A 142,533-nucleotide genomic window follows, 5' to 3' on the forward strand; every position below is an offset into this window, starting at 1 on the left:
CATGCAGCTCTCTAAATATGAGATTTCAGAGGCTTATGCTTTGGAGACAGCTGTTTGTCTGCTCCCCTAGTTGGAAGAAGTGAGTGTGGAAAGCACAGATGCCTGGCCTAGGAGAAGATAATGATATATCAGGCAAAGTGAAGATGGAGGGAAAACCCAAAGCTGCTTTGTCTCAGTGTAATACTAATTTGGGACCCTCTGGTCAGTAGATAGGAAGGAGGAAAGTTCGCCCTGTAGATATCAGCTACAAATAAAGGCTTCAGTCACCCACTCTGCTAGATGGTGAATGGCTCAGAGGTCAATGACCCGTCCAGAAGCTCTTCCCTTTAAAGTCTATGATGTGCTCAACTCTGCCTTGTTTGCAGGCCTTTCGGAACCGTACTGTTACTCTTCTGCTGAATCCAGTCTCCAATAGGAGGGAAAAAGAGCATAATTTTAGAGAAATACATTTTTTACTGCAGAATATAGACTGTGAGAAAGCTGGGCAGCCCAGATGCCGATAACGAGCTTATCTTACACAAGCAGAATAAACAGAAGGCACTGGTGATTTCACAATACAATTCATTTTTATTGAAGAGTCCCATGACATGACCCATCACCTAGCATTCAGCAGAGCAAAAGAACACACAGGGGTTGACAGCCAGCAGTAAGAACCTTACTTTCCTGAGTAATCTATACTTACACCAGTGATTTTATTAACTTCAGAAGAATTACTTGAGTGGGTAACAGTTCTTCACATGAGTTAGACTTGCTAGATCAGGCTCTTTTATATCTGTCTGTAAGAAGTTGTTTGCAAGTAGAAAAGTACCCAGAACTATTCAGGGAAATGTTTATAGCAGCAAGTAAATCCTGTCTGCTGCAGCACCAAAACATTACTCATATTTTTATCTGCGTTTTGTAGTTGAAAAAAACCAGTTCAGGCTCATTAATCTATGCAGCATGCCACTTTAATTGTTCCCTTTATCTGATAACCTTAAAGCAGATTTTTTATTATATTATTATGTAGTATTACATTTCTTAGACAAACTATCTTGAGTGCTGGAAAAGTTGTGGGTAATTACAGAAAACAAAACAAAGTAGTAAAAAAAGACGTTCCAGTCCACACTAATAGGGCTAATACTGTACCTTTTGAAGCCCCTGGGGGTTTTGCCATTGAGTTCAGAGAGTGCAAGCATGTAAGAAGCCCACTCCCACAGGATTTCTGAACACTTGCAATTCCTCTAATGCGTTCAGCAATCCTAACCCTTTCCACAGACTGCACGTCAGAGACACACGCCTTTGGTTACCCTGGTGGGCATCTTCCCTTTCTCCTAAGCATCCTCTCCCATCCTCTGTGATCCTCTTGATCTCAAAGAAGCTAGTTTATATATTATCATACCAGACATACCTCACACAGATGTTTACACAATGCTACTCTAAGCAGGTTATCATGTTCTCTTATGAACTGTGCATTGTCTATTTCCTCATTTTATTTACTTTTAGTCAAATCCTATTTTTATAGTACTTTTATTTTAGTCCTGTTCTCAGTGCAGGGGACTGGACTAGATTAGATGACCTAGTGGGGTCTTTTCCAGTCCTACATTTCTATGATGCTATGATCTTTCTTGTTGATTTGCATTGTTTTGGTTCCTTGCACAACTTAAAGAATGACAAAAATGGTCTCCCGGCCCAACTTTGCATTTGACTGCCAAAGGGCAATCTGCCCTTTTCCCCTAATCCAATGACCATACTTTACATGTTAATGGTCTCCGCAAGTGACTTCCACCTGAAAACAATTTGATCTGCCCTTAAAGAGACAAGGTTAATTAATTTCTTATAATTCCTACTTAACTCTTTTTCACCCTGTTATTGGCATACTAAAGGCAATATGTCACATGCACCAAGCAAAATGACATGATAAAAGCACAGACAACTCAATAATCTAGACACGAGTGAAAGATGACATAAGTTTTATAAGGAGACAAAACAGATACAGAATATGTATCGCCAAACGGCCAGATAAGAAACTTATGTTTAAACAGATATAATTAGAATCCATAAAATGTGTTTCTGTGAAATACACAGTCATGCTAACACTAATCTGAACATGAGAAAGCATGTTATAGGGCCAGGCCTGCTCCCACTGAAGTCAAAATACCAACAGAAGCTGGAGCAGCCCTTTAATCTGTCTGGTTACATACGTTCTCAACAAAGTGGATTTAAGCAAATACAAATTCCTAAAATTTAAAATGTTGAATACAAAAATACAGTAGACGACCCTGTTATTGCTGTGTTTTATCCAGCATGTCCTCTGACACCTGTTAATTCCAGGTCACATCCCTGAAAAATAAAATTAATGTAAGACTGTTGAAGCTCGGAGGCATAAAATGTGGCTTATTTCTTTCCCCTTTAACCAGTCTACAAAGTCAGTAGTTTATGTATGCAGATTTTGCTCAAAAGAAATATTTCACTCTCATTTAGTAAAAAGATCAGCTTAAATGCCAGCAGCCTAGTGGCCTTAGTATCAGGTTTGAAATACCAGACCTACGATGTGATCCTGCAATCCTGTATTTACACGAGTAGCCTTACTTACATGGAAAGAACCACTGAAGTGGGTAAACAGAGTTCTGTACAACTTTATAAATGGGAATCTTTCTGAGGAGCCCTTTAAAAAATAAAGTCCTGTTTTGCTTTGTGTGTGAACAGTTCCCCCAATAGTGTTTGCTCAAATTTCCCCTCCCCTCATGCATACACTTTGGCTGCATAAATATAGATATCTTCACATCCCAGAATTTGCTCCAGATATTATTAGATGATTTTGAAAACAGTTTGTTCATTGGTTCATAAGCCAGTTGTCTCCCGCAGTGCATTTAAACTGAGCATCTGTATTGACTTTTCACAAAAGGCAGAGAAGATACAGGAAATATTGTACTAAAATGCTGTAAACATACATAACCATCTAAGAACTCTCAGTGTTGTACTTAGAGAAAGAAGGAATTCATGGGCTGAATAAATGAGCCACACCAGGATGTATCTAGCATTACACACAGGATAGTACCACTGGATATACCCTAAGGTGCCTTATATATAATAAGGTGCCTTCATATAATCATTGTAATCTGGGTAGTGCCCAACAGCTGTAGATGAATTAATAGATTCACACACTGTAGATTAACTTTTGTGGTGCCTGAGGATATAGGAAAAATGCCCAGCAAAGAGGCTACTGGTACACGCAGGACATGTCATACGCTTTGCCCTCTTATTCAGAGGACAATAGGATGCCTGTTCCATGGTACTGGGTTTGACAAAGGCTTGACAGAAGACTGCAGTCTGCATTTTCTGAATAATCAGCATCTACAAACATGATAACTGATCTCAAGCTCTTTTATGTTGCCACTTTTAACACAGTTGGACAAACAGAAATTTAAAATCAAGTTTTGGTTAAAAACCCAACCAAGACTGATAACATGTAGGATTCTGGCTGTCATGTTAGTATTACAGTAAAGTGTACCGTTAAAGCGAAACATTTGCCCAATCTCAACACAGAATACCTTATAGCATACAAAATAGAGAAGGACCATTAAATCAGCATAACCTTATCACCAATTACATATGAACTAATCTAATCAAAGGATGAATATGCAAGAGGACCAGACCTGCACTGAGAAATTAGACCATATAATATAAATAAAAAAGGCTGACGGAAGATAATCTAATTCTTGTAATGAATCCTGGTCCTACTAATGTAATGAGGAAAATCCCACTGTAAACAGGATCTGTTTCATCAGACAGGACCAGTCCATCATCTTTTTATTTTGCAGCCTTGGCAAATTAATCTCAAAATGAATTTTTTCCCCTTGACATTTTGACAGTGCAAAGAGTTTTGCTTTATTCTGGTAATGATCAGAATGACACAGTCTTTTCTGTAAATAATTCATGCCAAGACTCATCATTCTGGAGCCAGCAGGCAGATCTAGAAATGATTTTGGATTTAGAAGTATGCATCTATAATAGTTACATGACTAGATATATATTTATTAGAATGGATTTTTTTTTTGGGGGGGGGGGGAGGGTACTGCTAGTTAAAAAAGTTTCTACACCTACTCAGTTTTTAAATAAAAAAGAATGATTTAATCTTGATATACCTCTCTCTTTTTATAATTGCAGGGTTTCTACAAACGTTGTGTACTGAGAATGGCAAAAAGCGAAAGGACTGCAGGAATGGGATGATACACCTTGACTATTAAAACAACAACAACAAGAAGGAGAGTTCTGTGGCACTTTAAAGACTAACACACTTAAATGTTGTGGGCATCCCTACTGTATCATCCTACCTCTGCATCTGAGAGGTGAGCTGAGTCTCAGGAAAGCTCATGCCTACAAACATTCAATGTGTTAGTCTTTAAAGTGCCAGAGACCTCCCCTTGTTTTTGCAGTGTACAGACTAAGGCGGCTGCCCCTCTGGATCTGTTGACTATCAAGGTATCTTCTTCTACTGCTGCTGAGAAGCTGCTTTAAACCGCTCCGCTAATTCACACAGCCAGCACACAGCAGCACACCCTGCCCGGCTGCCGCCCAGGGGCTGGCGGCTCCAGGTGAGGCTGGAGCCGAGCGGCGGGAGCGGCTGGCCGGAGGGGAACAGACAGACAGACAGACTGGGAAGGGGTCCGGCAGCAGGCAGCCGTCGCTCCAGCTGGGGCCGGCGGCGTGTCAGAGCGGGTCGGTCCGCGCCGCTGCCCGACCCGCCGCAGTCTGTGCGCGCAGCCTGGCCGGGGGTGCGTGTGCAAGGGCGGGGCTGGCTCGCCGCGCTCACACTCGCGCTCACACTCACGCTCACTCCGCCCAGCGCTCCCCGCCCAGCCTGACCTGCTCCCGCCTCGCCTCGCCCGCGGGGGGGACCCGGGCTCCGGACGGCTCCGCCCTGGAGGCAGCCGCACGCCCGGTGGGACCCGCTCGGCCTCAGGCTCCCGGCGGGAGCGGAGCTCCGCGGCGCGGGTGAGGCGGGCAGAGGCGGGCGGGGCGGGCCGCGGCTGGGAGCGGGAGCCGGGGCGGCGGCGGCGGAGCGCCCGGAGCGGGGCCGGGCGGGGGCGCGGGGTCCCCCCGGGCCGGGTCTCGGCAGCGGCCCGGCCCCTGGGCGGAGTTGGGGGAAGTTGGCGGCGGCCGCGGGCCGGGCTGGCCCCGGGGCTCCGGCGGAGGCTGAGCCGGCCGGAGGCAGGGCGCGCTGGGCTGTCCCCAGCCCTCGGCCCGCTGCCTGGCCCGGGCAGCTCGGGCGCGTTGGGAGCAGCGGGCCGGGACTCGCGCCGGGCTCTGGCTGGCTGGGCTCGCTGGGTTGGCCGCACACAGCCCGGTGCCTGGCAGGACGGGGCCGAGTCGCTGGACTTGTCGCTAGAAACAAACCGGCCTGGCTGGCCGCACGCCGAGCCCTGCCCCGCCCTGCCCGCTGGTGTCCGTCCCGTCCCGTCCCGTCCCTCTAGGTGTGTCCCCCTGTCCGTCCGCCCCAGTTTGAACAGGGGGTGGCTGGGACCAGTCGTCTTTCCTCTCTCTCATGCGGGTGTTTTCCGATTGCCTCCGTCCCGCGTGGTGTAAGGAGAAGCCTTCTCGGGCCGGGGGGGATGACAAGGGTCCTGTCGCTCCCTCCCCGTGAAATCCAGGGGCGTGCGTTACTTCGGGGCAGTCTCTTAAAACGCGCCTCCCTCGAGCTCGGCGCTGTCAGCCGGGCTCCTCCGTAAAGGGCAGGAGTCGCCTTCACTGAGAGCCTGGCTGGGATGCTCCTCTCTGGGATACTGGAGCCGTTTTCCTTGAAGGTATTCATAGGGGCTACATCTGAAACGGTGCTGTGCTGAAAATTCCCAGTGACTTCAGCGCAAGTTAAGCGGGTGGGAAAGCGGCAAGATCAGCCCCATCCTCTGGGGGAAGGAGGCAGCTGCTGTGAATTGCAGGGAATATTAGGAAACGCATCAACTAGTTACAATTTTTCTCTAACTTTTTTTATGCAGAGGAATATCCCAAAGGTAGAGCCACCCCTGGGCAAGGGAATTGGAGCAGACTTGTAATCCAGCAGAAGTGTGTTGGACTACGGGGAAATAGTGCGGGGTGGGGAGCTGTTCTAGTTTATTTTTATACATATCTAATTTGGGATCAGAAAGGAAGTGCAACCAGAGAGCCACTGAACAATGAATGTGCTGTTGGTGTTTTGGAAGGGCAGAGCTGTGAGAAGCAGACTTTTTCCAGGAGGTGCTGGGTTACATTTGTCCTCTTCTTAAGAATTTGCAAGCATTTAGCTCTAGCAGTGACTGTCTAACCCGGCATAGTGTCCAATCGTGATAGAATCATAGAGTTGGAAGGGACCTCAGGAGGTCATCTAGTCCAACCCCCTGCTCAGAGCAGGACTAACCTCAGCTATATCATCCCAGCCAGGGTTTTGTCAAGTCGCAGCTTAAAAACCTCTAAGGATGGAGATTCCACCACCTCCCTAGGTAACCCATTCCAGTGCTTCACCACCCTCCTAGTGAAGAAGTTTTTCCTAATATCCAACCTAGACCTCCCCCACTGCAACTTGAGACCATAGCTCCTTGTTCTGTCATCTGCCACCACTGAGAACAGCCTAGCTCCATCCTCCCTGGAACCCCCTTTCAGGTAGTTAAAGGCTGCTATCAAATCCTCCCTCACTCTTCTCTTCTGCAGTCTAAACAAGCCTAGTTCCCTCAGCCTCTCCTCATAAGTCCTGTGCTCCAGCCCCCTGATCATTTTTGTTGCCCTTTGCTGGACTCTCTCCAACTTGTCCACATCCTTTTTGTAGTGGGGGGCCCAAAACTGGACACAGTACTTCAAATGCGGCCTCACCAATGCCAAATAGAGGGGAATAATCACTTCCCTTGATCTGCTGGCAAAACTCCTACTAATGCAGCCCAATATGCCATTAGCCTTCTTGGCAACCAGGGCACACTGCTGTCTCGTATCCAGCTTCTTGTCCATTGTAGCCCCCACGTCCTTTTCTGCAGAACTGCTGCTTAGCTCATCAGTCCCCAGTCTATAGCTGTGCATGGGATTCTTCCGTCCTAAATGCAGGACTCTGCACTTGTCCTTGTTGAACCTCATCAGATTTCTTTTGGCCCAATCCTCCAGTTTGTTTAGGTCCTTCTGTATCCTAGCCCTACCTTCCAGGGTATCTACCACTCCCCCCAGCTTAGTGTCATCTGCAAACTTGCTGAGGGTGCAATCTACCCCATCCTCCAGATCATTAATGAAGATGTTGAACAAAACCGGCCCCAGGACCGACCCCTGGGGCACTGCTTGTGACCGGCTGCCAGCTAGACATGGAGCCATTGATCACTACTCGTTGAGCCCTATGCTCTAGCCAGTTCTCTATTCATTTTATAGTCCATTCATCCAACCCATACTTCTGTAACTTGCTGATAAGAATACTGTGAGAGACCGTATCAAAAGTTTTGCTTAAAGTCAAGGTATATCACGTCCACCGCTTTCCCCATATCCACAGAGCCAGTCACCTCTTCATAGAAGGCAATCAGGTAGGTCAGGCGTGAGTTTTCCTTGGTGAATCCATGTTGACTGTTCCTGATCACCTTCCTCTCTTCCAAGTGCCTTAAAATGGATTCCTTGGGGACCTGCTCCATGATTTTTCCAGGGATCGAGGTGAGGCTGACCAGTCTGTAGTTCCCTGGATCCTCTTTCCTCCCTTTCTTGAAGATGGGCACTGTATTTGCACTGCGATGCTCTTGACGTTTTAACAAATTTAAATGTTGCTCTGGGGCGGAGATGTGCTAGGGGGATTTTACCAAAAGACAGGAGGGGGGCAAGCCTTATTGAGACTTTTGCATATGTGTGCAAAAACCAAAATAAACAAAAAACCCCAACCTTGGTTTAATATTAACCATTCCCTTATGCAGGGAAGTGTGCCTGCTTGCTTTTTGGTACATTCCTCACCTTATATCAGGACATCATTTATTGGATTTTTAAAAAGAGCTATTGATATAGCTCTGAGCAAATGCCTTTGAATTATAACCTCTGAAACGATTATTACACGTTACAAAATCCCCGTGGAATGTGTTTGCACAACCAAAGCCCTGCTTCCTGTTTTTGGTCTCTTCTGCAGATGGGCTATAAAATAGAATAGATATCTCAGATGAAACATTTCCCATGAGAATTCAGATGTATGGTGCAACCAGTAACACTTGTGAACTTTCAAACGAGTCTAGTTAAAGGTAATCTGAAAAGAGAGCCTTCCTACTGACAGAATTACATTAATTAATTTTAAAGAAGACATCTGGAATGTGGATGTGGCTAGGAAACAGCTGCAGAGATCAGCATTTATATATTAACACTGCAGACCTTAATGTACAGAAATTATCAATATTTAAGAAGAGAGGTCTTGTTCAAAGGGGACCTCTTGGGAGCCTGGCAGTCTAGGACAGGGATTCTAAAACTTTTTTTTTGCTGGGGCCTCCTTTGAAAATATTTCAGGCTGTGACGACACCCCTCCCCCCCCCCAAAAATGATGACCTCCCATGTCATGCCACCCTTACCTGCATGTGTGGGGGCTGACAGCTCGTGACCCCCTCAATAACCTCATGGCCCCCTGAGGGGTCACGATCCCCAGTTTGACAACCCCTGGTCTAGGACGATATTTCTTGGATGCTAATGGATAGAAGCATGATGGTTTAAGTGTAACATTCTGCAACTGTTTATTCATCCATGAGTGTTAATGTACAGTTGTGTATATGTGATAGAGCTCTGATTCCCGGTCTACTGGAACGTTTCCAAACATGCTATAATGGACTGAATGACTTCTTTTTATAAACACACATTCTAGAAAGTAACTTGCTAGACGGAGTCCTACAGCACTGCTCTTATCACAGTTTGCTAATCTTACCAAGCATGATTGTTTAAACTATTTGAGGATGTTGCTTGCTTGTAACTGAATTCTTCTGAAGGAATTCTCCTTTTGTGGAAGACGGAGCACTTATTTCTTGTCTAGATGAAAAGATCACAGCAGTGATTACTTAATTCACTGCTGTGTATTTAGCTGTGCATGACTGTACTCAATCAGATTTTGTTCTTTTATAAAAACTAATCTGACAAGGTTCTCCTTTTTATAAAGAGAGAAATAACACTGGACGAATAGAATAAAGGTGCTAGAAATCTACACACTCTTCATTAACTTTGTTGCTTTACTGTAGCTGCTTTCACAATGGGTTGGGGCCTTCGGCATGATGACAGCATCAAATAGCTCACTGGTGGGAAGCTGGGACATCACACACCCATTCAGAGGAACTCCCTTCCCCTAACACTTCCCTTGGTAATTTCTGCAAAGCACGTCAGAAGTGTAACTTGTTCTAGAATTCAGAATGTTTGTGGCGGTGAGGGTCACCCTCTTAAATGGTTTTGCTTGCTGAGTTTACTTCAATAGGACCTCTCTAGGGGCTCTCTTGCTCTGTTGACCTGTGCTCTAAAGGAACAACTGGTTTGCTTTGCAGGCGTTGAGGTACAACAGTTCTAATTGTTAAAGGTGGCTACATTTCTGTTTTCTTCCCTCAACCCTAGTCTCCCTTTCTGTCAATCCCTAAATGAGTAACTGAACGGAGTTATTGTTTGTAGCAGCTGCCAGCAGTCCCAGCAAATGGCAGCACTGTTGCATACAGCTGTATAGATAAGCCTCATTTTAGAAAGCCTGCTTGTGCAAGTAGAGTTGCTTAAGTGTTTGCAGGATCAGCACCTTAATTACTTTTCTCCCTGATATTTGTGTGGCTCTTAACAACAGGGGAGAGAAACTTTTAACAAAAAACAGAAACAAAACCAAACCCTCCACACATGACTGAAGTACAAAACTCTTCATCAAATGTCTGACCATCTTAGTTACTCGGATATTAATATGATCATCTGAGCATGGTTGCAGTGTTCATTCAGTTAATCTGTTCAAATGCCAAATCAACAACTTTCAAAGTTATCAGTCAAGGAAATAGAATCATAGAAGATTAGAGTTGGAAGGGACCTCAGGAGGTCATCTAGTCCAACCCCCTGCTCAAAGCAGGACTAACCTCAGCTAAATCACCCCAGCCAGGGCTTTGTCAAGCTGCAGCTTAAAACCCTCTAAGGATGGAGATTCCACCACCTCCCTAGGTCACCCATTCCAGTGCTTCACCACCCTCCTAAAGAAAAACTTTTTCCTAATGTCCAACCTAGACCTGCAACTTGAGACCGTTGCTCCTTGTTCTGTCATCTGTCACCATTGAGAACAGCCTAGCTCCATCCTCTCTGGAACCTCCCTTCAGGTTGTTAAAGGCTGCTATCAAATCCCCCCCTCATTCTTCTCTTTTATAGACTTAACAAGGCTTGTTTGTGCAGCCTCTCCTCATACGTCTTGTGCTCCAGACTCCAAATCATTTTTGTTGCCCTCCACTGGACTCTTTCCAACTTGTCCACATCCTTTTTTTAGTGGGGGACCCAAAACTGGACACACTACTCCAAATGCGGCCTCACCAGTGCCGAATAGAGGGGAATAATCACTTCCTTCGATCTGCTGGCAATGCTCCTACTAATGCAGCCCAATATGCTATTAGCTTTCTTGGCAAGCACACTGCTGACTCATATCCAGCTTCTTATCTACTGTAACCCCCACGTCCTTTTCTGCAGAACTGCTGCCTAGCCCGTCGGTCCCCCATCTGTAGCTGTGCATGTGATTTTTCCGTCCGAAGTGCAGGACTCTGCACTTGTCTTTGTTGAACCTCATCAGATTTCTTTTGGTCCAATCCTCCTATTTGTCTAGGTCATTCTGTATCCTATCCCTACCTTCCAGGGTATCTATTACTCCCCCTAGCTTAGTGTCATCTGCAAACTTGCTGAGGGTGCAATCTACCCCATCCTCCAGATCATTAATGAAGATGTTGAACAAAATTGGCTCCAGGACCAACCCGTGGGGCACTCTGCTTGTGACCGGTTGCTAGCTAGACATGGAGCCATTGATCACTACTTGTTGAGCCCGATGATCTAGCCAGTCCTCTGTCCATTTTATAGTCCATTCATCCAACCCATATTTCTTTAACTTGCTGATGAGAATACTGTGGGAGACTGTATCAAAAGCTTTGCTAAAGCGAATAGGAAGTTTATTTTTTCAGCAAAGGCAAAAAGAAATACACATCATCCAGATTTTTCATTAGTACAGTAGTGTAGCTTAAACAAATAAGAAAATATCCGCTGTGGTCAAAACTCTTCCTGATTTGGGACGATCACGAGGAGTGCTGGAACAATTTTTATAATATGGGTGCTGAAAGCCATTGGACCAAACTGTAAACCCTGTATATAATGGAAACCACTTCAAGCCCGGGGTTGTAGGAACACCCCTTGTTCTAGCACCTATGATGATCACTGATTTGTTGATGTAAACTAGCTTTTGTGGCTCTTCATCTCCAAGCACAATATTATGGGTTTTTTTTTCCCGTTTTTTTTTTTTTTAAATGCTCTAAAGAGAAACATCTATGTCTCCTGTTTCCCAAGACAACTTTCATGTGAACTGCCAGTGGCAAAGGAAATGACTGTAAGACAGTGTTTGGCCTGCTTCTGCTGGTCAGTCGTGATGGATTGGATTTCATAGAGCCCTGAGAACACTCTGTAAAATAACAGCTGCAGTTTGTACAGAGCAGAATGCTCATTATGGGACTGAAATCTGTATAAACCAGCTATGCAAGCTGCTAAACTGACAGGTATCAGTGAAGGTGAAATACTGCCAAATCCAGAGATTGAAGTATCTCTAGTGTTATGGTCAGAGAATGTCTTGAGCAAGTAAAGAAAATGAACGACGTTCTAATTTCACATGTTCATACATGGTTACCTCTCTGCATCCTCCAAGGTAGGACGACAGTATTAAGTCTAGTTTACTTTGGCTGGAACTTAATTTTATCAGAGACTATTGTCGTGAAGTGTTGGAAAAATGACAAAATAAAGTGTTTAAATTAGGGTCTTGTATCTTGATATAACCCTAAACTTATCTGTAATGTACATTGAGGTGTTCTATGTCTCAGTTACAAAAATCAAAGGCATTCATTAGTGAGTTTTATGCTCATGATCAACCCCAGTTATATGGCTGACCACCGGGACTACGTGAGAGGTTAAACTTTGTTCACTTAATTTCGTAACAAAGAAGCTCTCTTCCCTCTAACAAATGTTGGAAACAGCTGCTGTATGATGTATGTTAGTACTTACAGCAAACTATCCAGTAGTTCATATATACCAAACTGTGTTCTCTGTAACTTTATGATGGCTGTATTTATAAAAGATTCATTTGATACATAGTTTAATTAGCCTATAAAAGCTAAACACAACAGTTCTCTAGAAACTTCCAGGTCTGGATCCATGTGTGAAAGGCATTTTTAGTCCACACCAGAGTGAAATGCTGGAGCTGAAGTAAGTCGTGTGTGTCTCTTTTCTCCCCCCTCCCCCCAAAAATCTGCCAAATAGTCTTAGCACCAATGCAGAGCAAAAGTTGTTCTTGAGTATCTTTTGTTTCCAGTAGACAGTGGTACAACCCACTTGAAACAAAATAGATAGGGAGACAATCTTGCATTAAGGCCACATGTGAGTTTCTAACTTCCCTTTATGCTGTTTCTCTTTATTTAATAAATGACGGGACATCTCTCCCACATGCTCACCCCGAATATTTAGACCGGCATCTGTTGTCAGTATCCTGATGCATCTGCTCTCATTGACATGTGAGGAGTTAGGTTATTGTTTAAGCAATGATGACTATTTGCATTTGTTGTGACTGGCGCACAGGTGAGCTCTGTGTACAAATGCTTTTGTCAATACATGGAAAAAGGGTTTCTGCACGCACACCTGTCAGATTTGGTTAGCTGGGGGCAAACTGCATGGTGTCAGATGACTCTAAATTAACTCTGCAAAAACTTTAATGCAGAGGTGTGTTGCCTGGTGCTGATGTCTTGTGCTCTTCCAGGATGTAGAGTTCAGCCACGCTCAGATCTCTGAAAAACTAGAAATACCAAGTTCAGGTATATGCCATCTCTGCAGTGCCACTGACCTCTGCCCCTGGAGCTGGCATTAGCCATCGGGAATGTTTCAGGAAAGGGGGTGCCATAAGTAGACAAGGACTAAGAATGTGCATTTGTGTTTCTCTGGTTTGATTTCTCGGCAAGCACTGTAGCTGCATCCACAGGCATGTAGCTCTACGGAATGGGGGAGGGATTGGCTGGAGGAGATCTCGCTGTGCAATGCCAGGTGCATATGTACTTTGCTGGCTCAACTGTGCCTTACTTCGGTGCTGAGTGCTGTAGGTTGTCTGAGGTGCACAGGGCTGTCTTGTCATCGGGATGGCCAGCTGTCTGGTCCTGTGTGTAACTGTGGTCTCCAGGGCTTAGTGAGGGGTAAGTGAAGGCAACATCACAGAATGAGCCCTCAGAGCAAGGGCGAAGGGGTGTTAGCGTTTAGCGGGGGTGTGTGTGGGTGGGTGGAACACGCTCAGTTTTGGAGTGTAGCCGGTGGGAGGTAGCGCCTGTTTGCAATGCCTGACCTAAACCTGAGTTTTGCCTTTGAAAAGAGCAAGTGTTGGAGTCCTGCGGTGCAGCTGTCTCTGTCCCCACCGCGTTCTGTAGCGTCGGGAAGGACCGAGCCAACGTGTGGCTTTGGCGCACGGGGGCATTGCCCGAAGAGGGCAGAGTTCAGGCTGTGTTGCAGAGGCGGTGTGTGCGTAGCTTCTTGCTTCCTGGTCTTCAGGGATTTGCGCGTAGCTGAACTTGGCTGCTGCCATTCCAGAACGTCACCACAGAGCAGCCGTAACTTGGTGTTACTGAAGTTTTTGGGCGGTTAACTTCTGTTTGCGTTGAATAATTTCTCAGCACTCACGTGGTCCACAGCCTGGGTCCCCCATTCCTCTCGTTCCGCAGCTCTGGTCGAGCTGGCCCCAGAAGGCACTGGATGCATGTTCGCCCCTATCCCTCCCCCGACCATCTCCTCTTTTCCCATCTCTCTGCCTGCTCTCCTTTCTCCCCCTGGAGGGGCAGGGATCTGCCAGGGCCCCACAGAGTGAGGACCTGGGCAGAGGATGCAGGGACAGATGTCAGTGGGGGATGCCGTTTGAAAGGGGGCACAAATGGAGGAGGGGTTCTGGGTGTGGGGAGGAGTTTGTGGGGCACAGCTCAGGCCCCTGATGTCCTGCATGGCGCCGCTCTGACCCCTTTCTTTCCCCCCCTCCCCCCCGGTTCCCTGTGCTGCTCCAACCCCTCCTCATGCTCTACAAGCAGCAGCATCAGGCGAAAGGGAGCCCAGTGTCTCTTCCTCACTTGGGGGTAGCCCGAGGCAGGTGGGGAGTCCTGCTTCCGTCCTCTCGTCCGGGATTAGCAGTGAGGATGGAGAGACCCTGAGGCCCCATCCTGGGCCGGATGCAACAGCTATGAGCAGGAGTTGTTGGCTGACGGGAAATGGAGCCATCCGTGCCTGCCCCTTCTCCTCCAGGTATGTCACTTCAGAGGACAGTGCCCCCCCGCCATCCCCCAGGATGCTGCTCTGTCAGCACAAAGAAAAACTATGTTCTTGGGGAAAAAAAGCTCTTCAAAGTTCTCAAACCTTGGCACTAATAAGAGTCATCGGATAGTGGTGTGCAGGCCCTCGGCAGCCCAGCCCTCAGGGTCAAAGGCTGGCAAAGGGGCCGGCCCTCCCCCTTCAATCCCTCCTCCCCTGTAAGACCCTTCACCTCCCCCACGACCCCACTTTCCTTGGCTCATGCTCCATCCCATTGTTCAGGAAAAGGTAGAGGTGTATGACTCGAGCCAGCGAGCCTCAGAGCTGCAAGTGGTTCTTTAACGTGTCCCCTGTGGTTCTTTGCAGCACATGCCATTAAAACCCTGCGTGGTTTAATTATTAACCTGTCTAAGCTACTGAACAATCAGAAAGCTTTTACTATGTTAATCAGTTGTAGCTGACAAAATGATACTTGGTCAGTCAGTTTGCTGTGAGAAGAGTAGATGTCAATAAAAGTAGTAAATGGAACAATGAATTCAGAGCACCGTGGCTCTTTTGGGGAATGCCCTAGTACGTTACTAGAGTCTCTCATGTTCCCTGTACTTTGTTAATGCTAATTTCCTTGGAACTATTTCCAAAGTAAAATCGGAGTCTGGGTGCAGGCGTTAGAGCACGTTCAGATGTTTTCTCTTAAAGCCGGGCAGAGCTGCCAAAAGCAGCCCCAGCAGCCGGCAGGCAGAGAACCGCGGACGCGCCCAGCACACATGCTCTGAAATCTGCCATGCGGAGGGCGGGCTTGAGCTCACCGTGCCTGGGTGTTGCTAAGGTTCAGTGGCCCCAGCGTGTCCTCTCCAGCCCCGCGGTGATTGTGACGGCCAACGTACTCACCAGGACAGCATGTAGTATTCATCAATTATTGAAAAACCGCCCCAAATCCATCATGCTGGGATTTCAGACCAGCTACAAACGAGGCGGGCTCTGAGTGAGACGCTCCGTACAGGAAGGAACGGGACTGTGCTGGAGCAGTGCTGCATTGCTTCGGGATTTGGTGCGACTTTGTTAGTGCTACCTCCTTCCATGCCAGTGTATTGGACCTAAACCCTGGACTACACAAAGGGGATTTATTAGGGGTTGTAGCAACAAAATTTCTATCCCCGGGCTGGAAAGTTGCTGTTCCAGCTATGAGGTTTCTGGGGATTTCATGGCCACTGCGCACTCAGAAGTATTTGGCCAGTGGATCTGTGTAGTCCTAGACCTACCACCTTCCCCTCGCCCAACTGTCCCCGCTATGCCCTGGTGTATGGTGCTGGGGGGGGGACGTGCCTGCATGCAGGGTCTCCGTGATGGGATTGCCGGATCCTCTGCGGGGGAGGGAATTCACTGCTTAGTAGTTCTGTTGCCTGACTCTTGCTGTCTCCCCCTTTAAGCTACAGGAGCAATGTACTGCTCTGTACTTCAGCCCGTGTTGCAGTCCTGTTTGGGAAGCAATAACGCGGGAGAAATACAGCAGCTTCCCAATGCGAGTGCCCGCTCGCTGAGGTTCTGCGGATGGTTGGAGCGTGGGGAGGGCAGCATGTGAAATGGCTGTTTTAGTTCAGCGCCGCTGAATGTTGCACATTTGGTCCTGTCCCCTTGCCTCGCCCTAGCCTTTGTGAGGCTTAGGATTCCCTTTCCTGGCTCTGCAGGAGCCTGTGGAAAGAGACTGACTGTTCGCCGTGTGCTGACGGGAGTCCCTCCGACTCATCAGTTGGAGATGTGTGTGTGGGAGACAAAGTGGCTGTTTTTGTGATACTCTTCCAGAGAAAACAAGTTGCTTGTATTTCAGGGCCTCGCCTAAGAAACCCTACAGCAGAGAGGTCAACTTCTGGGGTTTTGAAGTACCTTTTTTTAAAACACTGATCTTTTTACCCTGAAGAATTACAAAGAGTGAACCCCAGACGGGACAGGGTTTACAGGGTTGAAGAAATTCTAGCGGAGAAAGGAAAAGGGAGGAGAAAGCAGCTGATGGTGAAATGGTTGGGGTGACCCAAGAAGTTTAACAGCTGGGTAGAAGCTTCTCAACTCTGCGATGTTTAGACGCAGAAGAAAACGATTACTCCAGAACAGACACCTCATTTCGCTCTGGCAAGGTGATCGTCAAGCTGCACCTGCGTTCCCGGAGAAAGCGAGGCTTCAGAGTCCTTGGCCTTGACATATCTGAGCTCGGGACTTTCCTGACGCTTCATCTGGGCGGCTCTGCTGTTTTGAGCTGGTGTCGTTATTAACGGTCTTGGAGAAGATTTCTGGTTCTTTGGAGGTGTCCTTGGAACTCCAACTACAACAGCGTCAGGAAAGCAGGCCGTGCTGGACTTCATCTCCCTGTCAGTCGCTGGCGGTGGTGAATTTTCCTCTTTCCTTTTTCTTTTGAGCTTGTTTACCCCCAGGTTCAAAGTTCTTTCATCTTTTGAATGTACTTCCACCACAGATGCAAGCGGAGAGATTGATCCATAGCTAGTTTGTTTAGAGAGAGGCTGATTGCTTGGCTGGTTACACCTGAGCTGCTCTTGTTTATCTAACAGATACACAAAGTAGGTGAGGTAATACCTTTTATTGGACCAGCTTCTGCTGGTGAGAGAGAGAAGCTTTCAAGCCACACAGAGCTCGTCTTAGATCTGGGAAAGTTGCACCCTAGGGTCACAGCAGGATGGAACATGGCAGAGTAGGAAGCTACTCAGGCATACAATGCAATTGCCAAAGAATGGCACCTTTCTGAGAGGAGAGCCTAGCTTTCTTTTAAAAAACCACTTTGTTAATCTGTGTGTAGCTTATCAGGCCAATAAATTTCAGTGAATTGAACTGCTGGGGCTTAAGGGATCAGATGAAAAACTGCTTCAAAAATCCAGTGTGAGATTCTACTGCGGACGTCTTAGTCTGGAGTCTGGGATGTGTTTAGATTGTCGGCACGAACTATCTAATGTGACTTAGGATATGACTGAGTACAGAAAAAGCTTTACTATGTGGCCCCAGACTAAATTAGTAGTAGTGGTTTTACTGTATTGTCTCTAGCCCCCGGCTGTATCATTTCTGCTCTGCGCTCTTTAGCTCAGCGGGGCATGTAGACTCCATGCATGACTAACTCGATCTATTTTATTTTCCTAAATATTCAGATTTCTAGGGTAGCGGGGTCACAAAGTGCAGTGAGGTGACACAGCAAACACAAAATGGCACCAGAGAAAGTTCATGTACGTGCAGAGGGTCATAGAAAATAAACCAAAAGGCAGCGCACTGCGCTACTGACAGAACGCACAGATCTCACCCGGGGAATCTAGGAACCAGCCGTGATCTCGTAAAGACTGTGCTCTGGAGATGCTCGATCGTGGGCAAGGAGGGAGGGGAAGGCATAGTGCTCAGTCCCGGGGAGGGCAGCCAGGGGATGAGGTAGGGTGTGGTCAGGAACAATTGCACGGTCGTCTAGACAACTTCAGAAGAGCAACTGGAAAAGTGGGGGGATGAAAAGGTCAAGGAAATTCTGACACCTTCAAGTCAGATTGACTGCCTTTCTGGGAAGCATGCATTAGTCATGCAAGTTATTGGGCTTAATACTGGGGTAACTGGGTGAAATATAACGGCTTGTCATTCTGCAGGTGATCTAATGCTTCTTTCTGGCTTTAAAATCTATAAATACAAATAACCACAACTCAACTGCATGCAAGAGCCTCTGTTGTAATTGAACTTAAACTTGTGCTCTTCGAGGCACAGGCACACAGACAAGTGTGTTTTCTGTGGGCAGGCACCATATTTAAGACATTTTAAAGTACTGTATCCAAAACAGAAGATGAAGTAGTTTTGTAATCCTAGCACGGGGTTTATCTCTTTGAAGGTTAGCACATGGGATAGATCTGACTTTCCCTTCCATTCATTTGGCACAGAGCTTGTATTTGGTTAGTATAAAGAAGTGAGCTCATCTTCCCTAAATAGGACTGACAGTCTCTAAATAAAGGTCACCCGACATCAGTCTTGCAGGAAGAGCCTGGGACTGAGCCACACCCCATCTCAACGTGGATACAAACAGCGTTCTGTGCACCGTGTGTTCTCCTCTCAGTTGATGGTTCTAGACCATTAGGTGCTACGGGAAGCCCTTCATCTGCGAAAGGCCTCAGAGGAATAGTTTATCAATAACTCAGCAGAAACTGCTGAGTTAGTCTGTGTCAGGGAGGCTGGTAACACTCAGGCCTGGTCTACCTGTGAAGCAGCTCACGACAACCGAACTCTGAAAGAGTCGACACTAAAATGCAGCTCCCGGCGACGTAACTCGCCCACTGCACCGACTTGCTAACTCCGCCTCCGTGGGAGGCGCAGCGCTAGGCTGAGGCAGCTAGGTCGACAGTGTCGGTATAGACCCTGCAGGGCTGACATCGGCTGTTGCTGCCTTCCAGAAACAGTCCCACAGTGCCCTACGCCGGCAATTACTTCAGTGCAAGTGCTCCTGGTGGGAATGGCCCCACCGACACAAGGAGCATAGTGTGGGTGTGTAAAACCAATTAAATTACTGCGGTGGCTGTATGTCAGCGTAACTTAGGTCGACTGCGTTTGGTAGGGTGGACTTGCTCTCAGTGTCTGACTGACTATCAGCTGACGTTCCAGCGTTGATTCTCACTGCTTTCCGGAGCAGGCGTGGAGTAACAGGACCTGGGGCATGTGCCCCATCGTGTCCCACAAGCTCTTTAAAAATGCAGGTTGGCGACTGTAGATTTCTGCAGCCCAGGTCTAAGTTGATAACACTCGGGGTTCTCTCTGTGTTCCCCAGCGGAGTGAATCCGGGACAGGGGTGGGTGCTCTCTCTTGCTGACTCTTCCCAGCCTCTCGGACTGAGATTTTGGTTTTTCTTTTTGGAAAAACTTACCTGGGCTTCAGCTATTCATAGGAAGAAGCAGATTGAAGGCACTGCCCTGTGAAACATTAGCAGTGTCAATGTTCTGTCTGCCCATTCCCACAGGATCTTGCGATTCCCCTGTGACATCAATAGCAGTGTCCCAGGTGGGACTGCACGGTGTCTTTGGCCCTTCTCCCTTTTAGGACCGGCATTCTGCTTGGCGTGGGTAAAGTGGCTTTTTTGTTGTGGGGAAGGGGAGGAAGTGGGATGTGTCTGGGAATAAAAAGGGCATTCAAATTGTGAGTCACCGTGAAAAGCCTTCATCGAAAAGGAAGGCCTTGGGACATTTCCTAAAGACAGGGGATGTGAGGATGGACCGGATGTGCTCATAACAGCTTCAGCTGTGGAGAAGGCAGCAACCGTGCTCTATACCGCAGCTGGAGCCGGGCGTCGTGGTTGGCTCCAGATGCAGTGAGTTGCAGTCGCCCACCCTGGAAGGGACACGGGCCTGGGTTGCTGTGGCCAGGCCCCAGCCAGCAGGAAGGGGCAAGCATTTCCTAGCTCGCTGGAGGGGGAAGAAGACATTTCTGGAAACGGATGCAGGCTTAGTGGGGCAGGTTTTGCCACACGTTGACAAATGGGGCCATGTGCCTTCAAGAAAAGGCGGCCAGCTCTGCAAAGCCCTGCCCCCTTCTAACCTGCACGGTTTCGCTCTTGCCTGGGTTCAGCATGATTGGCTGCTCCTCATCCAAGAGCTGATCTCTCGTAGGCGCTGAGCCGTGCTGGCGGCGGCGCTGGCTGCATCGTTTGAGAACGAAGCGTGCAGCCGTGTGTCACGGCCTCCTGCTGGCAGCTGAGCCCTTGGCAACTCACTCTCTCCCCCCCATGATCTCGGGTAGGTGTTGGTGCGGAGCAGGGACAGTATGGGTTCCTGGGCGACCCTGCAGGTGAGGGCCGTTGGAGAGGTACCTCTCACCATTCCCTGAGCTCTGCTGCAGAGGAGGAATTGGAGTCCCGGTCGGGCTGGGCAGTCTGCTGTCAGCTGTTTCCCCCGCTGCTCAGTAGCATGATCATGCCTGTGCCCGTGGCCATGAGGACACCATCTTTTAGAGCCACTAGAGCGGCCTCTGTCTCTGTGCCCCAGTCTGGACCCCGATGATGAGACATCCAGGATGTTGGCTGTCCTGGCTTAATGGATGAGAGTCTGGGGTCTCTCGTCTCTTCTCCTCAGGGTGGGGAATCGCTGGTTTTTGTGGTTTAAAAATGTGCATGGACAAGTGTGATGCTGAGGGACGAGGGAGCTGTTACTCCTGGGGCACCACCGCATCGCCCCGGGAGTGTTCGGAGCTGGGCTATGAATGTCCACGCCAGGGAAGGGATGAGAGATCACTGGAACGGGCGTGGCAGTGCCCTCCCCGTGCTGCAGATCTGAGAGAGACCCAGGAAACCCTGGCTTGCTGCAAATCCCCCTTTTCTGGCAGGTGGGCCCTAGAATGGGAGCGAGGGGCTGGGTTTGAACCCGTTTGAGGCACTCTCTGACCTGTCTGAATCTTAGCTCTTGGTTTTTCCTGCTCGGAGCTGCTGTTTGTGGCAGAGAGAACTGAGTCACACCGGTTCAGAGAGTGCCGGGAACCTCACCTGCTTGCTGTGCGTCCATCCCTCTCTATGCGAGGGAATGGAGAGCGGGACCATGGACCTCATCCGTGTTTAGAACGCAGAAATGAGCATTAGGAGCCAGGAGAGTTGTACATCGTTGGGGGGTTGGATGCTTATGGCCACTTTATCTAAGGCTGGAGGACATTCAGGCTTGGCTATAAGAAGTGATGGATGCGGTCTATAGATCCCCAACTGGGGAGTGGATAAGAAGAGATGGGTCTGTGTGTGTGATGGCCAGAATAACTCGGGATTAAGTAACTGGGCAGACAGACCGTTCTGTGTTTCATGCTTTCTTTGCCTGGAATGGCTTCTGTGCGGAAAGACTCCAAGTCCAAATGCTGATGTGGAGCTGCTAACAATGCCCGTCGAGCTCCTATTGGAAGGGTGGGTTTTCTAAAAACAAAACATAACCCAAAAAAAAAAAAACAACAACTTCCTAAAAACCTCTTACTCTTCCACTAGGATCAGAGCAAGTATAAAAGAATGAAATGTATCTAGATCCTAAATGTGTAGCAAAACCAGCAGGACAATAACCAGGCATGTAATCCTGTAACTAGACTGGTACATCACATGCACAGAAGGGGACATGCTCAAGGCTGGATGTGCAACCTTTTGGGTGTCTAACAGCCTATCTCAATGTTCTCCCACTTCTCTGTGTGGAATAATTGAAAGACTTGGAGAGCGAAGTCCACCTAGATCTTCAAATCACTCCTGTAGCCTGACACCACAGTGCTTTGGGGGAGAGCAAGGTTACGCTCTGCCTCGGGCTAGTGAAAATACCAAGTGATAAGAGACATAACTTGCATAACTTGCATAGTTCATTCAAATGTAACCCTGGCATGTTGCAACTTACACAGTAGCTAACAGTGCTTGTAATTAACAAATTGCAACACCTGTAGCCCTTGGAATGGAGAACAGAAATGTGTGTGTGTGTGTGTGTGTGTGGGGGGGGGGTGTTATTTCACAGTGGCAATGAGAATTGTAATGTCTCCATTCATTTCTTAAAATGGACTAAGCTGGAGACTTGTTTCTGTGCTGGTGTTGGAGATGGCTGTAAGTCTCTTGCTGATTGTATTCTGTCTTTTCCTGAGATACTAAACATCCTGGACCAGTCAGTGTACTTTGCCGTTAGTACGTCAGCATGGTCTGGTATCGGCTCCTCGTTATGCAGAAGGCAGGCTCTTCTGACAGATCTCCCATGCATTGGAAGAAAGGGAACTGTGTGGCCAGTTTAAATTAGGGCCGCGTCAGGGCAGTATCAGTATGGTGTCATCTCTAGGGAGCCTTCCTTCGTGGTCCCCTGGTTGTCCTGAGGCTGTTGCCTTTAGAAGCAGCTGTAACCTATCTAGGGCAGCTACCCTTAGCCTCTGCCACTGTGATGTAGGATAGGTGGGACAGCTCTTTCCCCTGCAAAGAGGCGCGTATCAGCTGAGAGAGCCCCGAAGCATTTAGCATAAGCAGTCTTTAAAAGAAGTTCCCCTCTTTGCCCTGCCCGTTGCACATGGTGACCGGAGCAGCACGGCTGTCCTTACCCAGTCCTGCAGTTCTGCTGCCTAATCTTCACGTGCCGCTGATCTCACTCTGCCGCGAAGAGTGAGGCAAAACGAATTCCCACCCACTTGCTGTGCCTGACGTGCTGGGGAGTGCTGCTGTGAGCATGAAATGCTGTCTCCAGGCAGGTAAAGTTGCTGGATCAGCAACAAAGTTAACACTGCCAAAACTGAAGTGGAAACTTGGATTAAGATTACTCGTCCCTGTATCTGAAATTCAGATTTGATGAATCCACAGTTCAGGCTGGTGGTGTTTGAAGAAAGTTTTTGAAAGAATATAAATACTGGGTCCCCATTTACTTTACCTTCATGATGATCTTCCACCCTCTTCCCTGCTAATCTGCTGTCAAGGTCTGTGCAAAGCAGACTTTATTAAGTGGCATTTTTGTATTGGGTTTTAAGCAGGGCTGTGGCTTTGAGATTCCAGGACGCTGACTGTTCTGGAGACAGGCTTAAATAGCGCTTCTATTTTGGAGTGCACCCTGGAATCTTGACCAGGAGTTTAGTGGGCAGGCTGAGACTCCAGTCGGTCACTGTTTTTCTTGGCTGAAAGCAGTGTTTGTCTTCTGTTGTAAGTAGTGCAGCTGTGTAGAGCTGCCCTGCGGAGTACCCACTACAGCAGAACCTGGTAAGACGTTGCTTTGAACCAGGGTGTAGAACAAGCTGCTCATCTCCAGCTGTTGGTGATGGCTATTGGGTTGAACGGACGGCAACAGAATTGCCGTTCAGTCCTGGTCTTCATGGCTCATGCACAAAGGATGTCACCATAACTATTCAAGAATATTGCTTCACTTCGGCCCTGAAACATGGTTATTTGCGTTGCAGTAGTGCCCACAGTTATCCCCCAGAGCTAGGTCCTGTGAAGACACACAGTAAAAAAAACATCCCCTGCTTCTAAAATCTTACAGCCAGGGTTATGACAGGACTCAGCAGGTAGATGAGATGAACCAAGGGGGCAGGAAAAGGAGGAGACTGGTAAAGTGGCCAAGTAATTGCGGTAAGCTCCAGTTTACCACCTCGGGGAAGGCCAATTCCTGAGCATTGGTTTCCATGGGACTTGCATGCTATGGAGGGGAGAGGGAGATCTGGAGGGACCCGTGGGGCGTCTGTCATGTCATTAAATCTCTTGTGACTGAATCTCTACCCCAAATGTCATCAGCTCGTTCCACTCCCAATCTTTCTGCACTGTTTGGCTAAGGAGGCCCCAGCACCATCCTGCTTCCACCCTCTAATTGCCCCTCCTTGTTGATCCAGTTTAGAGCCCAAAATTTCTCCTGGGCACTTGCCACTGCTCAATGAAATCAAGCACTCTGGGAAGTGCAGTGCACTTGAACATACCATGCCAGAGCTTGCCAAGTTTGCATTGCTGGTGTCCCGTTGGCAAGCTTTTGGAAGTGTCGGCCCCTGTAATCGCAACCCTCCTGGAGAGATGGCATTGAGCTGCCCACGTTGCATCTGCCATTGAAAGTGAGTTCTAGACTGACGTGAGGCGGGCTTATCTCTGCCCTCTCTCCAAAGAGCAAAGGCAGCAGGGTGGGCAGTGTATCTCCACTGTGGTTATGCCAGGCCATGTTCTGGGGAGGATCTGAGGGAGAAAGGGAGCCGAAGGATTGCCAGAGGGTTATGGGAGGAGCGGCCTCACAGGTTAGATAAATATGAGCCCTGACCTTCGTTTGCATATGAACATCTGGAGAATTGGGAGCTCTCCAAAGTCGTCTCCTGTGTCTTCCCACCTGTCAGTGCTTAAGCTTCATGATAAAGGTTCTGTCTTGCTTTAGATGAGCAGTCAAAGGTTTAGCAGAGGGTAGGAGGGGCAATACCTTGCTATGTGTGGTGGTACATTGTTGTTTGGCACATTGCACGTTCTGTGTAGGATGCACACGAGTTAGTGCTGGCTTTCATCAAGGCTGGATGCTTTTGGTACACTGTCAGAACACTACTAGAGGGTAAAAATGCACCGTGAATGTTGAGTTTTATCTGTCTGCAAAGCAGAGCTGTGTCCTGCCAGTCAAACAGCCAGTGTACAGGTTTTGTATGCTTTAGAACCTCTATTTAATTTCTTAGAAAACAAGTTTAGCAAAAGTGAAACACAATCCATGAAGTATGAAACTTACTGAGTAGCAATTCGGCTAAGTGAGGGGTCTGGTTCGATTGCAACCATCTCCTTGCCTTCATTGCAAAAAGTTGTTCTTTTTTTTGTTGGTTTGTTGTTCACATTGAGAGAGCTAATTTACCGTGTAATCCTAGCGGAACAAGTCACAGGTAACTCTTACCTCAGTGTAGCTAGCTGAAGTCAACCCTCGACCCCCCCCCTGGGGTTTGCCACTGATAACTCCATCTAGGTAAACTTACCGGTGCCTCAAAATCCTAGTGGAGACCTCCAGATAGAGAACTGTGTCAAAGCCAGACCTCTTTTTCCATTCGCCTGAGTGTTTTAGGAGGGTGGGTGGCGTAAGCCAATAAATAACATGTTACTCAAGAGCTGGCGAAAGTTGCTAAGCAAATTAAGCCAATAACCTGCATTTTCAGAACGTAGTGTTTAGACCAAGCTTTGACAGGGAGACTTCAGGGAAGGGAGCGCGCTCGAGCGGAAAGCGACAGTGCAGTGGGACTGAACAGCTCCGGGTCAGGGGAAGCCCTGGAGATGCCTACAGAGGTGTGCAGCCTGAGGGAAAGACAAAAATAAGCCCCTGTTCACTTATTTTCCTTTAGATCAGGAAATGACCCATAGAATCCACCCTTGCGCACGGTTACTGCGCGTGGCCTTGTGTCTCGGGGTTAGCTGACACTGGTGCCAGCTGAGCCTGGCCTACACGCTGGCATCCACCGGGGAAGCTGAGTCACTGGTGGAAAGCAGCCTGTGTTTTGCCAATAAAGACGTTCCCAAAATGTTTAGGACGACCCTTCTTACCGGTGTGGGTGTTCTTGTGCGTGTGACAACCACATTGGTGACCAGATTGGCATGTGGTAGCCCAGGACATAGTGACATAGTCCATACAGGTCACAGGAATAGTTGCGGAGGGGAATCTGGTAAGTTTAATGTTCCAGTGAAAAATATCCCTGAGGTATGTGGGCTACTATTGCTGTGCCAGAAAGTGACTAGCTGAACGCTACACAGTAAATGCTCCTCTGGCTTCCTTGATAGCAAACTCGCCTGGCACAAGAGCAGTGAGAAACTCAACGTCTGTTATACTGTGACGGGCGACGTTCCTGCTAAAGCGAACATCTTAGTGGTAACTTATGAACTAACTCTTCAGGATCTGTCCCGCAGGATTAGACCTGATTAAACCGAATATGGAAGGCTTGAAGTCATTTCAGTTCTTCCTGGGCCTGAATGCTTAGGGCAGTTAACCAACAACTTAAGGATATGCATGGTTGTTGGGTGCCGCTTGGGAGACTGGCCGTCTGACAGATAAGGAGCAGCATTGTGTGTGTGAGCTGGGATAGTTTGAGTCACATTAAGCATTTAAAGAGCATTCAGAGTGGGCTACCAAACAGCCTGGAGCGATCTACTCCAGAGGGCCATTGTCATGGTGGATTTTCCAGCATGGGGTTTGAGTTAAGATGGAACAATTTTTAGCAGAAACCAGACAATCTAGTCCTGAGCTTGATAGCAGGAAATGGCTCCGAGGCGTCTGAGGCATAAATGCTCATGATTCTGGTTTCTGACTTGACCAGTCTGGCTTCACTGAACCAATAGGCTAGCTACTAGAGGCACTTAACAGATTGATGTGGTTGACAGCCGGCTGTACAAAACACAGGCATTCTCAATACAAGGAGTCACATGAGTTCAGAGTCTGTTCTTGTTATAGTGAAGGTGTGGAGCCAGCTCGGAGCCTGGTGGTGGGGTTACGTTTGAGTTTGTGTGTGCTCCGTACAATGGGCGCAGATTGACACTGCATCTACCTCTTCATTGGTAGGGGGAGTGCTGCTTGTTCTGGTACATTTCCCATCACATGGAAAACCTGCTCAGTCAGTAACCTCTGCTCTAACTGTGTCAGCATGACGATCTCTGCTCACAAACTGGAGAAAAATGTGAGACCCCGGAGGTCAGGTGATGTCCCGCTGCAGTCATGAGTCATCCTGAGTGCCACAGCCTGCTCCCTGTGTAGTAACCTGGCCTTGTCCATCACAGCAATTTGCTTTTTGCTCAGTCACTTAATAGAATACTTCTGCAGCCACTTACTGATGAAAACGTCAGTTTTGTTGTGCTCCGTTTTTCAAACAAAGGAGTGTTTAATATTAGGCAAAATCCGTAAGTCTGACTTAAAATGAGGTGTAAATTTTAAAGCATTTCAGTGTGTTTATTTCATAAGTGAATTTGTGCAATGAAAGATACACACCTGAGTTGCTGGGAACTGTGCGGACCTGAGTTGCTGCTGTTCAAATGACAGATAATCCCCTTGGTACATGGAAAGCTAAAATGCAAGAACTTTTCTCCACCTTCTTATACTCTCTTCATATCCACTCTGGAATACTGAAAAGCCAGTTAATGGCTGGCTGTATGTTACTGGCTTTAAATGATCACAAATGTACCTACCACTTTTGCTGCATGTCAAAAGAAGACGTTGCTACTCCCACATTTTTTTATTTTTGGACTTTTTAAGGAGCACTTGGGTTAATTTACAAAAGGTGAAGCTCATTCTGTGAGGGCTGAGACTTGGAATATCTGAAGCTGATTCTCATATATCCAGGTTTAAAGCATGAAGTGTTTAAGGACTTGTCTACACTGGAAACTGACTGGGACAGCTCCCTGCGTGGACGCTATTTTGGAATAAAAGTGACTCTGGCTCCGGATTGAGTGTCCACGCAAGGAGCTGTTCTGGAGTAGCTGTTACAGTCCGTTTCCCCAGGTAGTCAAGCCCTCTGCATTCACCTTCTGTAGTCAAGCAGAATAGTGTCCCTGGTAGTCCAATGGCTAGCTTGGAGATGATGATGGTAGAAAGACCTTAGATGAGTGGTACTGAGAGATGTAGCTTAGCCTAAATCGGCCCATGTCTCTTGCTGGCCTTCCTGTTACAAAGAAACCCCTTTTTTTGGAAGACTGGTTCTCCCTCTTTCTTCTCCTCCTGGCTCACTGCTTGTCTCTCTAAATCAGCTCCTTTTGCATGTATTTCCTGTGTGTTCCTCAGTTACCCTTCTCCCTCCCAGTGAAGTGCCTTTTCTGAGCAACCAATTTACTGTAATTGCTATGCTGGCTGATTATAGCACAAAGTGCACCTTGCAGGGGAAGTTTGGTCTTGGCTAAAAATACTCCATGCTTAAGTTCTTACTAGCTTCACCTCCCCTCTCTCTCTCCCTCTCTCCTTTAAGACAAAGCCCTGCTCAGCTTTCCTTAATCTCCTATTGATAGAGCAGAGGGGGGAGATTCCCCCAAATTGCTGATGTAGATCAGGTTTGTGAGCTGCTCAGACGCTGATCTAAACAAGTCCCAGTGGGGCAGCAAACTCTGAGCTCTCTGCTGCTTGGCCTTGCTAAGGGCAACGTAGCTGACAGTTGCCTCTTGCTGTGAAATCTGCAGAAATGTTGTGAGCAGAAACTGGAGGAGAGATTTCCTGCCCTTCCACATAGTCTGAGTTTCAGATATGCTCTTGGGTTTGCTGGACAACATGTTCTCTTTCCTTTTTAATTCCCCCTCCCATGCTTGCCCACCTTACATTTTTGGGACGTAATGAAGTGGGTAATTCAGCTCCAAATATAAAGTATGCTTCCTGTTGTCAGCTTCAGGAAATGAGTGGACATAGGGAACTTCTTTAAGACACTCTGCATATGAAATAGCGAGATACAAGGTGCCCTCTGCATTGTGTTCGGGTTACACCTTCAGCCTCCTGGAAAACCTGTGATCACCTGCACTGAATGAACAGTGGTATAGCTGCTACACCAAACTCGGGTATTCCGGACTGGAGGAGAAATTAAACATGGCCCTTCATATCCTCTGCACTGTGTGTGTAGGAGGGTGGAAGGGCTGGCGGAGGGGAAAGAGGAGTGACGTGAAATTGGCTTTGATATGAACAGCGCACAGAGGAGGGGGCGCTGTCTGTTTTCATGTGTAATTCACGTAGGCTTTGGAAGTTTCCAAAGCTCTGCCAAACAGATCTTTTGGCCCTTTTTCCCCAGACGAGGAAATGGGCGGCACAGGTTTTCCTGTCTGGCGGTCTGGCCTCTGAGCGGCTCTTCTCCTGCTAACTGGTTCTCTGTGGAGTCTGGCCATTGGCTTTCTTCGACGCCTTGACTCTCTTGAGAGCCCTCGTCACACTGACCCTCCTGTAAGTGGTCCAGGAAACGGAATGCGAGAAGCCTTTAATGGAGCCGGGCAGATGGCCTTGTTTTCACTAGTTAAATGCTGATGTACGCCTCCTGCAGCGATGGGCAGATAACTCTGCAGCTCCCCACGGTTACTGGGATAGCCGCTTTCTCTCTCCCTGAGCCTGTGGGTCACTTACCCCCAAGCTCTTGCTTTCACTGGTTTACGAGGCCCTGGGAAGAATCTTGTCTGACCTTCCTGCCGTGTGATCAAGGCTGCCCGTTTGCTGCCCAATGGGTTCGTTCGCCCAGCCGCCCTCTGACGGATGTGGTGTTGAGCTCTGAGGAGGGGTGGGGGGGGAAGCGGGTTCATGGAATCTCAGCCCTCTCCCACTTGTGGCCACACGGCATGCCCATTGCCGCTCCCGCTGCTGCTCACGTGGATAGTTTTTTAGGGGAGTGTTGAACGTGCCTTTTGTTGCCTTTAAAATGAAATGTAGCAGCTGGGAACAAGGAGCGTGATCGCCGTGTCACCAGCAAGTGCTTTGGGGGCTTTCCGCTGCGCATCCTCTGGGCTAAATGTCCCGATTTCTCTACGTCTGACCTCTTACGAGTTGCTGGTTTGTGTGTCGTGGCTCCAGAGGTTCCTAAACAAATCGGTAGCTCTTCTTTCTTCTCCCTTGTCTCTCAAAAACAACAACCAGCCCTCTTTGGGTTTTCTAAGGGCTGGAAGAATTAGTTCCCTGGGTTAGATTTGGTTTGGGGGTTTGTAATTTAAAACGCTCAGGGATCTTGGTACACCGTTGGGATGGATCCGGATGGCTCGTAGAGGATCTGGTCTGGTTAGTCCGTCAGTCCCACTGCTGCTGTACGGTACCTGTGCACCTAGTGGATTGAGTGCGTGCATGGCAGGAATTTCTCAGGTCTAACCTGGTTCTCGATGACTCAGATGTTCTTTGCCCTTGAGCAAATCTCTTAACTCCTGCCTGTGTTTCCCTATGTGTAAAATTTGGTGTGGCACTGCTCCTGTTAGGAGTAGGTACACTGTGTGAAATGAGTAATTTGTCAGAAGTGAATGTAAATGTTCAGAGATTAATTGGAGCGTGTGTGTGTGTGTGTGTGTGTGTGTGTGTGTGTGTGTGTGTGTGTGTTTAACTGGTATGCCATAGTATCACTGCAGTCTATGCTAACTGGCTCCGATAAGCATGATTGTGCTGTCTTACTGACAAACGGATGGGTGTGGCTTCCCACTAATACTCCAGACAGAGAGAGACTTTGACTGACTTGTCTAAAATACACTGTCTGCATGCTGTGAGTGCAAACACCACTGCCTTGCGTAGCAGCTACATCGTTTGGAGAATGGTGTTAATTACAGCTTTGACAAAGTTGACTAGAAATCATATCTTGGTTTCAGAGCCGCTTCAGACCTATTATATACGTTTTCCTTTTAAAGGCTCTTTTTCTCTTGAGATAATGGATTGAGTGGGCTGTAAGATTTCTATTGTGCAAGAACAGGAGAAACCAAATGTGACCAGGCATGCCCTAGGAAGAGAAATGGGAGTATCCCTGAAACTGTCTACTCACTGGCTCCCATGATGCTGTCAGTCCAGGATGTGGCTGAGAGCATGGTGTAGGAGTGACTAGCACTGGCTTTAATGCTCTTTTGGCTTTCAAACGTACCATCGTGTTATTCTTAGCCAGATGCAGACTGCATAGATACCGAAGGGGTAGAAGGAAGAGCTGCATTACTGAGGATCCAACCAAACTTAGAAGCTGTCGGGGTTTTGGTTTTAGCTGTGCCTGCTTCATCCAAGCCTCATGACCTTTCCCGCACAAGAACTGCTGGTGTGCATTCCCTCTCCAATATCCCAGCCACATCAGATCCCGGTAGCCAGAGGAGGAGAGAGTAATTTGAAGAAGCTGGAACTCAAGTGCTCAGTAGCCCCTTGACCGTTACCTGGAGAGTCTAATGCTAGTACTAAGAGGTCAGAGTTTGTCTAGGAGCAGGCAAAAAGTCATGGAATCCATTAAGATTTTAGCCGGACAGAGAGAACGTGCAAAGGGCATCGCAAGATGCCAAGACGTTTTGTAACGTCTGATAAATCTACAGTATATAAGTCCTGCTGTCCTGTGTGAATCGCTCGCAAAGAACAGAGCGAAAACCACAGACCAGTGACCTCCTGAAACAGTTCCTTCTTTCTGCTGGATATTTGTAAACTGAAACTTTTTGATAGTCTGGGGCCCGGTTCCAGCTCTGGGTTAGAGCCACCACATAAGGACTAGAGGGTAGATGTCCTAGATAACACCTTGTATTACTGATAATGCTCCACGAAGGAAAATCCTACATAAGGCGGCAGGCCTAGTGTAGCACGGCGACGTGACTGGAGGTAGGTCTGAGGGGACACCTACATCTCAGCAGTGAGATTGCTGTCAGGTTGGGCAGGAAGCTGGGGGAATAAAGATTTTTTTTTTGTTAAATAAAATGAAATAAAACTTGCCTCTTTAGTAGTTTCGCCTAGACAAGCTCTTTAGTTCTATGTAGCACACTTCATACCTGCATGGAGCGCTCCCAAGAAAGTGCAGGGTCCTGAACCGCTTTCTCCAAGGAAAAGGACAGCCGTCCCGTGTGCTCCCTCAGTCACACCGAGCTGTGCCATCCACTCCTGTAACTGAGGTAGAGCGCATGGCTGTGGTGTGCTTGTGCCCCGTTTGTTCCAGTGAGTGTGAGCTACAGGAGCCGTTAGACTGCTCTAATGTGCGTTGGGGGGTGGGCCTGGTGCACAGCCAGCCAGGATCCAGGGAGCGCGAAAGGTGGTTTTCAAGTCACCTTTTTATTTCTCTCGCTCTCTTCCCAACTTGTGCTGCGTGCTCCTTAGCTGCAGCTGAGACCAGGAGATGACTCATTTTCCTGGCTGAAGTGTTTTTGTTAATAAAATGCAATGAAAATCTGTTGGCCGAGTATTTTCATCTTCAGAATGCCCACTGACTCTTTAACACTCTACATTCTTCCGTCACATAAGAGTTTTCTCCAGGTGGTGTAATCTCCTCTGCTAGCATGAGCGAGAGGGATGGCCCTCTAAAATAAGGGCTTAATAAAAACAATTTCTTAACAGGAATAGCATATAAAACCTGGTGGTGGTTGTATTTCTGTGCGTCAAGTCAGAGATCAAGTCAATGTAATAAAAAACGCTTGCTCTGTAACTTGCCTTTTGTCTGTGGTCTGATGTGAAGTCCGTCTATAGTGTTATTGGACAGACAGACTGGGTTTGTTCTTTAAAAGTAAGTAGTCTTTTTTTTTATTTATCTATCGTATTAAAAAGTACACAGGCCAGTTTTGACGGCTTACACTTTTAAGATTCTGGCGTGGCCGTGTCAGAAGTGGCTGTTGTCAATATTGTGGAGAGAAATGTGCAGCTTTTTGTAAATGTTTTGCCGTGTAATGCTAGCTTCTCAGGAAGAGTATTTTAGGTTGTAGCATTCTGTCAGCATGTTCTCATTTTGCTGGCAGGAAGTGTTCTAACTTGCTGTTTAGAATTGCAGTTGTAAGAGGAATGCTGGATTTCCAGATTAGCTCTCTGGGCGTGGGAGAAGGTGCCATTCGTGCTGGGACTATGCAAGGGAGCAGGATTGCTCTCCTCTCACAACAGGAGGCGGAAAGGTAAGGATGCCTTATTTTGTGAGCCAGAGTTCTTATTTCAGCTAAAATTTATCCATTGGGTATGAATTTGTGCATACTCTTGAGACACCTTTCCCTTATATTTTTTGTAGTCTTGTTTCTATGCCAGTGTGTGGCAACTTCGGATGCTGGATAGCCTGATACGCAAAGCAAAGGCTGAAGCAAACCAAACCTTAAGTGAACATGGTATTTAAAGCAGATTTCATCTGTGCTTCTGATCAAATGTCACTGTCTGTAGGTTAGCTGTGACTGTTTGTCTAGAGTGCGGTGATGTAAATGTAATTCCGTGTTCATTAGTTGTCTTCATTAGACAGTGAAGTGACATGACAAAGCTCTTTTTTAAAAGGTAGCTGACTATGCCTCCTTCCCCCCAGCACTTACGGTAGTTTCATCGTTTAAATGGCTTTCCACAATGCTTAAATGCTACAACCATTCAGGCTTGCATTCCACAGTAACTAGCTGAAGTGCTAAACATTTAGCACTGGTAGCTCTGTGCATCTCCTGTATGAAGGATCTAAGCATGAAGAACAGGTTTTGAAGGAGCATCTAGGAGTAGGACTGGCTCTGAGTACTAACCCTCGCTCCTTTTTAGGAGATTACAGCAAACCAGTACAGTACCTCTCCGATCACTTGTTTAAATACATTTTGCTGGCATGACATGGAACAGTGCTTCAGTGAATGGAAGGCATCTGGTATTGTGGGTTAGAATGTGTTGATGTCTGAGGCTGAAATGCACTAACCTTCAAGCGCTGTGGCTTATTTGAAAGCCATGCCATGCCAGTTATAAATACTTAAACAGAAGCTGTCATTTTGACTAATGTTGCAATTTTCACTAATAGACTTTTTCAGATACCGACTACTAGACGGAGGTGGTTTATTATTTGTGCTGACGAACTGTAAAAGTTAGATATCTACAAAAATTTGTCCAGTAGAATAAGTTATTGTCATCAGTTGATTTACTTAGAGAAAGACTTGAGCTTCCTATTAAGGCTGCCTGTCAGACCGAATCTTGTATGGCTTCTTCACATATTGATCGTTCATACAGAATGCAATACCTTGGCCTATCATTTAGTCTAAAACTGGCTTTAGGTCCTGAGTTTATATCTTGCAAAGGGTCTTGCATTAAAAAGTGGATCTCACTCCTAGCTGAAGCTCAGCAAATTCAGACTATAAGGCACAGTGAGGGTGACTTAACTGTTTGGACAATTTACCTACAGATGTGGTGGATTCTCTGTCAATTGAGGCATTTAAAGTTAGAACAGGTTAGAGGCATCCAGCCAGAAGTTTGGGTTTGATGTAGGAATGACTGGGTGAAATTCTCTGGCTTGTGTTATGTAGGAGGTTAGACTAGATCATAATGGTTCTTTCTGGTGCATATTGCAAGGGTTCATATTTGCCTCTCTTCTCTTTGAGATGCGGCAGCAGAGCTTGGCTGATCCTGTCTTTGGCATTGACTGTGTGTTGACAAGTTTATTCCCCTGGCTCCACGTGCCTTTCCTCCTTTATAATGAATTTACTGTAGGAAGGCTAGTGCAATGCCCTGCTGTCTGTGAGCAAAACTTCGTTTCACAACGGCAGCTACGACCTTTATTTCACAAATGTTTGCAGTATTTTGGGAGGGAAAGCCTGCTATTCTCTGCTTCAGTCTAATCTGAGTGTCATTTTTATTTGCTTTTGTGAAAGATGCTGTCTCCTCCTTAATAGCCTCTCTCCAGCAAAGTAGCAGCATTACCCTCCCCCCCACGAATGTTGAGAGCATTACAAAGAAGTGCTCAGTTTCTTTCGAGAAGAACCACCCTAGGAAACTCTTCACTGCAGGGCAAGAAGTTATTTTACTTTTCACTTTCTTTAGTTCTTTCTATTGGCAGCATGGTGTCTCTTCCCTCAAAATCAAGTTCTTGTTTTCCTCCCATATCTAACCTATTCCATTTTGAGGACCTCTCTCTAGTAAGTAAACTGTCAGCTGAAATTCTTCATCCCCTGAAATTACAGTAAGTTCTTGGTCATGATAATGGTCTCTTGGGTTTCAAAGTTTCACAGTTCAAGAATGTGTTCGTTGTTTGACATTTTTCTGCTAGAATGTATTGTTTGTAATCTGCATAATAGGTACAAATCTCTGATACGGCAGCATTTCACGCCTGGATTCACAGCTTGAAGACTGCTTCTGTTTGACTCTGAAATTAAGACCTTGTTTGAAAAATGCTTGAAGAGCGCTTTTGTAGTTTTGAAAAGCATTACACAAATGGAGACATTAAAGCAGTTGCTGAAACTTCCTTTAGTCTAACTCCTTTACGGGTCAGGAGCGGAACAAGGTTCAGTTATGACTTGAATGAGCTTGTGAGCAGTGTCTACCTGTAAAATGACTAAGGGTTTGTGCATGCGGTGCCGCAGTGCGCTCAACAAGGGTGAAAGCACAGCACGTTAGAGCAAACTGCCCTGTCTAGACGGCTGGTGCAACCAAGACAGTACCTGGTATACGTTAGCGTAGTCCCGTAGGATCTCTGAGTAGGAGGGAGCGTGGCCCGGAGTGTGGATGAATAAAATCTAGCACTCCTGGGTTCAACTGATTGTGTTGGCAGGTGAGCACAGCCCACACGCTGCTCAGTTCCACGCTGGGCCTCGTTCAGAAGATACTCGTTTGTCAGCCCGGCTCTCTTGCTCCAGGTATGGAAACTCATGTCTCTCGCTGTGGAGTGCCCTGGTTCAGATTTGGTGTTGGCACAGGTACTCCTGGCCAGAGTGGCAGTGTTCAGAGCCTGGCTTCTGGGGAGCCAGAGGCAGATTTCCTCTCCGGGGACCAGGCCACATTCAGTTACATTTTCGTGGCAGCATTGGTGGGGTGGGGAATGCAGTGTCCCTTCATCCCATAGCCATAAAGAATGGGTTCCCTGTACGTTGACAGCTGGCAGGGGCCGCCTGGGGAATCTCGGTCAGGGGAAGAGCAGCTGCTAGGAACTCAAAGGGTCAGGAAATGCTTAGGCCGTGATGTGCAGGGGCCAGTGGCAGCTGAGAGGAGGCAGTGGACTCTGACTCACCTTTGTCAGGAGGGAAATGCCTGTCTCCCTTAGCAGTATCACATTGCACCAGGAGGCCCTGCCGCGCTCTGTGTTCTCTGGGCACTTAGTCGGGGCGGCTTCCTGCTCTGAACAGCTTCCATTCCAGCCAGAGGCCGGGAGAAAGGAAGCGCTGTGTTCTCTTGGCAGATGGGGGGGCTGAGGCAGAGGGAGAATGTGACTTGCCCAAGGTCCCGTAATGAGTCTATGCTGAAGCCAGGTTTGGTGAATACCAGTCCAGTGCCTTAACTATCAGAACACCCTGTCGTGCACTCGGCTTGAGAAGGGAGCTTAAAAACCCTGAGAGATCAGGGGTTATAAATTCCAGACAGAATTGATTGTTTGTTTTCCCACAAACGATGTAGTTATGGGAGATGCCTTGTAATGAGCACCTGCCCCTGGCAATTAGTGCCATGTCATGAGTTCAGTTAACAGGAAAGACTCTCACCCTATTTTCACACCTAATGAGAATAAATCCTGTTGTAATCCAGGTGTAAAGGAAACCGATTTAGCAGGTTTTCTCTTTTTCGATGGTCTCTGCATTAATGCTGGAGAAGCTGCTTTGCTAAAATACAGATGTTAACTAAACTAGAACATTTAAGAAATTGTTGGCAAGCAGGTCTTTGAAGACTGAGTTATAGGAGTCTGAAGCAATATTTTAACTGGATTCTGCTACGCCCTACACAGTCTGAATACTTTGTAACTGTTTGTGACTACATTTTTGGAATATGATTACCCCACTGCTTAAAATAGTAGATGTACTTAGAGCTTGCACGTTGTAATCTGTCCATCTTCTCCCAGTTATTAGATGGAAAAGCCTCCCTTCCTTTAAAGATAGCACGATGCCCTGTCTTTGGCCGTATGGCCACGGTACTCTCTGCATTACACTTTGCTTTTACTCCCCAGCGCAGGTGTTCTCTCTAACTCATCTGTGTGGTGTGGTTCTTGCTCCAGCTCCTGCTTGGAGTGGCGGTGGTGGGAGGCTATAGATATTGTCACTGTGCTTCCGTGTCCCACGACTTCCTGCCTCTCCCCATTTTTTTTCCGGATTCGTTTCTGTTCCACAGTCCAGGCTGGTCTCTTGAGTTTTAACTTTTCATGAAGGTGGTATCCTGAGCCTTACTAAAGAAGGCTGTACCTGTTCCGGCATAGTGAACTTTCCCTCCTGTCCCTCTGCCTGCAGTGCTGGAAAATTATCTGCATGGTTTCACCAGATAGGCCTGCTGGTAGAAAATAGCGGTGGTAGCTTTTACGGGGAGCCAAGTCCCCAGGGGGTTGACTGATGATCTGGATCTGGCTGTCCTGAAAAGTGAGTCTAAGAGCTGCAGCCAGAATCTGTTGCCTTTTAGGATTCCCACTTGAGAGTGCTTCATCCTCCCCAGTCGCTCCGGGAAGGGTCAGCGCTACCTACGGTGGTGACACCTGTGGGGCAGGAGGAGGTGAGGTGATGCTGTCTGTAGCCATACTCTTCGTTTTTTAAACAACTGCCACTTACCCCTACGTGCAGCCCCTCTCTCTTTGTGCTGTGTGAATTACCCCAGGAGAGTTTCTGCTACTCCACAGTCTCCTGTCCTGTCCTGCATAGCACGTTGGAGGTAGAGCATGCAGGACTGAGCGACCCTATCTCAATGTCACTTCGCTTTCCATCTCTGCCAACCAGACAAAGAGCTGCGGGGAAGCTGCAATTGCATACAGCAGGCGTGATTGATCTCCCACCGACTTCCCTGCCACTTAAAATAGTACAGGGAGGGGACTAGAGTGCTGCGAAGTCTGTGGCTGCGTTCCCAGTGGTAATCATGCTTTTAACATGGAGGTTTATTAACGACTTAATAGCTCAGGTTGGGATTTCTTGCCAACGTGCTAATGCTAAATGTGGCTGTGCCTAATGGCTTGAGTTTCACAGTCTCCAGCCCCGGAACCAAGCATTGTATAACAAATAGCTGTAGCTGTGCATTAGCAAAGCTTGCCTGTGCCCTAGAAATCTTTGAGTGACATGAACTGTCTGACCAGTTCCTGGAATAAATGGTGGGAAGTCTGTCTCTGGCCTGGGATACCTCCACGACTGCGTGGAGAAGCCAACACTCATTCTTGACCAGCTCCCCACGGTGAGGATTCTGGACTTACTCAGTTAACCCCAGGAGATAAAAAACAGAAAGCTAAGCTTGAATGTGGAGAATTCCCAGGGACGTCTAAAAAAGTCGGTTTGCAGCTGCCGCTCACTAGGGCTTGAGGGGTGCCGTGTGTTCCACCTTTCGGTCACTCTCCCTCCGTGTCTCTCACACACACCCTTGGTTTTGAAGGTGCATCAATGCCTTGACTAACGCTGTAAAAATCTCTCCAGGAAGCTGTCGAGGCAAAGCAAGCTCCTGTAAAAACATCCCAGCAGGAGAGTTATCTCTGTAATCCCCAACTGCGGGGGCGGGCGGGGGAAGAGTCTCAGCCTGGTAGAACTCCTGCAGCGCTCGCTCGCAGAGCGACACGTCTTCAAATCCTGCCGTGCCTGATCAGCGGCCAGCACCCTGGCAGGGCGTGCAGCGGCCGCCTCCAAAACGTATTTTTAACGCCGCTAATGAATTCGGCAGATGCCCTGGATGTCGGAAGCGAGTGCTGTAGTGACAGGAGGAAAATGTCTTCCAGGCTGCACCCAAAATAAGCAGAGCAGCAACAGAGAGTGTCTCTACCTCTCTGGGCGTCTTCAATGGTTCGCCGCTACACCCTGGCAGAGTTAGGAGGAACTGGCATTTGTCAACATACTCTGGGTACTCCGGCCTTATTGGATTTGATTCTCCTCCGGAAGCTCCAGGTCCTTGTGTCCCACTCCACACTCCCGTTTGCCTCTTGGGGTGTGTTTGTGCTGCAGTAAAAGGCCTGCGGCACGGTGTGGGTGCGGCACAGCCGTGGCAGGCCTGGGCCAGCTGACTTGGACTGGGCTGGGGGGCCACGAAACTGCAGTGCAGACACTTGAACTTGGGCAGGGGGGAGGCTCTACGGTGCTATCATGAGTCCTGCAGCCCAAGCTCCGTGAGCCTGAGTCAACTGACCCAGGCTCCGAGAGTGGTGCTGCAGGTTTCTCATTGCAGTGAAGTGCCCTGGGAGTCCCTGCCTGTCTGGCGAGCATCCAGTGTGGATACTAAAGCTCCTCATAAACCATCCAGGTACTTTTTATTCCCGTTGTGAGAGTACTTCTTAGTTCCCGGGGCAGGGGGGAGGGAGACAGGACAAACAATGGGATTTTTTTTAAAGTTTATAAACGATCCCATAAACCAAGTCCTAATTGACATTCAGTCGGAGCTAATCCTCTGAGACACTGCAGAAACGGAGCACGGGATGGAAAAAAAATAAAATAAAAATGAAAGTGGAATTCAATGTTGAGGTTCTTTCCAGCATCTTTAAAGGAAACTTCAAATGATCCAGTGCTGCTGAGTGGCAGAACTTCTCCAAGATCCCTTCTGGCCCTGGAAACTGTAATCAGTGCCTTGCTATCCCCATCCTTTCTGGGCCACGGGGAAGCAGGACTGCCTGCATTGCCCTCAAGATGCTCACAATATCAATGTGCAAAAGGATTATATTTTTATCGGTCAATGCTGAATTCACTGCGTTCCAGAGGGGTAGCCGTGCTAGTCTGTTTTTAGCAAAACAATGAGAGTTCTGTGTCACATTAAAGACTAACACATTTATTTGGGCATATTTAATTACAAATTTATTTGGGCATTATTTTTGGGTTTTTTCCACTTCATGCATCTGATGAAGTGAGTTTCTGCCCATGAAAACTTATGCCCAAATAAATTTTAGTCTTTAAGGTGCCACAGAACTATCACTGTTTTATTGAATTCACTGTAAGTACACACACATGGACGAAAAAATATTTCCATTGATGACAGAAATTTTACAGAGAGGCAAAGTAAGAGCAATGCTGCTAGAGAACTTACTAGAGTTTGAGTTAAGGATATTCACTTACTATATTTTCACGTGATGTTGAGAGATTGTCTTTTAATGCCTTTAAAGCTTTAACTGTTGAATCTTAATGTCTGTCATTAAATAATTTTCTGATCCTCCCCCCATAACTTCCTGCAACAGTGAAAATTGAAATTGATGGTAACAGAAGAAAATGCTGAAATAAACCTTGATGTTGTCCATCAGTTATATATAAAAAAAAAATCGAAATTGAATTCTGCCAAGTCTACTCATGCACTTCCAGCTGTAATTAGTGCTGGTAGAAAACATCAGAAGTGAAGGTAACTATAATCAAATCTCATGCTTCAGAGTTTCAGCCAGTTGCCTGCAGGGGTCAGGAAGGAATGTCTCTCCCTGATGCACAGTTTGGGTACATGTATTCTGGTTTTCTCGCCTTCCTCTGAAGCATCAGAGATTCTCCACAGATGGAGATGGGACACCAGAGGAGGTGGACCAGGACTCTGAGGCGGTACAGAGAATCCTTTCTAGATGCTCCGCTGGTGTCTTGCTCACATGCTCAGGGACATACTGATCAACAGATTTGGGGCTGGGAAGGAATTCCCCCCCTCCTAGTCAGGCAGGCAAAAACCTTCAGGGTCCCTGCCATCCTCTGCAGCATGCAGTGTGGGTCACCTGCTGGGATCATCTGTTACCTACTCAGTTTCCTGCCCTGACAGGGGCCTCAGGCTGTTGGTGCCACTTCCGTATCTCCTGTTCTCTGCTTGTGATGCAGCAGTTCATTCTCCTGAGGACTGATCTGCTTTAGTCTATTTAAACTCATTGGGCTCAAGATAGCGGTAATGGGGTGAAATGTAATGTCTCGTGATTGATATACAGCCGCTCAGATCAGATGGTCCCTTTCAGTCTAAAACTCTGCAAAACTTCATTTGGGAGCAGAGCTGACGTTCATTGGCCTGAAACGTGATATGCACTAGCTTCTGCTTGCAGAACTTTGTTTCTCTGACAATGCTCTAGGGATGCTGAAGCACTTCCAAACAAGGAGGGGTCAGAAGTACAGTGCCTGTAAGCAAAGCTGTACCTGCAGGGGGATGAGTGCTTGTTTCATGCTGCAATGCGAGAACCAGTCCGAGTGGAAATGCAAGCCAGGTCCCCAGAAACTTTTCCCATTTACGCGTGGACAAATGCAAGTGTTCAACCTGCAACTGTCCCAAAGGCTGACTATTCCTGGGTAGCCCATGTTGCTGTTTTTCCTTTCCTCAAAGCTAATAGTCCAGTTTCTCTTTACGTGCCAGCAGCCTAGCACTTGTGAATAATCCTGCAGTGACAAACAAACGTGGCCCTCCCAGAGCAGGGAAGGAAAGTGATAAACAAGGAAGATTTCAGACTCCCACATGGCGATCCCAAGAGGGAGAGGATAGGTCACGTAGTAGGTTTGTAAGCAGTGGCCATGATGCGCTGAACACTTCGATGGATCGCGTGCGTTAGACCTTCTCTCCAATGCAAAGCTCCATACTCCAGTGTCTGTGCAGGGCAGATGTTGCTGCTGATAAAACCCTAAAGAATCACTTGCTCACCCTGCCCTGCCCTGTTCATTCCCTCTGAAGCCCTTGGCACTGGCCACTGTTGGAAGGCAGGACGCCGGGCTGGATGGACCATTGGACTGACCCAGTCTGGCCGTTCCTATGTTCTGGTCTTCGTTCTCTCAGTCTAGACCCAAACAAAAGGAGCCAGAGGAGGCTTTGCAGGCATGTGCTGTAATTGCTGGCAGCCGGGCAACAGACTTCCTCCGCCCTCTTAGATGTCTGCAAACGTGGCATCTAACCTCTGCCCCAAAGCAACGGTCACCTCCCGATAGATGTCCTGGGTCGATTCCCGACTGGGGCCCTTTCCCCGTGGCTGAGTGCCTCCCGCCCAGTGCACCGGGGCTCCTTTAGCAGAGAGGACAAGAGAATCCAAGCTTTCAGCTTGCATCCGGTACGCCGCTCCTTTCCCGGAGGGGGTGTGTGTGGGGGTGTGTGTGTGAACGGCAGTATCAGGGTTGGTCTTTCTGGGCTAGTGTGGCCATCGAAGGGCTAAGCTGAACCTGCGGCAGGAGGTGTGAAAGCCTCATGCATGTGACTTTTCATGGCGGGGGAAGGGGGAGAATCCTTCTCCAACGGCTCTGTGGAAAGGTTTCTTGCTCCACATGGCCGGAAAAGACCATGTGACCTTCAAGACATGAGCAGTCCTGTCTTTGGAGTCTCTGAGGAGATGGGGAAGAAGGCAGGGCAACGCCCCATCATCCTCATCGCATGGAGGGGGACCTTCGGGAAGGGACCTGTGCTCGCTGAAGGCGTTGCAGGTGTGAGCCACAGCAGGAAACTGGATGGCTAAGGGGCTGGGGGCTGAGGGGGAGACTTTCTGCAGTGGATGAACCGCGCAGACGCCTAGCAAATTAATGGCAGTTTTTACTGAAGCCAAGCATGAGTAAACGGGCAGAAGGGGAGAAGACACTGCCATTGCAGAGTGCACCAAGTGTCACTTGTCTCTGGCACTTGTCTCTGGCACTGGGCTACAAAACTGGAACATGCCGTAGTCTGTCACTGTCCAGCTGACTAATCGAGACCGAGGGTATGGAACCTGCTGGCATTCTGTCCATGCAATCGCACATTCGGCCTTGGAAGGTGCATGTTCATTCCTTGCTGCTTGTTTACGCTTTACAACCTGTCTCCATGTTCGTTACTGGAGTAATGCTGGTTTCCTGCTAGTTTTTACCCTGAGGTACTAAGGTGACGGCACACGTTTGGGAGTGCTGGAGTTGCCTGGCTTTTAAACTAGTCTGCAGATGCTAAGAAGGCAGCTTCCACGAGACGTGGTTAGAACTTGCTTCTACCCCACGGAGGAAGGGTTTGGGGCTGGCTGTCAGGACGTATTTTGTTGCCTTGTGCAAGAGAGGCTAACGTTGGTGTTTGTACAGGAACTGCAACATTGCAGAGCTTCTTAACTTCTGATGTGAACTCCTTGCCTTAGCCCCAGGCTCTGCTAACTCCCGTCAGGCCGCGGAGCCATGCACGCCCAGAGCTGAGCTCTTTGTTTTTAAATGAGGCGTGCGCGTTATAAGGCGGCTAGTGGCACAGTGCGATCTAGCACTGCCAGTCGTACTACTGGGGAGCTGCTGGCCGTAGGTTCCTCCCGCTTTGGTGGAGGATTCCTTCTTTCTGGGTTAAGTCGCAACCTTAAAACTTGTGTGTGTTGTACCCCGTGTGCTCAGTGAAAGGTATGGGCTAGTCACTAGTTAATCCATGCCTCCTTCTCTGTGCTCCTGGTCTGTCACAGAGCTGTGCAAAGCTGAACTGAGCTCTCCTAGAATCATAGAAGGTGAGGGATGGAAGGGACCTCAGGAGTTCAGCTGGTCCAGCCCCCTGCCCAAAGCTGCTCTCTGTGGCTTTTGATGACTCAGCATCCTCCAGAAGGACACGGGCCCCATTGTCATGCCCTAGCCCAAGCTGACCCAGCAGACCTCGGGTTTCCCCTGCTTGCTGCATCTGGCGCGGTCTTCTGCGTTGGAACCGTGGTGGCCTTCGTTACCTGTTGCACTTCTCTTCCCTCTTTCCCCCTCCCAACCAGCTCTGCGCACAGATCTCTCTCTTTTCCCACCACCTTCAGGGACAGCTGGGGCCCCGTTCTCCCCCTCGCGCTCTCCCTGACTCCACAAACCTGATCGTTGGCCCTTCAGGGAAAGTGTGGGCAGCAGCCGGCTAGATCTGCTGTCCCCAGTCCCGCAAGGTCAGGCAGACCTGCCTTATTGCCACACCTCACCCTCCCCAGAGAGAGTCTGTCTGCAGGGGCTGGTGTCCTTTAAAAGGCTCCTTCTACCCAGAGCCTGAGGCAAAGGGCTCCTGGCGGTACAGGTGCTGCATGGAGGGATGGCCCCACTGCAGAAAAGGTCCTGACTGGGACGTGGCTGGAAGGAAGACCAGGCTCTCTTTTCTGTTCCCCGGCTGATAAGGGGGAGCGGGCCAGACAGCTCTCCCTCGAACAGCTGGGAGGGGCAGCAGGCAAGCCAGCAAGCGCAGGCGCTGTCTGAGGGGGAAGGAGTGAGTCGGAGTGTAAGGAGGGGCTTCTGAGCAAGTGTAGTCATCCAAGACTTCAGAGGGTCGCCTTGAGTCTGGCTGAGCATGAAGCCGTACAAAGCCGACTTCACCCGGCTCCCGGGCGCCTGCCTGTAGCGAGGTACCTCCGGTAAAGAGCTCTCACGTCTCTGAAATGCAGGGCGCTGAGGGGCGTTCATTGGAGCAGCAAGCGGTTGAGTGTTAAACAGTGCTTCAAGACCAGGCCAGGTGTTGAACAGCTGTTAATACAAAACCCGGGGTACCTTTGACCCCATATCCATTGCAGCTGTGTCTGCGTGGCTAACGCCATAACTCCCTGACTCTCTGTGGTGTGGCTAGAAGTTGTAAGACGTTGGGTTTTGACCCAGCATTCTGATCCGGTGCACATTTGGGAGTTACGTGGTGTAGAGCAGAAACTTGAAATGAATTTAACGCAACTCTGACTGGTAGCAAGTAATGGGGCAGCGGTAGAAGGCACTTGTCTGCCAACTTCTTGCTTGTATTCGCTTGCCTCTGCACATAGTATTGTATTCTCTTGCCTCTGTGCAATAGAAAGACGTCGACTCTCCAGGCCTTCCCTCTTCAGGTCGGGAATACCGCAGGCAGGACGAGTTCTGTTTGTGTGCGCCAGTTCGGCGTGTATTGGGTAACGTTGCTCCTCTGTGCTTGATAGCGTAGATGAGGCATCACTAACTGAGTCTTGTGCTTTCCATTTGCAGATCCTGAAACCACTCTACAGCATTGGTCTCCGTCTGCCCACAATCTGCTCCTACACAGCCCTGGCTGGGACTTGGACTCAATAGCAATATAACTTGGTAGGTAAGACTAGCGTGGTAAACGGGGAAGGAGAAGGCGAACGTGTGGGGGGTGGGGTACCCCAGCAGATAGGGCGCCACGCTGGGACTCAGAGGAGCTTGATTTAGTCCCAGTCTAGCTGGGTTCTATCCCATGTCTGGTGTTGACTTTGTGCCGGTAGGTAGGTCGCCATTGTGCCTCCGTTTCCCCGCCATTAAACCGGGGACGACCCGTGTCTCGCTGGTCACGTGCCTTGAGCTCTGTGGATGACGAGCACCGCACAAAAGCGAGATGCGAACTCTAATTTGTGGGGACGTCCCGTATAAAGCCTCCCTTGCTGCCTCGTTGCCACGCCGACTGCCTTGTCTGTGGTGCTCAGCACACTCTGCCAGATCAGATTCGGTGGGGGCGGTGGCAGTCACCCCACCCCCTCGCTCCGAGGGAGGCCACACCTTGTCGCTGTTGCTGTGGTCTCAGTCCTGAGGCCCGGCTGTGTCCTGCGCCCGTGTTCTTTCCAGACACGCTCAGCTGACGTCCAAAGAGCTGGTGTTTCAAGGGCAGGGGGCAGTCCCATGCTCACAGTAAAACTAGCCACCTTGTGGTTTGCTTTTATTGTCTCTGTTCTTTATTGGGCTCGGTCTGAGGTGTCCAAAACAACAGCGTGTGCCCCTTCTTTGGGCTGGGGTTTGTCTGGTGCCCCCAGGACACATCTTCTCTCATATCCCCTGAGGGCAAATGCCCCAGAACCACGGGTGAGGGGGTGAGGTCCAGGGGCTGGTGGCTGCTTGAAAGGGAGCCCGCTGTGCTAGATAATTCCCCAGCGCCACTGGGATGAACGCTAACGTCCCGGGCGAACTCGTGTTCTGTTCAGATAGTGCAGCCGAGGGTGCCAGGCAAGAGAGCCGAGGTAGGTGCTGATGAGCGAGCAGCAGTCCTTCCGCTGACCTGATGCACAGAGGATATAGCAGTCTCCTCCACCCCCTCCCGTCCCAGCAAACCCTGGTGACTGGTAGCGCACTCAGCGCGCTCTGAATTGTACCCAGACGAGAGCCGTGCAAAGCCACGCCTGTCCGAAGGGCGAGTGCCTGCAGAGCTTTTGGGGGGCTGGTCTGGAAAAGAATTTGCAGGGACGTTGTCAGGCCTTGTCATGCCAGCAAAACTTTTGTGTCTTGAGGGCGTGGAACCCCCTCTTCCCCCCCGAGTGACATAAGTGTTGCTGGCATAAGCGCTTGTGTGGCCAGCGCTACGTCGGCGAGGGACGCTCCTCCACCAACATAGCTACCGCCGCTCGTTTCGGTGGTTTTGTGACGACGCTCTCCCGCCGACATAATGTGGCTACACGAGCGCTCTGACAGCCGTCTCGCTGTCAGTTCTGGGTGTAGACTAGCCCGCAGCTTGCAATCAGGATAGCAATTTTAACTGTCCAAGGCAGCTCCGAGGAGTGCGTCGAGCGCTTTGAAAAGCGATCTTTGTTGATGGACCACTAGTCACTTCAGAGGTAGGCAGGTAGTTTTTATAGGTGACATCCAGAGCGTTACAGCCATTCAAACAATCCAGGCTTGAGCAGAGGATTTATTCAACATTTATTGTAACAAGATTGACTGTTTGCAGCTTAATTCTTTCATTGGTTCAAATTCCCCTCCCGTTTCCCTCTCAAGTAGCTAAACACTCCCTCTAATCCTTGCACATTCCCTCTGAATTTGTCAGCGCACATATAAAGGACAATCTGTTCCTTAATTTTCATGCCGTCGTCCTCCTCTCCTGTTGCCGTGAGGCCCACAGAAAAGACTTTTTCCCTTAAGGGTCAGTGACCGTGCATATACCAGTACTGCATCTGCACAAAGTAAACTGACAAAACTGATCAGCTTTCGCTTACGTGCCACCCCTACCATCACTGTAACAGCAGCAGCTGAGACACTTTCATTCAGATTTCAGTTGTGTACATTATTTCTAAATACTAACGTGGTTATATTACATTACAAACCTCTCTTGAAGGAAAATCTTAGCAGAACTGACAATAGTAGAGCTACACAAATAAAAGGATTCGTGAAATCAGAAGGAAAAGTGAAGGGTGGTAGTTCAGTGTGGGGAAGTCTCTGAAATCTGTAGTGATTTATCAGAGAACTTTTTTGTAGATGCAGAATAACCCCGAAGCTCTGTCAAACAACAGATCTGCACCGTATGAGCGTTTCTGGCATTCTCACCTTTGAGCACTGTGTTTGCTTCATCGATTTCAAGATTGACTTTCTGCTAAGTCCTTGAATGAGGACAGTGTGGCAGGTCAAACACAAAGCTTTCCTGCCTGTGCTCGCCAATTGAATGACCCCGTGGTGTTTATAGAACTTCAGCTACTGCTGTAACTCGCACATCCAGGAGTGTATTAAATGTATGCCTAAAATCAACTGGAGGCAAACATGTATTAGCCGCAGCACAGGTAAACACCCCCAGCCCGCGGGTTTACCTGAGAAACAACTCCCCAGCTGTGGGAAAGCTAAAGTAAAAGGAGTGGTTTAATAACCAAATTAAATCTCAGTCTGACGTGTACAGACTAGATGGCCAGTGAGCTGTGGACGAATGGGTTTCACACAATTTACATGCCTTGAAGTAGGTATCGACAAACCCTCAGTCTTTGCTGCCTGTTTGGCTTTGATGTGAAGACTTGCTGTAGCTCGGATGACCTCTGTCAGTGTGCTGAACTTTCCCCCTATTTCCTATAGTCTGATTTCAGGCCTGATTTCTCTGAGGTTGCCATTGATGTAAGTGGCATCAGGATAAGGCCGCTGGTGGTGTCATAGTCAGGGACTGCCAGCCTGTCTGTGACCGTGATGTTAGGGTTTTTTATAAACGAGTGTAAATAACATTACATCTTCCAGGGCGCTGCTGAGAGCTGGTAAGCAGCGGTGACTGTCCCCGTCTGCTTGCTTTCCCAGCAGGCTCTGCCCAGCCTCTCTTGCTTTGTTCAGCTATTTATTCTCTCCAAACCACATAGTATAACAACATAAAACTTCATCTCTACAGCCCCAGCCAATATAGATTCCAAACTTGTGAGTCCCAGTGAGCCCTGGTTTGGAACAGCTCCAGGCAACGAATGAGGCTTGCGGGTCAGAGTGCACGCGCAGGCTCGTCGGGTCAAATGGCGCCAAAGCAGAGCACAGAACTCCTTGCCAGCCGAGAAAATGTAGATTGATTAAACCCCCTTCTCCTCCCCTCACAGCCTGGCTCTGGGCTGCCCTCGCTTTGCCTGCTCCACAAAGTGGGGGAGAAACAGTTCTGATTAGATCTCTCCAGTTTATCCCATTCAACCTGGCTCGTCCCTTCCCCAAATCCTCATCAACATAGGGCCTGCATTACAGACCAGCATGTCTGACTGGGGCTGGATTAAGGCATAGGTACTGTGCATACGGCGTGTCTAGGCCCCAGTCCCTGGAGGCAGAGACAAACCACAGACTCTCGGCGCTCATTTAAAATAAAATCTGTCCCTCGCTTTCGCGTATAAAGGATGCCATGCAGCCTGACTGGGCTCATGGTCTCAGGTTATGGGGCTGTTTCATTGCTGTGTAGATGTCTGGGCTCAGGCTGGAGCCTGGGCTCTGGGATCCTCCCCTCTCAACCTGAATGTCTACACAGCAATTAAATATCCCCATAGCCCAAGCCAGATTTAGCTGAGCTGGGCCAGCTGACTGCAGGTATTCAATTGCAGGGTAGACGTACCTAGAACCCCATTGCCTTGCCCCATCCTTGTGTGCGTTCTGTGAGGGGATCAGCTGCTGTCTGCGGAGAGACACTGCGCAACTCTGTGCTTCTGAAGTGCACAGCGGGCAGAGGAACGGTGATTAGTCTGAACAAAAGGCCTGGACTTCATTTCCATGGGCTCTTATTTTACGCATATTATTAGAGCCCTTTGTCCCTCTGTGTGTGCTTGCCCCACTCCCCTGTCCCATGCCTGGCAGAGCGGGGCTGCCGGGAGGCCTGTGTCTGTGGAAATAAGCGGCTCCTCCATTACTCCTCAGGATGCTGACTGCTTACCGTTTTTACAAAGAAATAGTGGCCTCTTTTTGGAAACCGTTTTTGTTTGTGCAAGAAATTGAGGCCTTTGGGGGCTTTTTCCAAATATTTATCCATCTTTGTTTTGCCCAAAGTCAAGCTTTTGGTAAATGAAAAGTTCTGATGATTTAATAACATGTTTACATTGTTAGATAGATGTTAATTTATTTCAAAATTGTATTGGCGGGAGGGGAAGAACTTAAATTATTCTAGTTTCAGATGATTTGAGATTTTTCATGCAACTAGCTAGTCGTTTGTCAAGCAGCTCAGACTACTGCAAACACCTGTGGCAGATCTTCCAGTGGAACGTGAAGAGCAGTTGCAGTGTGTGTGTAGTAAAATGAACGCACAGATGGACAAATATTAACAAGGCTGACAGTGCCGTGCATCCCTTTTCATCTATGCTCAACAGCCGTTTATTTTGCCTTCTAGAGAAATTCAACTACAAGAACTAAAGGGATGATCAGTGTTTGGAAGAATCTGCACGTAGAGTCTTTTATAACAACTGTTCGAATCAAATGCACGTGAACGTGACTTTGTTTCATGGACTCTCCTCTGTCTCTGCAGGTACTTATTAAATTCATGAGATGGCCACCACTACACAGATCTCCAAAGACGAGCTGGAGGAACTCAGAGAGGCCTTTGCCAAAGTTGGTAAGTAGCTCGTGCTGCTTTCAATGTAACACGCAGCGCGTAAAGATGAGATCCTATTACTCGCTCACTTCTGCACGCTCAGAGCCACCAACACAGACGGACAGGGTCATTCTCTTTCTGTCGACAACAACACCGGTAAAGTGGTAGGCGGGCCTTTGGTGCCCTAGTAGTGCCTGGCACTTGTGCCCCTTCATGTGAACAGTTTAACAGCGCCCCCCGTGGTGTCATGGGCAAGCCAGTGGAATACACTGCAAAAATACATAATGCCTGTTCCTTGGGCAATCCTGTGTTAGCCAACAGCTCCAAGGGCTGCCTCTGGTGCCTTTCTGGCCAGGTCTTAGTTACCTCCTAACACCCGTGGAAGTCGAATTCTCAAAACGTGGACAATCTTATTATGAGCACTTAGCCTGGGCGATGTCTTAGCATTTGCAGACCTCCTGTGTGCTGCCAGAGGAAAAACCCACACATATAGCACTGACCCCGCTGGGCTAGTTAAAAACCAGCTAGAGCTCTCCCGTGTAACCCCCTGGGGTTAGTTCCATCTGGGATCCTTCAGCACCTGCCACGGAGGCTTTGCCGTCTGAACATGGTCCAGAACGGCCTGCCTGTTCCGGGATGAGTGACTCTGTGACACTGCGTCTCCTGACGGGAAGCGCTCCTGTGAGTGTGTATCCATTCCAGCGGCTTTGCTTCTGCTCCTGCTCCTTCTCCACGGCTCACAGCCGCTCCCCCCTGGTCAGAAGTGGGACACGCCCTGGAGAATGTCCAGGCTAACTTCCTGTCCAATGGGTGCCAGGGAGGCGTTGAGTTCGAGATGAGGTTTTAGAAAGCCGGGTATCCATGACCTTTGGGATGAGAGGTGGAAGAAAAGCCGGAGCAATGCGGGTCTGGTACAAGCTCTTGGAGCATGAATCGACTGAGCGGGGAACACACCGCTTGGTGCTATGGGGAGACGAAATCGTTGGTTAAAGAGGCCCTGTCCTATTGTGGCCCCGGTACGTGTCCACTGCTGCCCTCTGCTGGATGGATTTAGGTCTGCTAGTGCACCTTCATTAGAGCCGGGTTAGTCTACGAAGATCTGGCGCTAAGTGGCAGTGAATTGTGCAGGTGAGCCGGTCGCAGTCCATCTATTACTTCATTTCTTTAATTGAGTTTCCTTGGGGAGCAGGCGTCGTTCAGTCAGGGAGGCAGCCCCAGTTTTACACATGCTTCAGGCTTGTTTCAGGTGGCCAGGAAGCAAATTCTTCTCCTTCCATGAAGACTGGCCTAGTGTTTCATTCCTAATGTCCAACCTAGACCTCCCCCACTGCAACTTGAGGCCATTGCTCCTTGTTCTGTCATCTGCCACCACTGAGAACAGCCTAGCTCCATCCTCCCTGGGATGACTGCTATCAAATCCTCCCTCACTCTTCTCTTCTGCAGACTAAACAAGCCTAGTTCCCTCAGCCTCTCCTCATAAGTCATGTGCTCCAACCTCTTATCATTTTTGTTGCCCTCCTCTGGACTCTCTCCAATTTGTCCACATCCTTCCTATAGTAAGTTACACTGACGAATGTGGTAGTGTAGATATCATCGATATCGATACACATTTAGCTAGCTAATTATATAGTTTAACATACATTTATTCAGATTAACTTTTATATTTTTGTGTTAGAAAATGGTGACTGATGGATTTCTTATTCAAGATTAACGTTTTATGTATGTTTTGTGTCAGGTTGCCCTTGGCTGGAAATTAGAATTCAATTAAAAATGCACAAAACCAACATTTTGTTAAAAACAAAATTACCTTAAATGTGCAGGATACGTAAGAAACGAGTGAGGTTATCAAAAGATGCATTTGAATTTGAAACTGATCAACTTAAAAATGAATTTAATTAAGTGAGCTGATTGTTTCTGGCCATATCCTTTTGTTTTTAGGATTGGTAGATCTCATCCTCACTCCTCATTTTCCCTCTTCCAATCTCTGAATGAAGCAAGGTATCCAATTGGTTCCTCATCTTGAATGCCATAGGCCATGTTTACACTGGCGGTGGCAAATTCGCCGCCGCCAGATTGATCTTTCATGATCGATTGAGCGGTCAGCGAGACCCGCTCAATTGATAAGGAAGTCGATTCAATAAGTCCACCTCCTCAACTAGCGTAGCGCTGAGCCGACGGGAACGCTGGCTCCGTCGGCTCAGTGCAATGTGAACAGCGCGCAGAAGCAGTCGATGGGAGTTACACAAACTACTCTACATAGTTTGCATAACTCCCGTTGACTGCCGCCGAATTGCACGGTAAGTGTGAACCAGCCCATAGTCACTGAATTGAACCTGTTCAGTAAACTGAAGTGAATTAAGAGAACAAAACCAAAATCTTTCAAGTACACTCTTTTAGAACTGTAATGACTTCTCTTGGAACCTTTTTCCATCTGTCCTAGCAGTCGTTACTTGTAGGGAGGGCAGAGTATTTTCAAAGGCCCTTGATTCTCATTACATAGTCTGTCGTTGGCACTGCTTGGTGATGCAGAGATCTCTTCTGTTATATTTCGCCATGTTCTGAGTGCCTCACTCCGTTTTACCTTGTCCTCCCAGCTGGTGGAGGCCTGAACAACCTTGAAATTTTCACATACATTAAAGACAAAGTAGAGAGAGGGGCAGCAAGGAGTGGTATGTACATAAGAGTTTTTGTCACGATCTTGCTGCTCTTCGATGCCTTTCTGAACTTTGGAGTTCTGGTCTGCAGTCATTAAAATGGCTCTTTTGGGCCAGGCATTTGTGCATTTCCCAATCTGGTTCTTTTAACCCTACCAGCAAATATGCTCCAGGTAGATGGGGCAAAAAGACAGTAATGGTTGCTGAGCTGAGCTGAATCTCCAAGGGCACAAGTCATTACCACTTTGGGCTGACGGCTCTACCCCGTGACTGATAGACCATGTTGGAAATAGCTGTCTTACTCAGTCACCTTAAAGCATCTCCAGACATTAAATGCTGGTGACACTATTAACGGGACAGGTGTGTGGGGGCACTGATTTGTACCCATCAGCCCCTTTAAAAGAACTATGACATTGATGGAAAGGACCCCTTCTGTAATAGGTGCAGTGAAAATGTGGGTACAAATCTGCACCAGGAGGCTAACCCCGTGCATTGTGTGACCTCAGATCAACTCCTGACTAACAAGAGTCCCCACACGGTAAAGTCATAACTCTCTCTCGTGACCACTGTGTGAGAGAGAATCAGAGTTGGATTCAGTTTTCAGAGGAAGCCAGAGACTGAGGAATCCAAGTCAAAAATGATTTTACTCTGGGAGGTTCCAGGTCACTGATCATTCTGGGAATGGTCTCTGGGTAGTTAACAAGTGACTTACAAACCTTTTGAAACATCATTACTATCTTTAGGCAGTTGCAGCCAGGATAACTTAGGAGCTTGTCAATAGATTCCTTTGATTCCTTGTTAGCTGTCTTGTATGCAGAACACACTTAGCACTTAACATTTAACACGGGAGAGGCCTGCAGCTATCTGAAATGTTTTGACTGTTGTGTTCTTGTTCTTGTCTAAAGCACAGGGTTTTTTTGCCTTGGGACATACGACTTGTTTTCTGGGAATCTTTCTTCAGTTTCTTTAACAAATGTGAATGTATAAGAAATATAACTCGCTTTGGAAAGAAATCCTCTTCTCACCATGGGTAGTGCAGCTGAGATCCTTGGACATGATTGACCATGAGTGCAAATAGAGCGAAATTGAGCTCCTTGGATTTTTAGAAAGCTTATGGTGTGGGATGATTGATAAGTCACACTGGTGTTTTGATACCTGACTTTATTAGCATCCTGGGACTGCCGTGAAACTATATTGTGTGTCAGAACCACTTTGATCATAGCATCTAGAAAATCGCTGTTCTGTTTCAGTGGACGTCCAGGGCTGGCGAGACTATCCTGGGGTGGGTTCTTTTGGTAGCCTTTTGTTCTTGAGAGCTCAAGTATCTGGCACTCTTTTCTCTTTTCCAGCCTCTCTATCTCTTGTGTGGGTAACTTGCAGCAGTTTCTTATGAGCTGTGCTGTGAACGCCGGGCGTGTTTTCATGTAGCTTTCTTAACTTTCCAAACCAGCAGCCTTCAGTGCTCCCCTCCATTGTCACCCCTGTTCTCAGTCACTGTTTGCCTTAAGTCTGCTCTGCCCTAGAAAATTAGGTCAGCATAACTACATCGCTCAAAAATGAAAAATCCGCCCCCCTCAGCAGCGTAGTTAAGCTGACCCATGTCCCGGTGCAGACAGTGAGAGGTTGAGGGAAGAATTCTTCCTCAACCCAGCTACCACCTCCCATGGAGCTGGATTCCCTACGCCAACAGGAGAATTTATCATCTGCATAGGCAGTGTCCATGCTGAAGTGCTACAGCAGAGTGGTAGCATTTTAAATGCAAACAAGCCCTCTGCTTCAGTTCTGCTGGTGTTGATGGTAGATCTCTGCTTGCCAGGAAGGAGATCCCTTGGCAAAGGTTCTCTAAGACCTGGGCAAGTGGCACTTACCTGGCTGTTCAGGTGAACTGGCTTCTTCCAGAATTAAGAGGACTCACAACCTGGCCAGCTTCGCTGCACAGAACTGTTCCTGCCATTTCCTTTCCATTCAGGCCTTCCAGTATCTGAGCAATGCCTCGAGTGCCTTCGGGGATGCATGCTGGCTGCAAAACCACCAGGGCTCTGTGCTCCATCTCCGAGTCTGCCACACGAGGGAGGGGTAAGGAGCTCGCTTGATCACTTACCCCTTCCGGACGCTGCAGAGCAGGGAGAGGAGAGGCAGGGTTTGTTCTGAATGTAAAACAGAACGGAGGTAGCCACAGTCTGGACAAGTGGCCCTACAAAAACTGGTGCTGTTGTCAGAGGTGGGGTGGGAGCTTCGAAGGGACTAGCAACTGAAAGTGCAACCTTGAAAACGACGCCTGTATTGATGTGTTTGTAATTCAATAGCGTATGGGAATAACTCCGTTTTGACTGAAGTGTGGTCTGCAGATCGGCTCTGTCCAGATTTTGAGTGATGCATATCCTTGGGGCTCGCTCCAAATCTCAAATAAGTGCTGTCTCGCAACGTCCGATTCGCCACAGGGCTGCACTTGGATGCACAGCAGCTTTGGGGTTTTTTTTTTTTTTTTTTCCCAAAGAGACAGGTATAGAACAAAATTTGTAAATCTCTTCAACTTATTTTCCTCTGCTTGCTTGTACTTCTCTAAAGGTGATGTCCCTCCTACTTGGCATTTAAGGTTTGTAATTTAGTTTGACACTTCGTTTGCTTTGGCAAGGCAATGAAATAATGCTCCAAAAACGTAACTTAAAGCAAATAAAAAGAGGATTTGTGATCCTGAAGGAGTTTGTCACGCCAAGAGCACGCTGCCTTAAAAGGAAATGTGTGGGTTACTTTTCCCTCTTGCATCCTGTTATTTCAGCTATTTTAAGTTTTTGTCTGGAGGAAGTTGAGCCAGCGCTGAAGTGTCTTTGGTTTTTTGCTTGTGGTTTTGTTGCGCCACCTGCATATGGGCAGAGTCTGATGCCGCATATTAGTGCAGTGACCTTTTGTGGATCCAGCGTGCTGGCGTGCGTACATCTGTCAGGAGAAGCAGGAAACTTTGGATGAGCTGTAGTTTCCTTTCCATCGAAGTGTAATGATCTCAGTCTGTAGCTTGCCTGTTAGAACAATTTCATATTTGCTTCCACTTGTAGTCCTGGCTCCTCTGGTGCCCAAGCATTTGTTCTGGAACAGGTTTTCTAGCTTGTGGCCTTCGGCCAGGGAATAACCGCTTCACTCCACTAATAATGAGCCGGTGTCAAGACAACCTCCTGTCTTCAACCTCCTGGCCAAATAATCGAGGGCATCCAGAAATGCATGGGTGGTAAGCAATGGTCTCGTGGACCCTTGTAAACAAGTCTTGAATCCTCTGTGCTCTTGTAATCTTGAAAATCTCTGATGCCCAGTGCCAGAAATCGTGTGGAGTAAGCCTCTGGCACAGGACGTGCTATGGGTCGGGAGCTGGAGCTCTTGGTCTTTTCATGGGAGTTACTTTGATGGGTCACCACAAGGACCTTCTGAAATTTGAAAGGAGAAGGTTACGTCTCCAGACCATATAAATTCAGGCTGCAGATGTGTGTGTGTGTGCGTGCGCGCACTCTCTCTCGTTAAGGTTGCTAGATTGCCTAGCCCACATTCAATATACATCTCCATTCTGCTTATCCGTTCTCCTTCTCAACCTCAACAGCTTCTCTTCCGCCCATCTCTCCGCTCTCACTTCTCCAGAATAGGTGTTCTCCATACAGTTGTGTCTCTCGCATCACGTTGTAACTAAATGTGGAACTTCCTCTACTACACAGGAACTTACAGTTAGTGCAGGAGCTACGGTAACCATGGAAATAGGCCCCGCTGTGGAAAGGTAAAGCGTTCGTATAACTTGCAGAGGTATTGCTTTATGTCACAAAGATGCCCTGTGGCTTTCCCCTGCTAGAACTGATCTTGAAGGTGTTTAAGATCCAGTCTGCAGGATTGCTTCCCATACAGTTTTGTAGACTTTTGGGTGTTTTTCAGTTCTTCAAACAGACAATATCAGGGCATTCCTGGGTTTCAACTCTGACTGCATTGAAACCGTTTAAATCCTGGGACAACGTGTATCCATCAGACTTTGAAAACCTTAATCCGCGGTTGTGTTGCCGAGGAGTTAAAACTGAAAATGCAAGCCTCTGTGTATTGTAAGCCCCGGTGCTGTACTGCGTGGTGTCTTGCAGCTGAGCCCGTGGGAGAGCGATTAAATTGTAAATCCCAGTGGCAAAGGGGTTGTAAAACAAGGTGCAACAGCAATACAGTTGTGGAGTGTTAAAATATAAGACTTTTTCCAGGTTTTTGATCCAACTAGTAACTTTTGGAAGCAGAAACAACGCGAGTCCTGTAGCACTTTAAAGATGAACACATTTAATTTCTGCAGGCATAAGCTTTCGTGGGCTGCAACCCACTTCATCTGATGCAAGAAATAGAAATCAGATAGGGTGTGTATATATACATATCCAAGGATAAGGAGCAACAGTGGAGAGGGTAGGTGTTAGCAAAGCCCATTCAGTTAGGGTAGGTGAGGCCTATTCACAAGCATTGAATTCTAGTCTGCACCAGTGTGGTGTGCGCTAACTGGCCCACGTGGGCCCTGCTGATGCGCTTGAACAGTTCCCTGGTGTGCATTAACGTGCTGGTGCCGACTGGCGTTCACACTCGCCTTGTGCGGAGCAAGGTGCTGCATGGACAAGCCGGCAGTGTTGTCGAGGGTGTGGTGGTGTATTGGAATGCTCTGTGGGTGTGTGTTACTCGCTGGCATGCACAAGGACTGAGGTGCTGAGACAAAGGCTCCTCGGCCCTTCCCCTGCCGTGGGGACACACTCCTGCAGCAGGAAAGGCTCTGGTGGGGGGAGCCTTTCCCCACTGACTCCACCTGTTATCACCTTCCCCCCTGCAGCGAAAGGCTCCAGCAGCAGGGACCTGCAGCCTTTCCTTGCTGCCTCCTGTCTGCCAGAGCGGTGCGGATACAGCGTGTAGCAGCTATGGCCGCTACATGCCGCGTTGGTGGTGTTTGTAGTGCAGAGCAGTGCTCCTCAGCTTTTTGATACCAGGGAGCAGCTTTCTGCCGCCTTCAACTGCCAGGGAGATCTGAAGGACTGGTGCCGGTCCACGGACCGGTTGTTGAGAAACACTGGTGTAGGTGTAGTCCAAGGGTGTCTACACTGCAATGAAACACCCACAGCTGGCAGGCCCGTGTCAGCTGACATGGGCTTACAGGGCTGGGGCTGCGGGGCTGTTTAATTGCAATGTGGACATTTCGGCCCGGGCTCTGGGACCCTCCCCCTCTCCCCCCCACACGGTGTCTCAGAGCTCGCTCCAGCCCAAACCTGAATGTCCACGCTGCAATTTTACAGCCTGAGCTCCAGGCACCAGCACTGAAGCTCTGTAGGAGCTGTCTGCATCAAATTGCCTTTTTGTTTTTCTTACCAGGTTGTCCAAGCATTCTGAAATATGAGAAGCTTCCAAGTCATGCTCTCCTCCCTGCCTTTCACTAGAGAATGAGTAGTTGCTTAGTGAAAATGTCTTCTGTCTTCATGCACTTCTGAGGGCAGAGCTTTCCTTTCTGGTAAAACTATTCCTGCCTATGTAAAGGTAAATCTCATCTGAAAGGTGTGGAAACCCGTCTGTGTAGATTTCAAATGAGCAAAACCGCTTTAGACCCACAGACGAGCTACAATAATTAGTCCCTCCTGTGGCCAGTCGTTGCTTACGGTATCTGCTCCATCTGTGGAAATGGTGGTGTCTGTGCTGGAAGAAATACAGAGGAAAATCATTGTGACCCCACAGCTGGTGACACCCATGGAGCTGTATGTGCCCTTCGGGAGGAGGAGGATTTGCTGGACTTCTTACGTAGACCTGAGCGCCAAATGGCCTCTAATGCCAGCTGGCACTTCTGCGCTGCGTTGCCGGGTGGGGATCCAAACTGGAGGATTGGGCCAAAAGAAATCTAATGAGGTTCAACAAGGACAAGTGCAGAGTCCTCCACTTAGGAAGGAAGAATCCCATGCACAGCTATAGACTGGGGACCGACGAGCTGGGCAGCAGCTCTGCAGAAAAGGACCTGGGGGTAACGGTGGATAAAAAGCTGGATATGAGTCAGCAGTGTGCCCTGGTTGTCAAGAAGGCTAATGGCATATTGGGCTGCATTAGGAGGGGCATTGCCAGCAGGTCACGGGAAGTGATTATTCCCCTCTATTCGGCATTGGTGAGGCCGCATTTAGAATACTGTGTCCAGTTTTGGGCCCCCCACTACAAAAAAGATGTGGACAATTTGGAGAGAGTGCAGCGGAGGGCAACCAAAATGATTAGGGGGCTGGAGCACAGGACTTATGAGGAGAGGCTGAGGGAACTGGGCTTGTTTAGTCTGCAAAAGAGAAGAGTGAGGGGGATTTGATAGCGGCTTTTAACTACCTGAAAGGGGGTTCCAGGGAGGATGGGGCTAGGCTGTTCTCGGTGGTGGCAGATGACAGAACAAGGAGCAACGGTCTCAAGTTGCAGGCGGGAGGTCTAGGTTGGACATTAGGAAAAAGTTTTTTACTAGGAGGGTGGTGAAGCACTGGAATGGGTTACCTAGGGAGGTGGTGGAATCTCCATCCTTAGAGGTTTTTAAGCTGAGGCTTGACAAAGCCCTGGTTGGGATGATATAGTTGAGGTTAGTCCTGCTTTGAGCAGGGGGTTGGACTAGATGACGTCCTGAGGTCCCTTCCAACTCTAATATTCTATGATTCTATGATTCTATGAAGGTTGGATGGTTTCTTTCCTGAGCTCCAGGGTTGGGGGACTTTGGAAGTAAAACTTCCCCCGATCTTCCACCCAGCTTCCCCTCATGAGAAATCCCATTCGTCACCTGTCCCGGACGCCTGTGGATAAACACAGATGTGCTGCTGGAAAAGTTGGGTTGCAGGGTGTTTTTGTATTCACGTTATGAGACGTCAGAAATGAAAATAAATGAGGAGTAGAAATAGAAATCAGTCCTGCCTTCCTGTCCTGGCGAAGGTGTGTATTTAAAGCTGTAAGCAGCCAGCTCTTAGCGTACTTGGTTATTTCCTTTACAGAAAATGGTTGGTGGTTGTGACTTGGACAGATGTTAGCTAACGGTTCAACAGAATTCTGCACAGGTGTCTCTGGGCTTATCTGACTGACTTGGCACAAGTGTGAAAGGTTCTGGTGGTCAGTATGAACCCAGACTCCAAGGCTTAGCACAGATTTGCAGAGGTATTTTGGGTGAAATTGAAGCCGAGGTCTTATGCTGGCCTTCTACACTGGAGTGAATGCCTCCTTCATGCATTGTGCGTTTTCATTGCCTTCTAGGCAGTGAAAGGATCTGCATTAAGGAGCGGGTCTGTGCAATGAGACATTTTAATAAAAGAAGCTGTGATTTATCTCTAGGGAAAATAGCTTACTCATGACATCTGACTGCTGTGCTTAATAAAGCTTGCTTTGTAAGCTTATATTTTTGGAATAAAGTTCTAAAAATTAAGGCCAGACAGCAACGTTTTGCACTAAAATTGCTCTTTGGTCAAATCACGTTGTATTTTGTCAGCATTTCTGTAAGTGCTGCAGCTTCATATGGGACTTAAATCTTTTAACAACTCACTTTTTGGAATACTTTTGATAGTATTACATTTTAAGGAAGAATTTAGGAGTGACTGCAGGGTTGTGCTCTGGTGTCTGGGACACCTCCTCTAATCATTTGCATTTCATTTTCTTGTGAATTTACTAAAACACTTTTTAAAATTTCCTCAGGAAACTGAGCAGATTGGGGTAGGTTCAAACGAGGGATTTCTTTACCGGAACACTTGCAAAGCAAGATCTAATAAGGCTACTGCTTTGTTGTTAAGGTAAATTAACTCATTTAGGTAACGAATCAGGTTTTTCAAGTATTTTAATATGCTGCTATTTTTTCTTTGTGTAAAGGTATTGTCTGTTTGTGTTAGATCACAAAAGACTGACCTTGATTATTTTTGAAGTGTTGCTGGCTGGATCTTAGACCAGTGCAGGATTAGTTTGGGGCAGTTCTGTTTGTCACCACAATCCGGTTGGGATTCTGCAACAACCTAGAATCTGAACATGCTCTAGTGAGAGAAACTGCTCCTTGGGTAGGCTGGTGCTTCAACAAAACGTGCGTTCTGTTCCCAGCATGTTCTCTTCCCAGAGAGGGCAAATGGAGTGAGGAATGTAAGGGTTGCTTGTTGATCTTAATGCACAAGAACTTCCATGTGCAACTCCCACAGATGCAGTGTATATGGCTGAATTCAGCTGAAAATATCTCTGGCTGCCCACGTTGCTAAAGCTGTGGACTCTGGTTTCTGCAGCAGACCAGCTGTCTAGGAGGCGGGTCTGCCCATACACAGCTGATGTGACTGGTGGCTGTAACTGCTGTCAAGGGAAAGCATTAGAGGAAACTGCCTTAATGGCATTACTGGAGAGGGGGCAGAAAAACGGGGGCAGTCACTTCACTCTCACACGAGAGCAGCTACCGCATCTCGGAGACTTGCAGATCTTGGCCGTTTTCTCCTGGCCCGAGGCCCTGAGTGATTTCAGAGAGTGCTCGTGGATTTTGCTACTGACGAGGCTGGTGCACCTCACTGGAGATGGAAATCCCAGCTACTCGTTCCACGTGGGTAGCAGCAGCCCAGCTTCTGTGCCCTGCCGTGCTCTGGGGTCCACGAGTCGCTAGTCGTCACTGGGGGCGGTTTTGTGAAGTCGCACCTGTCCCCTAGGAACTAGATTAACCTCCTGCCTTCCCACCCCCCGTGCGTTGCATTGCTGTAGGGCACAGTCTGTTAAGGACAACACGGGGCCGCTCTTGGCCTGAGAGGTTTAGCCCGTGAAGGCACTATACACTGGAAGCTTTATCCTCCCAAACTGTGAGGCGGTCCCCCCTGCAGGGGACTGGTTTTATTAACACTTGGTAAGAGTCCTCCAGGGAGAGCCCGTGTACAGTGAGGAAGAGTGGTGGCCAAATCTTTGCTCTGTCAGTGACCCCAACGCCTCAACAGGGTGGGGGCGTCCGCTCGGCTGCTGGGGGGAGTCTGTCAAATCAGCCAGGTGGGGAGCAGTAGACCCAGCGCACCTGGTAAATTGAACAGTTATGTTCTGCTGACCCAAGCGATCTTCACATTTCTGTGGGATGCAGGATAATTGTTTCTGGTCTTGGTGTTAGTTCTGACCTACAGCCCCCACGAGCCCGCAGTTCTGTGCCAGGGAAAGTGGCATCTCCCATCTGTGAAACGCTTGGGATCCATTTGTATGAAAGGCCCCAGCCGATCTGAAAATCCTGTCCCCGTCTCCTCCTCCTTACCCAAGCCAGTGCTTGCGTAAGCCTCTTACTGAATACCCAGCGGTGCTGTAACTTGGTAGCTGATTATCAAGCCAAATGTCACTGCCTCACACTCTTCAGCGGTGTTAACAGAGCTGGCAGCTCCCAGCACGTGGAAACGTTGTTGACGTGATTAACCAGTCTGTATTTGATTTTTTTAAAAACCTGTTTAGAGTCAGAAAGCATGGGATCTTACACCGCTAATTACACTAGCGGGGGTGTTTTAGTATGTGCATTCTTACTCAGAAAATGCATTAAAATGAGTCTCATACAAGACTCGAGCACTGATACTACAGACTTCCTCAGTGCATAACCTTGTGCATGGTGATCAGTTCCATTCAAATCACGTCAGAAGTCAGCGGGCTTATGTGCAGCACATAAAGTCATGTGCAGGATCAGCGCTTCACTGCCTGTGCTTGCCTGCTAAGTTTTAAAGTGCATTCATTGAATGCAGTACCTCCAAGTCCCGGGTTTGACCCTGGTCACGCACAGAATGAGACATCTCTCAAAAAACAATGGTGTTGTGCCAGCCTGTTCTTTTCAGCATGTGCAACCCTTCATTAGTTCCCTCAATTGAATTCACATTCTTGCTGTTCATTACGGTACATTGGATTCATCAAGTTTGTGTGACGCAGGTAGATTTGGATCTAAAACGAGCAGGCTGCTTACTTCGGATATTTATCCCGTGACCAGTATCATCGTGTCTCTGTGCCTCACAGAAATTACAAAACAAATGGGCAGATTCCTTTGGGGTATTCCCGTTTTAGTGAAGCATGTGTGAGGATTTTGGGTTAACGTCTTTTGGTGACCGTAGGGATGTGCTTCGCGGAGGATTAACTTGTTTTTACAGTTCTCTCCTTTTTCCTCCTCCTCCCATGTAAAGATCTCAACAGCAATGGATTCATCTGTGATTATGAGCTGCATGAGCTCTTCAAGGAAGCTAATCTGCCTCTCCCGGGATACAAAGTGAGAGAGATCATTCAGAAGCTCATGATTGACAGCGACAAGAACAAAGACGGCAAGATTAGCTTTGAAGAGTTTGTGTTTGTAAGTATACTTTTGCCTTTCCCAGCAGTGGAGCTAACTGTGTTTTTGCTGTGGGTTTTTGTACTTCTCATGACCAGTGCACAGCCTGAACTGCCTTAGATGAAGTCTGCTAACAATGGGTGTAACTTCTCCTCCTGACTTCATTTACCCTGATCAGACTGTCTACTTTGTATTAGGACTTCGTTTTTAGACGGTTTGCAGTGCTCAGTGCTTCTAGAAACACTGTCTGAATAGGCCAGCCTTTCAGACGGTGTGAGACCTTCCTACCGAAGGGGAGAGAGCAGAGTTACCTTTTTAAAACATGGACCAGAGAATGAGTCACAACTGTCCCAATCAGAAAACTGCCTGCCTTAAAGAGGCTTACGGGTCTTAAGGGTCATTCCTCTCTAGGGTTTTCTGAGTAGAGGGAAAGGTGCTTTCACTTACCAAACCTCCGATGGTGCTGGCTTGAAATCTACTTGATCTTTCCCAACACGCTTTCGACCCCGGCCCCAGACCACAACGAATGCGATGGGATCTATGTTCTCGTGCTACTTAGCAGCTCGCTAGGAAATCAGGTCTGCACCACTACGTTGGTCAGGGGTGTGAAAAAATCCACACCTCTGAGCGTCGTACTTAAGTCAGCCTCAGTCCCTGTGTAGACAGCACTAGGTGGAGGGAAGTATTCCTCCGTCGGCCTAGCTGCTGTCTCTCGGGGAAGTGGATTACCTACACCCAGGGGAGAATCCCTCCCATCGGCACAGGTAGCGTCTACAGTGAAGTGCTGTAGGGCGCAGCTGTGTTGCTGTAGCATTTCAAGTGTAGGTAAGTCCTGTCCTGGTTCCTGTGTGTGGCTAGTTAATGTTTGGTTCTCCAGACTGTGGGGCAGAAGGAGAGGAAAGTTTCTTACCTCTTGAGTGCATGTGACTAGAGCCCTGCAAATCTGTGGCTGTCTGCTTTATATCTGTGGCCCTTTGTCCACAGATCATGGGTTGGATGTGGATACAAATTTTGTATCTACGCAGGGTTCTAAATACAGGATCTCAAAGGCGGGAAGCAGCTGTCTGCAGCTTATAGCCTAGAGAAAGGGGAGATAATAGACCAAGACAGGCAGCACAATCCCCCATGCTCCTGTCACCGCGGTGTACGCAGCCAAGTAATTTAGGAAACCTCTCCTGACTTCATTGCCATATGTCAGGTGGAGGAGAAGGCAGCTGCTTCTGCAGAGTAAGTCAGGATGGCTTATAGTGCGTATGTCCACATGCACACAGCTGTTCCTCCTGTGCGTGCTGCCATGGGTGCAGCGTAGATGCGGATACTGATACAAGATGGAGTGCGGATCGTGGGTCGGACGCAAGTGATTCTTGTGGATGCAGATCTACGTTTCTGTGTCTGTGCAGGTCTCGACATGTGACGACAAATTATTTGAGAATCTCTGTTTGTTACAAATGAGGGAGGGAGGGGGTTTATAAGTGACGCTTAGGGATTATTTCGAGATGCTGGTCTGATGGATTTGACTTTCACCATTGGCCTGCTTTTCCCTTCTAAGGAGGAGTGCGGAGGAGGATAATCTGAGACAAATCTAGACTCTGGCCTTTGACTCTAAAAATGGGCCAGAAAAAGTCTGGTATTTCTGGCAAAGGCTTACTGCTTTCTCTGAAAGACTGATTCAGTGCTGAGTTGGACCCTCTTCACACTCTGGTGATGTTGTGACAGCGATGCCACAGAACGTGTGGTGTGACAAGGACAACTGTTTTTATGTGCAACTTTTCTTGATTTCTTTTAACTTAGCTTCACCTTTTTGTTCCTCAGTTATTTTCAGACCCTCTGAACTCTTGAGTTCGGAGCTGACGAGTAAGTTGGCGTTCGTTTGCAGTTTGTGAGCACTTGCATGTTGGGTGCATGTTTCAAATGCCAGTTTGCACTGGTTCATCGTTCTAACTTGCACTAGAACACCGGTTTCAAGATTCTCAGCCACACAAGTGAAGTGTTTAATATTCTAGCAAAATGCTCCAGTTGTATATTAATTCATGATATGAAGATCTCGTACCAGTAACTAATCTCTGTGGGGAGATCATCCGATCTAGCAACAGTTCTGCTTATAAAGTTTATTTAGAAAAGTGTAGAAATAGGGGATGTTAGAGCTTTTATGTAATTACTTGAAGAAATAATATGAAGGAGGAGGAAGATTTATCTGACGTTGACCAAGATTGCATTGCCAAAAAGCGGCCTTAAAATGAAGGGCTGGTTAGCCTTGTTCATTCGAATGACTTCAACGGTTGGGTAATGGAGCAGCTCGTTAACTGGTCATGAAAAATAAAATAAAAACAAATATTAAAATGAAAGCAGTTCAGCTAGCAAACAGTTTTACTTTGCAAAGCCATTTGCAAAACAGTCACTGCAAACCTGCCAGACGAAGTGCAGTTCTGATAAGAGGATTTAAAAGGGCCTGTTAGACTATTCAAACAAATATGTAACTGCTCGAGGCTGCACGTTTCCAAATGCATAATCGAACGAACAGTGGTACAAACTCACTGCTAAACCTGTAGAGCCTGGATCCTCTGATCCAGCCGAGCTGTACCCGTGCAGGAGTGATGGGGGGCAGCATTGCTGAATGCCACTTTTGGGCCACCCTGTCCTGGTGCCATAGGGGCTGACTCAGCAAGGTGTCTAATGCTGTGCTGGCTGGCCATGTCCGCTGTGCTGAGGGCTTTAAGGCGTGGAGAATGGGGGGACAGAGCTCGCTATGACGACTCTCCTACCGGTGGCTTCCTTACAGCGGCAGAAACTCAGCTGCCTGGTTAAGACAGATTTACAGGCCTGTTCTGTAGTGATCAATGGCTCCATGTCTAGCTGGCAACCGGTCACAAGCGGAGTTCCCCAGGGGTCGGTCCTGGGGCCGGTTTTGTTCAACATCTTTATTAATGATCTGGAGGATGGGGTAGATTGCACCCTCAGCAAGTTTGCGGACGACACTAAGCTGGGGGGAGTGGTAGATACCCTGCAAGGTAGGGATAGGATACAGAGTGACCTAAACAAACTGGAGGATTGGGCCAAAAGAAATCTAATGAGGTTCAACAAAGAAAAGTGCAGAGTTCTCCACTTAGGAAGAAAGAATCCCATGCACAGCTATAGACTGGGGACCGACGAGCTGGGCAGCAGCTCTGCAGAAAAGGACCTGGGGGTAACAGTGGATAAAAAGCTGGATATGAGTCAGCAGTGTGCCCTGGTTGTCAAGAAGGCCAATGGCATATTGGGCTGCATTAGGAGGGGCATTGCTAGCAGGTCACGGGAAGTGATTATTCCCCTCTATTCGGCATTGGTGAGGCCGCATTTAGAATATTGTGTCCAGTTTTGGGCCCCCCAATACAAAAAGGATGTGGACAAGTTGGAGAGAGTCCAGCGGAGGGCAACCAAAATGATTAGGGGGCTGGAGCACAGGACTTATGAGGAGAGGCTGAGGGAACTGGGCTTGTTTAGTCTGCAAAAGAGAAGAGTGAGGGGGGATTTGATAGCGGCCTTTAACTACCTGAAAGGGGGTTCTAGGGAGGATGGGGCTAGGCTGTTCTCGGTGGTGGCAGATGACAGAACAAGGAGCAACGGTCTCAAGTTGCAGGGAGGGAGGTCTAGGTTGGACATTAGGAAAAAGTTTTTTACTAGGAGGGTGGTGAAGCACTGGAATGGGTTACCTAGGGAGGTGGTGGAATCTCCATCCTTAGAGGTTTTTAAGCTGCGGCTTGACAAAGCCCTGGTTGGGATGATATAGCAGAGGTTAGTCCTGCTTTGAGCAGGGGGTTGGACTAGATGACGTCCTGAGGTCCCTTCCAACTCTAATATTCTATGATTCTATGATTCTGCAACCAGGGCTGCAATTAAAGAAAAAATGGAAAATGAGATGAAGCCATTAGAGAAATGTTCGGTCCTGCCCCTGACAACGCCCCCGCTACATCTGAGACAAAGCAGCCCGCCAGCACCTGCTGAAGGACCGAGCAAGTCCTTGTAACAGAAGACGGGGGATCGCTGAGACAGATACGGGTTCTAGAGCGAGAATAGCGAGCCCTGGGGGCAGGAAGGCGCTCGAGTACTAGACACACACCTCTGAGGCAGTAACAGAGAGCCCTGCCTGGCCTTGCCACTGAGTCTCAAGGCAGAGCTGTGCCCACCCTCTGACGCCGAACAGGTGTGGAGAGCATTTCAGAGAAGAAAGCAGCCGCACCTTGATGAAGGCAGAAGTCCGTCCCTTCCCGAGGAGGCCTGGCTCGAGCCAACTGGTTCTGTAGGTTTCTGTTCCGAGCGCGAGAGTGGCTGTGGGGGGACAGTGCAGTTCCTGCGGGTCTGAATGTATCTTTCTTTTTTCCTCTCCCCTCCTCACCAAGAGGGCCAGTCCTGAGAGCTGGCCAGCTCCCTGGCCAGCCCTCTGGTGAGATCCTGACGTTCCTCCAACTCTCTTTGCCTTGGATTCAGGGTGCCTGCGAACGCTGACTTTGGCACTGGGAAACGTTGCGTGGGGCAGCCAGGGTGCTGAGAGCGGCACACAGGAGCAGAAGTTAGATTTAAGCTGAAACGCTGGCTGGGTTTGAAATACGACCGGAGACTGGACTCACTTGGTTAATCTGTGTTGCCCATCAGACGGCGCCCTGGGAAGGAGTAGCGTTGAGTTAGCCGGGATGTGTGCGACTAGTGCTGCTGCACTAGCTTGGTGTGTGGAAGCTGTCACGCTGGGAACAAGACCTGAATGCTGCAAGAAACGGGGGCTCATCTTTAGTGCCAGAACTGTTCCTTTTCCCCAGTGGAAGTGGAGGGTGCAGTGTTACCGCTGGGGCGGAGGGCAATGTGTGTGCCTGGTGAACTGTGTAAAGAGGAAAGGGAAATGTGAGAAGCCCATCTGCATCTTTAATACACCCGGGAAACCAGTGCAGAGGGGAAGAGGCAAAGCTGTCCTGTAGGGAGAGTGTTCCTCTGTGGAACAGAAGCTGGAGTTTAGCCCTTGGGTGCTTTTCCGATAAGATGTCCAGTGGGGAAGCTTTCAGGGAGCATGCAGAAAAACTGGCTGACTGTCCAAGCTCCAGGAGGATGGCTGAGTCTCCTTTAGGGGAATCTTTCAGGGAAGGTACAGGGTGTGATACGGAGATTGCTGTAAGCCCAAATGGAAGAGCACATCGCACTGGGGCTCAGCAGGACAAGCAAGAGGAGGTGAGATCTTGAAGGGGTGACCAGCTGGTTAGGTTACAGTAGTTAGTTACTGGCAGAGGTCACCTCTCAGACTTACGGTGGCGACTTCTTGATGTTTAAATAGTTTAATGTTTTCTTTTCTAATAATTATCCAGTTCTCTAGGAATCTTAACGGAGCCAATAGACACCACATTAATATCTGCAAAGAAATCCCAGTGTGAACTTTTCCATGCTAAAGTTTCTCTTTCAACCTCAGACATAGTGTATATTGAGCTGGTCTGTTGAAAAGTCTGTTACGTAGCGATAGCCTAATATGGTAGGAAATTCACTGCTGCAGTCCATCTTAGAGATGTGATTATTTTACACTTGCTCATATGTGCTTTAAATAACTCTGATTTGTGTCTTCTGTGGGATGTGGACAAAGTCACATCTGTATGAAAGCCACAGGAGCTGTCATGCTTACACAAACTGGTTAAAAGTGTGCAACAGCTGTCTGAATTTTTTTGCTCACATCGATCCTGCATGTATACTTGCTTTCAGACTGCTGAGTTTTGAGCTCTTCTGGTGGCCTCTTGAAACCTAATTAAATGATAAATGTATGCAAGTTACTGGCTTCTGAAGGCTTCCATTTGAGTCGGTGTTTGTACTACTTGACTTGAATAAATATATTGAAACCCCGTTGTTTTCCCCCATAGTACATTTAAATAATTCCCGCATTATTTTGCTAGGCCATTCTTGTGTTTCCTGATTACACTACAAAGTTTGCTTTAAACTCTTGTTTTCCAGTTGTTAAAAATAAATGTTTGTCTAAATAAAACTCTTTGAACTGTAGATTTTCCAAGAGCTGAAAAGCAGCGATATCGCTAAAACTTTCCGAAAAGCCATCAATAGAAAAGAGGGAATTTGTGCTATTGGTGGAACATCCGAGCTCTCCAGTGAAGGAACACAACATTCTTATTCAGGTATTACTTTGACATTCGAAGCTTTCTGGAGTAAACAGACCAATTATAACTTGCTTATAACTAGCAAGTTTAAAGAACTGGCAGAAAACAAGCTCATATTTTTCCTCCGAATAGTCAAATTGAGACAAGAGCCAGGCCAAATACCAAATGACGCTAGATTAGCTCGGTTTATGTTGAGTGTGTCCACGTTCCAGTTTAGATTTGTCCTGCACGTGTGTTTCAGATTGCTGATGCAGTTATTCTTTTGCAATTGACTATAGCCACTCATTGAGTGTACTGCAAAAATCCCTCTACTACTAAAGAGGATAAAATGTTCCAAATTTGATTTTTGTGGCCAATAAAATGAAAATGTGGTGCAGGAATTACTGTGCACTGTTCGAGTGTACGCTACACTGTAAAAGGCCTGCATTCACGTTATGACTGCATTTGTTGTAGAGGAAGAAAAGTATGCCTTTGTAAACTGGATAAACAAAGCCTTGGAAAATGATCCCGACTGCAGGCATCTCATTCCAATGAACCCAAATACCGATGACCTGTTCAAAGCTGTTGGAGATGGCATCGTACTATGGTAAGTCACAACAGTCTGTTTCCTACACGAGTCCTGTCCATGGGACTTTGCTCTTCAATCTCGACTGCTTTTCTGACCCTGTATGTTTGGAGAGAATTCTGTGTCTGTATAAAATGAGGAGTGGAGTCAGTGCAGACGTCCGATGTAATGCTCTGCTTTTGCTTGGGTACCAGCTTTGATGACATGGGGGAAATGGGTGTTATATATTGTCTGTGGACTCTTGTTCTGTTGGTTTCGTTGCTTCTCTTTCGGTTTGAAGTGTGGTTTGCCTTGCCCTGGTCTCCCTCATAGGCTGGGATATTGTGTTAGCAAAATGCAGCTTGGCAGAGACTCAGCTAGTTACACACAGTGACTCTGGAAAAGGCTGTCCTATAAAAACCCCGCTAAGTTCATGGATACATAGAAATGTGTGACCGTGACCTGGGGGGAGGGGGGTGCGTTCTGACCTCAGTCCAGTTTCCTTATATACCTGCATCTCGAAGCACTATCAGGTTTGCCGCCCTTGTTGGAAGCCTCAACAGAGATTAAGGATGAATGTGTCTAGAAATGGGGTCTCTGAATACCCGATCTATTTCCTATTGACACTGCTGGTAGCTTGATTAGGCTGTAGGGCTGGGATGGGCTGGGCGTTCATTGGTAGGGAAACTCTCTGCACTGTTCACTGCAAAATTTGGAGTCCGCTCTTCAGGGCCGTCAAAGATCTGGAGCCAAATGGAATTTCCCTGGCAGAAGGACGAAGCTCTGTTGTAGGTTAGGCATTGCCTTTCTTCCCCCCCCACCCCCCCTTCGATGATGTCTTTCACCTGCCTTGTTTTGACACCTGCCCAAAACTCTGCTTCGATTCATCTTGCCGGTAGATGCATGAAGCATTGCTCTACATGCTGGGTAGCAGAAAAACCCCATTCTCAGCCTGTTGTGAATTCACTTCACACGCCGTCTCTCCCTAACATCTGCACTGTCTGGTTTTTTATTTTGGCATTCATGTTTAATATTAGCACGGTCTCCCCCTTCTAAGTATGCTGAAACACATGATGTGGTTAAACTGGAAGAAAACAAATCTTCACCCTAGAATTTATAGCAGAAATGAACAAATAATGGGTCTTCTCTAGTTTGCTGAGGGTACAATGAATAATTCATGTGTTTTTGCTCAAGTAACTATCTAATTCAGTGGTGGCTGTTAGTGTGTTTAAAGTTTCATGAGGATTAACTATTAATTACAAATACATTCTTGATGTCACAAATATAAACCTTTATTTTAAACAACTTAGTACAAAGTGTCTGATCAAATCTCAATATTGGTGTGTTTATTTGCAACAGCTTGTGTTACAATTAAATGCTTCACAGTGTTTGAATGTTTTTGTCTTTGTCAGTAAAATGATCAATCTTTCTGTTCCGGACACAATTGATGAAAGAGCAATCAACAAGAAAAAACTCACACCGTTCATAATTCAGGTATGGTCTAAACTTTCATTACCTCTTACATAGATTGGAATCATGTAGGGTTTGTGAGGAGTGATTAGCATAGTGACCCAGGAATTAATTAAGTCAGGACTCTGGTCCAGAGCGGAGATGAGTTTTAATTGTATTTAATAATGTAAAGGAATGTCTGTACTGTGCATTACATGGAAATCTTAGTGCAGAGGATAATGTTCTGTAAATAGTCAGATGGGCAGGTGGAATGACCTAAAGCCAAAAGCTCTTACGGGTCCCCTTCAGTGTTAAAACTGAAATACTGTAGCAAGCAGCGTACCGCTAGGTTTACTCTGTTCTTATCAGAAAGGAGGCTGATAAGTGTGCATGTATATTTCTAGTAGAGTACACAAAGTAATATAGTGATATGTGTTGCAATACGCAAACTATGTACCTGTGTGTGCTCTTGTAACATTTTAACGAATACTTTGGAAAAATCGATCTTCATCTCGTTGGTGCCACTGGATGTGACTTAGAGGCTGAAACTAAATACCCAAGGCTGAAATGAAACCTTTGGGTCTAACTCAGTTCTTATTAATTCAGCCCACTTCAGTGAAACTTCCTTTAAAAATTCCCTTGGAGTCTAATGTAGCTGCATTTACCCTAAACCCGCAAGTTTTCTTTGAATAAAAACTGGGAAGTCCCCAGCCTGTCTCCAGTGAGCTCAATGCAAAGACCTCATGTAGCTGTACTGTTTACAGGAAAACTTGAATTTGGCGTTGAATTCTGCCTCTGCCATTGGGTGTCATGTTGTCAATATTGGAGCGGAGGACTTGAGGGAAGGGAAACCACATCTGGTTCTGGGGCTTCTCTGGCAGATTATTAAAATCGGCTTGTTCGCCGACATCGAACTCAGCAGAAATGAAGGTAACAGACTGTGAATGATGATTTGTCCTTAGTCAAGCCTGTGGGGTGGAGGGTGGGGGAATATTTTAGTCAAGCCTGGGGGGGAATATCTGAGTGAGGCTTGAAATTACTCATTTAAGCTGCATTGCCTGACACTGCCCGTCAGCCCTGGGTGCTTCATGCCGCTTATTTCTCATCCTGCCAATTTACTCTTTTGTTTTTCTTTCCCTTCTCTGCAAAGGGACTTATCTTACGGGTCATTTTGATTGTGACGGAGCTGCTTGTGGTTCTCAATCTGAGAGGCCCTGAGTTGTCCCAGAACTATCTGGAGTTGGCTTGAATAAGCTGGATGTCAGGAGCTGGTCATGTGTGCGCATTTCAGATTTAGCAACAGCCACAGGGTTTTCTTGTCACGGGTGCATTTTGTGTTTAGAAGCTAAATCAAAGCAAGCTTTGAAAGGTGTGCATGAACACACGTTCTCTGAGTAAATGACGACGTCTGACCGGGAATGGGGGAGCCCCTAAATGTTCAGATACTATTAATTAGATGTATTTCTATATGCAAGCAGATGTTCTCAAATTGCAGTGCACCACTGTGTGATGATTACAGCTGGTCAAAAACCAGACCTTATTTTCTCAGATTTTTTGTGTTTTTCGTCAAAACTTTTCAACTGAACAGTAAAATTTTTTCACTTTTTGGACAAAAGCCTCCCAAAACTGATTTTTTTGCTGTCCTTTTTTTTTTTTTTTTTTTTTTTTTTTGGTTAAGATTAAATGAAAAATATTCAAACAGGTCTATCAATGTCTCCAGAGCATAACCTGAGTACCTATGATAGTTTGCTCCTCACTTCAAAACACCAGGTATCAAAGAACAGGTGACCTGGCTATCTCTTTTGTTATGTCCTGATTCACTCTTCAGTTGTTGGAGAGGTTTGGCAGAAGGTAGAGTTTATTTATGGATTATGTATCCAGCTGACTGAAAGAAAACGTGTAATCCTTAAACAATCCTTTTGAAACAGGCTTGGAGTTAAAGCGAGCAAAATGTCTGACTTCCTGGTGGTTATGGTGCCTGGGTGTGCAGGGGGAATGGCGTTGGTGATTCAGCGTGTGGCGTTCTTTTGGTAGCACGGGAAATGTTGACTCCTGCACAACAGTTTATGCACTGTAGTCTCATCAGGGCAAGTCATCCCACTAATCAACAAGCTCTGGGTTCCTTATGTACCACACAAATGCAAGGAGTGACTTCAGTTTCCTTTGGGTTTAGAATTTGCAAATCTGCTACCTGACGTGCACCAGCAATTGACGTACAACAGTGGCATATTTGAAGCTGTCGTTATGTTTCAGAAAAACATGTGAAGTCACTTACACAGTGATTTTTAAAATGAAACGGCATGTACCAAATAAGCCAGCTAAGTTGCCTCAACCTGGAGGATTGTAACTGGAGCTGATCAACAAATGTGCAGTATTTTCTGTGGAAAAAGTCATCCCCTCCAGAAAAACTTCGTATGGAATATTTTGATTTGTAACCATTATTTTTATTGGAAATAACAAGGCGCGTTGACTGAATCAGAGGAAAAACTTTAATATGGTCAAAGTCACCCAAGCGTTTTTGGACAAAAACTGAATTTTTTTTCAGCCAGCTCACTGTAACTTGGAAGAAGGCAGCTTATTTATTTATTTATTTATTTTTAAAACAAATACTGACCTGTCTTTATGCAAGTCTGTGTTTTCTTCTAGCGTTGGCTGCTTTACTTCGTGATGGGGAGACTTTGGAGGATCTTATGAAGTTGTCCCCAGAAGAGCTGCTTCTAAGATGGGCAAACTTCCATTTGGAAAATGCAGGGTGGCACAAAATCAATAACTTCAGTTCTGACATCAAGGTAATTAGAGCTGTGCTTCTGTGCGGAGCAGCCAGGTGTGTCTGAGCCAGGTTGCTGGGGTGGAGTGTGTGTGATCGATGGGAAGTCCTTGCGTCTCTCCTGAATGATCACATACATTGTTAACCAGTTAGGTGCCGATGCTGCAAATACATACATGCTTTTAGCTTCATTGCCCTGAGTTGGATTTCAATGGAACTCCTCAGGTTGGTGAAGTGAAGCACCGGTTAGCGTTTGCAGGATCTGGGGCTGCTTTACTTCAACATAAGAGCAGAGCCTGTCCTAGTACAACAGAGAAATAGCAGCTAGCATACTAGGGGGCTCTGCCCTTGAATCTTCTCTGCTTGGACCTGATTATCCAGCCAGAAAACTCTCTGGTGCGTCTTTGTTCTTTATAGATGCCTCCGTCTTCAAAAGCTACAGATACTAGTTTAAAGCCCTTCGGGGTTATTAATGCATGAATGGGGAGGCAGTCCATAGCTAGGATGCTTTCATGTGCCTGGAAATACATCTCAAGACAGTTCTCTTTCAGCATCTCTTTTTCAAGGGGCTGTAAAAAGCCCTGCACTAGAGCACATCCAAAACCTGAGGACATTTTCCACAAAATATTGTGACCAGTTCTGCATTGGAGAGTTTGTTACTTGTATGGAAATGCGAACGCTTGCTAGCGAATACGAATACTGTCCCTGGAATGTCACAGGCTGAGGAACTGGAGAAATAAAATCCGTAGCCTTCACACTAGGTCTGGCGGAAATGGGGGGAAGGTGGGAGAAGACGTACATTCTAGAGGACAAAAACGGGCTCCTCCTCCTCAACCCTGCTGCTAGTGGCTGTCTTGTGGCTTCTTTCCAGCTAGCAGCCTTCCTTGGAGTGACTTACTGTGAACTTTATACAGCCAGGGCTCCAAGCCTGCTGGGGATCCAGTGACAGGCCGACAGTTTGGGGGGTTAGAAGCAAGAAATTTGTGGTGATTAAAATATTTTGAACTTTCTTCTGTCTAAAGAAAGCTCCCCTTGGTGCAGGGAATACGTCGATTGCTGGAGCTGTTTGCGGGTGCTGAGAATGTTGCATAAACTTTCAGTTTTTCCCCCGATTTTCAAAATTAGAAAAACCCTAAGCTCTGCCCAGACAACTCTGCTAGGTGCAGGCTCCCAGCTGGTAGAAAATCACGGGACACTTCGTGGTCCCATTAAGGGAAAGGATTTTAGTTCTTGGTTTTTCCTCTCTTTCAAAAGCCAAATTCAGGCCTGTATCTCCCTGCTTCCCACCAGATGAAAGGTTTGTACCCCCTAAAGCTTATCTGGATTGGCTAAAACCCTCACATGAATATATGAAACTCTCACCTTGTCTTGGATCTGCTTTAAAAGGAAACCCAAAACCCTGTATTGTGTGAATGTGATGCAATGAGAAAATCCTGCAGGCTCCTTGTATTCAAATTACCGACAATACTGACTTCTCTTTACTGAATCTGTTTCCTTTAGCGATGTTGTAGCCCTACAAAATTCTCCCTTTCCGATTTGGGATGGGGAGGATGCCAATGCTCCTGAAGGGTTATATAGTAGTAGACATCACAAGTATGATGCTACTGGAGAGGTCAATATATATGTGACCTACCTGTCGATCTCTGCAGGCAGCTGTTGAAGATCAGGACCTCCAATTTCCATTGTTTGCAGATTGCAGTGGTGTAAAATATTAAATCATTGCAAGTTATTTGGACAGCTGATGTGCTGGTGTATGGTTGTAAAACAGGCTTAATGTTTCTAACTTTCTTCTTCTTTCCCCTCATGCCTCCTGGATTTCCGCTGTGATGCTTTTCCCCTCTTTGCTCTTTCTTACCTGTCAAGCTCACTGACTTCAGTAATTCAGTAAAGGTACATATGCTAATCGTATTCAGTGGCTTGAGTAAGATGAGGCAGCAATGTAATGTTACTGTGTATTCAGCACCACGTGGAAGAGTTGAATATTCCACTTCATCCATTTCAGGATTCTAGAGCTTATTTCCATCTCCTCCATCAAATTGCACCAAAGGGGCAGAAAGAAGGAGAGCCACAGATTGATATTAACATGTCTGGTTTCAATGTAAGTATTCAGTCTCGCGCTGTCTTTTTTTCCCCTTGTCCGTAGGCTGTAAAACTGAAAGCTGGGTATGGACTTTGCAGTCTGCTTATGGCCTCTGTATCCCCTGGGGGTTGTCAGTCTTTGAACAAACACAATATCAGTGGGCAAGCGGAATCACGGGGAGAGACGGACACGTTTCTGGTATACGGTTAAAAGAGGAGGTGTTCAGACCTGAGCATTAACAGCCAGTGCAACAATTTGAATCAACCGGGTCCCTGAGAATTCAGTCGCCTTCCTGCCGTGTGTGTATATGTTGACTCACGTGTTCTAATTATTATTCTAGCTGGCTACCATCAGGCTTGAGAGTGTGGGTAAACGAAGTGGGTAAATTGTGACCAGTGCGTCCATAATGCTGATGCTTTTTACGACCATATTTATTCATTGCTTTGTTTTAGTTCAGCCTGGCTGACGATGCCCTGTGCCTCCTGAAAGCAGGTGCAGTTGTCTGTTCAGTCCAGCAAAGGCAGTGGTCAGGAAGAAGTTCCTGCTTTTTGCGGCTGAGGGACGTCCTCCGAGGCTGTTAGTTGTTACCCTTGCTTCTGTCGCCCCAACAGGAGAAGGATGACTTGAAGAGAGCAGAATACATGCTTCAGCAGGCAGACAGACTGGGCTGCAGACAGTTCGTCACCCCTGCCGATGTGGTCAGTGGTAATCCCAAACTGAATTTGGCCTTTGTGGCAAACTTGTTCAACAAGTACCCGGCGCTTACCAAGCCAGAAAACCAGGACATCGACTGGACGCTACTGGAAGGTGATGAGAACTTCTCTCCTGTCGTGATGGTTGAAGGAGAAATACCTAATGGAAATGTTTGCACCCCAAAAGGCGTTTAGCGTTTTGATGCGCCATCAGGCTTCTAAGAGTGGTTGCAGTGAAGGATTCAGCACTGTGGTATTTCATTTTCAGCGGTGCTGCTTACCCCATAGATGTTTAGGAGTTGAGCGTGTGCATCTGTGACAGACTCTTCGTATGTATTGGCTCAGGGGCCAGGTACTAGGCTCAGCACTGAAGCAGGAACTCAGAGTAACATGCAGTGTGCTTTACAGTGGTTAAGCAGCCCCCACGACAATGCCGAGAGGCTGCACAGGTCGGACCCCTTGTACAGATGGGGTACCTGGCACACCGAGATGTTGCTTTGAGGCATCACGGCAAGTCCGTGATGGTGCCAAGATTAGCACTGGGCTGCCTGGCTTCTAGCCATTTATTAATACTAAACGCTCATCTGCTAGACTTCACCGCTGCACATTCTCACCTGGTGCATACAGCATAGTCCATTTTCTTGGCCCTAAATTCCTTAACATCCCAAATGCTAGTTAAACCTATCGGCACTGAGAAAAGCTGTCCAGGTAGCTGCCGTACAATTTGATCCTTTATGAATAGTTATGGAGGCAACTCTTTTTCCACCTTAAAAATAAGCTACCTGTACAGAAGTTCCTGTCGGGGAAGGTGGGATGCTCAGTGTCTCAAGGGCATGATTTCTCTCCGGATTGGTGAGAGGCACCGGTACAGGTTGTATAATTTCTGTCTCCTTCTACATAGGAGAGACGCGTGAAGAAAGAACCTTCCGTAACTGGATGAACTCTCTCGGTGTGAATCCCCACGTAAACCATCTGTACGGGTAGGTCTTCTGCATGTTTCTCTTGCTAGAACAGCTGGCTTTTAATCAACTGCAGCTTCAGTTCTTAATCTACCAAAAAAGAAACGCTACATTTAAACGAACTAAAATATGTATTTGAAACTGTTCAGATCTCGTTGGTGGTGGTGTTCTATGTTAGGGTGCACAGAGCCTTGGATAAGTGACTTTTTTTGGTTAATTTTTAAATTAAAACTATAAAATAAAATCGGTGCCCCTCAGTAAGCCTGCCAGACTAGTCACTATATCTGCTGCCAGTCGCTCTGGAGATGCCCCGGAATCTAGATTGGCCATGTGATAATGGTTTATCTCCCCTGGGTCAAAAGGTGGGAGAAGTTTGATATTTTACTCGGTGGTGGTGGTGGTTGCTTCTTTTTTAGCACCATTGGAACATAATTAGTCATAACATTAATTGTAAACCTAAGGAAAGTCAAGGTATGCTGCAGTCTCCGAACACCAGGACTAACTAATGCTAATCCGTCCTAGTGACCTGCAAGATGCATTGGTGATATTGCAATTATACGAGAAGATCAAAGTTTCTGTTGACTGGAATAAGGTTAACAAGCCACCGTATCCCAAGCTTGGTGCAAATATGAAAAAGGTGAGAACTTTGGGTTACTTTAAGAAAAATAAGCCTGTATTAGAAATCTAGTGCAAGATTTGGAAATTTCGTTATATGTAAATTTTAATTTTTTTCATTCTTGTACATATTTTTTCTTTTTCCTGGGCATGTAGCTAGAAAACTGTAACTATGCAGTGGATTTGGGAAAGCATCCGGCCAAATTCTCTCTGGTGGGCATTGGTGGACAGGACCTGAATGATGGAAACCAAACACTGACGCTAGCGTTAGTCTGGCAGTTGATGAGGAGGTACAAAGCGCGTTTAAAATATCTAAACTTTGTGAATGAGGCCTTTTGAGTGTAATGTAGTATATCCCATTCTCACTGCTCTCTCATCCTCTACAAGCGAGACCACACACAGAAATCTGACAAAATCCACCCAGAACTCAGAATTTTTTTTTTTTTTTTTTTTTTTTTTTTTAAAGCAAAAATTCTAAAAGGGAAAAATTGCAACAAATTTCAAAGCCTTTTTTTTTTTTTTTTGAAATTTTTAATCTCTGTTCTGAAATAGGGGCATGTAAAACAACTTATTTCCCCTCCCTCTGGCTTTTTTCTTTTTTAAACTCTTCCCTTTGGAAAAAGGAAAAAGATAGTGGGTTTTTCCCACTAAAATGAAAAACTTAATGACAAATTCTTTCAAACTCCAAGGGTAGTTAAGTGCTGGCAATAGGCTCGCAAAGGCGGTTGTGGAATCCCCTTCCTCGAAGGTGTTTAAGAATGGGTTAGACAAGCACCTGACAAGGATGGTCTAGGTTTACATGGGGCTGCCTCAGTTCAAGGGGCTGGACTAGATGACTGCTCAGGCCCTGTATTTCTGTGATTAGCGCTAATGAATTTTATCTGTCTTCTTAATAATGCAAGACTTTAGGAACATCACCCCTCTGCAATAACTCATGTCAGTGATAACAGTGCAGTCAGTAACTTCCTCTGAGCTGATGGTGACTGCACTGCTTTAAAAAATGACCGGATACACTGCATCTGTTCAGTGTTGGTCAGCGTGTCCTACTTGGGAGGGCACATTAGACAGTGGGATCTTTCTCTTCCTTCTTGCACCAAAGGTTACGTGGGGAAGAGGCTGAAATCCGGACTCCCAAGTTGGGCCTGCTGTTGTAGGTTGCATTTTTTTGGGGCCCAGTAACCACCCACTCCTGTGCTGAAATCTAAACTTCATTGAGACCATGGCTTTGTTCATGTGCCGTATCCAGCCTGTGCTCATAAGGAACTGTTTGCCACTCATTCTCAGATACACCCTGAACGTGCTCGAGGACCTGGGTGATGGTCAGAAAGCAAATGATGACATCATTGTAAACTGGGTGAACGGGACACTGAGAGAAGCTGGCAAGTCCACCTCCATTCAGAGCTTTAAGGTGCAGATCTCCTTTTTTCCAGTGCGAGGGTGACTGGCATCTCCTTTGCAACGTGTTCTGCTGCAGACTCTGGCTATTCCATGTCAGGCAGTTTAGTGCTAAGGGTGGAGACCTGCTGCCTGCGTACCCGTTGTTATTTAGCACCGTTTAAGTGCTTTGTTGCAGCGCGGCAGAGTGATGTTGGTCATGTGGCATTGTAATGGGCCTGAAAGGAGCTAATGGGGAATAGTTATTAGTAGATGGTAGCGATTTTGTGACCGTTTAAAAACCCGTCATTTTGTTCCGCGTTCAATGCAGCTGGAATCAGAAAACAGATCTGTTGAATCCTCCCCATATGTCACTATGTATCCTTCTAGGACAAGACTATCAGCACTAGCTTGGCAGTGGTGGATTTAATTGATGCCATACAGCCTGGTTGTATCAACTATGACCTTGTGAAGAGAGGTGATTTATCGGACGATGACAAACAGAACAATGCCATGTAAGTGTCTTTAGCTGGGACTGCTGCGTTTTATTCAAAGAGTGTTGTCATATTTATGACCTTCAGGCTGCGGATGTACGTACTTCAGAACCCCAGTTCTCAACCTTCTACCTGCTGGGACCATCCAGAGACACTGTCCCACTTAGCATATGGGAAGGGCAGGCTCCTTGTGTTGCCGGCTATTGGAAGGAATATAGAACTGCTTGAACAATTCTTAGCAGTGTTAATCCTCTTTCCACTAGCAGAGAGCTCTGTGAACAGATCAGATTCTCTCCAATTTGGTTCAGATTTATTCAATAAATACTTGGCCTGTAGCTCAATGTTTGACATTTGAACTCTTGGACACATGGGTCACTGTGGTGAGTTTGTTTCCTGGTGACATCAGCATGAATCTTCAAAACAAGTTTCCAGTGGGAGTACTGAACTGTTAAGTTGAAACTTGCTTTTTGTGAACATTCTGTAACAAGTGTAACAGCAAACTCTCAGGTAACATTCCTGTCGGTGCTCTGTCTGCTTGAATAGGCATAGAAAGCAAACACCCAAAGCCTGGAGAGAAGGAGAGGTATTTTAGAAACTTAAATATCCACCAACAAGATTTTGTGTTTACTTATCTACAAGGAATATTAAATTAATACATATACATTGAGTTATTCCACTTTCTCATCAACTTTTCATAGACTGGACTTAGTATCAAGCAATGTGCATATTCAGAACTGCTATTTCCTTGTAATAAGGCTACTTGAAAACTAGTGTCAACCCAGCCAAAATATGCTGTGAACTAATAAAGATGAAGGCATGTATAAAATATCTTAACGATTACACCTTGAAACCAGAGTTGGAGCCTTGTTAATAAACTCTGTGTTAGTGATCATTGAAGTGGTGCTGGCTTTTTGCCTAGCGTATTGAGATTTGCAATGTTTACATGTACTCCTTTCTTTTCAATGGCGAATAGGTATGCTGTGTCCATGGCCAGAAGAATTGGGGCCAGAGTATATGCTCTTCCAGAGGACCTTGTGGAAGTGAAACCAAAGATGGTCATGACAGTGTTTGCCTGTTTGATGGGCAGAGGAATGAAGAAAGTATAAGATACTGACATACGTGCAGAAATCCCAACCTGCCACCCCAGTGCATGACTAGCAGATGAGCGGTGTCCAGGTTGAAATGTTGTTGGCCTGGGAACCGTTGAAATTTAAAGGACTCAGTTTTGATTTGCAAGACTAGAACATTAGCAAAATGCTCAGGGAGGGGAGTGTTTAACCACCAGATTTGCTCTTTTCCCAGAATGAAAGTTTGACTTATCAGGTGTTCACGGAAATGCATTCATATCAGAGCAGCATCTTGGACCTCTTTCTAATGCATTATTTCTCAGATATTCAGTGTTTTTCTGCTGAGGGTTGCTAAGGTGGTTGGTATGAGTTTTAATAGAAACAAATCTCACTTTCTATCTAAAAGACAGTTTAACCTGTGTCTTGTGGTCCAGTTTTGTGTGTTCTCGATTTGAGCTTTTGTTCATTGTCTCTGCAACCATAAAGTTACAGAAGTAGCTGAGCTACGTAGCACAATTTTCTCATTTAACCTTATAAATTGCATTTCTGAAGATCAGTCTTCCTACAGTATTCTCTGTACATGGTGCTTTTTTTATACAAATAACAAATATTTTGATTACTTTACAAATAAAACATAGCGGTTTTTCTCTTGCAACCTTTTTTTTTTTTTTTAAAAAGGCCTGTCAAGATAGAATATATTTGAGAATACCACCATAAAACTCAGCCTCTCTGGCAGTAATAGATATCGGATGCCCTCAGACAACATGCTGATGGCATCATGAAATCTGAGAATCAAACTGAATGCATTTTTGTACGCATCTTGGTTCAGCTGTGTGCACCTAGAAAATATTTTTTACAAAATCTGCATGAAAACTTCTATTACTTTTTTTATTTAAAATGCTGTTGGGAATAAAATGATAAAACGTGGAGAGGTTATGAGGGGAGGAGGCAAATGTTACAAACAGCAGGATTAAGTAATCTGAACTGCAAAAGTGCCGAGACACAAAACGATTTTTTACAAATGTACAGGAAGTGGTGTCACCAAAGAAGGAAGGAGCTATACCCATAGGAGTTAATGTACTCTTGCTTTGGCAAGCTGTTTGCTATATTTTGAGTTCATATTGCTATTCTGAGCTATTCAAAACGATGTAACATGGCGGCGAAGCATTAGCTGAAATAAAAACACTTAAATACAAGCATCTTTTTTTGCTCACTTAATCTGATTTATGCTTGTCAGTATCTCCTTATTGACTATTCGGTTTTTTCAATTTATTTCCATGCTTTGGATTTGTGGGCTTTTCTGCTGCCCTTTGCTTTGTGTTCTGGGGGCTGCATAAGAAATATTTTTTTCTTCCTTTCCCATTTGCCCAGTAATGTTGGGGAAAGGATGATTGACAGTAATTGCTTGATCTCAGACTAGTTACTTTGTGAAAATCTTGAAGTAGCAGAACTTCGTTGGTTATAACTAAGTTTTGTTGCTTGTTTGAAGGTGACTTGCAAAGGGAATTCTGCCCCTTCGAACGTTAGTGTCCTCATCCACCTTGACCCCTCCATAAAGGACCCTAGCTGTTAGAAATATTACATGACTGTCTCTTCTTCCAGTGTGCCTACCCAGCATGTTCCCTTCCAGCTATGTCACAGGTACCACTGAACCATCTTGAATTAGGGAGAGTTCATAGGTCACAGAGGCTGGGTAAATGCTGCTTGGGGCCAAGTAGTATCTTATCCTAAAGGGCATTATAAGGCCAGAATAGAGGCCTTTGTTCTGGCCTTTCCCGTATGGTAAAACTGTATCTGTGTGGCCAGCCCCTGTGTTCTGACTTCCCACAGGGTTTGGCGTAGTATGACCAGCATGGTGCGTACCAGGAATTCAGCCATAGCATGGAGGAGTCAGTTGTGCAGCCAGATACTGTGGGACCTTAAAAGAAGAAGGAAATGGGATTTTCAGCAAAGGTGGGATGTCTCGGTAACTCAGTCAATCCACATGGCCAGCATGGATGTAAATTTGTTAATTCTGTTTGCAAGCCACTTTTGCTGATACTTTGCACTTCGCTCACGCTTTTCCCAAGCATCACTGGTGAGGTTGATGAAGTCTGTGCCTTAAGAGTGAATTCAGTGTTCATGAATGGTGACAGATGAACTATAGGCCAACTTCCCCAGTGCAATATAAAACCATTCAGTGGGCATGTTGGACTGGCATTTGTTCTAATGGGCAATAAATAAGTTGTCAAAGCTGTTTGCAAGAAGATCTTTGCCCCTGGTCTGGCCAGCATGCCATGTAGTGGACGTGCACACAGATACCTGGACCTCTCTCTTTTAGGATTTGTAAATTTTCATCTATGATGAAGGCTGGAAGACAGTGTTTGCAGAATTTTGGCAACGTCGGAGGACCTGTCTTTGCTATGGTGTGTACTGTGGTCAAGTAAATGTTGAGTCTTTCCCTATGGGAAATCAGGCGACAATGATTTGCGGATTATGATGCGGAGCAGAGTTGATGTGATGCACTTAATCTTTGATTACATATTGAACTCCATTGGCAGAGCATCTGCTTCTGGTTAATCTAGGAGGTTGCCACACTGTTGGTCTCGGGGAGGTAGACGTGTCCTGTCGGGGCTATTCTCTGGGTACAGTGGAAGGTTGCTCTTGCAATACTTTATTTATATGTATTGTGTAAATTACCTGGTAAGACTGTTCAAATATTTTCCAGTCTTGGTGATAGTTAAAATTATTATTGTCTGGATTATTTAGATTCGCTAACGACTGGCTATAGCAAGTAATTGTAGCCTTTAGAGCCAGCATGGAAAGGTGCAAAAGTGGAGCTTAATCTAAGGAGGAGTCGTTCGTAGAGTCCTGTTTTCTGGTGCTTGGACCTAGTGATGAGTAAGCCTTTGCAACTTCTCTCTGGAATGTTTTGTAAGCATGTTGCTAATATCTCCCAGCTACTGTATTGCAAAGAGGTGGATTTTATACTTCTGCAAATGCATTTCCTAAGCATTAGTGGGTGTAAATGCTGGCTGGCTATTTGAGTAAGCATTCTAGCCTCTCCAGTTTTTCACTTTGAAACCGCTATCTGTCTTGTCTTGTCTTTTTTTTTTTTTTTAGTTCTTAATGACTGGTTTTCTCTCTTAAATTGCTGCTGTTCGTAGATCTCTGCAGCAGTATCCACATACACGAAAGGTGATTTGAGGTCTCTGCTTCAGTAAAAGTACTAAATTAACTGATCTTCTGAATGTGAGCTGCAGATAACTGACTTTACAGTGAATCACTGTAGTGCAGTTAACATCGACTTGCGTTCCTTGTCAGATTTATAATCTGTATGATGAAGACAGTGGAGTTGTATTTAAAGGCAAGCCAGAAACCTGTTCAAACTGAGGAGTGTGTCTGTTTTAAAAGGGCCACGCGAAGCAGCAAACGTCAGTCAGAGGTGTGCAGCTTTCGAAGCCGTGTGTGTGGTTAACAGTGCGGTCCACCTATGGATCATGTCCCCATTTTGTGAATAGTGTGAGCATTTCATCTCAGTTGCCTACCTGTCCTCCTGCTGGCTTATTTCCCTGGCATCCTTAGTCACCACGTCTGTGCTGTAACTGCAGACAGAAACTGGGGCAGGATGTCGGGGGATTTTTTTGTGTGTTGAGAAGATGAGGAATATGAAGTTGGTAACAAGAACTGCAGCAAAGGCTGATGAACCCCAAGTCTTTGTTGCTCAAAGAGGAATCCAGCATGACAACCGAGGAAGAGGCTAGACCAAGGCGCAGAGAACGGGGAATGGGAGGTGTGTGTAATGGGGTTGCACTCACCGCTCTTTGCGCCTCCTGCTGGTATGTCTGGGGAATCAGCTCTGCAGGTCCCAGTGCCCCCACATGGTTGTGTCTCGCCTGCCGTTATCTGCGTCTTGGGACCCACATCTCTCCAAAGCCTGCAGCATCCACTTCATGACACAGCCCTCCAGCCGTGCCACCCCGCTTCCGGGGATTCTGCAGTCCCAGTCGAGCCACTTCCTCCAGTGGCAGCTGCAGTCCATGCCGCTGCTCCTTCTCCAGAGCCAGCCACTGCTTTGTCCACGGTGCTGATCTTCCTCGGCCTGCAGGGCTGCCAGCCTCCCCTCCCTGAGTTCCTGGGAGTGACAGTCCTTTCTGCTCTCTGCTGGCTGCCTATATAGGGCCTCCTCCGCTCTGATTGGCCGCTCCTAGTGCGGCCTCCCTAAGGTTTTATTAACCCTTTCCCAGGTGAGTGTGGGGCAACCGCCCCACCACAGGGTGACATGACAGTGGTACTCAAAGGCTTTGCCAAGTGAACATGGCCTGTGAGTCCTGGCTGCTGCCGTCCAGGCCACAGACTAGCTTGTTTCTGAGCTGTGAGGACTGTGCCCTATGCAAGAACAAGGGGAGGTCTCGAATGTGTGTATTAATAGGAGAGTGCACCCCAAACGGCGGGCGTTCTGGAGGGCTGTAGTAAGTGAGGACTCGTCCCTCCTTATGGACGTAAGCTGGGAGAGAGCCAGGGCACTGAGCCTGTGTTCTGATGCAGTGCTACCAGTGCTTCTGCAAGCAGCCCGTGGCCGGGCACATCCAACGGAGGAGAGCACTTCCAGGGTTTGCCGTTCTCTGCAGCGAAATGGAAAAGAACTCCTGGAAGCGCCGAAGAAGGAAATGCGGGCTCATCGCCAGTGGTGATCAGTCTTACCCTGAACCTCTAAGTCCTTTCCACCACGAGAGCCCTTGGACTGTCCCAGCTTGAACAAGAGCTAAGTGCAGCCTCTCGTCATCTGTTCTGTTTGAATTACTGAAAACCTGTCCCTCTTCTGGCCGGCCAGCCGGGGAAGTGAATGCAACCCATTCCCGGCTCCAGTTACACGGATTTCTGTAAATGCTAGGATTTGTGCCTCCCTCTCAGAAGCCGTTCTAAAATGCATTTATGTGCAATCGTAACGTTTACAGCAAATGCTCTTGAAGCCTGGTGGCCAGCTGAGATGAATGGGCCACACTCGTGTCTCCTAAAGTGTCTTAGAATGTGGTGGTGGGGGCGTTCTTTGGCTGCTGTCTGGAGCATGCGAGTAATCCCCTGTAAGTGAACTTCTGGTTAGAAAAGCACACGTGAAACTTCTTTGCTGCATTACGGTATTGTCTATAGACCCAGTCGTCACCCCTTTGTCGTAGTTGCTGTCCAAGTGGGAGAAACAAAGACCAACCCAGAGCCGTTCAGGGGTGGTCTCGGACGGCTGCTGTTAGAGGGGGCCTGGCTGCCCCTGCTGCAGTTAGCATTCTGCGGGCAGACAGTCTGAGCTGGTACAAGTCTAGGTGCCATTTCCAATCGGAAACTGGAGACAACAGCCACGAACTCTGCAGCCTTTTCTACCCGGCTTTGAGGGTGGGTATATCCTGGGTTTTGGAAGGGGAGGGAAGGTGGGAATATAATGCGAACAGGCTTCTGCAGGAGACCCTGGGCCAGCGGGAAAGGCCACGACTGGTGAGTTAAACTTAAACAGTTCTAGTGTGTGAAGAAATAAACCTGAAGACACTGGGACTAGACTCTCCTGGCTGGACAGTGTGCTCTAGTGTGCACTAGTCAGTTAACCCCCTATCTTGTATGTTCCTCCTAACCTTTAGATTCAGGGGTTTTAGGCCAGAAGGGACCCTGTGAGCACCTGGTCAGATCTCCTGTGGAACCCAGCCCTTGACAAGATTTCTTTAGTCTTTAACCCCTCAGACTGAAGAATGGATAACGTGAAATCCGCTGCGGTGCCGAGGGGCAGCCCGCAGCCTGTGTGCCATTCAGACTTGAAAACAGAAGGGAAGTGGTGGAGACCTCTTCTCCCTGCCTTTCTCCACGGGCTGGTTTCACCCATCGCCAACAGTGAAGCCTTAGCCAGGGGGAGATGGCGGCGTGGGAGTCCTGTGACGACTTAACTCGCGTCCGAATCAGCTGCCTTTGCGCAAGGTGTTACAAATCTGAGTCACTGCAGTAACCGCTGTTCAGAGCTAACCACTCTAGCCTCCTCTTCCCCAGGCGTCTGCGCTTGGCTTCACCTCGGGCACACTGCATTTAGCTGCGAAGCTCCACCTCCAACCACTTACTATTGGCACTGTTACTAGGCACCCAGATACCCCAGTGTGGGCTGGGGTAGTGGAGCCGGGCAAGCTGAGCTCTAAGTGGTACTTTCATTCCCCTGCTCTCGCTGGTTTGGTTTTTGCAACATCACTTTCACTTTGCTGCTAACGCAGTAATTGAGGCCTTCGTGAGCCGTTACATGCTCTTAGGTCCCCAGACAGCTCTGTTCCTAGCATTATCAGTGCCATCAACACCCTTCAGCCAGTCCCTTGTGGAAAAGCCTCTAACCTGGAACTGCATGTTGGAAGTTGCAATTGTATTTTTGTTGAATCAGCTGTTCTGTAAAATCTCTGGAACTTTCCCCGCCAATCCCTACTTCCCAGGTATTGGAGTGAACCAGTTTTACAGTTGTAATGGGAGCTGCAAGGCCCCTCCTCTACAGTTTGGGAGCAAACAGCTTGTCACATCACCCTTGACTGCCCAGCGTGAGGGGTCCGTAGTGCTGCCTGCTTTGTAAAGTAGGAGCTCGGAGGGTGTGCGAGACACTCTGTGCTGGACAACAGATGGAAGCAGAGCCCCTGAAGTGGCTGGAGATAAATGTACCAACATCTTCCCGAGGGCGACGGTAAGTGTGGGGGAAATAAAATATTTACTAACTCATCATCCGTTGTTCTTAATTTAGCAACACATCAGCGCTCTGTTATCGAGATGGAGAAATGCAGTGCACTACATCCAAACGATTGCTTACGCTGGTTTAGTAAGAGAGAAGTAATTTTAAAAAAATCACAAATCTTCCTTTTCCATAAACCCATCATCTCTTATCTTCAACACACTGCACTGGTCTTCTCTCTCTTGTGAACTGTTGTGTTTTCTCACACTTACTGGGCTAATCTACTCAGGGAAGAAACTACAACTGGCATCTTTCCATGCCCCAGGTCTTCTCTCTGTATGCCCAGAATCACACCTGTGCTGTCTTTATAGACATCCCTTGTGCTCCTGTTAGCAGGGTGATTCTCCCAATGTGAATTTTTGTCTGGCTTATGCATTAAATCCTGGTCCCCTCTATTGCACCGCTGCGTTTATCTACACGGGCAGCTCTCGGTGCTTCCCCTAGCTCAGTGGTGGTAGGAGCTGTATGTGAAGATGCTCTGAAGGGAACAAGTCCTTTGATGGCATCACAGCCTGTCCGTGTTCAGCTCAGCAGAGGAGTGTAATACAAGTGCTCTGGCCTTTCGAGTTAGAACCCAGGTGACGTCTCATTCTGCAATGGGAATTTGCTTGACTAGACTCAATTTTCTTTGTTCTTAGTGCCACTGAGGGGCCGCCCTGTGTACTCCAACGAATATCAGCACCACACAACTGTCTCCAGAAAAGAAGCCCTGACTTTGAATGTCTGCGATATAAAAACCCTTCACTTGCACCTTTTGTGCCCACCCGTCAGTTGCCTGCCGTCTAGTACTGCGTAAAACGAACGTAAGGGATCGATCGCTGTGTGTGTGTCTAGAGGTCAAAAGAGCCAGGAACAATAAGCAGCACAAGGCTGGTGAGAACCATGAGTGCTGGACATCTTGGAGCACAGTTTTGCTCAGAGTTTCGAACGTGGGGTAAGGAATGTCTGAGAGGTGAGGTCCAGCGTGCAGTGAAGTCTTTGTCGTTCGCTCTTGACAAAAGAATTGAAATGGGATGTTCTGGTGGATTGAAAAGCGAGGGAAATGAAGGCGAATGCTGAGCAGCAATGTGCTATGTTGAGAGAGGATCTCGGGGTGAGCTGCAGGAATCAGAGGGTGTGTCTACGCTGCACGGATCAAAGCAACGGGATTGACTGAGTGGGCAGTGGAGACCCGCACAATTCATCCCAGAAGCGCTCTCCAGCTGATGCAATAAATCCACCCTCCCCCGAAAAGAGTAAGGCTGCGTTGACCAGAGGGCATCTCCTGTTGACACAGTGCAGCAGAGACGCTGCGAGAAGGGAGCGTTAGTAAGTCAATGGGAGATATTCAAGTTTCAGTACGTAGCTTGCGTATTGCCCCTTGGCACCGCTGGCAGCGTAGACCAGGCCTGAAATGGGCTCAAGCTGACTGCATCTTTCTCCTCTTCACACAATTCTTCTGCCCAGAAAATCCTTGCGCTGCTTTTCATTCCCTGTGAATGGTGACCTGGGATCCTCTGATGCTGCAGACACTCATCTAACCAATACACAGCCATCTTTAAAGTCAAATTTTGGTTGTGACCCAATAATAGCAGACATGCTAGGTGGATGATAAGGACCACAGAAATCAATATGCAGAGAGTCGAACTGCTAACTCATTTTGAGAGCTTTATGATGCTCTCAGCAGAGCAGGAAAACAAACCTCTTTACAAGCAAATGAGAAATGTGCGTGGTGATTTTTTTTTTTTTTTTAAAGTGCCTTAGAGGTTTTATTTAGCTGTGAGCACTGAAAGTGAAATTGAATTGCCAACCTCTCATGCCATTGTTGTGCTGCATCCCAGCCGGTCTTTCAAATCCAATCTCTGCATTGTCCACTCCCCTCCTCTTCTAGACAAAGTACACTTTTAATATCATTTGACACAGAAACAAATACATTTCAAGTGGATTTTCAAGTGGTTTATGTGAGCGCATCCTCTTTGGAGAAGAAGTGAAGCAACTGGAAGCATCAAAATGGGGGCTGGTTGAAAAATATAGGGACTCGTTTCTGCAATTCTTTTAAACATAGTGAAAAATTCTTATCTGAATGTTTTGTGGATTTATTTGGATTTTTTTCACCAAATTGACTTTAACCCATTTTTTAATTTGTTGTTTTTTCCCCCTTCCCCTGTGAGGTGAGGAGGAGAAAAATACAAAAAAAACAAACCCAACCTGGCATTGGAAAAATGTTTTTCATTTTCATTCCATTTGAATTGCAATGAAAATATTTTTGTTTTGAATAATGAATACAGTGTTGCAGCTATGCTGGTTCCAGGATATCAGAGAGAGTGGGGCGGGTGAAGTAATATCTGTTATTGGACCAACCTCTGTTGGTGGCAGAGACAAGCTTTTGAACTTACGCAGAGCTCTTCTTCAGGGCTGGGAAAGGCACTCAGAATGTCACTGGAGATGGGCTGGAGTGGCAAAGTTTGGATCTACATTCTGACTTGGGAGTGGGGGGTTTTGGGTCTGGGCTCTGGTCCTTGCTAGTGAACATTACTATTATGTGTCTGCGTGACAGTAACGCCTCGGGACCCCACTCACAGACCGGGACCCCACGGTGCAAGGAGCTGTACAAACACAGAAGTAGAAAAGCCTCTGTTCCAGGGAGTTTACAATCTATGGGCATGTCTACACTGCACACTTCTGTTTGCAGCCTACAGTGTATGTATGCGTACCCCGTAGCATGGGTAGTGTAGATGGTGAGGCATGGCTTAGGAAAGTCTAGCAAAGACACGCCCGAACAGTGTGGGTATGTACCAGAGTACGTACTCTCTACGCGGACCTTCCCATCAGTGTGGCTGTAGCTGTAGTGCTGTGCTGCTGCCTCCTCCCAGCAGGAGCCTTTACTAGCAGGGGGGGAAGGTGGCAGGGAAAGAGGCCTTTTGCTGGCCCATGTAGCTACACCCCGCAGTGTGGACACAGCTCGCTTTTCGCTGTGGCGTGTGGCTGTGCAAAAGCTGCCGCAGTGGAAGTAACGCTGACATGAGTTGTTACCCAGGCGCAGAGCTGTCGTCATACCGCAAAGCCCGGATTGGAGCTGACTTTCCCGCGCTCTGCTCCTGCGTTACAGGTTTCGTGCGCCGTTAAGCACGTGTCGTTCTCCTTCCCTTGCTCTCCCAGCCCGTCTGACCCCCGGAACCGTTAGGCTGGGCTACTCTGCCCTTTCAGGAGACCTGGGGCATGTGGCTGTATAAACTGAGCTTGATAGAAGTCAATGCCCCAAAGCGCCCGTGTTCTCTCTCCGCAGGAATCTCCCCGGCTAAGATAAGCAACTAACGAGATGACAATAATCGTAACTGGGATGATCTGCATGTTATGGCTCCATGAGGACACCAGAGGGAGCTCAGCCTTAATTCTGGGGGAAGGCGGAGTGACTTCCCAGAGCGAACGATCCTGGGACTCTGGCTTTGTAGAGCAGTGAAATGAGGCTGTGCTGTTAAAAAGTAGCATCTTGTTTACCCACGCCCCAGAAACAGCCTGTTCTGTGGTGTCATGGCTCAGCCTACGTGCAAAACCCCCCTTCTGCACCTTGCTGGGTGAAGTCTCAAACTCTGGGGGAGGATGGTTTCTAACAGATCTGCTCTCTCTCAGCCAGAAGCAATGGGCCTGATGCAGACGTTATTGGGCGATGTCCTGCACCCTGTCTCCTGCAGGGCGTCAGATGAGCCAATCCCAACGGTCCTGTCTGGCTCTGCACACTCTGAACCCTGTATTAAGCAGCAGTTTGATGAGCTCAGAGCGCTGCACCAGCCCTGCTCGCTGTCCAGACTCCAACACTCTCCCCAGGAGCAGGAAGTGAGAAACGGGCAGCCCAGGACCAGCCATTGTGTCAGAAGAGTGCTTCGTTCCTGCCTTCTGCAGAGAAATTCTGCTGGCTCTGGGGAGGAAAGTGTTTTAAAAAAAGTAATTTCTGAGCAACTAAACCATCTAAAACAATCTCTCACAAAGAACGCTTCGGAAATGAAATGGTTTGAAATAAAAATCTAATTTTTCCCCAAAGAAACTGTACGGGCAAAGTGTAGTCAGTGTGTTTCCTTGTTTTGAGCTTCTCGTTTTTGTTCATATTGCTCACCCGCACGATGCCCTGTGACAACAGCCGAGTGCTGCCGACAGGTCAGAGCGGCCTGCACCTCTGGGGTGAGGATAGCTAGCCCGGAGCTTAGGCTGCTTCAGTCACGGCCCCGGGATACAGTCCGAGCAGGCAGCATCTGCAGCGGGAGGCTACAGTCCCCTCTCTTCCCCTTCCCCCAAAAACCTGACAGCAGCGAGCCCGAGCCTGGTGAACGACTCCTCGGGACGTGTGAAGGGGCGGTCCCGTTCATGGAACGGGCTCCTTCAGTGACCCGGATAGCGGCCGCCTCGGGCAGAGGGTGCAGTGCCGTGTCAGCACTCACCTCGGCTCACAGGGCATCTGGCCAAAGGAGGAGAGGCGTCGGCACGCCAACGTGAGACCCGCAAAACGCTCGCAGGGCTTCCGGCAGGTCCCGCCGCTTTACCGAGGGCAGGGGGTGCAGACAAAGGATGAGAGGCTCAGAGAAGGGAATGACTGACTCAGTCGCCCGGCAGGTCTGTGTCAGAGCTGGGACTTCAGCCCAGGTCCCTTGGCTCCCAATCCAGTGCTCTAGCCACTGGGCTGGGCTGCCTCCCAGTTCACTCACTCCGCAGGTCAAGGCTGGGGAGGCAGGGAACACAGTCCAGCTGTGAAATTGCAAGACTTAATGTGCGAATTAGCAGCAAATTAAGGATTTTAGAGTTGTCTTTTTTTATTTTTATTTTTTTCCTCCAGTCCATCCCGCTCCAAGTGAGCGGAGTGAGAAATGGTATTGTGCAGCGGAGTTGGCAAGTTGCTGTGGAAGCGCAAAGTTGTGGTGCTCCCATTTCAACTCCTCTGGTGAGAGATTTCCCCCTGTGCAATCAAGATGGGAAAGCGGACAGGGAAACCCCACTCAGTGTGCCAGGTCTTATTTCACGGCTTCTGTGTTCTGCAGGAGACCCCCTGGCTACCCGGCCGGGTGTAATGAGGGAAAAGGGGGTGTTGGCAGCAACTCTGCAATATGTAACTGTGTAACACAATTCACAGGAGCCTCCATCGAGAAACTGCCACCAGCCGAGATTCCTGACTTAGAGGAAATGATCATTTATCTTAAGTTCAGATCAGACACATTGGATCTTTCTTGCTTAGGAAACATCAGGTGGGATCAGCTAGTAGAGGCTTCCTGTTAGGGTCCAACTTTGTCATTAGACAGACAATAGAGCCGACAGGCATTCCAGCTCCGGGATGATCTCCTAAATTAAGCTCTGTAGGTTTGGCTGGGACTCCCTTAGAGACCCTAGGTGCGGAGGTAATGGGTGGTGGAAATGCAGGAAGTACAGCAGCATTCTGTCTCAGGCCTTGTCTACACTAGAGAGTTTTGTCGAAGTTAGAAGGTTTTTGGCGAGTACTTCCAGGGAAGTTTCCCAGTGATCTCTCTGGAGGATTCCTGTGAGAATCTGAGTGTGCATGAACACACTTTTCTGCCACACTGCCTAGCTGGACAGGGGGATGGGAAGTACATGCAAACACAGCTTCTCTTGTGCATGTCCATCCATCCAACAGCTGTATAATGCAACCGAGCAAAGGACAGCTGTAGCTCATGGAACTGAGCCGCATCAGCTCAAAAACAAACAAACCAAATCACTTACCTGAGCTCCCCTCTCCTGCATCCTGCATGCCAGTGCTGCAGGGCTGGGACTGGCTCGAAGCCTCCAAGCTTGAGAAGGGATCCTGGGTCCCCATATCAGCAAACGACCCAGTCCCCTGCTCCGCATCGTCCTCCAACTCGACCTCCTCCTCCACGACTTCTCCGCTGGGATCGAGTCCGGTGTCCACTGCCTCCGGGCCCGGGGAGGTATCCAGGGGTTTCTTGGCAGTGGAGGTGGGGTTGCCACTGAGGAGAACTTCCAGCCCCTTATAGAAGTGGCAGGTCTGTGGCTCTGCACCAGAGCGAGGGTTTGACTCCTTGGCCTTTGGTATCCCTGCTGCAGCTCCTTGATTTTCACCATTAATTCCACCATTAAACGAGACATTTGACCAGATGTACCGAAGTTCCTTCGGCTGGAGCAGGGCTGGGACTGCACAGCCTCCTCTCTCCAAATGCTGATGAGATCCAGACACTCCGGTGTGCTCCAAGCTGGAGAGTGGTTGGCTGGGAAGATGTGATGTGAGCTCTCCACACTGACCAGGCAGGAAGTGGAATTTCAAACATTTCTGGGACTTTGAAGTGGGAGGGACACATGGCTGCAGGGCAGCGGAGTTCAAACCGGTCAGGATGGGCTTCGCGGGACACTTCCTGGAGGCCATTTACTGCGACAGAAGCAAGCACGGTGTCTGCACTGGCGCTTTGTCGCTAAAAGTTTGGTGCATAAAACTTGACACCTCTCATCGAGGTGGTTTTATTTTGTTGCGATATCAGGGGAGTTGTGTCGGCGGGAGGAGAGGCAGAGATTGCCGTGTGTCCACCATCACTGTTTGGTGCAAAAAGCTGACTTTGGTCTGACAGACGTCTCTAGGGTAGACCAGGCCTCAGTCACTGATATGGAACTAATGCCCCGGCAGGATAGCAGGGGATTCTGTGATGCTTAAAGTGCTTTTCTGCCTGATTTGGAGCAGGGGCTTGAACGTGGGTTTCCCCGATCCCAGGTGCCTGCCTTACCACCGGGCTCTTGGCTGTTCTGGGGTCTCTGGCTGAACATTTTTGAAAGGTCTCAGTTTTGTCTCAATGTAGAATTAGAACATTTTTTGGTATCTTGAACATTTTCGTTGGATAAGAGCCATTTCCTCCCCAGCTCTACCATAACCCCTCGATCCTGACCACGGTGGTTATTAAACCATCCTCTGACACTCTTTGCAAGTTAAGTGATGTCCTGGCTACATTCAAACTGTGTAATTGTGATTGTATTCTGCCTAACTAAAACATGTCCTGGAGTTTCAGATGCCTCCACTATTTTTACTTTGTGTTTAAAGGCTGTTGCCTTCTATCCTAGAGGTAGGTGCATTTTACTGGCAGAAACTTTTTTAATATGTGTATGTGTTAAATTTAGATACAATTCTGCAAAACCCTGGCCTCTCAAATTCACACCTCCAAATGAAGTTCATGGGAGTCCTATATGTGTAGTGGGGAGGCAGATTTTGACCTCCAGTTTCTAATCAGTTTACAGAACTAGAGTGCGTTGAGATGTTCCGATGACAGGTGCTATAAAACTGTCATTCACTGCTTTCATTAATGAGCAGAGCCTCAGGGAGGCAGCAGTTCCTCGCATTGCATCCTTAATCTATGTTAACCTGAGGGAAGCTGAAGCAGTGTGAAAGAGGCGCAGGCTGAGCTGCTGTTCAAAATTTTCCTGATTTCTGATCACTTGTAGGATTAAAAAGTAGCCACAGACACGGTGTGAGTATGGCAAGAGTGGGCTATTACCCACCCAATGGCTTTTCTTCTGAGAAAATACGAGAAAACCAAGAAAGCGTTTATGAACTGAAACACAAAGCACATATTGTGTGTTTCACTTTGTAAGCATGTTTAATCTTCACACTGGGCGAGGCACATGTCCAGTAGGAAATGCTGACAATTAAGTAAAACACAAGAGCGAAGTCCCCAGTCTACTAACTCGTCACTCCTTTGCTCCAGCTCTCTGCCCTTAGGTATGAACACACATATCTGCTTTTTAGCACGAATCCTATAGTGTGATTTCCAATACTGAAGACATTTGATGGACGCTCAGCTAGCTGATAATGAGCATAGGGCTTTTAAAAATTGACAGAGTGCTGAATTTAGCTGTTCTGCCTCGTGAGAAAGCCAAAGGGGGGGGGGGGGATTTTTTTCTCACTTAAAAAACATAAGAACATAAGAATGGCCATACTGGGTCAGAACAACAGTCCATCTAGCCCAGTGTCCTGTGTTCTGTCCCAGTGCCAGACGCTTTAGAAGGAATGACCAGAACAGAGTAATTAGCAAGTGAGCCATTCCCTGTTGTCAAGTCCTGGTTTCTGGCAGTCAGAGGTTTAGGACACCCAGAGGACGGGGTTGCATGCTTGACTATCTTGGCAAATTGCCATTGATGGACCTGTATTCCATGAACTTATCTAATTCTTTTTTGAACTCAGTTATACTTTTGGCCTTCACAACATCCCCTGGCAATGAGTTCCACAGATTGACTGTGCTTTGAGTGAAATATTTCTTTCTAATGTTTGTTTTAAACCCGCTGCCTATGAATTTCATTTGGTGACCCCCGGTTCATGTGTTATGTCAAAGGGTAAATAACACTTCCTTATTTACTTTCTTTACACCATTCATGATTTTATAGACTTCTATCATATCCCCCCTTAGTCATCTCTTTTCTGAGTTGAACTGCCCCAGTCTTTTTAATCTCTCCTCATATGGAAGCTGTTCCATGTCCCTGATCATTTTTGTTGCCCTTCTCTATACTTTTTCCAATTCAAATATATCTTTTTGAGATGGGCGACCAGAACTGCATGCGGTATTCCAAGTGTGGGCCTACCATGGATTTACATAGTGGCATTAGGATATTTTGTGTCTTATTTTATCTATCCCTTTCCTGATGGTTCCTAACATCGTTAGGTTTTTTGACAGCTGCTGCACAGTGAGCGGATGTTTTCAGAGAACTATCCACTATGACTCCAGGATCTCTTTCTAGAGTGGTAACAGCTAATTTAGAACCCAGCATTTTTTATGTCTAGTTGGGATTATGCTTTCCAATGTGCATTACTTTGCATTTATCAACATTGAATTTCATCTGTCCCATAGGTGCCTCTCTCCACTGTGAAAACTGACAAATTATTCTTACACTTTGTTTCCTATCTTTTTACCAATTACTGATCCATAAGAGGACCTTCCCTCTTATCCCATGAATGCTTACTTTGCTTAAGGGTTTTGGTGAGGGACCTAGTCAAAAGCTTTGTGAAAGTCCAAGTACACTGTATATCACCCTTCTCCACATGTTCGTTGACCTCTCAAAGAATTCTAATAGATTGGTGAGGTATGGTTACCCTTTACAAAAGTTGTGTTGACTCTTCCCCAACAAATCATGTTCATCTACATTGTCTGATAATTTTGTTGTTTATTGTCGAGTCAGAAGGTCTGCGTAGTGCAGTATGGATGCGTTAGCAGGATGGTGGGACCTGGGCCCAGTGATTGTAAGTGCAGGGTTACAATGCAGTGTGGTTGCTCCAGCCTGGGATTGGAAACACGGAGTCCACAAGCCTGGCTCCCACATACCCAGGTTTGCCATCCAGAGTAGACACACCCTTAGTGACTCCTTGCTTCTGCATGAGTCCCTTTGAGCCACTGGCTGCTCGGACCCATGCCAGGGACCCAACGTGGCACACAGCCAGCCCGGGATCTGGGGCGTGCAAATGTAACCCACAGATCAGTGTGTCCTGCATGTGCCCCGTGCCCGGTCCGCAGAGGGTGTGAACGTGAGTGTTACAGCCCTAGTGTGAGAGTCTCTCTCTCTTGGCACATCTGCACTGCAATACAAAACTTGCAGCTCCGAGTCTCCGAGCCCGGCTCAGCTGCCTCAGGCTCTCAGGGCTCAGGCTGTGGGGCTAAAAGAACAGTGTAGACATTGGGGCTGGGGATGGAGACCCTTCCCCTCCTAGGTTCTCAGAGCCCATGCTCCAGCTCAAATGTCTACCCGCTGCTGTTTTATAGCCCTGCCTTCCAAGTCCCGTGAACCCCAGTCAGCTGACTTGGGCCAGCCGTGGCCATGCTGCAGATCTTTTATTGAGGTCTAGACGTACTCTTCGAGTCTCCACAACCCAACCTACGATCTTGGCTGTGGAGGACATAGATTCAGCCCTAACAACTGGACAAGATGGTACACCCCAGAAAGGCTTCCTTTGCCTTCCCTGATGAAGCTGCACCACGTCATCGGTGAAATGCTGGTCCGAGGGGCTCTGAGGATCCCCTAGGACAGTCGGCCTTCTGTCCATGCAGAGTCCCAGGGCGGTGCGTGTCTGGTCAGCACCAGGTCGGAAGTGGATGAGTTCACAAGAGAAGGGCACACTGGATGTCTTCCCGCTGCAGCCAGCGTCTGCCTCCGTTCCAACCGGACTCCATTGCCGACTGAGTCTGTTTACAGAATTCCTGGGAGCGAGGGCTGTTGCTTCACTCGAGTCTCCGTGGAGAGCAGCCTCCGGTCGGAGGGGGGTTGGCTGCCAATTTTCAAGAGATATCAGTGGAATGTTTGCAGCAGGTTTGCAGGGGGTGTTGAGAGCAGAAAAGCAGTAAATCAAAGCGGGTCAGCAAGCCCAGAGCTGAGTGGGGAGCAGCCCAGATAAAGATTCCAAACAAACCCAACAACACTGAACGACTAAATAGGATGTCACTTTTTGTTTTTTACATTTTAAAAGGTTTATTTCATGGCTAGTGTTAACTCTGGTACTTTGAGGACATCAGAGCTCTCTAATAGTCTCCCCACTGGCCAGCAATGGGCTTGGGATTTGTGGGTTTTAAACACCCACATCCACTGAAATTCTTCTTGGGCAGATAACGAGGCTAATTTCTGGGTGGGGGAGGAGGGAATGCAGAGCTAAAACAGTGGAGGAAAAGTTGTGAGGCACCATTAGGGACTTGTGGAAACTCCTGGAAGCTGGAGGTGGTGTTTTGGGAACATGGGAGATAAAATTACAGTGTCCGTGATATCCACTGATCAAAGGTGACGAGACAAATCTGGTTTAGAATGCACATCCCACAGGCAAAGGAAAGCTCTTTTCAGGCACTAAAACAGAGGCCTGCACTACATGAAGCTTAAGCTATTGTAGGGACTAATTGAGGGCTAAAATACCATTGTTCTATGCCCAAGTTCTGTGACTGGCATGCACTCTGTTGCTCTGTCAGTCACTCTTTTTTAAATTCTTTTTGCAGAAATATTTCACACCGTATCACATTCAGCGAGCGCTAGCTGAGGGAAAATGCTGTACATCTGCACATTTGAGTAGACACTAAATTATTGAAGTGGTTTATAGGCATTTGAGATGTACTGGGACATTTATTGTTGTTTGTCTTTCCTTCATGCCCACGATGTAGGAAGCATAGTCCAAACATGCAGGAAAACATTCCGTATCCCTAGGTCAGGAGAACAGCTTCTCCCAGCACTGGTGGGTAACACTGAAGTCAGACTTCCCAACCAGCCACAAACAGTGCTTCTGATTCCCCACACTGGTTTTCAGGAAGCTAAAACAAAATATACCGAGCCCCCCTTACTGCATTTCAGTCTCTGGTTCCCAATCAGCCACTAGGTCCAGTAAAGAGATCAGTTATTTAAAGCTCTATGCTCTTTACCAGAAAGGTTCTCCGGATCCCCAAAGGGTCAGCCACAGTACCAGATCAATGTAAGTTTGGATCTTACCCAAAATACCACGCTGTCAGCCAATCCTTTAGTAAAACTAAAGGTTTATAATAAAAGGAAAGAACAAACTACCAGAGAAATGTTAAATGATGAAAGCAGTTGGAAACATATTATTGGAAAGTCCATATATATCAGCGTTTCATCAGAATTGTGGAGTTTGCTGGCTTGTATAGTTCCTCTCGTGTACATCCAGTATTCGGATGGGTCTCAATCCTTTGATTCACAGCTTCAGTTGCAGGTGAGTTGATCCAGAGGTAGGTGAAGATTAAAGACAATGTGGTCCAGCTGCCTTTTATGTTCCCTGCGCCTTTGCCATGCTGCCTATGTGGAAATTTACAGAAATAAGATGGAGTCCAGGGTCACATGAGTAAATCCTGGTGACTCATCAGGTGTAGCCTCTGGGTTCTTTCCCTGGGCTCATTGTACCTTTGAGGTCCCTTAATGGGCCATCAAGCAGCTAGTGCTGCAGCCATCCTGTCTGGGGTGTCACTAGAAACACAGCACACGTTGAAACACAGATACATCAGACATATCCATAACTTCCAATACTAATATGATACATGGACATAAACAATATCATCTTACTTAGCAAATTATAACCTTTGTAATAGTACCGGACATGGCATGGCATTCATTGCATATGAAGTACTGTGATTTTGAAATATTGATGTTGAATGCTCTCAGAAATGGTCCCCAGAGTCCAGCCAGCTCACACTATACATAGGAACTCTTGTACTCAGGGCATCTCAAAGCATTTTGCAAAGTGACATGTCAAACACTGGTGGTGAAGCCTTCACTATCCATTTAACAGCAGCTCATGCAGACAAGGACATTAGAACCTTTCCCGAAATAGGGTTTTCAGCTGGATGAGGACACGGAACAAGCAAAAGGGACTTTGGGTTTCCTCTCGTGGAGGGTGATGGTGACCGGAGCAGTCTTTCCCTTCACTCATGCTCTGCAGTGTAAATACAGATTAACAGCCCGGCCTGAGCCCTAGTGTAGAATTTGATAACCTGACCTTTTCACTCCGCAGGAATGCGACCACGGAACAATCCTCTTATCCTCTTACCAGCGTCACTGTGTTCATTAGTCTTGCAAGGTCAATAGCAAGATGTAAACAAGGTTTGTCAATAGTTTATTCATTTACAAAAACGGAGCACATTCCTGCTACTATATCCATTGTTCACCTTCTATGAACAGACCACAGAAAAGATGCTGGAATGTATTATCTGAGCCCAGAAAATGGTTTCTCCAGTATCCCTGCCAAATGCCAACTACACCAAGCAAGTGTGATCAAAAGTAATTTGTCAGAAATCGCATGTGGCCTGGCCGCAGTGTCCGTGTCTCTCTCTTCGCACTCGTCTGCACTTGCCAACCCCGGTGGTATTGAGCAGCTTGTTAATTCATCAGGAGTGAGGGCATCAGGCAGGGTTTCGTTGTGAGGAACTGTCAAGGCGCATTGTAGCCCCTCAATCACGCCTTTGTACGTTGCTATCCATTTAGGGAACCAAAGCATTTTGCAGTCACAGTTCCAGGGGTTGTGGGATAGAAAAACATGTTGCAGCTTCGGCAGATCTGCAAACAAGTGCTTGGGAAGGTAACTTAAGTTGTTTTTGTTCAGGTGAAGGAAATCCAGCTTCTTTAAATAGGAGAAGGCAGAGTCTGAAATATACGCGATGCGATTGTTGTTCAAGTACAACTTTCTCAGGTTCCGCAGGCTGTGAAAAGAGCAGTTGACGCGGGTGATTCGGTTGGCCTCAAGGTGCATGGCCTTGAGTTGGATCAAACTCTTGAAAAGCTGCTTAGGCAAATCAGCTATCTGGTTGTGTCCTAAATTTAACACACCCAGCCGGGTGAGCGTTGTGAAGGCATCGTCCTGAATTGTCCATATCCGATTCTTTCTGAGGTTCAAGTCGTGCAGGGTTTTCAGACCCTTCAGAGAGTCTCTGCCTATGGCTTCTATGTGATTTCTTTCCAGAGACAGTCTGGTGAGGCTGGCCAGGCTTCTGAAGGCTTGTGGGATGTAACGCATGTTGTTGGATGTTAGGTCCAGTGCTTCTAAAGAGAGCAAATGTGAAAACACAAAGGGATGGATTTCGAAGATATTGCAGTGAGATAAATCCAAGCTAATGAGGTTGGATAATCCTCTGAAAGTATTAGCGTGCAGGTACATCAACCTGGAATTCCTGCTGAGATGCAGCTCCCTTAAATGGCTGAGAGCACTAAACGTTCCCGGGTACAGGAAGGTCAGGTTATTGCGATCCAGCCAGAGGCTGCGGAGGAAAGTCAAATTTCTGAATGTGTTGGCAGTAAGAATCCTTAAAAAGTTATTAGAGAGGCTTAAAGAAATGGCAGATGCTGCTATTTCTGCAGGAAGAGTTCTCAGTCCGGCTTTGTTACAGTGCACGGTATCTTCCAGAGAACACTTGCATACGCTTGGGCACGCGGACATATTCACACCCAGTCCAATCCTCGCTGCACAGGTAAACATAGACATAACAAGGAAGAACATGACCAGTCATAAATCCAACACCACATCTAATGTTTCTGTAGAGAAAGGGTGGGAGAAGAGAGCATGTACCTTCTGGATAGGTGAGCAGCGGACACTGACAGAATAATTAGGCTGTGCTCCGAACACCGGTGAAATTAAACTGGGCAGCTTAAGACCACTGCAGACCGACGGGGATCAAGTTCTTAGGCAGACCAAAGCTGCTCAGGCGTTTCTGTCCTGTAAAGAATACTGCTGGGAACCGGCGATTCTGAGCCAGGCGCTGCTTTCAGACATCATGCTGCTTTTCCCTTCCTTTCGCTAAATGTTAATAGGTAACAATTGGCTTTGCCTTAGAATCTGCTCTGCAAAACCTGTCACTCCACGGTGCTTCATCTGTCTCAGAGCAGGGTGTTCTGTGCGCTCAGACCTGGCTTGGCAACTTCACTAAAACGCCAGCTGTCCACAGGCAAAAGCTGAGGGCCCTTCCGGCCGGGAGAAGTGTGGTTACACAGAGGTGCTGCTGAGTGTTCGATGTAGTGAGTGCAGCCAGGCACAGGCAGTTCTTTGGACACGCACAGCACTTGCCCCAGGTGCTGCGGCAGAGATGTTCTGAATACACCTCCGGCCGTGCCGCTGCATTACCGTAGAGTACAGCAGCAAGGCCACGGCTGGCCAGGGACCGTCTGTGCAGGTGGAGGCTGCTGCAGTTCTTGGGGCTTGAATCTGGGTCTCCCGCATCCCAGGCTGGTGCCCTAAGCGCAGGGCTCTAGGGCATTCTGGGAGAACGTGAAGCGGAGCTGCTTTGTGATACATGTTTCCCAGCGTGGTGGGCAGGGACAGTAACGGGGAGCAGTGAGGCCCTGGGAAGGAGCCAAGGCAGTCTTTGTGCAGAGTGGCCAGCTTTAAATGCAACCTCTTACTAGAGGCACCTGCTGTGTCAGGGCCACAAGTGCTGCAGAAAGGGGCATCCCTCCTCACGAGACCGTTTGAATTAAACCGTCTAATTCAACTAGACTTTTTCTTCCCTCCTTTCCCCTTCAGAAACCTTCCTGCAGCTGCAGCCCCGAGGAAGGAAATGCATGATGCTGCTGCTGCTGCCTGACCAATGGGAGGCAAAAACAGGGCTGCTCTGCCGAAGAGGCTCTCCGACACCGGGTGGACGCTGCTGTCTGCGTCTAGCTCATAGGCACCGCTGCCTGCGTGCCGCACTGTGCTGACAATCACAGTTTACTGCTCGCCGCCACTTTCCTCGGCCTCAGTCTGACTCTGATTCAACTGGCAGGCCAACTTCTGTCAAAGTGATGCATGCTTTTGGCAGTCTGGAATGCACGCTAATGTGAAATAATCCTGAACAAGTGACTTCTTGAGATAAGGCCTGATTTATTTTTCACTTGAGCAAAAACAGATGCACGCTTCTCAGGACTCTACTCTGGCACCAGTTCTTCCATGCCCAGCTCGGCTTTGCATAAGCTGTCCACAGTTTAGACTGTGCAATGAGCTCCATGGGAGTGGGTCTTCCACTGACTTCATCTGGCCTCTGCATGCACATAAGAGTTCGTTTCCCTGAACTCTCTGCAAGACTAGGCCCTTAGGATGCAGGTTTATGCTCGTTAGTGCAAAGGCACTGTTTCTTCTTACGTGTGTGGATGGCGCCTAGGAGGTGCTATTAGAATTAGAGCTGTGAGAACAACCCGTTTTTTAATTCAGTGGCAGAACCAAAACGTCGGGGGGGGGGGGGGATTCATTTCAGGTGGAACAACACCTTTCTTGTGACCTGAAACAGAACACTCTGTTTGTTTGTTTTTGAAAGGGTTTTTACCAAAACAATTTGTGGAGTTTGACATGCATTCCTTAAATATTTCAGTTGACCAGAATCTCTGCATTTTTCAGTTAAAAGAAGTTTTGTTTGAAATTTTGTCCTGCTCTAATTAGAATGCAAATAGTAAATAATAAGTAGATGGGTGAAGCATAGAAATCTTACTTACGTGGGACATTGCCTTTACCCAAACGTTGCTCGTCTCCAGTACGAGAGAAGGTTTCAGGCAAGCAGCCGGAGCTGCTCCTGGGATCATGTCCCCGCACCTCCCAGTTTTGATCCTGGAGCTAGAACATAAAGGTGAATCTCCGCTTTAGTTAAAAAAAACAAACCCAATATGTTTCTAGCTCTTTTCCTTGGGAAGATTGCTGGGAAGATGTAACTGTTCTGAAAAGGAACGAGCAATTGGACTCTACTTTTGTAGAGAAGTCTGTTGTGGCTGTTGTGGTTTGGAGGATTCAAATAACCTCTCCCTCAATACTGCTCATGTAAAAGGAATGAGTTCATTTTAGGGGGTACCCCAACGAATTGCCTTGTGGACCCTCTCTCTGCTCCAAATCCTGAGTCCAGCAATGTAAAGAATAGTGGGGTCCTGGTGGACAGGAATTGGTCATGTTAGCGGCCATGGTTTGATGAAGCTAAGCTGCTGATTGACGAAGCCCTGGCTGGGATGATTTAGTGGGGGTTGGTCCTGCTCTGAGTAGGGGGTTGAACTGGATGACCTCCTGAGGTCCCTTCCAACTCTAATCTTCCATGATTCTATGGCAAAAGTGCGAGGCCTACCCAAAAAGGCTCAGCAAAGATCACAGCAGAAGATGGGTATGGACTAAGCCACACTTCAGGCCTACCATTCTGGCTTCTTTTGCAGTAGTTTTCCTCCTCAGAGGTAATGGATATGCTCATTGCCATCTTCCAGAGCAGCTCTTGAGCCAGTCTCTAGCCTGAGCGCTCCTAAACATTGGGGACTGCTTGAAATCTAGACCCAAACTCCAATCTCGGTAGTGGATAGAATGAGAACTCGAAGTCCCAACCACCCTGCCCTTTGAGACACACCCGGACCCACATCTCTGTTCTGTGGGGTGGGCCCAGCTCCAGCTGTGGTTTGTGGGTGTTCTCAGTTAGGGCTTTCAAATATCTGAGCATAACAAAGCCTCCAGGCTGAGGCCCTCTGTACCGCATCCCCCAAGGGAAGTCTCCAGTCCCCTCTCCCTCCCACAAATGTAACATTTAATAGGGGAACACGGGGCTTACGTTAGAAATAACTGGGGTGCATCACAGGGCAACCCCAGTCAGCTGCAGACCCCGATGTGGATGAATATCCCTTACATAAGAATGACCAGACTGGGTCAGACCAGTGGTCCATCTAGCCCAGGATCCTGTCTTCCGACAATGGCCAATGCCAGGGTCTTCAGAGGGAATGAACAGAACAGGTCATCATTGAGTGATCTGTCCCGTCGGCCATTCCCAGCCTCTGGCAAACAGCAATCCCTGTCCATCCTGGCTAATAGCCATTGATGGGGACCTATCCTTCATGAACTTATTTAGTTCTTTTTCTGAACCCCGTTATAGTCTTGGCCTGCACAACATCCTCTGGCAAGGAGTTCCACAGGTTGACACTATGTTGTGTGAAGAAATACTTCCTTTGTTCATTTTAAACCCGCTGGCTATTAATTTCATTTGGTGACCCCTAGCTCTTGTGTTATGAGAAGAACTAAATAACACTTACTTATTTACTTTCTCCACACCAGTCATGATTTTATAGACCTCTGTCATATCCCCCCATAGTTATCTCTTTTCTGAGTTGAACTGCCCCAGTCTTATTAATCTCTCCTCATATGGAAGCTGTTCTATCCCCCTAATCTTTTTTGTTGCCCTTTTATGTACCTTTTCCAATTCCTTGCTGACTGATGTGCTTGTTGGATCCCAGGAGGAGGGTGGGGCCTGTGTGCTAAGTGCAGATCCATTTTCAGACTCTACCCATCCCATAGTGGTGAATTTATCTGAGTCTTGGTGAAAATCGAATAGGCCTCTGGGGACTGATTATCCTGTCTCTGGCAACTGATGACTGGCAATGAGAGATCTGATTGTTTAGCTTAAGACGCCAAGTTGACTAGCCAACTGCTCAGAACTGACATGGCACTAGAATAACCGGTGACGTAATCTCTGCTCTTTAATTTTTAATGATTCCAGTTTTTTCTTGGCTACTCTGGAATTCACTAGTTCTGATCATGTCTTTTTAAAAGCACCTTCTCCCTTCTGCCCGAATGTTGATGTCCCTTTACGCTTTTTTCCTTTGCTATTAATTTCTCTTTCTGTTCTTTCAACTCCTCCTTGTCTCAGCTTTTCCTTTCTATATTTTCCAGATGTTGGTTTCCTTCCATTCCTCCATCTTCCCTGCATCTCTCACAATCTGCCGTGCCTGCTCTGTCTGGAAAGGGGCTGAAGAACTATAATGCATGCTATGCCCAAACATAAAAGAGAACTGGATGAAACGAGTTACAAATGCATTGTGTTATTTCAGCAGCAGGAGCAGATGAGAAGGAGGCCTCTTTATTTGATCCCTTTGTTTGTTGTATCTTGTTTGTCTTTTTTTTTTTCCTTTCAAAATTTAGACAGAGGAGCAAACGTCCCCTAAGAACAACTTCTCTCTGGAAGCTTGGCTGGGATTGCAGCGTTGGGTAATGGCAGCCACCTCCCAGCTGGAAAGAAAGAACATCATTTGTTCATCCAGGAGGACTTGTGTCACTTCTGTAGCTGACATTCCTAGAGGCTAAATGCTGATTTTTTCAGCCCTAAACCTGAAGGTGTGTGGCTCTGTGCAGGAGATTTTCCCGGCGGGCAAGGGGATATAGACACCCCCTCCCTAAACAGAGCACAGAAACATGCACGCTGGGGTCATTCTAGACCTTACTGGCTATTTGCATCCGTGGCCACGTCTGGAGGGTTGGCTAGTAGTGCAGTCTGACAGCAGCAGATGCAAACACATTCCTTCTTCCCTGCCTTGTGTGCCCCGACACGCATTGTGCAACTGCAGCACGTCGTTTTGCAGTGTGCATTGTTCCCCAAGACAGTGTCCCTCTGACTTCTCCTCTGCCCTGGATTAGCAGAACAGCAACAATCTGGTTCTTTTGTGGCCTTGTGTGGGCCTCGGGGTTACCCTGCTCAAAGATGGCTGGCAAGCTGCTTTGTTTTTCCAGCCAGGGATGTTCTGTTTCTGTTCTCCTTTACTTTTTGTAGCTAGTTCCTAGTCAGCAAGATAGATCAGCTGATCTGCTGCCCTTTTTATTTACCAGTGCTGTGTGTGTGTGTTCCCGATTGCAGTAGCACTGCTTATGGGGGAGGGCTATCCATTTCTCAACCACTCATCATCTGGGCATCGTGATGTATCCGTTCTCGGCCTCCTGATTGGAACGACACTCTCTTCTCTTGCATGCTGTCTGTTTTGCAGTCAATTTCTTATTGGAAATTTTCAGAAGACAAAATTACGTTGTTGTTAGAATTGTTTATTGCCAGATATTTCCTACTGGGACTAAAATTTAGTGGGAAAATGTAACTGCCTGGTTGAGGAATATACCATTGATTCAAAATGTTCCTTAAACACAGAGTTTTTGGCTACCATAAATATCATGTTTATATCTTGTTACAGCTTCAGTGATTCCATTTCCTTGTCTGTTTATAGCTCTTCTGTAGCTCCCAGATGCATGCAGCGGTGACAGCATTGTTGGGAGACAGTCAGCCACTGCAAAACACTGCTGGTTGGCCGTGTGTGGCCTCATGACATGCAAAGCTGCCTATGTATTGCACCAGCTGTGAAAATAATGCGGCTTCGAGTGGAGTCCCTGTGGGTGCTCTGCTCGCGGGGTTTGGTGCGGCCTCGCGTCTGGATTGCAGATTTCCGCAAGCAGTGCCTGCTTGGGTCACGCATGTGCGAGTCCTCTCGTGGCGCCGTTGGCCCCTAGAGTGTCGCGTGCGTGCGACCCGAGCCCCCTCAGTTCCTTCTCAACCATCCACGGTCTGAGATGGAGCCCGCAGCTGCTCTCTTCATAACCCATTAATACTTAGATAAGATAGATTAGCATTGGTTTTTCCCTTGTAGTTTAGTCAGTTTTTCATTTATTACTTCTTCCCCTATTTAAAAAAAAAAAAAAAAAGAAAGAAAAAGAAAACATTTTTTTTCCTTGTTAACTTCTAGTCTAAGCTAAAACTATCATGTCTGGTTCACCAGGTTTCAAACGATGCTCGTCATGCAGGGATGCCATGCCTGTCTCGGACGGACACTCCCAGTGTGTCCGCTGTCTTGGTGAGGACATATTTCTCAAAAATGCCCCACTGGAAGAACTTAAAGGCACGAGCCAGGAGAGAGACAGAGAGCTCAGGCTCAAAATGATCATCATGGAGAAGTCCCTAAGACCTGCCTCCGAACCAAGACGTGAATCCTCTCCATTACCAAGAGGGAGAGATTTCCGGAAAAGGGCTTCAACGCCATCAAAAAGCCTGCTGGAAAAGAAAAATGCACCGGCAAAACTAGCGGTAATATCTAAAGCGCCTGGTACTGCAGCTGCAACGGCACCAAGAGATGAGCAGTGCAACGGTGCGGAGTCGATGTCTAGAAACATACCAACCTTCTCAGTGCGGCCGGCACCAGTAACCATGGCACCAACCTTAAAATCGGTGCCGCGTTCAAAGATTGTACCGGTCCTAAACTACGGCACCGCCACGTGCCATGGCACTGACAACTGCCACTGGCAGAAAGTGCAGGGCCCAGCCGTGTGTCGGCACCAACCTCATCGGAGCCGACCGAACTCCCGGTGCCAGTGCCCGGATCGGTGCCAGAGAACAATACGGCACAGAACACGACATCGAGTAGGAAACACAACGCTAAAAACCACCACCTTGAGTCAGAGGATTCGCAATCCTCCTCGCTTGCCTCTGTTTGGCACAGATATTTCTCGACCGACATCACCACCACCCAGTAGAGATGATGAGGATGAAGAGGAAGGGTTTTTCTCCCCTCAACGCTCTTCACCACATAGGCCTTCCTTCCCCACAATTAGAAGAGGGCATAGTAGTAGATACAGCAGCCACCCATGGTATGTACCCCCATGGCTTGGGTGCCAATGCCATTCCCAATATCATGGTATAACTGGGACGTATGGTTATCTTCTATAAGAGCATATAGCAGACCAGCTGTTACAGGGATATGACCACATCACCATCATGCTCAACCTAGAGAACCTCCCCCTGAAGTCACTGAAGAACTGGAAGATGTGTCAGAACAGGAAGAGTCAACAACTTCACATAACTTGTTGTCATCTCTGGATGAGGCCATAATACTGCCCTCACACATGAGCACAGATGACTTCAGGCATTTCCAAGAACTGTTCAAAAGAGTGGCGCAAGACCTGGAGATTCCATTGGAAGGAAGTCTCTAAAACCCACCACAAACTTTTAAAATTTTTAAATACGACAACCCCATCCAAGATAGCCTTACCAATGGATGAAGCACTCATGGAGCCTGCCAATAACACCTGGCAAACCCTAGCTACCATCACTCCAACTTGCAAAAGAGAAGACAAAAAATATTATGATCCCTCTAAAGGTGCTGAGTTTCTATTTACTCATCCCTCTCCGTACTCCCTCGTAGTAGAGGCAACCCAATAAGGGGGCAAAGAAACTCACCACAAGTCCACTCCACAGGACAAGGTTGGAAAAGGGTGGACTTGTTCGGCCATAAAGTATACTCTTCGGCCACATTACGACTGTGAGTTGCAAACTACGCAGCACTCCTGTCTAATTATGACCACAACACACATTCCAGGTTAGCAGACTTTATTGAAATCATTCCAGAGGACAGGCGGGAACATACCAGTCCCTCGTCAATGAAGGACAACTCACATCCAGGACGGCGTTGCAGGTTGCCCTCAATGCAGCAGATACAGCCGCCAGGACCACTGCCACCGTGATTGTAGTGAGACGGATCTCCTGGCTTCACTCAGCAGCTCTATCAAAGGACCTTCAGTCTACTATCGAAGGCCTCCCGTTCGACAAGTCCAAGTTGTTCGGTGAAAAGACTGACGAGGTCATGCATACAATGAAAGATTTGCGGGCAACGCTGCGAACTCTGGGGGTATGCATGCCTACAACAGGAAGGAGACGATACAGATATCAACCGTATCAACGCAGATATCCCCAATATCCACAACAGCAAAGGCAGTAAGATAGAAACAAAGACCTCAGAGAAGGAGACAGAATCAATCCAACCAATCAACATCTCAGCCATCGTCTTTGATGAAGCAGCAATTTTGAAACGTTGGTCGAGGGTCTGAATGACCTCCCCCCACCCAGTGCTACCAACAACCGCAAACATATTTGGCTATCGTCTTCATCCCTTCCTAAACATCTGGGAGTCCATAACATTGGACAAATGGGTGCTAGAGCTCATTCGAGTAGGATACTCCATCCGCTTTATTTCCACCGCTTCTACACAACCTCCTTTCCCGTTCCTTTTAAGGGACCCATCTCGCATGCACCTACTGCAACAGGAAGTAGACCATCTAGTACTCCTGGGTGCAGTAGAACTCATGCCACAACAATACAGATGGAAGGGTTTCTACTCCCGATGCTTTTTAACTCAGAAGAAAAGCGGGGGATGGAGACCCATACTAGATCTCAGGAGACTAAACAAATTCATAGGAGCACAAAGATTTAAGATGGTCACACTATCGACTACAATACACACTTTTACTAAACATTATGCTATTGACCAAGCTGCTAGATCTGTTGCTGGTTGGGGACAACAATTCTGTCCTCCACTGAACACGCTGATTCCGAAGTAACCCCCCTCCAAATGAGGGGCACTGATCCATGGGCACCTAGAGGGGAGCACCCAAAGGGACACCACTCAATGAAGAAGAGAAGGTTACTCACCCTGTGCAGGAACTGAGGCTCTTGGAGATGTGTGTCCCTGTGGTGCTCCCCTGCCCCCCCCCCCACTTCAGCTCCACAGTGGAGAAGGAGCTGAGGGGACTCGGGTCGCGCATGTGCTCCTAAATCTTTCAGGCTCTTGTGCAAATGCCATGCTACATACCAGCACATTAACGTGAATAACACAAAAGCTGGGCTGGAGGGAGTTGCTTCCTGCAGCCTGTGGGTGCTTCCACGGCAGCCCTTGCAGAACGATGACCGGGCTGCAAGACGTGGAAAAGAGAAAATTAGCTGTAACGAGACACTCCAGACTCTAGCAAACCCAAGTGGCTGATGGTGCGGCCTTCCAAGCTGCCAAGGCTGGCTGATTCACAGGTGGTCTGGCTTGTGCTCTCTATTAGAGAAGCCTCCATGTTCGTTTTTTATTATATGTGCACATCAAGGGTGAAGTCCTGGCAAATTTCCCATTACCATCAGCGGGGCCAGAATTTCATCCCAAATTTTCCCCAGGGCTGGGGCAGAGGGGGGAGAGTAACTCAGTGAGGACATTCAGATGCTGCCTTTAACAGGAACGGAGTCAGGGCATTTCCAAAGCTATTACATGCTTATTGTCTCTGCTACTTGTAGTAACTTTTGAGACAGTTCGTGCCAGTCCTTGGAATACACAGTGCAGCAGTTGATCTCCATGGGCTTGGCAGCGCGGCCTGTGGCCGCAGCTGTGCGCTGACTGCGCTGCTTGTGAGAATATGCGAAACAAGCTGCCAGATACAAATGAACGAATACCTTGGAAATCCGTCCTGCCGGGGAGATCTCTGCAATGGAAGGGCCCTGCTTGCACTACAGTGCCTCCATAGCACTCCAAGGGCCAGTGGGAGCTGCTGGGAAAATTGGGCCAGTTCGTTTCGGTGCCTCCACGGGAGCTGAGCGCCTTTGGCAATGTGGCCCGAAGGGCCCAGTGCCGAACACGCACGGCTGGGACTGACGATGTAAAACGTAACCTCTCCGCCATCGCACGGGCTCGGTGGAATGCTCTTCTGGACGGACGGGTGCGTGGCTTGTACCAGGGCAGGGAGGATCGGCACACCCAGATGTACCTTTAATGCCTGGCTTTCCCCAGGTCCACAGTCGCACTAGCCTGCAAGAGAGCAGAGCAGTGCCAATGGACCAGGAAGGGGTTTCCAGAGCAATTATTATATTTATAGCTTTTAAAACCGTTGTTCTGACATGTAAATGGCTTCGCTTGGGCCCAAGTCCCGTGTGGACCCTGTAGTGAGCAGCCCCATTGACGTCGTGCATTGCCACCTGGCGGAGTATTTGCAGGGTACCATCCTCTGCCATGTGGTCCCATGGTAGAGCGTGTCTGGAGCTGCACCCTGGATGCCCTCACGTGCTCCCAGGGCTAAAAGCCCTGATGCTATTGATGCTGCCATTGACTACAGACGCGGAGGTGACAAGGGGTGGGCTGCTTGCGTTCTATCGTGCCGCCCATATGGCCTTTGTTTCCTTACCCTCCCCCATCAGTCTGGCTGTATCAATCCACTGTCTCTTGTCTTAGATTGCAAGCACTTCGGGGCAGGGACCCTCCTTTTATTTGGTGTTTGCACAGTGCCTAGCACAATGGGTCCTGTCCACAACTAGGGCTCCGAGATGCTTCTGCAATGCGAATAATAAGTGAAGAATGATCCTTTTCGTCTGTGACTCCCCCACTGCCAGTGGACCCCTGGGAGGAAGGGATTGTTCAACTATTTCTGTGGAAGTGGAGAGGCAGAGAGAGAGTTAAGAATGCATGAAGTAGGCTTCCCTGAATACAGGTATGCCAGGGGCTACGGGAGGCGATTTGACCCTATCGAGTTGAAAACCCTTTGGTTGAAATCAGGACTCCAGCACAGCTGGTACAATGCTAGTCACTTTGTCTTCCCTTTTTTGGGGCATCCTAAGCAGTATCGTTAATGGGTGCTCTTCTTCAGCCAGATGCCGTATGAGAGGGATCTGCTGAGAGAGAACCAGAGGACCATCAGTATTTCCACCATCAGGATCAGCAGTGCAGTTCCAGAGAGGGGGAGAGCATGGAGACCTCAGCATGCAAAGCCAGGACCAGAGAAGTTGGGCCCAAGCAGAATGTGGGTCGTTATCCTAAACACCGGCTTACCTGCCGCCCACCCTGTCCAGCCAAAGAGACTATGGAGGCGGTGCCTTTGGACAGTGGAGGGGATAGACGAACACCCACCACGTATCACCGAAGGCTGCATGTTTCGTTCCTTTAAAACCCTGCAAACCTTTACTGGGTTTTCTCATTCTGTTTGTATTAAGGGTTGTGAAAAAGCAGCCCTGGGCAGGTCATTCGCAATGCAGATGTGTGGAGTGGCCACAGGCCAGCGAAACACAAAGGCACGTTTCATTTCAAAAGTGTGTGCGCTTTCTGCAAGTCCGCTGGGCTCCTGGCATGTGGCCAAGGCAGACCTTGCTCTCTGAGTTCAGGCGTCCTGCTCTAAATCAATACTGAGTGGGACTCTGCAGTGTGTTACTGACCTGCATTTGATGCAGTTTTTTGGGGAGAATATTTACATGAGTTTTCCCCATGTTTTCCTTAAGAGAAACAAATTAAATCCACAAATACCTCCTGCATCTGGATCCCACACTGAGGAATTTGGCAGGCCGAGGAGCTTGTAACCTCAAGAGTATGTCTTGACAATCTGCTAGAACATTTTGAAATATTACATTGCTTGGAATATTCCATGCGCGGGCCAGGAAAGCAACAGTTATCAGCTTCCCCGCGAGCAAAGAGACATGCAATCTTGAATGTACATTTATTCATGTACAAATAATATGATTAATTATGGGTTCGTATTTACTCTTCAGTCGGCGCTTTTTTTTTTTTGGTAATGTAACGTTTCTACCCAGCTTGTTGGACGTTTGGGCCGGATGGTGGAAAGCTGAGCCTCGGCGCTGCAGTTGCAAATGCCCAATTGTGGGGTGTAGGAAAAGGCGAGCCCCAATAGGCTCCACGCATCAACCTGGTCGTCACAGCTCCTGGTGCCCCTCGAAAACCCAGCTCCTGATCCAGTGGGTAAAGGGACCCTGCACCACCAGCTGCCATTTCACCCTGGGACTTGCACCATGAAAATCTGAAGGAGGGTGCTTGGTGGAAATCAGCTGGCCTCCCCGCTTCACCTGCTCCCAGCCTGGGATCTCTCTGGGGGTCCTAGAGAAAGGGAGAGCACACCGCCAAACCACTCCTCCTCAGGGGCCCACCAGCTCAGATCCAGGGGTCTCAGCTCCTCTCTTTGTGGAGTGGGTGAGCAAAGGGGGCGTTGCTCCAGGTCAGCCCTTTGCAGAGACGCAGCCTGCTCATGCGGACCGGGGCTGGAAGTGGATCCAGAGACCTTCAGTGTGTTCAGGTCGCGTCTGTTTCAGGCCTAGTGCTCTGCTCCTGAGGGTGGCCTGCCCTGTAATCTGAGGGCGATCACAGCCTGGGGGGAGACAGCCCTCCCGCAGGCTTACCCGTTCCAGCAGGGCTGCCAACAGCTGTGTGGGTGCAGTGACGCTGGCCTCTGTGTGGGCTGTACAAGCGTGCCAGGGACGTGGGGAACATACTCGCATTGCTAGCCTGTGCCGCTGTGTCTACACTGCTGTTCTTAACCCTGCCGCCATCCCGCCCCCGGTTGCCATGTAGACCTATTCTGAGAGGGCAAGGCCAGCGGGGAGGATTTAAGCATTTCCAGAGGTATTGGGTAGGGCAGATTAGATACAGCAAATATCCCTGAGGAAATGAGAAGGATCTGGAGGAGAAAACACTGTTTATATTTAAACCTAAACAACAGTTTGGTGTCAGCTCCATACAAACTAAACTTTCGCAGGCTACTGATTTTTTCCTTCATTACAAAGCGTACTGGATGTTTGAGCCAACGGGGGAGAGGCGCAGTTAGAAGCGGTTTATGTACAGTGCGGCTGGCAGAAAGAATTACAGCAGAGGGGACGCGTTCTCTCCTCTCCCATGAGCCCAGGGCTGTTGGTCAATGAGGTGGGTTTGCGAAAACTTGCCATTTTCCTTGTTTGTGCAGGGCCCATGGGGTCAGCTCTGAAAATGATCGGCTTTGCGTTTTGCTCAGGCATTCTGTGCTCTCCAAGGAGGTGGTCTGTGCCAATTACAAAATATAGGGACCGAATGCCTTGTGAAATATAACCCTTATTATGTCTTCAAAAGAAGTTAAGTCCCTTCTTGTAGGCACGGAGCATTGTGATAAGAGTAAGGGGAAAGCTTACATCGCAAATGGTTTCCAGTGAAATAGGGCCTTTTTAAAAAACCGTGGAAAAATTTCTATTTTAAAAAAAATTTCTGATTTTTTTTTTCCTAATTAAAAATCTGAACCTTTTTTAGGCTTTTTTCTTTTGTTGTTTTTACTTGTCACTTCTTCAAACTCTTCCAATGGCAAAAGCGAAAGGATGGGGGGATGGGGAACCCCAAAACCGAATTGAAAACTAGAACATTTTCATTTTTTGTTTGTTTGTTTTTGAAAACTAATTCTCCCTCCCCACTCCGCCCCCAGTTTTTCCTCAACAATTGGAACATTTTGACTTTCTCATGAAGAATTTCAAGAGAACAAGGGATTTTTTTAACCCACTCTCCCCCTCCCAGCCATTTTTCATCTGTCTTTGATTATTATTTACAGGCCACAAGTCTTAGAAATGTTCCTGTGCCAATGGGGGTGTGTGGATGGGTGGGCAGTTTCCGACCCTGTAGGGTGAATTCTAGATCATCCTTACGGAAAACACCTGTGATGATCTGGATTCAGGATTTAAGCTGTTGCTGTTTATCTGCACACGGTTTCACTGAAACACTCGACTGTTTTTGTTTCACGTATTTATCCCCAGAGTAGCATCACAACAGTATTGGTAGCTTTTCCATCCTGGCCACTTCTGTTCAGGCTTTATTTCCATGAAACACTGGCTCAGAGGCACTGCAGTGAAAAGAAACAGTGAGTGGAAGTTTCTCTACTTTTTGCAGTGTGCATTAAGAGCCAGGGTTTACTGCAAGTTTAGTAAAAAGCGAGTCTGCCAAGCAGTGTGTTTGATGCGCTCTCTAGGGAGCGTGGTGTTTGTGCAAGGAGCCAGCAGTGGAAACTGCAGACCTTTATGTATGTGCCGATCAGGTGCTGCAAAACCCTCATCACCGCGCCCATGTGCTCTCCTCAGGCCGAAGGCCTCTCTTGGGGTGAGAGCACAGTTCTGTCTCCATGGCCCATTCAGCTCCCAGAGTCTCTGCACGTAGTGGCAGGAGGGCATCCTGGCAGATGTTAACGCAGCAATCGGGGGAACGCTGCGTGGCTGCTCCCTGCCCTGTCCTCTTCACCGGGTCCCTTCCCTGAGGCTTTGCTAGAGAGGCTCCTTTGGTCTCATGCGTTGGAGATACAGTTTGCCCTACTCAGCTGCCCCCACAGAAGGGGGAGAGAGCTGAGTAGGGTCCCCTGGACTGGAGCCCAGGTCTCCAGCTGTTCGTGGCAATTGCATAAATAGTCTGTTTTCAGGAGGGTTGCGAAAGTCCTAAAGCTGAGCGGCCAGTAACCCTGTGTATCAAGCATTGTGAACTCTGCTCTGCATGGCTTCCAGCCCCCAGCTCCCTGCCGCCCATCTCCCCCTCAGGATTGTTCCTCGCAATATGCTCTGTGGCTTACAGCAGCCAGGCAAGGCACCTGGCGGGTCCGGCTCTGGAGAGTGCGTTGAAGTGCAGGGGAGCTGCCGGCCGGGACGGACAGTCGTATCTGTTGTATAATCAATTGCTTCCCTCTCCTTGCAGCTCTCCCATAACAAGGTGTCCACACCTTAAACAGGACAGCAGCCACGGCTTGAACAGGCCTGCCCTCTTGCAGACTCTGCCGCCCAGCGTACCCCTGGATCCAGGCCCTGCTGGCACAAACTTTGTGGTTCATCTGTTACAAGTGGGGGTGGGAGAAGAATCTCCTTCCTGACCCTGTCTCCCAGCTTGCCCAGCCGCTGCTGCCGGGACTAGCTCCGAGAGGTGACGCTCACTGCCTTCCCCTGCAGCAGAGAGGAAGGATACGATTGTGACAAGTCCCTAGGCTGGAGTGCCGGAGCTGTGCGAGCCAGCAGGTGACCTGCGGGTAGAGCTGACCCCAGCCTGACAAGTCAGTTTCATGACAACAGTTGAAGTTTGGATATTTGTGTTTGCTTCACACTGGAGACATTTCAAACCTCTTCCCCAAACCGGAGTAGTGCGAACGGCCATTTTCAGATGGCAAGCTGGGCTCATGATTTGGGAAGGGGGGTGCAGCCGTCCTGGTGGTCAGAGCGCTCCCCTGGGATGGGGAAGACCAGGTTCAAGTCCCTAATTTGGCGTTATCTAGGATAAAAACTCTGCTCTGAGTTAGGCAGAGCGGGGACTTGAACCTGGCTCTTTCCAGTCCCAGCCAGTGCTACAACCAGGCTAGAGTGTGTGTGAGAGAGACTCTCTCCCCTTTCTCATGAAAAGGTTGTCAAACGCGTCATCTCCACAACACAATTAGAAACACCAGAGGTCCGTGACATTGTTCTGACTAGCTCTGTAAAGGATGTCGTGTTGGGTGGATCTGGACCAGTGATAGCAAGAGAGGATGAGACAGCAGTCAGGTAGCTAACCTGGGACTCAGGAAATCTGGCTTCAATTCCCTGTTCAGGCTTCGTGTGGGGCTGTGGGCAGGTGAGTCTGTGCCTCAGTTCTTGTCTGTGCAATGGGTACAGAAACACTGCACGGCCTGCCAAGGCAGATACAGCACGGGCTGTGAGGTGTGAAGACATTCCAGTACCAGGGTCACGGAAGCGCCTGAGAGAGAGAGGCAGCTCTCTGCGTTCGTGTGCTCCGAATCGCCCGCTCTCGTGTTACGCAGTAACCTGAAAGTGCCCAGAATGGGGGCAGCTCCCAGATCCCCCGGTCTCTGGGATAGGATTTTATTTTCACTGCTGCAGACTGACTGACTGCAGTCCAGGCCGGGGGTGGGCTCTGGAGGGCTGGTTGCAAAGGCTGTAGTGGACTGCTGGTGCTGGCACCGGAGCTCATGGGCCACGTCTGACGGAGCAGGCGCTCCAGAACCAGTGGCCTATGCAGAGGAGCAAGAAGCACGTGGAAGGGCTGGCAATGGAGATGGGCGAGCGAGCAGCGCAGGCCACATGCAAAGATGGCAGCCACGGCAGCGTGGAGCCTTTGAAGCAGAGGCAGAAAAGAGCTTTTTTAAAGGCAACGTCCAGCACCTGGCCAGGATGATTCCCAGGGCCTGAGTGGGCAGCTAGATTAGCCACTGGCAGCCTGCTGGGAGCAAAGCTGAAGGCCATTGGCTGGCGGGTGCTCTCTGAATGGCACATGTCACTTCTTGTGGGGTGTAGCGTTCACACATCCCCAGCGGAGACCATTCTGGCATCGGAGGAATGCCGACTTCTAATAACAGGACACAATGTTTACAGCGCTTGGGAACGTTTCGCTGGTGCCAGTCCTCGAGGGATGCACAGGCACCTCCAGCTAAATAACAGATAAGTAAAAGAAGCAAGAAATGGAACTGATCCGGAAGCACGTTCACACAGACCGTTTGATGGGAGTTGTTATCTGGATTTGAACACGCAGGCTTGCAGCTTGGCTCTGCTTTAAACAATGTGCTTTGGTGCTTTATCTTGAAGCTTGATTCTTCTCTCTCCTCTGAGATTCGCTTTGCTGCAGACTTAGACTCTTGTGCATCCTCTCATAAGCAATGTACCTGTTTTCAGACCCTTGGGTAATGCATGACCATACTGTGTATCAGAAGGCAGAAGCAACCGCCAAGTTTCTCCTTACAAAGTAAATATTTTCCCAGTGTGAGCTCTCCTAAGAGTTTCCCCTGCTGCTTTCCACAGTCTGCATTATCTTCTGCACATTTTACTTCCTTTGTTGAGTTTCCTGCTGATTCTTTAATGAGCACAAATATCTACTGCTCTCTTCCATTTGTCATCAAAGACCAAGAATCCTTTATAGAAAATGGAATTTCCTCCCCGTAAACCGTTAACTACAATGTGTGTGTCTCTCCCTACATATAACTAACCCACTATCTGTTGCTAAAACAGTTCAATATGTTTATGCAAATTTCACTGTTTTTTTCTTTCTCTCCTCCTCTGATTTACTACATGTGTTCACGTGATCTAGGATGGGGGATTCTCAATCAGTTTTGCTGCCAAAGGAAAAAAAGGAGCTGGCGAGTGTTCATATTTCAGTCCTGGAGTTATGTAGGTTAAAGTCTTCTGGTGGAGACAACAGAACATATAAGAAAGCAAGCAGAGAACTGGAGATGTTGCCTGCGAGAAGGAAAGTGGAATAAAGGGACCACGTTACTTTATAGCCATCTCCAGCTTGAATTCCGGTAAGTGGAAGTCACTTATTGTTTTATCTACCGTTAAAATTTTCTTAAAAATACACTGCTTTACCTTCAATGATGAATTGTGTCATTGTGCTTTAATGGAAACACAAACAGCAAAAATAAGTACAATACTTTAAAAAAAAAATTCAATACAGTGAAAATAAAAAATCTTAAATGTATCATTTAATTGCAGACAGTGGCGCATGTAGGAACAGCTGGTGCTAATTCATGATAACTTATCTAAAAATAAACATAAAACAAACAGCTAAGATTTCATGTCTCTGTTTCTGACACTTCACTAGCTAGCAGAAGGGTTTCAAGACACAGTGGGCATGAGAAAAAGATGATCTATTCAGTTAAAAAACCAAAACCAAAAACAAACCCCTCACCATGGAGGAGGAACTGTTTAATTACAGCAGAGTTTAAGATCCAGTGTGTGTGACTTTAAGTGAAGAAGCACTAAGGTATTAGGACACATTCATCTTCTGCCAGTGTAATTCTTGTTACGTTAAGGTATCTGTGCATTTAAAAGTTTGTTTTATCAGGTTTTGCTAGCAGTGTCTTGTTTAGTGTATTAAACTATTTAGAGCAAGCTATATATGATCATGCATGAGAAGAATTGCCTAGTGTTGTTAGAATGATGGAAAATATTGAGACTTTTTGAGGCTATCATTCATCCTTTGTTAAATAAAACACCATTATGAGAGCTCATGGGGCTAGATCCTGTAGTCGTTAGCTGGTAAAACTCCCGTTGTCTGAAGGACACCCTGGCTGTGTCTGAAATGTCTGCATTTATACGTTGCAAGGATTTTTAGTAGCAGAAATAGAAATGGTTCCATGAGTATTTAAACAAACAGCCATTGTCCTTTTATCTTTCATAATGCCAAATAATTGCATGATGTCCTTTTTATTGATTAAACTCTTGAAGTGTGATTAATGCTTTGCTTGGTTGCAGAAACTAATTCTGTTGCTGGGCCTAATTAGGACAAGCCATCACCTTTCCTTTATGCTAATGGTATCCTGTTACTGGGATAGACGATACCAGAATGGACGTGATGATTTTGTAGGATACATATGGCTCTAATCCTTGTTTCATAATCTGCAGGTGAAGGATGTGGTGATAAAGCTGTCTCTGGCACAGGAATTTCCAGCAGTGACTATCTCCTCTCCAGTACCCAATATGTACAGTAATTACTCCATACTCAACACCATGGAAGAAACGCTTCAAGATGTACATTCCTCTCCTGCAAATGTATCGACTGAGCAGCTGGCTCCCGCCCCCTGTCCACTTTTATATTCAGATTATCAATTTACACTTATCCCAGTGCTCTACTCTGTTATCTTTATCCTGGGACTTGCTGGAAACAGTGTGGTGATCGTGGTGCTCTGTTGCCATCATGGCCCTAAAACAGTCGCTAATATTTACATTTTCAATCTGGCCATAGCTGACTTGCTGTGCCTAGCCACGCTTCCCCTTTGGGCAGCCTATTATGCCTATGGATACAACTGGCTGTTTGGGTCGGTGATGTGCAAAATTTCAAGTTCCGTTCTGTCTCTGAACATGTTTGCAAGTATCTTTTTCCTCACTTGCATGAGCATGGACCGGTACTGGGCGATTGTCTATCCTATTCGATCTCAGAGAAGAACGCTGCACCAAGCTACGCTGATAGCATTGCTCGTTTGGGGCCTGGCTTGTTTGTCCTCCCTGCCAACCTTTTATTTCCGTGACACCTACTTCATTGAAAGCTTGGGGGTGAATGCTTGCATTATGGCTTTTCCCTATGAGAAGTACGCAAAGTGGTCTGCTGGAACAGCTCTAATGAAAAACACGCTTGGCTTTTTGATTCCTTTACTTGTCATGGCCACGTGCTACATGTGGATCTGGATGCACTTAATGAAAGCGAAGGAATTTAGGAAAAACAAACAAAAAAGAGACAAAGTCTTGAAACTGGTGGCTGCGGTTGTTGTAGCCTTCTTAATTTGCTGGCTTCCATTCCACATTCTCACCTTCCTGGATGCGCTGGCTCGGATGAAGATCATTAACAACTGCGACATTACAACACTCATCGACATTACGTTGCCTTTCGGCGTCTGCCTGGGATTTGCAAACAGCTGCATCAACCCCTTGTTGTACTGTTTCATTGGACACCAGTTCCAAGAGAAGCTCCAACATTTGTGTAAGCTGAGACTCTCTCAGTTCAACAGCCGCAGACAAAGCTCCTCTTCTTCGAGAAAAGGGAGTTACCTTAAAGATGCCGAGACCCTTGGGGATTGAACTATAAACTAACGCTGTAGGTAGCAAACAGGATTTCTTTGGCGCATCTGGACGCTATTAATGACACATTGTTCTCTTCTTTTCCTCCTCTTTTTCTCAATTTTCTAGCACAAAATGTTCAAAGGAGAATTTATTTGAATGTACCTGGTGATCCACTTTAGCAAAGAGCAATGAATGTAGAATTTGTGCTTGCGCTGTAATGGGTGTATAACGTAAAATAACCCTGTGCCTGGCGTTCTCAAGTATAAGAGTGTCTGTAGCTGGGAGCACGTGAATGCTGTTTAATACGACATAGGAAAGGATGATCAAAAATAATGCTAATAAAATACTGTGCAATAAATAATGTGCATTATACTGAATATTACACCCCCCCCTGCATTAAAATGCCCTCCTAAAAGAAATAGTTTGGCATGCCATAAAGCTGTCAATCATGCTACAAAATGAATAAAATACAGGTATTAATGCACCTCTTTGTAAAAAAAGATTTTGTTCTGTATTTCATTTCGTGCAAGTATCTGGCTGAGAGATTGTATTATTCGTGCATTCTGAAAGAATCCTCCTCCTCCCCCCCCCCCCCCCCGACATGTTTTGCAAACACTGGACTTATTTCCTGTTTGTCTGGTTCTGGGACCATTGCGGCAAATAGACAGTTATTGATTCAAAATTCCCAAACCTTTGGAACATTTTCACCAAACCGGACGTGTGTTTTTTGGAGGGGAACCGTTTTGATTCAGGAAGGTTTTTGGATCCGGAGAGAGAGACGCACACGCACTACAGCCCGGGATGCAAGAGACCCAGGTTCCAGTTCCGGGTCTTGCTGATTTAGAGCAGAGTTTTTCCTCCCAGGTCACTCAGAATCAGGCAGATCAGCGAGTTGAGCCTGGGCCCCCACCGCCCAGTGCCCTGGGCATCAGAGTCTGTGATACTGATCCTCACGGCACCGGATACATACAGCTCTAAGAAACGTTTTGGCTTAGACAAAATTTCCTTTTGTCAGCAATGTTCTGACCAGGTCTAATAACGATCAGGGCCCTGGATGATTCTGGAAGAGCTGGCAGTTAATTGCTTAGCATGTCCTGAAACACGGAATGGAGCGACAGCAAAGCAACCATATTAGGGTAATTGCTTGGTATTTAAACGGACAGGGTCAGGGTCAGGATACCAAGCCTTTGATCTCCTCGGTTGCCCGTTGCTCTCCAGACTATGTCAGCAGTAAGGGGTGATAATTGGCCTTTCTCATTCTCAGCAGAGAGGCCAAGTACTGTGAATGAACCCCACATTACACGCTAGGCATTTGAAGGGCCCCTCCGCCCTCACGCTATCCGGTCCCTGAATAAGCATGGGTCCGACATCTCCCATGTCAACCTGGCACCGGTCAGGAGCACGCCATTCTTTCTGCAGTTTCAAGCTGTCTGGACTGAGAAATATTCTCGGACCTATATCTAAATTCAACGAGGCTGACATCTGTAGGCATGTGCAACAATTGTATAGCCACCGGCATGTGCGCCCCAGCAGCAGCAACGTGGAAACTCTCCCTGCAGCTCTGAGGATGGCCAGCGGATTAACCAACACGAGCTGGGGTTCACCCTCTCTCGCTCTAGAGTGATTTGCACAGCTCTGATGGGGGAGTGCTGGAGTGTGTGTGCTGGCTCAGCAGCCTGTCTGCTACTCAGGTCTGACCCGGGTAATTTATAAGCACCGAGGGCTGGTTTCCACTCTCAGCTGTGGCCATGCCAGCTCCGTAAACCAACAGGATTGTGTGAATGCCACAGAGGGCAGCATTTAGCCGAGGGACTCTTGCTGTCAGGAATATTAACACCCCCGCCCCCCCCACACACACAGGCTGAGTGCACTGTTCATTTCTGCTGCCGTACTGGGTCAGACCAATGGTCCATCTAGCCCAGCGTCCTGTCTTCCGACCATGGCTAATGCCAGAGGCTTCAAAGGAAATGAACAGAACAGGTCATCATCTGGTGATCCATCCCGTCGGCCATTCCTGGCTTCTAGCAGTCAGAGGTTTAGGGACCCTGGAGCATGAGGTTGCATCCTGACCATTTTGGCTCATAGCTGTGGATGAACCTATCCTCCATAGAATCATAGAGTTGGAAGGGCCCTCAGGAGGTATCTAGTCCAATCCCTGCTGTAATTCTTCTCTGAATCCAGTTACAGTCCTGGCCTTCCCAACATCCCCTGGCAAGGAGTCCCACCGGTGAACACTGTGTTGTGTGAGGAAGTACTTCCTTTTGTTTGTGTTAAACCTGCTGCCTATGAATTTCATTGGGTGACCCTGGTTGAATCTTGTGTTATGAGAAGGGGTAAATAACACTTCTCTGGTCACTGATTTTATAGACCTCTATCATATCCCCCCGAGTCGTCCCTTTTCCAAGCTGAGCAGCCCCAATCTCTCCTCAGATGGAAGCTATTCCATGCCCCAATCACTTTTGTTGTGGCGTGGCAGCTCCAAGCGAGGGGCTGTGGTTTAGGATGCTGGGTTTTGTCCGAGTGATGGAGCGGTACAAAATAAATAGCCCTGGGCCAGACCATGCCCTGGGGAGCAGCGCGGGGGTGGGGTGGGGTGGAGGGGTCCTTCTGCACTCAGATCTCCTCAGGCCCATGCACAAAGATGGCCAAGCTGCCTCTGAATCGATTCCTTTTCGTCCCTCTGTGGTGTTGGCCATCCCTGAGTGCTAGGGACATGAGAGAGGGACTAGGGGGCTGTGCATGGACTCCCCAGGCTTATCCCTTGGGGGAATCCTCAAGGAGACCATACTCCCACTTCTAAGAGCCCCTCCACCCTGTGGGGCCCCTCACAGGGAAGTCTGAGGGGTAGCAAAGGCTGGGGGGCAGGGAACCCTGAACCAAGGCAGAGACAAAAATTCTTTGGCAGCTGGCCCTTGGGCAGCTCCCCTGGGACTGCAGGGTTTGAAGGGTGAACCCTCTGCTTCGAGTCATTCACTTCTCAACCCCTACTCTTCCCCCCCACACACACACACCCACCCCCGCTTCACCCACTGAAGAGAAGACCCGGGAGGAAGCATAGGTGGAGATTTCACTGTGTTTCCTGGTGGGTCTCTCCCCGGAGGGGTGCAGAGGGGATGAGCTGTGGGGGGCAGGGGGTACTATCTTTCAGGAGTACATTCTCACCATCTGTACCAGCGCTACCAACCCTCATTTCCAGACCCTGCATTTCGCTCCTGTCCGCTTTAGTGGCCTGCAGGAAATCTGGTGCTAAACTGGCCATCGCCGCCCTGTCGGTGGAGCAGAGCTGAGCTGAGCAGAGCACAGGGTGCTGAGAACCTTTGTCAGCGGGCGCAGGCGCTGTGGTGGTAAGTGACTTGTTTGCATAATGTACACAAGCGATTGTTTAGTACAGAGTGTTCTCCAGGAGAAGCCAGAGCATGTCTTGGCACCCGCTCGCGTGCTCCTCCAGTCCCTCTTGATTTATTGCACACACGAATGTCATCTTGCCAGCTCACAGCTGGCGCGTGTTATGTGGACACCACCTTGCTGCAACCCGTCCCACGTGGGCTGAGATGCAACTGAGGGAAGCGAATGGCCTAATGGCTGAACTCTTTCCCCCTAGAGATGATGACATTGTAATAGAAACATGGGAGTGCATTAAACCCCACGCGTCTGAACTAAAAATGCCCGAAGCCCACTCTTGCTGCAGGCAGCTTGGCTCATAGTCTCAAATCTTCCCTCCTTAGGGGAACGTTGTGGCCAGACTGTTCCACTGAACGAGCCCTTCTGCTGTCCTGTCGAACTGGGCTCAGGCCTGCCTGTGCTCAGATTGCACAGAGCTCACTGCGCTGGGTGATGGAGACAGAGCAGATCTCCACGCTGATTCTTCTCGATGTCTCCGCAGCTGTTGCCGGTGTTGGTGCCCAGCTGCTGTTCACGTCTTTGCCGTCCCAGGTAGGAGCTGACAGAGCTGCGCATGAGTGATTCAGACGTCAGTAGTGGACGATGGTTCGCCCACGGCAAGTATCTTCCGTCACCCCCTTTTAGCCGATTTCTATTTGTGCCACTAGAGGGTAGTGACATGGTCTGGGCTTCTGTGTCCGTGAGCAGCGGCTGAGCGTCAGGGGCTGTTCAGCTTGCTCAGTGTTTTCCGAGACAGTGCCTTGAGTGAGAATTCAGACCTCGGCGATGCTGGTGGGAAGGGGAGACAGACAATGTGATCTCAGCCAGTTCACGTCAGAGCCGGCTCGTTTGCCTTTCGTTTGGGTCTAAATCCTGTACGGAGTAGTTCAGTTTTGTGGGAAAGTTTGGAATTTAAAATGACTTCCCGTTCCAAAGCAGAAGGAAAATCCAAGCGACCCGCAACTTCAACAGAACAAAGCATTCTGAAAAGTTCCGGGTCAGGCATGTTGAAAGGGAAAATTGCCATTTTGGATTGAAATAAAACAAGTCATGATTGAAAGAAAAGTTTCCATTTTGATTCTCCTAGCTGGAAAATTGAAAAATGTCGTGAAAAGTTACATTTACAAATTTCGATTTAGACAAAACCACATTTTCTGACAGAAAAATGTTTGTCAATAAATGTCCTGCACCTCTGGTGCTAGTGAATGTGGGCTGCTTTTGGAAGTCCACAGAGCAGTGATGACTCTGTGCATTTTTGTTTGCAACCTTTCTTCTCCGACGCCAGCTCCCCTGTGTGTACTTAAGTCATTGTTGCCTCCAATGTGGATTATTATGATGCTCTCTCTCTCGCTGCTACTGAGCATCCACATCTCGGTAGTTTCAGTCCTCACGTTTCCGAGACCCACATCACCAGCATTGTCTATGAAAGCCACCAAGGGAAAGGAGTAGTAAAGATTACACAGCTTCTCTGGGTGAAGGTCTGCTGCCCAGAGATGGATAATCAAACCTGCTCTGTCTTGCTTGTGGCACATGGCAGTTCCTGAGGCCAGCTGACCTCCTGCACAGGTAACCCCACTGATTTGAAATCAGCTTGGGCTCGTGTTCTTCCTAATAGGACATATCAGAGCTGGCTGGAATCTTTCAGCCAAAACACTTTCTGGTTGGAAAATATGATTTTTGTCACAGTCAACATTGTTGGCAAGAAAATGTTGATTTCTACAATATTTTTTCAACTGGAAAAATCCAAACTTTGTTTGTTTGTTTCAAAGCAACATTTTGAGACAAGAACAACCACAAAAATTATTTTGCTTTTTACTTAAAATGTAATTTCACTTTGTTGTTTGGAAACTCAGAAATGTCAGTTTTCCATTCTATGTGGGTATTTCTGTGTTTTCCCCTATTTTCTTCCATTTTTTACTTCCCCCTATTTTCTTTCCCCCGCTGGAAAAAGGGGAGGAAAAAGGGAGAGTGAGAGAGAGTGAAGGGAAAACACTTCTTCGTGCTCTTTGACCCTTTGAACTGAGAAGGTGTGGGGGGAGGGGGCAGAAGGGGAATTCAGACGTATCCTGCATTTCATTTCAAAGGGTCTTGCAGAAAAGCAAAATTTTACAATGGAAAAACTTTGAAAGAGAACTTTTCCCATGGAAAATTCTACAGGGATAAACCCTGCTTTCCTGCTCGGTCTTTGGAAACGCCGCTCTTGGTTACTGGAGATTGCTACTCTTGTGAGTGTCGAGCTTTACCAGTCAGCAGCACTTCTGCCCTAAGAGAACTCCGCCCATGCCTACCCAGGTGGTTTCTACCTTTGGCAGACCAGAACAACGAATTGTACCAGTTCCCCTCTAACTACCAACCGTCCCTCTTCCTCTGGCAGGGTGTCCTCCAGAATCCAGACCTCAGACTGAGAGGGGAGACGGCGCAGCAGTTGTCAGACCCATGTCCAAGGGGAATGAAAGTCAGTGGTGATGTCAGTCCATGGGTCTTAGACTCACAACATGAGCTGGTTTCACAACAATGGGTCTGCAATAATCCCCCTGAAGTCAGTGGTAGTTGAGGATCCACAGCACCTACAGAGCGCTGAGTGCGTTGTATGAGCGAGTGAACCCTCGGTCACTAGGACAGGGGCCTTGGGCACCTCCTCTAGTTACCCGTTCCCATTATTTTTCTTCATGGCCATGTCTGCCGACAGACACTGACCTGGGCAGGCTGGCCAGTTTTGAGCTGCGTGAAAGGGGCTTGTAGAACTTTGGCTTCTGAGTTTGGGTCGGAGGAGAGCTGACAAATCTGGGAGAGCCGCTTGGCAGTCTGACCCAGCGTGAGCAGGGCATGAGATAATCCATCTGAGACTTTCTCTAAGGCTTGGATGAAACACTTCGGGGCCTGGAGCAGAGACTTGGGGGAGGTCAGAGTTCATTTTTTCTCTCAGCCGGGTTGGCTATTTTCAAGGAAGTCTCCCCCCTGATCCTACTGTCCCTGTTGGAAAAGATTTAGCATCGAGAATACAGGTCTTGCAGGGTATTTACACTAGCACGTAGAATTCTAGGCTGTAGCTATTTAAGGAATTCTATAGGGTGGTTTAAAAATGCAATAGGACGCATATAACGTTAAAAAAACTTCTGTAGCGTTTGAGGTGTTTCCATAGACCGCTATTCAGCCATTCCCTTTTCAATTGGGTAGGACTTTTTAAGGGGTACAATCTTACTTCAGTGCGATACTTTCTGTAGCTCGATGCACAATTTGTGTCTGATGCTACATGCTGAGACACAGTCAGGGTATGGTGAATCGGGGCGACCGCCCCGGGCCCCACACTTTGGGGGGGCCCCACGCTTTGCATCAGGACTGGGCGGGCGGCGGATGACTGCAGCTGCCTCCCAGCTGGGAGCAGGGACCAAGTGGGGGGCAGGTGGCTGTTGCCAGGGTTCCGGCTTCACCTCGGACCCCACACCCCTCAGGGATAGCCCTGGACACAGTTTGTATGTAACGGTGTAAGTTACTGGTGCAGCTCCTTTAATTTCAATAGTGTTGCACTGGCATGAAATTGGAGTAACACTGAGGTGACTTGGGGCCCTTAAATCAACCGCCTTCGAATGGGATCCAGCTGAATATGCAAAGCTCGCTCTTCCAAGCTGACAACTAGTAGTTCATAAGTTTAAGCAAACAAAACTTTGCAGTGCTACAATCTGTATCTTTAAGGAAAAGAAGCCAGGCGGAGGGATGCCAAGATTCAGCCTGGAGCTTGTTTTAAGAATGTTAAGTGCAAATATTTTATTGGTTTTTACAGCAAATACAAGAAAATCAAGCAGGCCCAAATGAACTGCTATAGTTCAAATGTTAAGGATCAAATGCAGATGTCAAACTGACATGCGAGAGAGAGATAACAAGACACAGTATGAGACAATTCCCCGGGGCGCTAAAGGAGAAAACGGAGAGAAGTGTGAGTCAAACTGTATGGTGCCTCCCCCCCCCCCCCACCCAAGAAAGAGAAATGGGAAGCCTGGATTAAAAATAGACACTGTGGAATCAAAGAATTAATCAAAAGAATTGATTAATAGCATGTCTGGCCTGAAACTGATCATAGAAGGCCTGACCTGAAATTGTAGCCTGAAACTGAAATAGAAGCCCCAGGTTGAACCATTAACAGGATGCCCCAACTGAAACTAAGATAAAGATGCTAAATCCCACAGGATGTCTCAGGACCACAATTTAAATGCAAACTCCTTTTGTGAACTCTAGTCCTTTTGAAGTCTGTGAACAGACATCTCCTGTTCTGATAAGTATTGGTACTTACCCCCCTGTCTACCCGGTCCCATAGGAACGTACTCCCTACAAATTAGCATTTGATCATGTATTGTGTAGCCACCCATCTCCGGGTGAATAGCCACTGTACCTGAAAACCCCATTGTATAATCAAGTGGCTCGTTGGTCTTTCCTGTGAAAACGTCTGGCGTACCCCATGGTGCATTATGATTCTTTTCCTGAAAGTATAAACTGTTAATCAACTTCCACTATACGATCAACATGTAAATGAACCTAAGCAACCCCTATATAAGCCTTTTGTTTTTGGTAGCCAGGGGAAGTACCAATGAACAGCATCTAGACATGCTGCTCGGGCTTCCCTTTAGCTAAAGTACTTTGTATATGTGTGTGTGTCACAATTAAAGCGGCACTGGATCCAACTCCAAAGCATAGCAGAGTGATCCTTTCCTCGACAACACATACGAAGATTTATTGGGGAGCTAAGGTTGGATGTACTGAATATTGTGGGGTTGTATGTTTATATAATGGGCATAACAAAACAGACACACACCAGGCTAGTCATATTGTAGACAGCGTGTAAATGAAGACGTGGAGGGAATCCTATAAATAAAACATTGTATCTACTTCAGTTGGGATGTCAACAGTTCCTTTGCTTTGCTGCAAAGCATTACTCATACATCCTTCGTTCTGTCGCTTCAGAATGTGGGTTTATCCACACTGGTGTACGCAAAGTCTAGCCATTCGCTTTGGTGTGGCTGAAACTGGGATTTTCAGTCTTCAACAACGGTATTTCACCCCTTTGGCAGAAGTCTGCATCTTTCGTTCACAATCTGAAACAGAGTCCCAGGTTTTTATAAAATGTTTTGCCACAAGATGGCAGGCAAGTAACTATCGCCTGAACTCTCGAGTCTAACCAAAACTGAACTCTGCTGTTTGGAAACAACTTTTTTTTCTTACCATTTTTTAAAATGAGCGTAAGGCCTTGACTGCTACGTGCAGGTCACACTCTGGTCACCCGTATCTGAGAGAAATTCTCAGCCACATGGATTTACTGCAAATATTTCACACAACATATGGCATTCTACAATTATTGTATGGAAATTCTTACGTCTAGTGACGTTCAGAAACTCACTTCATCAGACAATGCAGATCCTTACAGCAAAGTTAAAGTGAAAATATGAAGACACTGTATAGAATTCAGAGCTTGGAATGCTGGAAGATTGCTTAGAAAAAAAATAGTGCTGTTGTCCATCAAGTCAATAAAATTTAATATCTGCCCAGGAATTTGGCACTTGGTTTTCTACCTTTCTAATGTTTCGCAGCCAGCAGAAGTGGAGCCGGTATCTCCGTTCCTTTTAGAAGAACAATCAGGCAATATGCTGCAGGTCTGTTTCCTTATATCCTTGTGAAGGTGATCATGAACGATGCTGCACACTATAGAATCACAGAAATGTCAGGCGGGAAGGGACCTCACAAGGTCATCTAGTCCAGGCCTGTGTGCTGAGGCCAGAACCAAGTACACCTAGACCAGTCCTGACAGGTGTTTGTCCAACCTGTTCTTATAAACCTCCAAATATGGGGATTCCACAGCCTCCCCTGAAGACTATTTCAGAGACTAGCTCTCTTTATAGTTAGAAAGTTTCCCTTAATATCGAACCTACATCTCCCTGGCTGCTGATGAAGCTCATGGCTACTTTTGCATCTTCAGTGGACATGGAGAACAACTGATCCTCATCCTCGTTATAACATCCCCCTTAACATACCTGAAGACTGTTATCAAACCCTCCCTCAGTCGTCTTTTCTCAAGACTAAACATGCCCAGTTTTTTAAACCTTCCCTCCTAGGTCAGGTTTTCTTTACCTCTTCCTATGTTTTTCTCTCCTCTGAGCTTTCTCTAGTTTGTTCACACCCTTCTTAAAGTGTGATGCCCAGAACTGGACACAGTACTCTGTCTGAGGCCTCGCCAGTGCTGAGTAGAGAGAGACCATTATCTCCCGTGTCTTACAAACAGAACTCCTGTTAATGCAGCCTGGAATGATATTAGCCTTTTCCGGAGCTGCATCTTGTCAATGACTCTCATTCAATTTGTGATGCACTGTATCTCCCAGATCCTTTTCAGCAGTACTGCTGCCTAGCCAGCTAATGTCGTTGTACAGGTGATTTTTTCCTTTCTAAGTGGATTACTTTGCACTTGTCTTTCTTGGATTTCATCTGGTTTGATTTCAGACCAGTTCTCCAATTCGTCAGTCTTGTTTTGAATCCTCGTCCTGTCCTCCAGAGTGCTGGTGGCATGCTGTCATCGTGACTCTTGTATCCATCACTGTCTGGAAAGCGGTATAACGAGTAGCTCCTGACACTGCAGACAGCTCCACTGAGTACAATGAGACTGCTTGCAGAGTGAGAATAGCAGAATAAGTTGCATTCCTAGCCAAACCCTGTCTGCATTAAATGGACGTAGCTTGCATGCGCATGAGATCTGGTTCTCTTTTAATTGTGAAGTGCCATGCACACCCGTGGACTGTGTGAACAACCACCGCAGTAGTCCCGTCATTGACACACGAGTAAGCCGAGCAGGATTCGCTCTTCCAGAGGCACTGTGCCTGTTAGGAGTGCGGCTTTCAGAATCTGCAATTTGGTATGCTTTCTTGGCACGGTTCTCTTTGAATGTGCACCCACAAAACCAAGCAGAATGAATAATCAAATCAGTGTATGTTGTTACTAGGAGAGGGAACATGGATCCGTCTCTGGCCTGACTAGAAACCAGCGGCTAACCTTGGAGCAATCCAGGCTTTTTAAAAGCCAGAGAATCTGGGACATGGCCACACATGCACCCAGAGCGCAGCTTCTTGTTCTAGCTCTCAAACAGGAAAGAGAGTCCTCAGCCAGCGCCTGCCGGAGCCCCTGGAGAGACGCGCATGGACTTCAGCGGGTGCTGGATGGGGCCCTAATTTTAGTTACAATCCTCACCGTAGTACAAAGCTGAGTCTGTCCTTCCGTCTGCCCCTGAAATGCCGAAGAACAAAACTCCCAGAGGGTGTCAGCAGAGCCTTCACTTCCGCACTGAGCCCAGCAGAGACCTGTGCTACAAGAGACTGCCAGGTTTGAGTGCCAGAGACGGCAATCCTCCGATGCAAGGCTCTGGTGCTCTGCAGGATATTCTCCGGGGCAGTTTGGAAGTGTGAACAGCTGCACTCATGATGGGAAAATCTCCAACCTTGAACTTGCTGCAGGAGGCCAGAGTGAATTCAGTAGCAAGGAATATTCAGAGCAAACTCTTTGCTGAGTGACAGACTGGTAGCCTTTTTATTTTTATTGCAAGTGAACGTTGTGATGTTGTGTTACACCACTGTGAGTTTGGTTCACGGTGTCAGAGTGAAAGTTCCCTCTGCCACTTGTTTCCAGTCTCAAGCCGATAGGGGGACACGAAGTAACACAGTCACAAGAACAACGTCTAGTATCTTTTATCCATTTTATTAAAGTTACCAGCAAAGTTATGAATATCACAACATACAGAACTCCTGAATACATCCATGCACAAATTATACCTCTGGTTCAGTGGTTCTCAAACTTGTTGTATTGGTGACCCCTTCCAAACAGCAAAGCTCTGAGTGCAGCCCCCTTGGAAATTAAAAAACACATTTTCATATTTAACACTATGTTCAATGCTACATTTAAACTCTATTGCTTAAAACGAGTTTACCTTTTCTCACTGCTTTTAAATTAAGACTAAACCACATTTTTATCAAATTACTGTTATAAGCATAAAATTTATTGTTTTAAGTAGAATTTTATTTTAATACTTGACAGCTATTAATCACCAGAAGCAACCAAAAATCAGTGAGATGGATGATGCTGTTTGTTTGACACAAGAAATTTTATTCTTGGCATTGTTTTAGAAAGGGCACATCTGATGTCATCCTTCACATCAAGCCGGTTTCGAGATTTCGTCTTTATTGTGAGAAGGCTGGAGAATTCACTCTTGCATTCGTAGCCAGTGGGAAACGGCAGAAGGACTCTCAGGGCCATTTAAGACACCAGTGGATATTCACTTGCAGCTGAGCACCAGAACCAGCTTGGAGGCAGCTGTGTGAATTTTGTTTTTACTTCCTTGTCATTGATCATGTCGATAAACTGGTCCTGTAAGTGAATATCCTCAGTAGGTAACTGCTCTGCTGTCTCACTGGAAGGGCTTTTCACCAAGGAATGAAGTGCTTCTGGTAGCGCTGGGAAGTTGTGCGAGAACTCTTTGTGAAGGGCTCTCGGATGTTCACCGACAGCTGACTTGAGAGAGCTATCAATGGTGACCTCCTCCTCCTCGCTGAATGAGGAAAGTGTCGGAAACATGCCGTGTCTGTCTGTGTCCAACTTCTCGCACCGCAGATCCAGATTCATCTGGAAGGCTCTGATTTGATTAGTCAGGTCTATTAAAATTGAACGTTTTCCCTGAAGCAACAGATTGAGGTCATTAAGGCTATTAAAGATGTCAGCTAGGTAGGCCAAGCAGCAAAGTCATTTCTTGTCACTGAACGTTTTGTTCAGCTCTTCTTTCTCCTTTTGCAGGAAACACTCTGCCATCTCTTCACAAAGTATAAAAACACGCTTTAATGCATGGTCACTAGAAAGCCATCAGACTTGAGTGTGGAAAAACAGAACTTTGTATTCACCACCGATTTCATTGCAGAGCTCTCGAAAGAGACGACTATTCAGAGCATGCGCGTTAATGTAGTTCACTGCTCGTGTAACATCATCCATCACAGCATTCAGGCACAGCGGCAACGGCTCTGCAGCTAGGACTTGATGATGGATTTCCACAATGAGTGACAACCACATTAGGTGACACTTTACCTTCTGCTGACAGGCCAGACCATGCACCCATCATGGCTGGAGCACTGTCAGTACAGACACCACAAAGATTTTTCCACCCAATGCCGTTGCCTTTAAAAAAGGCATCACCTTATTGAAAATGACCCATGCTGTTGTGGTCGTTTCAAGTGGTTCACGGACTAAGAACTCATCCTTAACATCCCTGGCGTTAACATACCGTACAAACACTATCAATTGTGTGTGGTTAGTAACAGCCATAGTTGTAACAAGTTGCAGGCTGAACACACTGAAAGCAGAATGTTTAATTTCATGCATTTCTTCAGACATCTTTCATGTTCTGCGTTTCACAGCATCAATCAACATGGAAAGCATATTAAGCTTTCTGGCAGTATCCTCGCCAAGCATTAGCGACACAATATCTTTGCCTGCTGGCAGGATTAGCTACTCACCTATCTTATGCGGCGTTTTGGTACGGGCAATTAGTAGCGACACAGTATAAGAGGCCTCCACAGCCGAGAACGTTTGCTCTCGGAAACTTCCATCTGCATCAAGCCTGGCTTTCTTTGCTGCTGACTTCTCTGCGATTGAAAAACTCCACGTTTTGATTTTGATGCTCAGGATGTCTAGTTTCAAGACGTTGCTGCAGTTTGCATGGTTTCATCGAGTCAGCAGACAACACTTTGCAGCAAATGACGGGTTGTGGTTTTTCAATACCAGAGGTAACGATGCTGGTAAAACTGTGCTTTATGTAAGACTCCAGATACGTTGGGCTTTTAGCTGTTTTAGCAGTAGAAGTGGTCGTTATTTTATGACAAAGTATGCGCCTATGTCTCTGAGTGTTAAAGAATACATTTAAATAAATAATACATGCTTCAAATCAAGCCTTCTAATGTTGTAATGGTGTCTCAGGCCCAGGGCTGGCCATAGCAAAAATGGCGCCCTGGACAAACTCCTATTTGGTGCCCTTTCTTTGAAGGCGGAGCAGGGCTGGTGGTGAAGCGGAGTTGGGGGTGGAGCTGGGATAGAGGGGGCTTGGCCTGTGCGATTGGTGGGAGTGGGGGCTCACAGCCCTGCCCCTGGCCAGGGTGGGCGCTCACAGCCCCCCCGATGGTGGGGCTGGAGCTGACAACCCCAAGCCTGACCAGGTCAGTGGTCATTCACAGCCCCACACCGGGCTGGGCTGCTGTCTCCATCACAGCCCCAGGGGTGCGGGGCTTGGAGCTGCCTACAGCTGTGAACTGGGTGGGGCGCCCATTGGGTCTGGGCTGCAGAAACCTAACTGATGCCGATCACAAACTGGGCTGTGACAGGTGTTGGTGCTACGTGGGCAGGGGCTGCTCCCAGCCCCAAGAACGGCCGGGTCCGGGTTGCTGACGAGCTGCCACCCAGCTGGGCTCCTGGCTGCTCACAGCCCCGCGTCGGACCAGCAGCTTGCGACCTCCAGTTTGAGAACCACGACTCGAGTCATACCCACATACTCCTAGATAGAGTTCGGGTCCGCCGGGTCTCTCGTGAATTGAGGCTCCGTTCGAGGGATGGCGTTTTCCTGTAGGGAGCTCAGTTTCCCCAGTCTGGGCACCCTTGTTTTATGATGCGATTCTGACGGCACCTCATACCCTGGGCCTGTGTGGGAAAGCGTCAGCCCTCTTTTCCCTCATTTGTGTTGTGTCCTACAAGAATATCGGTGTCCCCCATTCTCCATTGGTTGTGTATGGTTCCTGTTCGTCTCGTTCGCACTGACACACAGCCTCTTGAGTGTTTTGTGATCTAAAATGAATCTCGCAGTCCTGCCCCCGGGCACGTCTTTGCCCGTAATCTTCTGTCATCGAGTTACTCTTCAGCCACTTGCTTAGGTCAAGCATTTCTTAACTCGAAGGCCTAATAACTAAAGCCTTACAGGCCTTGTGATTCAGTCCTCCTTACTTAGATACCCCACCTAGTGCATGCATATCCCTCCTAATCACTTCCACAGTCCTAACATCACACAAGCCACAATAAGTGAATAACAAACTAAAGTCAGTGGCTCCAAACTGAACTTCACTGGAAAGCTAGTTAACAGGGGGAAATTACATTGTTGATTAGTAGCAGAACACACCCTGTCACAGGAGCTTTCCAGACACACAGTCTAAGCAGTCTTTGGGACACCGAAAAACCAGATGTTTGTGAGTCTAAGAAACGTCTGCTAAATCTAACGGTGGGTTTTACATCAAGGCCTCATTAATTCTATTGAATAAATACTTAGGAAATTTCAAGAGCTCTTTTTTGGTTGCAAAACAAGTGAAACAACTGAGAGCTTGCCCTGAAATGCGAAGGCACTTTAATAACTACTGGCCCAGCTAACTAGTGCTAATTAGCTATACAGTAAATTTGAGAAAAAGCCAGAACATGAATGATGCCCTGTTCATACACCGAGATCCCTCCCATCACAGCTGCGGCCAGGATAAATCTTGGAACATTTCAAAGCTGCCAGCTGCACTTGTCCACTGCCTTTTACATCTGACTAGCTGCCTCTGAAGAATTTACAATTTGCAATATTAATATTTTGTCTGAGCAATGCATAACACAATGAAATAATCCTGCAAGCAAAAATCTAACACAGCAGGGCTATGAAGTGTTTCTTTTACAGATTGCTCCATTTCTCCTTGCAATGGTCATAAATACAGCAATGACAGATGTGTTTGAAATGCAGAGAATTGCTTCCTGCTTTTTTGGACTCTTCAAAATCTCATGCCACTGTTTTAAAAAAAGAGACGTACTAAAATAAAGCAGCATGAAGTGAAGGACCAGTATTCCCATGTCAAGTGTGCAAGTAAAGCAAGGTTTAGCAAATAATTTCCTGTAGCCAGCTGTCTTTGTAGATGTGGTCCCATGTGAGGAACCCTTTTTCTTTCAGTGCTTTCATCGTCTTGACACTGGCTCCATCTTGGTAGCTTTGCAATGCTGGGCCTGGGCTTGGAGTTTCTGTCTCCCTGGTAAGCAAGTCATCTGATTTCCAATGATGGGACAAGCTGATATAATCATAGAAGCAGCAAATAGCATCTATTGCTGATGTACTGCACTTGTTTTAAGAGGACATGTTGCCATGAAATCAGGATGGGTTACATACATTTACTTAGCGTTGCTGTGCACCAGGAACAGCGATTTGCCAGGAAAGCAGCTGTCTTTGCTCTGGTTGGAAAATTCGGAAAAAAATCAAACTTGGATGAAAAAGGCAAAAAATATCCATAAAATCATTTTGCTGGATTTTCTCCTTTTCTGACCACCTCTACTTCCCTGTGAATCCTCTGAAGGAAACTCCAGAGCTTCTATTCTGCTGTAGCCGTCAGTTCTCCACATCAGAAAGTTTAATGCCATTCACCTCGTTTCACGCTATCTAGGGAATGTTTCTTTGTCTGCCTTTTCAGCTGTCACCTGGAAAACTGTTAACTAACTGCCAGGGGAAAAGCTCGCAATCATTTCATCTTCACCCCCTCTTTCTCTCCACCTGCTTTAACTTTATTATCTGCTCGTTAAAGAGTGTGGCCAAGGAACATGTTTTTGTTTTTCTGCCATGAGGCACCAGCTAAGCATTGATGGCATCTGGTGCATGGACACAACCTCATCACAAAGGCCCAGCCAGCCAATCACAAGGTGGGTTTGGGAAATTAACGGCCACATGTCTACTCTGATGTACAGCAAATCTAATCTAGTTACGAAGCAACGGTTACTGTTATTGAAACACCTCTCAAGACAGCCCCAGAGCTTTGGGGACCAACAACATTTTCTGTTAAATGCCGGGAGTATCATACAGAACCAGTCTGTTAACTGACGGTATTGCGAGAAGACATAAGAGGAAAAATTATGCTAAAGTGCCTAATTACACATTACAAGCTGGTACTATAGAAAAATAGCCGATTGAAAGGTATTGAAACATAACCTGATTAGAAATAATAGCATTATTTGCAGAAATGAATGGTAATTTGAGCCCTAGTTAAATCAATACAGGTTGTACTTCAGAAAATGTAAATGGATTATTCTGTGAACATGTCCATCATCTATCACACTTCAGAGGAGATCCGACACAGTCTTAAACTATTAAGGGTTTGTAGTAGCAGTTGAAAAGATAACAATGTACTCTCTGTAGGCTTGGAAAGAGTGTATTTTATGGGTGTACATCAGTAAATATTGCTTTCACCTCGCACACACAAACCAGCACCGACAAAAAATTCCATCAAGAATAATCAAAATTTTCAGATAGGCAAAGTAAGAAAAATGCTGCTTGAAAACTTACTAGCGTTTGGTTTAAGGACATTTACTTTGTATTTTTTGTCATGTGATGTTGACAATTTGTGATTTAACAGTTATAAAGCCTTAACTTTGACTCTGTATTTAGTGTAATTAAAAAATTGTCTCACCCCTCATTGTCCCATGATTTCCCACAACTGTGAAAAATTTAAATTGATAAAAATTTTTAAAAAGTTTAAAAATAAAATCTATATTAGCCATCACAATTATAAAAAACAAAAACGAAGTCTGTCAAGTCTGTCTATATTTAGTGACCTAGCTGACACATTTATGAGAACTTCACTGTCCTGTAAAACAATATGAAATGGCGGAAGGTCGACGTGTGGAGAGAAGTTTATTAAAGGCAAATTTTTTTTTGCTGTGCAAAATGCATTCATGCCTTTGGCACACAGTTGTAGAATACAGAGTTGAGTGAATAACTGATTTTTTTTTTTTGGTTTGCTGCTCTTACTGGAAAAATTGAAAACAGAAATTTGTTTCGGATTGACCTGAAATGGAAACATTTAAAAAATTTTGGCAAACCGAAAAGTAAAAAAAAAAAATTGCTTTGAGTTAAACTAAATATTTTGTTTACTTTCCAACCTTTTAAAATCATTTTAAGACAATTGAAATGTATTTTGAAACAAAAAGTAAAATTTTGAATAGAAAAAATTGAAACATTTTGTTTTGAAATGATTGAAACACTAATATTTGATTTTTGCAGATTTTATTTTTAAACAAAAACCATTTGGCAGATTTGACCTGAAATTGTAAAATGTTTTACTCAGCGTGCTTCTGCATTTTTCAGGGAAAAAAGTTTCAGACAAAGATGTTCTCCCTCTTCTAGTATACTGTTCCTACTAGTTGAATCAACCTCTGTAACCACTGCCTATTTTGTTGAATAGGCGATTACTGGTGTTTCTGTTCTCACCCAGAGGTCGAATCTAGGAAGTTAGAAGATGGTTTTATGTGTGTTTTATTATTCGGTTTGCTCAGAAAGGTATGGAATGTGGAGATACCAATGCAGAAAACAAGACTTCATTCTATTCGTGTCTGCAAGCGTGGAGAACTGCAACATTGATAAATGAATGAACATGATAGCTAGACAGCATTCACGTACTAGCCCTGGTGATGGCCTAGAATTTCACTGCTGTTACTTCCGTTTTCACTAGACTGTGAATACTAATAGACGTCTGGGTTTGTTTTATTCCTAAAATAAATTTGACTTAGACATGTAAGGTAAAACATGAAACCTGACATGATTGCATCTAAAATTGCGTATTGATGAGATTAGCTCTGTGTTGGAAGCATTTTTACTGCAGGCATTAAAAGTCTTGTTTTTCAAATTATATTGAAATTGCAAAAATTAAAAAAGAGGCAGTTGTGTAGTTTTAGAGTAAAACCTATTTTACCGATTGAACATGACAAATTTCATAAATGTGGATATTGCTTTTGACATAAATGGAATGTGTTTGGGGAATGCTTGTGGCAGTTTCACGTTGGGTTTGTATTCCTCTGGCTGAACTCTAACAGAATCTAGCCTCTTTGTATGGATACTAAATTCCTTGCAGAGCAGAAATGTGTCTGTTTACATGCAAGGTTTTCAGTTAGCCATAAACTCTTAGGAAAAAAAGAATTCTGAGAGTCCTTATGAACCTGTTCATGTCTCTTAGACCTTTGGCTCATACTAAACTTAGACAGAGTTTAATAGCTGGTATAGCCTCTGCTTGGGGATTGGCCAGTTTATAACAGATTATTTTCCATCTCTAACATTAGAGCCTTGGGAGTCAAAATATCAGTTTCTAGACTCTTAGATTCATAGATTTTAAGACCAGAAGAGACCTTTGTGATCATCTAATCTGACCTCCTACGTAACATAGTCCATAGGACTTCCCAAAATGAATTCCTACTTCAAGTTCAATAGCTGTGGATTGAACTAGAGTGTATATCTTAGAAAATCTTCCAATCTTGTTTTAAAATCTTTCTTGTTTTAAAATTTTCCAGTGATGGTTTATTACTCTTATTATGGGGGAGGGGGAAAGCACCTGAGTTCCAGTCTGAATTTGTCTAGCTTTAACTTCCAGCCCAGGTATGCAAAAAATTTTGCTGGTGCATCACTGCTCATTTCCTTGAAAAGTATGTCCCTGTAAATTCTTATCTACTCTTGCCTCACCTGAAATGGCCAAATCCCTTTCAAAACTTTATCTAAATGGAACAGATGTTGAAAAAACCCACAACAAAATAACATTGTGTTTATAATAGCTGCATTTCTGAAATGAAGCAATCAAAATTCCAATCAGCTAGAATAAAGAATATTTGAAATTTGTACTTGGTACTTACTGGGTGAGCCTGGATCATCGTCTCTGTGCTTGATTCACAACAGCTTATATCTTAGTTGACAGCAAAGCTGCAGCCATTTTTTCAGCCCTGAAGATTACAAATTCATTGAATATTGACTTATCAAGAGGAATAAACCGTAAAATATACTTGTAAGGAACATTGCTGAGCTGAATGCTGGATTCAGCCATCTTACCCTGCTGGGGTGGCATTTGTGATGTTAGCGCAGAGGAACAGACGGCAAACCAGTTTCTTACCTGAATTAATATAGGCTGAACTGGCTGAAAAAATGTGCTGTGCAGTCTATTGTCAGGGTGGGGCTCTGATCCTCTGCCTGGCATCATGTAACATCTCCCCCCTGAGCAGTCTCCCCGAATTCTATTGTACGTGGGTTCCAGGGGGACCGAGCATGAAGTAAGATGCTATTCAACATGAGCGAAGCTTTCACAAACTTGTCCTTACATGTTTTAGTTAAAAGAGATGCTCCATAGTCTGCCAGGGATGACCCCGCGGGAGTGGATTTCATTTTTCCTTAAGCGTTATAAAGGCAAGTAGAGATTGGGTTAATGCCACTGTCCTGGCTTGCCTCAGCTCATTGAGATCCCATTGTAAATATGATGTTTTAAAGCAATGCATTTGAGAGTGTGCTTGCAGTAACGAGCATCTCCCGGCCTGGGACCTTTGGGGAGAGCTTTCTTTTACACAAGTGCCATCCTGCGTTATGCAGGAGGTCAGACTAGATGATCATAATGGTCCCTTCTGACCTTTAAGTCTATAAACAGGAAGCAGGCCGTGCATCCCTGCCCTCCCTTTGGTAAAACCTGTTTCCCAATTTATCTGAAGCAAAACAATTCCTTCAATCAAAATGAATCACCTGGCAGGACTTTCTGGCAGCTTCCCCATCTTTAAGAAGGAGCCAAGTGTTGCCTGCACATTCCTCCAGGGGTTTCTGGCCTTGCTCAATTAAGGAAAATGCATTATTCCTTCAAAAGGCAGGAATTAAAACGCGCCTTCCCCCAGAGCCACTCCGATAAGCTCTGAAATTCCCTGATTGCAATAATACTGTAATTCTCTAAACCTGAGGAAATAATAAAGATAAAATGGGAATAAAAAAACCTCACATTTCAGCCAAGCTCTCAGCCCTGGAAAGTTCTGTACAATCTGTTTGTATAACAAGCCACCAGATTTTTGCTAGTTCAAATAAAAACAGGCAGGATGGAGAAATGTCTTGCTGCCCATCAGCCTGGCTCTCCTGCTCTTGACAATGAAAGTGGAAGGTGGTAAGAGGGAATAGCAGCACATTCCTCCAGACCTTGCTTTTTACCTTGCCCTCTCCTCACACTGTCATAATGAACCATTCACTAGCCACCAGCGTGTTTCCCCTGACCCTTCCCAAGCCCTTTGTCACAAGCTCTGAGTCTGCTCTGATTTCAGTGGCGTGACTCCTCATTTTACTCTGCTGTAACTGGGATCAGAGTCCGGCCCTGTTTCTTTCACTATCACTGCCTCACACTTTCCAGTCTCCTTTTCTGGCCTGACTCAGATAGTGATGTAAAGAGGGTTAAATGTTCGGGTCTTTGAAAAGTGTTCAGGATGTAGTCCCTGACCAGTTTTTTGTTTTCAGGTGCATGGCAGTTTAGAGCCGTGGGTTTCGTTTCGGTGACATGGAGACCACATTCTCGAGAGTGGCCTGTACTTTTCTGACAATAGTTATTTGGATTTGCTGCCCAGCCACACGACTGATGAATGCAAAGCAAGTGCTGTTTGTGCTCAAATTGCATGTTTTTAATGGGCAAAATTGTGGGTTCAGATACAAAGATTTGGGGCTTGAGTCTGCATTGCCTCACTTCCTTTTTACCGTCTGTTCCAGCTCGCTCTGGGGGGTGTTTTGGAATAACAATACAAAGCTTCTTTTCAGGGGAAGGATGGGGCTTAATCCATTTTGAAGCTGTCAGTTTTGACAGTGTTCCTTTAACCTCCAGTACCAAGCCGGACTTCACAAACAATCAGACTTGAACAAAGTGTTCCTTTAATGAAACCTCCACCATGTGGGGGATAGCTCAGCTATTTCTGGAATGAGAATTTCATCTTTACAAAAGTATCTTTTTACCAGTACATTGCAGAGAGGCAGGAATGCCAAGAAAAGTCTTAAATCTTGTAGACATCAGCCAGGCACTATCTGTGCTTGGGTCTGATTTTATATCCCATTCTCCATGCTCTGAAAGGCACCTGCCTATCCCCTTCTCTCCTCTTTGGTGTACTAGTGATCTGCACAAATAGCAGCCTTTAACTACCTGAAAGGGGGTTCCAGGGAGGATGGTGCTAGGCTGTTCTCAGTGGTGGCAGATGACAGAACAAGGAGCAATGGTCTCAAGTTGCAGGGGGGGAGATCTAGGTTGGACATTAGGAAAAAGTTTTTCACTAGGAGGGTGGTGAAGCACTGGAATGGGTTACCTAGAGAGGTGGTGGAATCTCCATCTTTAGAGGTTTTTAAGCTGCGGCTTGACAAAACCCTGGCTGGGATGATTTAGCTGAGGTTAGTCCTGCTCTGAGCAGGGGGTTGGACTAGATACCTCCTGAAGTCCCTTCCAACTCAATGATTCTATGATCTTTGGCCCGGTTTCTGACAGCGGGTGGTACCTTTCCTGCTGCTGCTTTGTTTGTTTTTTGGGTATTTTTCAAACCTCCGGCTGATGTTGTAAATTTCAGTAGTTTTATCAGAGACGTACATGAGCTATTAACTCCAATGTGTAACTGCTTTTTATTGATTACAGAGAGCTGAGCTGCTGCAGATCATTCATGTACACGGCACTCTGTAAATGTTCTTCCAGGTGCTCAATATGGACTGTCCCAGAACTCACTCCAATACAAACACACCTTGTGAAAAGACTGTTGGCCACTTCCTTGTGTCATGGCCAAACTTTCACGCCATTGTGCTGCAGAGCCTTTTTCCTGCGTGACACTGGCTTGCCTCTGGGTATGTATCTATTGAATCGGGCCCCAATACAGCAGTCATCAGTATGTGTTCTGCAAGCATCCAACATATAAGGAACAAGGACAATGCTCTCTCTCCTTCTCTGCCATAGGAGGCAGAATTAGAGGGTTTCCTGGTCCCTGAGGGGAACCTGGGTGAAGAGGTGGCTGTGGGACCATAAGGGCGGAGTGGGAAGGGGAATGTTTTTCCCATCCTGCAACTGTTTTTGAGACTGAGACCTGGGGAAGGTATCGGATGTGTGTGTTTGAGAGAGAGTGCCCCAGAATGGCCAATGGCCCAGTGGTCAGAGCACCCCTGGGCACCCCGAGTTCCAGTCCTGACACCAAATCAGGTGCACCAAGGACTTGGACCCAGGACTCACACATCCCAGGTGAGCACCTTAGCCACCAGGGCTCTTTCCCTGGCCCAAAAACCCATCC

At 47.2% G+C, this 142,533-nt stretch overlaps 3 protein-coding genes across 5 annotated transcripts; 2 read left to right on the top strand and 1 right to left on the bottom strand.

The window, feature by feature from the left end:
* Positions 1–4,442: 4,442 nt before the first annotated feature.
* PLS3 (plastin 3) lies at positions 4,443–81,251 on the top strand. 3 transcript variants are annotated; one of them, XM_067547993.1, is made up of 17 exons: positions 4,443–4,461; positions 44,219–44,314; positions 48,906–48,992; positions 61,756–61,919; positions 67,903–68,032; positions 68,468–68,600; positions 69,971–70,052; positions 70,772–70,937; positions 72,654–72,796; positions 74,777–74,872; positions 75,466–75,661; positions 76,448–76,526; positions 77,028–77,142; positions 77,277–77,410; positions 78,405–78,528; positions 78,885–79,009; positions 79,962–81,251. In XM_067547993.1, the coding sequence occupies exons 3-17, from the start codon at positions 48,926–48,928 to the stop codon at positions 80,092–80,094; spliced, it is 1,887 nt and encodes a 628-aa protein (XP_067404094.1). In that variant the 5' UTR covers positions 4,443–4,461; positions 44,219–44,314; positions 48,906–48,925; the 3' UTR covers positions 80,095–81,251. The 3 variants fall into 3 exon arrangements, with proteins under 3 accessions (XP_067404094.1, XP_067404093.1, XP_067404095.1); XM_067547992.1 differs by lacking the exon at positions 4,443–4,461 and adding an exon at positions 4,785–4,974; XM_067547994.1 differs by lacking the exon at positions 4,443–4,461 and adding an exon at positions 5,761–5,783.
* An 18,171-nt stretch (positions 81,252–99,422) lies between these two features.
* Positions 99,423–100,709, bottom strand: LOC137153851 (nyctalopin-like). The gene has a single exon (XM_067549669.1). It carries the CDS (start codon positions 100,707–100,709, stop codon positions 99,423–99,425), a length of 1,287 nt encoding a protein of 428 aa, XP_067405770.1.
* Positions 100,710–117,534: 16,825 nt separating this feature from the next.
* On the top strand, positions 117,535–120,537 carry AGTR2 (angiotensin II receptor type 2). Its single transcript, XM_067549691.1, has 2 exons — positions 117,535–117,803; positions 118,906–120,537. The coding sequence occupies exon 2, from the start codon at positions 118,981–118,983 to the stop codon at positions 120,073–120,075; it is 1,095 nt and encodes a 364-aa protein (XP_067405792.1). The 5' UTR covers positions 117,535–117,803; positions 118,906–118,980; the 3' UTR covers positions 120,076–120,537.
* The last annotated feature ends 21,996 nt before the right edge of the window (positions 120,538–142,533 follow it).

Source organism: Emydura macquarii, unplaced genomic scaffold (genome assembly GCF_026122565.2).
Source record: "Emydura macquarii macquarii isolate MOO-44397 ecotype Brisbane River unplaced genomic scaffold, CSIRO-AGI_Emac_v2 contig_1253, whole genome shotgun sequence".
NCBI classification, from domain to species: domain Eukaryota; kingdom Metazoa; phylum Chordata; order Testudines; family Chelidae; genus Emydura; species Emydura macquarii.

Excerpts from the sequence above, each read along its gene's own strand:
- AGTR2 (XM_067549691.1), top strand. The coding sequence starts at position 118,981 with ATGTACAGTAATTACTCCATACTCAACACCATGGAAGAAACGCTTCAA.
- LOC137153851 (XM_067549669.1), bottom strand. The coding sequence starts at position 100,709 with ATGTTCTTCCTTGTTATGTCTATGTTTACCTGTGCAGCGAGGATTGGA.
- PLS3 (XM_067547993.1), top strand. The coding sequence starts at position 48,926 with ATGGCCACCACTACACAGATCTCCAAAGACGAGCTGGAGGAACTCAGA. Across the intron at positions 61,920-67,902 it reads GCTTTGAAGAGTTTGTGTTT|ATTTTCCAAGAGCTGAAAAG; the intron begins GTAAGTATACTT and ends TTTGAACTGTAG. Across the intron at positions 68,601-69,970 it reads GGAGATGGCATCGTACTATG|TAAAATGATCAATCTTTCTG; the intron begins GTAAGTCACAAC and ends TGTCTTTGTCAG.